The sequence below is a fragment of the Botryllus schlosseri genome, chromosome 1 (assembly GCF_051294905.1).
Source record: "Botryllus schlosseri isolate E-star chromosome 1, Bs_hap1, whole genome shotgun sequence".
Lineage (NCBI taxonomy): Eukaryota > Metazoa > Chordata > Ascidiacea > Stolidobranchia > Styelidae > Botryllus > Botryllus schlosseri.
The window spans coordinates 29,942,053-30,049,132 of record NC_137236.1 but is presented as its reverse complement, the minus strand read 5'-3'; the positions used below and the strand labels follow the sequence as shown (position 1 = coordinate 30,049,132).

Sequence of the window (107,080 nt, the reverse complement as noted above, 5' to 3'; positions counted from 1 at the left end):
TCGGCTGACAACTATCCAAAATTCGTTCTCTGCGTGACTGACTAATCGCGTCGAGCAAGTGCGACGGTGAAGATATCGTGCCATGTAACGGGTAAGCAGCCGCGGCAGCTGGTCTTGTAGACATTTCAATATATTGCAGCTCCATTACGGTGGCGTTCTGAAGGAAATGGCCGCAGCCAAAAAATTTTGTTCGTTTTTACCTTCAAATTGAGACCACATCATTTTTAGAGCGCAGTGCCCCTGGCACGCATCACCTCTCTGGACGCTGGGCGATTTGAAGCCCTAGTGGTTCAACCATTACTGTCCAATCACTCTTACTACCCAGGACGAGTATGGCCGCCAGGCCGTGATAGTCTGACGGGGATCTGAAGCCGCATTGACGGGCCAGTATCCCGGGGCACAAGTATGGTGGCGGACGGATCAGTGGCCACAGACGCCCCCGCTAAAGCCTGCTTGTGCCGACCGTTTGAACCTGTAGCAGTAGAGAAACAGGAAGAAAACGGAAGCAACCTTATGGGTGCTTTGTGTCCAATGGCACAAAGGGCCCTATTACGGGCGCTTGTGGCACATAGTGCTGCGGTGTAATGCCACAGTGCTCGTCACAAGCGTCACGGGGGAGGTTTACTGCGGTTCCTCCAGACCCCTAAAAATAAGTATAGGTACATTTTTATCAAAAAAAGTCATCAAGGCTGGTAAGCCCACATATACAGAGATAATTCGTACAGATTTTGGCTACTCTACTGAATCCTTAGCAACATCTCAGTATTATATGGCTGATAATCAACTTCCTGATTTCGAAATGATTGACATCACATATATGTCTGCATGTTGTTTGATTATTGAATAATATCAATGAACGGGCTTCCAACTTGCATGATATCTATGCATTAAACATATCAGCGCATGCGACTACTAATAAATATAGAGTGTCACAGCTGTAATTAAAATTCTTGCTACACAATCTCTTTTGAAGTCCATTGTAGAGCTGAATAGCCTATTGCTATATAGTTCGCGACATTCAATAATGGATTGCTCTAACAAACTTTGTACATGTTTGAAATGCCAATGTCTTCCATCTCACAATGGAATGAATTACCAACATTATGCTTGTGCTATGCATATCCATGTAATGAATTGATTTCGCGACAGCAACAATAATGCACAACTTGCTTTCGATTCATCAATTTGCAGGGCTTGAATGACTTGCAATAATTCTTTGTAGTATTGATATGGCGCTAGAATTAACATGGGCAATGAATTGATAGCCCATCAGAACTAACAATTTACTTGCGTTCCAATGGAGTCATCAATATTCATATGCTTGAATGGTTTGCATCGATTCTTTATTGTATCGATAATTTCCATAGATGACACATTTCCATGCGGCGCTAAGCGCCAGTTAAGACTATTATATGCAGTGCAATGTTGTATTTAGACAGTGGCCTGGTGATATCTTTTGGCATCAAAAAGATCTGCGACGTCATTAGGTTGATCTAATACTCCTTGATAAATATATAGTTTATACATACACAACGTCCAGGCCCATTTTCAGAAAGAATTACCAAACGAGCAATTTTTTATATCACTGGTTCCTAAACCTTTTACACGGCGACCCAAATTGATTTCTCTGGACATTTCGCGACTCATGTCTAAATGAATGCAATTATAATATTAGTATACCCCACCATTTTAACCAGAATGTAGGATCGAGAGAAGGTGCACGCAACGCAGTTCTATGAAACATGATTAATTGCACAAAAGCAATTAGTCGAGTGATGTTGATGTCATTTAAAATATATCTTTCATGGTAATATTTTTTCTCGTTTCTTCACGGGGAGATTATTATTATTGTTGTTGTTTGGATAGTGGATTAGGTCATTTGCACCACACACGTGATAACTACCGTACACGAGATTTTACAGTATTTCTAACACGAAAAAAAATCACCACCGGGATTACCGGGTGGAGAGACGAGAGAACATTTTCAAGTGAAAATACGATGCCGTAATATTTGCACGATTAAATTAGAAATCTACGGTGAAAATCAAATCGAGAACAATATTATATCAAATGCGATACTGTTCCTGGGGTGGTGCATGTTCAACAATTGGGAGTTTCCGAGCATTTGATACGGTATAAATGCGGCTTCACGAGACAATCACCAGTCCTCAGACGGAATATTATAAGGCCGTGGACTCGAATTGATGTTTGAGGCGGGAATACTAAAATTGATTCCACCAATTCTCTGTAGTGGCAACCTCTGGTATCAGATTGAAACTCAATGTTCCACTTTCTTTCGCAGTGATAGCGGACAAGTGCTTTTACGTCTTTGTGAGGAACAGGTATAGATGCATCTTCGTATGCTGGTCGCATTTCTATCACAGGCTACGGGTTCATGTCTGCAAGTGCCCCAGTGCGGAAATCGTCGAATCCCAAATACATGTGCCTAATAGTTTCGAACGTTGCTGGGATCAAGTTACTATACCTTCGAGTCCTGAGATATCTCGAGTCATTGCTTGCAAATTTTGACTCGATTCAAGTCAAGTCAATCGATTTTTGGAGGTGACTCGAGTTAAGTTGATTCCAGTCACAGGTCAAGTCACAATTCGAGTCAAGTCAATATTTCGAAGTACCAGCCATAGTTCCTTCATTACATTTCGATAGCTGTTTAGGAGTCTACATTTATCTTGAATCGATGGACGAATATAGAGTTGAATAAATATTTAAAAAGGCGTCGTATCGCTCACGCATACGTAGAAATGTCAAACTACGTATAAGTAGCTGTATACATTGGCGTAGTCAGGGGACGAAAGGGGTCATTTCCAAAAATGTGTAGTGGATTTAGTGAATCTAGTATTTTTGTCAAATGAATTCAACCTAAAAAATTTCTCCGCGCGATTTAGTGTAACTATGTTTCCTATTTTTATTTGTGGGAACCATAAGGTGAGCATCGACCAAGATGAGCATTTGAGCAGTCTATCGACCAAGGTTAGTTACTTTTACCATAAGATTATTTTACTTCTAGTTGGCGATAACGTTAGAGCTATCATACGTCCTCTTTTTTACTTTTTTGAAAGCGTCCTTGGAGGACGCCCATCTGCCTGCATTTTTAGAAAATTTAGGTAAATGTATGTGAAAATTGGGCTGAGATATAGGAAATCAGCACTCAAGTACCGGTCTGGTAGGTCTTTCGAAAGTCGAGCCGGAAAGAGGACCTTTTCTTTTAATATATTTTTAGTCAACCAAAGGAAACCGGATAGAAAGATATCTGGTAGAAAGGTATTTCAGGAGTTGAGCCGGAAAGTTGACCTTTTAATTTGTTATTTCTTAGTCAACCAACTGTAAACTCGGAGTAAATTCACCAATTATTCCGGATTTTGTCCGGTGTTGTAAGTCTGAAAATTTTGAAAGTGTTTCCCTATTTCAGATTTCCAGAATATGGTAACCCTAGACAACGTAATCTGTAGGCTCCGATCACTTCGTTTGCGGTTATTTTATTTGTGATAGAACAATGGAGGCTCAGTAAAACGCACAGTCGTTGTGTGATTGCTCATCCTCACAAGCCACAGCAGCGTATCGCTAACAATGCGACCGCATACGATATCAGCCATTTCTAACGACACCGTTACTTATGACCTGAAATTGAGTCGCAAATATTGCTTCGAGTCACGAGTAAATCCAAATTTCTGAAAAGTCATTTTTGCAAAGTGAATCGAATCAAGACAAGCCAGACGAAATAGTTAACTCAAGTCAAGACATGACTCGAGTCATCCCAACCCTGCGTTGCCCATTCATAGACTACCCAACTCTCTGCTACGTCGTTTAAGTAATGCTATAAGTATACTTTAGGTAATATGAATTCTTTCACAATTACAAATACAGTTATGTCTACGTCCGTAAATTCTGCTTCGAAAGTCAGGTTGGCCAGTTACGGACTCGCAATCCCCCCTCTCCACTGTCGTAGTTTTACCAGCACAAGTTAGTGCTTTCCAGAGAAACCAAGGTTGAACAAATTTTATCATGATATCAAACCATTCCCTGCAATACAACGGTAGGAATACTTTCGCGATCAAGTCATGTTTTGACCTCTTCTCAGTATGTGTCTCGCCCGTTACCCATAGTGCACTTCACGGTGCTCACGGGCCCTTACAAACTATCCACAGGTCATCGCGCGAAGGGAGAAGAAATTTCTTTGCTCCAAGAAATTCAGCAAACAATACGTCGCCTAAATATTAAATGCTCACTCAGATGCGGTCGCAACCCAAAATTATCGCCTTTGCGATTAATGTTCGGGTAACGATCCATACTTCAAGAACCCCTGTTTCATATAGTCGCTGAATTAATCGTTATCGTTTTACACATGCGTGTTGCGATCGTTGAATATGAGTATGATGATTGATGAAGAACATGTTATCAACATCAGATACTGTGGTTCTCAACCTTTTTGGCTTCGCTGACCACTTTTAGCCGTCACATACCCTCGCGGACCCCCTCAAGTTTTAGTTCAAATTTTGCTCAGTTATGGTAAAACCATCATCTTTCTTGTGCAAATACGAACTGTATGGGCTTTTTGTGAATACAGCAACAAAATGACTTTTCTTGAAAATACCATCATACTATTTATGTAAAAATTGAGTCGACTTTTATTATTACAAAGCTAATTTTACAGCTGTATTTTTGGAACTGGGTTACTTGGTCGTGTCTTGAAAATCCGCGTTTCGATTTGATATGAACGATGAGTGCCGAAAATCCATATCCACAAGGATAGATTGAGGCTAATGCAATATTAAAAGGTCACTGCACTTTAAAAATGATGTGGTCCCAAATTGAAGGGAAAAACGAAATAAAAATTTTGGCCGCAGCCGTTTTCTTCAGAACGCCACCGTAATGGAGCTGCGATGTATTGAAATTTCCACAGGGGCTTCACGCTTCAGCAGTCACGCAGAGTTCGAACTTTATATAGTTGTCAACCGATGTTATGAAGGAAATAGAGGACACGAGGCCCGGTTTTGACATGAATCTCTTGACTTAACTTCTTCTGTTGAACGCGGTATCTAAACCACCTTGGCGTGTACAACATATTTCCTTCATAACATCGGCTGACAACTATATAAAGTTCGATTTCTGCGTGACTGCTGGAGCGTTAATTTCCTGTGGAAATTTCAATGCATTGCAGCCAGAGATGGGCGGATTCCTAAATTTCGGGATCCGAATCTATCCGGATCCGGCTGGTAATTGGAAATTCAGAGTCCGAAAAAATCCGGCTGGTGAATGTCCAGTACTGAATCCGAAAAAATCCTGCCAGAACAATGCTAATTAATGATATTGCAGCAAAAAATCCAGCTAAAATCCGACCTTCAACCCATATTCAAAATCCGGATCCAGTACGGCCAGGTAAAAAATCATTGAAATCCTGCTCCGGCTCCGGCTCCTGAACCGGACTGTGGCTATCTCTGATTGCAGCTCCATTACAGCAGCGTTCTGAAGAAAACGGCTGCAGCCAAAATTTTTCGTTCGTTTTGCTCTTCAATTTGAGACCTTATCATTTTTAGAGCGCAGTTCCTCTTAAAACGCGCAACGCTTGCGACGATACTTTTGGTGTGATCGCAACAACAACGTCTGTAAACAGCAGCAATATGTTTGTATCAGTAGGTTATTGGCAATTTGGCAATTGAAATGAATTTGCTCAGTAGGATATTTTATGTCAGACGATTATTATGATGATGTGAGTCATGAGGTTTCAGCAGTTGCGGTGCGAAACTGCATCATGCTTTTTCATATCATAAAAAAATAGGCAGGCTATCAATAGTTTTGAAAACTTTGAGGTCTCGTGGATCCCCTAAAATTGCTTCGCGGACCCCCGGTTGAGAACCACTGATCTAATAACTCGACGTGAACGCTCGGCCGGAATAGGGAACATGGTGAAATGCAGCGCGTGAATGATACATGATATATGTATGATCAGCTCAACGATAGGGCTAGGCATAGTGATTCGAGTGCTCGAATCCGAATCCGAATCCGACTCTAAAGCTTCCAGTGTAGAAATAAGAAATCATTTCTCGAGTGACAAAAATACACGCTTCTTTCACTAACAGTTTCATTGCGTACCATAATTTTTGTCTCGACACGTTCTTTGCACTTTAGATCTGACATTATCGTTTCTGGTCGTTTAAAAGGTGCGTACTTGAACCAAGGGTTTGGATTTGGGGATCCAATTTGAATACCTGGAATCAGGATTTCCCAGTATTAGCTAACTAGGAATATAAACACGCACTATATACAAACCAGATTTGTTCATCGTATTACCAATGTTGGAATGACTCGAGTCATGACTCGACTCGGGTCACCTTTTTCGTATGACTTGACTTGACTCGAGTCACTTTGCTAAAATGACTTGATTTAACTTGACTCGGCGTATCAGAATTGTGGATTGACTCGTGACTCGGAGGAAACTTCACGAGTCAATTTCAAGTCATTCAGTAATCGGTGTCGATAAAAATCACTGTATCTAGCATATGGTCGGATTTTTCGCGTAACGCTGGTGTGACACATCGTGAAGGCGACCAATCATTCAATGATCGTGTGTTTTACTGAGCCTCCATTGTTCTCTCACAAATCAATTTTCCGCAAATTAAGTGATCGAAGCTTACGGCAGCTTACGTTGCCGTAAACTATAGTAAAATAATTTAATAGCAGAATGTCTATTTCTGTTCTCTGTTCTTACCTTAACCAAACCTCTTGTATTATTAAAATTGAATCGGAATATAGTTTATATCTTCCTAAACCATTAGCGCAGGCTCGAATTGTGTCATATCAATTTGTAAATGGGTAATGTATTGCAACTTATCAATTCGATTTCCTATTATCTAATCACAATTTTGGCTGGTAACTATAAACTGGTGCTATGCCACGTATATGTGAGCAATGCGGGGCCTTCTTGCGTGTATATTTAACTCTATATTCGTTCATCGGTTCATGATCAATGACCACTCAATCTATATTTCAGCCAGCTAGCAAAATGCAATGACGTAATCATGCCTCATACTTCGAAAAGGCAACTTGACTTGAATTATGACTTGACTCGTGACTCGACTTGACTTGACTTGACTTGACTTGACTTGACTCGAGTCACCTCCAAAAATCGAGTGACTTGACTTGACTCGAGCCACCATCGAAAATCGATTGACGTGACTTGACTCGAGTAAAAAAATGCAATGACTCGAAATGACTCGTGACGGTAGTGACTTGATCCCAACACTGCGTAATACTGACGCAAAACATGAGAGCATGAGAGTGTCATTGTCTAGGCGGTTTCTTATTTTGGAATATCTAGGTATCTAGATCTAGATATCACATATCACTGATGGAAATTTAGAAAAATGTTGCAGTAACATCTATGAATAAGACGCGAATTGAGCGCAAAGTTTAAAATTTATCAAAGAGCCATATTATATTACCAAAAGAGCCATATAAGACTCGCGAGCCATAGGTTCCCGAACCGTGCGTTACAGCCTCGCTCAAGTAACTTCGTCATAAATAACATCTTTCGAATAAAAACAACCATATACTTACTTTAAAAAACACAAATCTCACAAGAACTTGGACAGAAAAAGAAGCAGACACCGTCTATCCCAACCCCGCCGGAGCGCCGTTCCAGTAGCTCGCTGTGGGGTCCAGATTTCCTTCCCACTGACACGGCGAATATCATCGTCCAAAAAAAAATGGTCAACAAGATCTTCATAATCCCTCCTATGTGTTATGATCAGCAAAGCTGTCAATGAAACATCCAATGGTTTGTGTCTGCCACATACACACATCTTGCATAGTAAAATACGTTTATTCGGGTATCAATCGCGGTCATGGGATTTCAGCAGAGGTTGTCATACACATAAACGAATAAGTAGCGTACGTCGACTTTTAAGGGATCTCAAGTAGGTTTTGCCTACGAGCATTACTTATGTCCTTATCGTGTCGCTGTGTGACCATAGTGTCCTATATGGTGTGGACACAAGCAAATTTCACGGCTCAGTGAAATTGCTCTGCGTCACACTTTCACATTGGCTAAAGGCAATTTGACGGTAATTTTTGAACGGCTTGCCGAGCGCGAAATTTGATAAAACGGGTATCAATCGAAAGCTACTGCGGTACTGATCGCGTAAATATAAATTTTATTCTGGAGCAGGTGAGGAGCAGCGCAAACGGCAGGCGTATTGGCCATTGTTGCGCAACCGATTGAGCATTCACGCTCTCACTCTAGTGCGCACTTGCTCATAAGCTGCTCTGACGGCAGGGTTGCGTCACAATACCAAACTCCGTTACGATGTCACATGCGAGGCTGATTTTTTTTTGGGGGGGGGGGAGGGGGGGATTTTCCAGCGCCACGAGCAGAATAAAATTTATATTTTCGCAATCGGTACCGCGGTAGCTTTCTATTGATACCCATTTTATCAAATTTAATGCTCGGCAAACCGGTCAAAAGTTACCGTCCAATTGTCTTTAGCTAAATGGAAAGTGTGATGTAGACTAATTTCATTGAACCGTGAGATTTGCTTGTGTCCACACCATATAGGACACTATGGCGTGACAGTCACACTTAGAAAAAGGTATTGCAACCGCCAGACTACGGAGGCAGAATTACTCCGTGATCTTGGCAGATCAGTCTTGCGTACAATACAGTGTTGGGATGACTCGAGTCATGACTTCACTCGAGTCAGACTCGAGTCACCTTTTTCGCATGACTTGACTTGACTCGAGTCACTTTGCTAAAAAGACTTGACTTGACTTGACTCGGCGTATCAGAAATATGGATTGACTCGTGACTCGGAGCAAAATTCACGAGTCAATTTCAAGACATCAAGCAATCGGTGTCCATAACAATCACTGTATCTTGCATATGTTCGGATTGTTCGCGAAACGCTGGTGTAACCTGTGAGAGTGACCCATCGTTCAATGATCGTGCTTTTCACTGAGCCTCGATTCTTCTCTCACAAATAAATTAACCGCAAACGAAGTGATCAAAGCTTACAGCGGACGTTGTCGTAACTCTAGTAGTAAAGTAATAAAACTTGCCTTAACCAATAAACCTATTGTTTTATTGAAATTGAATTAGAATGTAATTGATATAGTCTTCAACCATTGGCGCAAGCCCGAATTGTATCATATCTATTTGTAAATGGGTAATGTATTGCATGTTATCAATTCGTTTCTCTATTCTCTATTTTGGCTGGTAACTATAAACTGTGGCTATGCAATTACGTGGTTTAGCAGTTCTACGTATATGTGAGTGATACAGCGCCTTCTTGCGTGTATATTTAACTGTGTATTCGCTCATTGGTTCGGAATCAATGACCACTCAAACTGTATTTCAGACAGATAGCAAATTGCAATGACGTAATCACGCCTCATACATACTTCGAAAAGGCAACTTGACTTGAAATGTGACTTGACTCGTAACTTGACTTGACTTGACTTGACTCGAGTCACCTCCAAAAATCGAGTGACTTGACTTGACTCAAGTCACCTTTGAAAATCGATTGACTTGACTTGACTCGAGTCAAAATGTGCAATGACTCGAAATGACTCGTGACTCGAAGGTAGTGACTTGATCCCAACACTGAGTGTGGGAGTGAATGTGGAGTTATTGTGCTGATCGGATTTGAACTTCTCTGTTCTGCATAACTGTGGTTGCTTCGTTGCTATATTACCGTTAAATATGCAAGTCTTTCGATACAGCTGAACCTGTGAAATAGGCTACAACAGCCATCCTCTCTGACAGTTAGATAGACCTACGACCCAACAACACGAGTAGGGATGGGCAATTATTTTCCTCCGCTGGCCAAATGAGAAGCAGAAAATACGTTGGCGGACCGAGTAAAAATTGTAGCTGTATTCTCAAGCGTATCAATTTTATTTCCTAATTGCTGGAAGCAGTGAATTACGCTGTTAGCTAATAAATGCTGCACAGTGGATGTTTTGATATTAGGAAATCAGAAAGTGATGGTTAATTACCCGACAATAATATTTATTTGCGGTCATATTTCGAAACAATGCTAAACATGATACATTTTGAACTTTCTTTAAACCCCTATCCAAGTTTTTCTATCAAGACATTAGAATGTCTTTGGGATACTATAAAGCTTATTGTCTTAGTCGCTGCCTTCCGAGCAGAGTGCAGCATGGCAAAATAGCCTTGTTGTTGAGCGAAGCTTGCAGTTCTTTTGAAATTCGCCTTCCCTTGACCGAGTGCATGTCTTCGTGTTTTTGTCATAAGACTAACTTAAATTTTAATCCTTTAAACACGGCGACCTGCTCGCCACTAACTACTAAAAAAAGGGTTTACCCATGACTTCAGCAATCAAATATTTAGTGCTCCAAACCCTCTTTGAATTTCAACTTTCGATTTTCTTTTTATGACATGCCGTTCATCCTTTATCGGCGATGATGACACATAGTAATCACCGGCACTGATTGGCTTGTTTTACGAATTAGGGATTTGGAAAAGTATCCCGCAGTGCGGAGCATGGACCGGAGCCGGATTGGATATCCGGTCGGATTTTTTCAATTTTAACCGGAGCTGGATCAGTACTCTTTCTGATACGGCTGGAGCCGAATCAGAGCCGGATTACTACTTTTCCTGATACGGCCGGAGCCGGACCAGAGAAGTGAAAAACAGGATCGGAGTCGGACCAGAGAATTTGTCGATCCGCTCCGCAGTAGTATTCCGTAACAATTTGAAGCACGGACAGGCCGTGTAATCTGTAAGGCGTAGCCTAATGTGACGATGCCAACAAAGAAGGTTTGGTGACTTTTTGTAACTTTAATTGTTACGGCATAATTTGCTATATTGGCTTTATTTTGAGTCTGGATTACGCATGCGTAATCGCGCCATATTAATGAACAGGCCTGAAAGTAAACGAATTTTCGGTACAGTTTATACAACCTATGGCTTTAGTCCACGCTGCAACATTAAAAAGCAGGTTTTATGTTTTGAATTCCAGGCAACTTTTCGCGGGCCGCACTTTGCCCAGGTCTGAACTAGAGTATGTGGGGAAAGGCAAAGCGATATTCATGTGTTCCCGTTTGTTTGATATTGCTCTTAGTATAGTAACATGGTAAAACATATGACTCTGCCGCTCTGACTGTTTGGTCACCCCTGATCTATAGCTTCAACAATAGCACAGAAGTTGCGTATACAGTAACGACTGCCGAGCATGACCCATTATTCAAGGTTTAGAAAGGTTTACGAAACCAGGCATCCTGCGATCGACTATTTAATCTCGAAATCAGTCGGGATCATTCGCTCTGTGATATTTTAAAGCGAGCAAGCGTTATATATAGGCGGTGGCGTTCACTACGCACAAAAAAAGGTATGTATTGTGTTTTGAGGAAATGGTTCCGCATCAGTTCGTCTATTACATTGAAATGAAGGTGCTTTTGGTTTTGCCGTGATACTGTCATGGTGACAATGAGTGCGTGTTTCGTGATTACTTTGGTTCTCGGTTATATTCATTTATAAGTGTAACGCCCTGGTGATCATATTGTGTTGTCATTGAGCTGTTTCTAGAATGTTCGGTAGGAGAGTTGCACGTGGAAGTCTGGTAGAAGTGGAAGAGTTCTTGGTCCGGCTGGGAGTGTGGCTGGAGGTGCTGGTTGTGAGCGAGTATGTTGGGTTTGAAGTTGAAGTAGTACCTCAAGTGGGGTAGTACAGTAGGAAGTGTCTAGGGTTGACAAGGCTACTGGGGCTTGTGCAGTGATTATGTGTGTAACGTAGTTGGTTGAGTATTATGCCAATGTGTATGTTTTGCGGTGTTATGTCGTTGTATGAATATATGCGTATGAAGCAATGTGGATTTGTGTTACCGGTGCGTGCGATCGCGGAAAGGCGAGGTCCCGAGCCCACGAACACGACGTAGTCCCTGTTAGGTTTTTGCATGCCGTATCAGGGACGATACATAAGCATATGATCATCACGTAGGATCTGCAATGATATTAGAACGGACAAATCGTCGCATGCTGGATTGCAGAGGTGGTAATTATAGTCGTCCTTGGTACTCAAGTAGAATATGCGTAGCGGCGTAAATGTTTACTCAATTACAAGCTTAGGGTAAGGGTAAGCCTTACCTTACGCGGTAAGGATTTCTAAAACTTCGGAATACTTCTTCGAGTGGAAATAGAACATGAAGACCGGAAAAGAACTCGTGTGTATCGTACCACTCTCGTGAATCCCTAATCTCCGACTGATTGTTTGCTCTCGCCGATCGAGATGACAGGATAAAAATTTGGGGGCTGTTGGATATTTGGTTTGATTCGAAATTCTTGTGCAAATGGAGTGTCGTCACGGATGTATTATGGCACTGTGAATGCACATGACGTCACAATGGTACAATCGAATCAGAAAAGCATAAGTACAACACACGCGCGTCCAGCCGTCCACGTCTTCCAACTACCATGTGGTCGACGTAAAAGATCATCGCTCTATCAGAAATGCCGTACCTGCAGTGTGGAACAGTATCTCGCCGGCTATCGGTCAGTCGTCGATCATGTTTGTCCACATTCAAATCAAAATGCAAGCAATTTCTACTGAATCAATACTTGTCAGCCCTCAAGTTTACCGGACCACGACCTGACATATCGATTTCGCCTTCCGACACATGCCACCTCTTTTTGTCGCCTATCCTTGTATAATGTCTTCTTTTACTTTTCATTCATTGTGCCTACCTCCTTTTCACATTACCTAGGCCAGGTGCGTGTCTGCTGATTTCGAAGACTACTCCATGTCGCTTGGACACCTTTCTATCTCTTCATTGTATCGCAGTCTTGCGGTGTATTGAAATGATGAAATTGTTAACAATGAATTGATTTGAATTGTTTGGGCACCTTTCCTTCCCAACTATCCGTCAATTGATCCACAATCAAGCGGTCGTTGATCTTGCGTCTAAGCAAGGTTGTTTACTTCAAGTTTGAGTTCAATCACAGTAGCCAGTACTTGTAGGCCTACCGTACGCTGTACAAGTGTACATGTCCTCTTGCGAGGTCCAACATCCATAAATATCAGAATCAACTGCGTTACGACCAAAGTTGTTCTACTATTCAGATTCATTCAATCCATACGATGTCAGTGCGCTGGACCGGACACAATGCGATATATTGAATAAAAGACAGTGTCGAAACATGTGAACCGGTTATGAACATCATCTTCGCTCTACTGATATTATTAGTAACATTGTCCAACACTACAATTACATTAGTAGTGTACATGAATCTATGCTATTGGTGATCTTTAACGCTATGCCGGTCTGTAAATTTATCCCTTGAACTCGTCTATCATTCGACTCCTTGTCTGAGTTTTCTTGTCGTAAAGTGTCTGCGACCCACGAATTGAACTTTAGACGCTTCGAAATGCGTTGCAGCCGGACATGCCTTTCGTGACATGCCACCCCATTTTTTGTCGCTTACTTTTTTTATATACTATTTTCTTTTACTTTTCATTCAGTGTGCATGCCTCCTCTTTACATCGCCTAGCTAGGCCAAGGTGGGGGTCTGATTCCAAAGACTACCCCAAGTCGTTTCGACACCTTCCTATCTTTTTATTGTATCGCAATTTTGTGGTGTAATGAACTGATAAAAATTGCTAATAAACCGTAGGTGCCGTGACGGTAGTGGAAATATACCAAGCTGCGAAAGATCGAAACATAGATTCTCGCGCTGTATTTTCATATGATACATGTGCCGATAGGGCGAGGATGGATGGATGAATTCATATAAATTGATCATTCATGTATCAGGTCTTGATTGGGAGCCAACGATCGTACAATAAACTGTCTCGTTACACGAGCTAGACGTGACGAGCTAGACGTGACGAGCTAGACGTGACGAGCTAGACGTGACGAGTGCGTGATGATTACGACTAAGTGTGAGTAACGTGAAGTTATGACATTTGTTGAACTTCGCTGAAATCCGTGTCGTGCGAGCAACGCGCTATGCACGGATATACCAACGCCTCAAACATCGTGCGAAATTATCGCTGTCCTCCATACAGAAAACGGATATAATATGCACGAATTACGTCCTGCCTTGTTGTCGCTGCACTCATGCTACTTTTCCGTGCGTCAAAGTCTCGAAAGGAAATGTCTGTCTGAGTATCGACGGTTTTCACTCTAGATTTGGCCATAGGTGCTCACTCCTCACTAAACACTGTTAGTGTCGAGGAGCGTAAAATTTCAGTACTCCAAAAAATTGATGTTCGTTAACCGGACACGAATTATCACAAGAATTACTCGATTCAGATCGAGTACACAAATGATAGGTTGGCTAAACCTTTCGATATTGACATGACCGATCGTCGAAATGGTCGGCACCGGACTATGGTTGCATTTAAAACCAAAATCAATTTAAAACAAACGTGTTTAAAACAAGGCCCTAATTTAAAACTTGTTTTTTTTATTGTTGTTTTTTTGTTTTGTTTTTTAGGCCTCGACGTCATGAATATTCAATTGTGACGTCATAGTGGATCGACATTGACCATTGAAAATATAGGGTAAATATAGCTCCTATGACGAAATATCTGTACTATTAATGTTGTATCGACTATTTTGAGGGTTCCAACAATCCCATATTGATATGCGTCGGCTATATCGGGTGGTAATTGTCCGTAGGCTTATACAGCATGTTTTTTGGAAAGCATTTACACAATCAAGGCATATTTTTACAACTTTTATACACAATTTTTTTTTGGAAAGGCCTTAAAACACTGTTTAAAACAGGGGTCGCCAACTCAAAACGAGTCGTGGGTAGGGTTGGGACTTCGGGATCAAATTTGAAATCCCGGGATCGGGATTTCCCGGGATTTTCGCTCCTCAATCCCGGGATTAGAAAAGTAGTAAAATACACATACAAGTTACACAAATAACATTTAGTCCTGGTGATATTGAATTGACGCAAAACATAAGAGCATCAAGAATATCATCGTTTAGATCAGGGGTCCCAAACTCCTATTTGCTCGCGGGCCAACTTCATAGTTTTTGATGACGCGGCGGGCAGCAGAATCAAATAGGGGTATAATATGTATTTCCCAGAACGTCTTTTTTGTCGGACCTTGCAGATTGGCATTCCATTCACATTGTGAAAATGTAATACGTACACTATTGTAATATTCACGGTTGCCACGAAAAAGTCATATTTTTCAATATTTTTTAAAAATATTGTTGTGCTTGGCATAATTTGGCGACATAAGGGGTTATGTAGACAGTTAGAAACCATGCGAGACGACAAATGCATCGTGTCATCGTAAAAGCTGTCGCGTTATAATTTACAAGCTAGTGGACGTTTGATGTGTGATAGCGATTCAGGTTCTGGAGTGGTTTCAGAATGAAATTTCAAGTTCTCAAATCCGATATCTGAAATTTTCGAGTTTAATATTGTCGAATGCTTGATGAGTCAAAACGCCGAAGTGGGCCGCAAAAACAGTTCTGGCGGGCTGCGCGTGTTTGAGGCCACTGTTCTAGACAATTAGCCGAGTTTGTGACACTGCTTTATTACCAAAATAAGCAATATGGCGCTACATAAGCCTTGGTAGATGCTGTTCACAAATCCCGGGATTTCATCGGGACCAATCCCGGGATCGGGATTGCTTCAAACCCGGGATCCTGGGATCGGGATTTCCCGGGGTCCCAACGCTAGTCGTGGGCCACTTTTCAAATTTCGTAGAGGCCGCGAGCCACAAGAATGCAATATCGAGACAAAATAAGCCAGATAGTTGAGCAACCACGTTTTAAAAACTTTGCGTCATTACAACGCTGTACTCTCCAACATAAGCGATGGGCATAGTTACCGCTAAAGAAGTCATATTTTATGAAAGAAGTAGCCTACAAATGGAACAATATATATCACGATTATCAAATGCATTTGATTTTGAACGAAGAGCTGCGAACGATACCTGACGCTCATCAGCGACAAAAGTATCAATATTGTGGTTAGCGATACACGTTACTAGGCGAAAGATTGTCTCCTCCTAAAGCTCAAATTTTTCTGCCAACCCCATGAAATTGTTGAGCTGTCTTCAAAGACGATGCAAAACAAATTTGACTCAATTCCGACCAGTTGAAGCGGAGTTATTTCAGTTTTTCGTTGATAATCCTCGGATTATCCTTGATCGGACTTTAACAACGTCTACAAGTGCATTCAATTTGCTGCAACCATCTGATAAGTGCAAAGCAGAACCGGCCGATTCAGTCGATCCCTAGAACCTTCAACTATATACTACAACTTGGGTCCAATAAGATCACACAAAGTATAGTGTCATAGTCAAGCTTTATATTTGTACCGGTATTCACTGACGATGAATTCCTTCTGAACCAGGGAATTCGTTCACCCCTTGCATAAGCGCCTTTGCTATTCCTCGACGAAAACACGGCATGTAGGCTACAGCCGTTTCCTTCACAATAAAGAAGTCATGCTGTTAAGGTTTTTGTGAAGCAGCTGTTGTTTGTTCATCATGTATTTCGTACCTCAACATGTCCTGAATTAATCTTAAATCATCATGTGCGAACCTACCAACAATATGGCAAGTCCGCCAGAATGAAGTGTTTGTCCTTTCGGAAGGTCCTGAACCCGAGTATATTGGGAGAGTACTTTTCCACAAGATGAGTCTCCGAAGTAGGATGACGTCAGGTGGCGAAGGGAGGTTGTTAATATAAATGTTTCAATTCAGTTAACTTCCGACAAATTCCCCGGCAGTTCCACCAGCGTGTACTCAAAGGTGGTGTGGACACTCGAAAAATCACGTGACCGTCACGCCCTGATACCTTTTATGACTTTGTTATTGTCGATCCGTCTGCAGCACTAATTAAAGGCAGAGTCGCTATTGGTCTTTGTTGATTTTGACTGTGTTCCATACCGAGTTGGGTGACAGGATTTAGTATGGTATATTTTGATGCTGTCATGTAGCACTAAATCAGGTGATAATTGTCCGTAGGCACATACAATATGTTTTTCGAAAGTATGTACACAATCATGGCATAATTATACAACTTTTAAAAAAATTGGTGTTTTTTAAAAGGCCTTTGATTAAAACATGTTTTGAACAAAGTGTTTTATAACACCGTTTGTTTTAAATACAACCCTACCCCTACTCCTTTGAATTGATTTTGTCAACGGATATCATCTTAAACAAAAACTCACGATTATTTAGGCACAGCAAGTCACACGGACTGGCAAAGGGTATTCAGATTCGGATTTACCAGGCCAGGGATCTTACTTGTATGCATGTTCCTGCGCTGTGGCTTCAACCGTACTCTTCTGAACCCAAACCACTCACGAATTTGACACACGCAACAACGGACCGGTACCGTCATCTCTATACACGAGAAATAACTTATTTTTTTTCGGAGTAATTGCAAAAAGCGTGAACGATAACTGGAAAAATGAAACTCAATACTAAACGATAATTTCAATCACTTGAAAAAAATCATCCAAAATTAATAAGAACTCGATATTTTTAAAAATACGTGCGGTCCTATTACAGACAACTTAATTCCCGGGTCAGTTCGAGAAACAGGGGATGTTGTTCGCCATAGTAATTTGTTGATTTCAGAGTTGTTATTTGAGTTGTGTTCGCCGAAAACAATTTCAACTGTAAAACATTTGTTGTTTCCTATACTCAGGCATTTTAGTTCGAACAGATGTTGGCCAGTAGCGTCAATGCGATACACACACATTCAGAACTTAAAAATGGAATCAAACGTGTGAGTATTTCATACTGGGCACAAACCTGGCACACACGACAGTGTGTCACTAATACACGAAAACGTACCAGCTACACAGAATCATTACCGTTGCGTTGGTATTGTTTTTGAGGCTGAGCATACGAACAAATTACAATTGTAAAATCATGGAATGGCTCACCGAGGAATGCCGATATAAAGGAATAACGCGTCATCTTTCGCTATATAGTACTTTGATAAACTACGCACAGTTGGCAGACTGGATACGCTCCGAAACACGGATATATCTGCGGCGGATTACTGCTAAAACATTTGTGTAATAAACTTGGCAATTATACGATAATAATATTAATTGATGAACAAAAGATATGTCGGTGTCGGTGATATCAAAACTCATCCTAAACCGGAATTTTTATCAAATTTGCATTTCACAAGTTTGGGATGATAGGGAAAATTATCGTTGCAATTGATAATGCCGACAATTAAAGTTTACAGATTCGATAATCGCTTGCGATAAGGCACTTTAAAGTGAGGAAATTCTGTGTTGTGCGTGATGGGATAGGCTCGCGAGTATGGTTGAGTAAAATCGAGTCTGAATCGAGTATTAAGCTTAGAGTCGAGGATGAGTATCTCTCATTATGTGGTTTTAACAAGACAAAGTTCGAATACATACCCTTCATGCGACAGCAAAGAAAATATTGCCAGTTGTACACAGGGTTGTAATGACTCGAGTCGTGATTATTTGGTGTCTCGACTTGACTCGAGTCATTCTCTCAAAATACGGATAATGACTCGACTAGAGTCAATCTGTGTATTGACTCCACCTGTACTCGAGTACTTGCGTGTGACTCGGACCAAGTCATATGACCCGAGACTAGGATGGCCAGGACCGACGTTTTAAAGCTAAGTGAAGTTACCATACTAATGGTATTTCGTCTTTTAGTACTGGTACTTGAAACTGCGACTAGAACCTGTTGAAGTGAGGAAAATTAGTATATTATGAACGCGAAGCATTCGATATCATCAAACCTTGAACCTTCAACTCGAAACTGAACAGTCAACACAATGACTTGAACTCGAGTCGCAACAGAATGACAAACTCGGTGGAGAATTGAAAATGACTCGACTTGACTCGAGTCAAAACTATAAAAGTGAGATTGACTTGTGACTCGGAACCTCGCGACTTGGTTACAACCCTGCTATTACATCATATTAAAATTATTTGGCATTTTTTTCGAACTAATAGATTTCATGGCACTTTGTGGCAACCTATGTGTTAATCACGACTTCACAATATGCCGATACATGTTTCGTAAGCTGCGACACAACCGAATCTAGGCTTAAGGGTTTTCACAGTGGAAAACAGCATCGAAACTATAATTCTCGTTGATAAATCAACTGTTAGTATCGAGGAGCGTGAAATTTCAGTACTCCAAAAAATGACAACCCTACTCGAATTATTACGAGAAATACGCGATTCAGATTCGAGCACTCAAATTTTCACGCTCAGCCATACTCGCAAGGACATTGTGGGCAGAACACGATTGTGCCCAACCCAGAAGAGAGATTTCACATTTTACACGGCTTTAGTTGCGTTGAGTAACGACCAGTCAAATCGTCTCGATCACAGCCATTTGCATAAAACAATCCGGGATTCAACGACACTGCATCAGCCTGATTTAGTTTTATGTGTACACCCACACGCAGGATTGACCAATGAGATGCGTTAAAAATTTGAATTTCAAACACGTTAAGGCCATTCCTAAGTCGGAATAGAATCGGGAACATTGCAAGACCTTCGATACATAAAGAGGTGTGTCTGTAAAGTAAAGAAAAAAATAGGATATACGCATCTATGCCGATACTCGTAAAGACGTAAATATCTGGATTTATTTTCGAGACCGTGGGGTCGCGGCTGCCTCGGCGCGAAATCCCGGCAAATTTCCGCTGGAAATGCCGAATACGGGTTTTTCGACAAAAAAAATCGGATTTTTTTTTTCGGAATCGCGACCCTCATCCGAACATGGATTTCAGTTTGCCGCCTTTCTTCGGCTTGGCCGCGGACTTTGCGGATTTTTCGATGATCTTCTTCTCCTTCTCGTGCCTGGCTTTGAGCTCCTTCAGCTTTTTCTTGACTAGTTTCACTTGGGTCTTGTCGGACACTCCCATTTCCTGCAAGCGGAAGTAAGTTACCAGTAAACTAACTACTGGTTTTTGACAAGTTCTGGCTCTTGCTCCAGAGGCAAATTTTGAAAAGTGAGTTGTTCTAGTTGTAGTCGCGTTATTTTTTCTGGTTCTTACATCCTGCCCTCGTTTTATCAAAAACGCAAGTGAAAATTGCAAAATTTCAATTGTACTGGGCATACGCTTAGTATTTTCTTTTCATGCGAAAATGTTCGATGGTGTTTTTCTCCAGCGTGAAATTTCACCATAAATCATAATCTCGTATGAAATATTTGTCGTGAAAGATTCACTCGGTTTCTTAGAAAGCTATCATCCAGGCCAGTGTTTGGTAATAGTTTTTTGACCCAGGCCTGCCATGACCTGAGTTATGGCACCGCACAACAAACTTTTGTAAACAATGAAATTTAAAAATTTAATTTCTCCAAGATGAGTTGCAAGTAACCTTTCAAAATTTAGCAATTGTCCTACTACTTTCTAAAACGGGCGTTAGATCAGAAAAGGGGCATCACAATTATGAGTTGCTATGTTTCGCGTCTCCCGTCAAATCCAAATGCTGCAGGCTAGAACTACAATTTTTGATATTTTGTTTATACTAGCATAGCGACACCTAGCAGCTGTGAAAATGTCATGGTGATGGGACTAGCCCTTCGCGAGATAGCAATGCTGAGGCGCTAGTCCCCTTAAAAAAGTGAGTAGTTCTAATTATAGTAGCGGATTTTGAAAGGTGAATGGTTCTAGTTGCGGATTTTAAAAACTGACAAGATAGTTTTACTTCTAGTTGCGAGTTGGGAAAAGTGGGTGGTTCTGGTTCTAATTGTGAGTTTTAAAAAGTCCTTGGTCCTAGTTCTAGTTGACAGTTTGGAAAAGTGAGTAGTTCTAGTTCTAGTTGTAGTTGCGAGTTTTGTAAAAAGAGTAGTCCTAGTTCTAGTCGAGAGTTTGGAAAAGCGAGTGGTTCTAGTTCTAGTTTTATTAGCGAGTTTTGAAAAGGGAGTAGTTCTAGTTTTAATTAAGAGTTTGGAAAAGTTCTAGTTCTAGTTTTAGTTGCGAGTGTTGAAAAGGGAGCAGTTCCAGTTCTAGTTTGGAAAAGTGGGTAGTTCTAGTTCTAGTTGCGAGTTTTGACAAGGGAGTAGTTCTAGTTCTAGTTGAGTTTGGAAAAGTTCTAGTTCTAGTTGCAAGTTTTGAAAAGGGAGCAGTTCTAGTTCTAGTTTGGAAAATTGGGTAGTTCTAGTTCTAGTTGGCTAGTTTGGACAAGGGAGTAGTTTTAGTTCTAGTTCTAGCTGTAAGTTTGGAAAAGCGAGTAGTTCTAGTTCTAGTTCTAGTTGAGAGTTTGGAAAAATTCTAGTTCTAGTTTTAGTTGCGAATTTTGAAAAGGGAGTAGTTTTAGTTCTAGTTGACAGTTTGGAAAAGTGCTAGTTTTAGTTGCGAGTTTTGAAAAGGGAGCGGTTCTAGTTCTGGTGTGGAAAAGTGGGTAGTTCTAGTTCTAGTGGTTTTGACAAGGGAGTAGTTCTAGTGCTAGTTCTAGCTGTAAGTTTGAAAAAGCGAGTAGTTCCTGTTCTAGTTGATAGTTTAGAAAAGTGAGTAGTTTATACTTCTAGTTGCGACTTCGGGAAAGTTGAGTAGTTGTAGTTCTAGTGGTGAATTTTGAAAATTGAGCAGTTCTAGTTCTAGTTGCATATTCTGAAAACCTAGTAGTATGTCCAAGTCTGATTTCAAAACGACCGTGTCTCAATTTCAAACGCAAAGCAAGCCCCTCACCCTAAGTTTATCGTTGTCTATATTCAATATCTTCTGCCCGTCAATCTGGTGCGTCGCGAACGCGATAGTCAGCAGGTTCAACCCGTTCTGCTCCATCCACTGCGTGACATTGTCGCATGACCACAGCGGCACGTTGGCGTACTGGATATTGTCGTCTTTCTTGAGTAGATCGAGCGATCCCTGCCGAAATACAGGAATTTTCTTACAAGACATCGCTGGAATCAGCGCACCAAATTCTTGCATAACAACTCTGAATTCGGCGAAAAATAATTCATTGTATCTATACATGCAGCACATGCAAACATACGCAGAACGCATGTTACATTAGCAAGCAACACATATGTACTGCTCGTGGACTTAAATTTACAGTTTTATACACTTGTTTGTTGTCGAGAGACCAGCGTTCATTATGCAGTGGCCATGTGTCGCTATACTTAACCATAGAAAAGTGATAGGACCGTCAAAACACACATTCTTAATTCATATAAAGTAAATATACTTTAAATCATTAGGCTTGGGATATAAAAGACCGAGTCAAATAGAATGTCGCGAGTCGCATGACTTGGTGACTCAAGCCAAGACCCAAGACTCATCTAAAAATCACGACTCGAGTCAATACAACCTTGAACTACAGCGCTAGTATGTAAACGCAACACCCTCGAGTCACTACTGCGAAAAACCCACCTCTGAAACAGCTTCGGACATCTGTGACACATTGGAGGCAGACGAAGCAGGCCGCGGCACCGCGTCAGAGTTGTTAAAAGCCTTGAGTCGGTAGTAAAAGAACACATGCAGTGACAACGTTACGTACATACACACACAATGCAATAAGTGAGGCGAAGCAATAAAAAAAACCATTGAGGTAAAATTAAGATACCATTGATATAGAACAGTGGTTCCCAACCTTTTTCGACTCATCGCCCCCTTTTCAAACTCCACACCGCTCATCGCCCCCCAAATTTTGGGAACCGAAAAATGGGCATACATACTGAAATCACCGGCGAGTTGACTAAGAAAAAAGGTCAAGTTTTCGGCCCGACCTCGAAATTACACTTTTCCAGCTAAATGTTGGTGAGTTCACTAACTAAAAAGGTGATTTCTCTGACTTGATTCCAAAAGGACCGTAACAGAACTTCGTCAGCCCCCCCCCAATACGTTGGTCTTGACCCCCCTCCATAGGGCGATAAAGCAAACCTCTGCACCCCTCAGACCCAACTCCCCCGATACCTCTTTGTCTTTACCACTACTTTTTAGCACAAATTGTTGGACTCTTTAGTTAGTCGGCTTATTTCGCGAAAAATTTCAATCATTCATGATTGGATCGGTCAATATGATCGGGAATTGCATAGATATTGCTTTCAATTTTTTATCTCTCTCTGCTCATGTATTCAGATATACCGGTATAGAGCTGAGTGAGGTGTCTTGGAAAATATAGGACCCGTAAACAATAATTGAACATATTCGGGCGGACCCGTGGGTATAATGACTTCGTTACGTAATGATATTTCGTGGCCTCTGTCTGCTATGTCTAAAGATATTATTCAAATCGCCCATACGTACTAAACTAAAAGATGCACACGATTTAAAATTGGTATTTCTGCACTGGCAATTAATTTTCCTCTGCGAGATGGCATTTTTTGTGGGATTCTGATTGCCAGGACAGGAACATTTGGCGCCAGCCATTTAGGCGCCTATGGGCAATTAAATATATATGTATATCGTATATATATCGAAGTCGGTCAGCCTAAAGGCAGTCCTTTTCCGCCAAGGTTTTCTCGTTCTGGCACTCTTCTCGGAGCCGCATGCTACATGGCCTGAAACTTCATATGTCTTGGTTCGTCATTGTGTGATAATGGCTGACGCCGAGATGCCCATCTCTATAACTCATGCGTATTATTTCTTGAAGGAAGGGTCTCCAATAAGCAAGAAACAAGCGACCAGGAAATGGCACGCAGCGCGAAATTTTTTTGAAAAATTTGCCAAAATTTCCAAAATATTACTCTATAATTAATGTTAATTCACGAAAAAATTATGAGCCCCCTTCGAGCTCGGCCCCCAATCCCAATTGGGGGTTTGGGTGTGGCAGTTACGGTCATGAACGCCAATATAGCCATTTCAACGCACCATCGCCCCCCTATCGCCCCCTTCGTCCGTTTTCGCCCCCCTATCGCCCCCTTGGCTATTTTCGCCCCCCTGGACTGACAAATCGCCCCCTGGGGGGCGATATCGCCCACGTTGGGAACCACTGATATAGAACGACAGAAAACGCCCTATTAAGCTGAAATTTGCAAACAAGGATATGGGTTATAAAGCGTAGAGATATGATTACTTTGGTTAGGAAAGAGTTATCAGGTGATCTGTTAACATTAACAGGGCCGCCTTTGAATTTTTGGATATAAGGATTAAAGAAGTGACCTTTGAGGAACATAAACCAGGTCTAATTCAGCATTGGTGCTACATTCAAGCGCCCTTATTCTCTTGCGAGAGATAGGCCTGAATTTCTGCCTGGATTTGACAACAACATAGGCCTACTCAATTATTTGGGTCGCATTTGGATTCAGTATCTGGCAAAACTGGTATTTGGTTTCGTATACGGTAAGGAATTTTAAATACTTTGGACTTAAACTATATCCGCAAAATCAATTTAGGATTCTGATCGAGCGATTTGACCCGCACTTCGAGACTTTGCCAAAACGGGGTTCATATTTGGATTTGCTTCTAGAATTTTAAATAATCTCCTACATTCAGGTGAATTACACTTGAACTACACACGCAAAATGAATTTAGGAATCACATTCAATGACATTTTTTGTAACCACATTTGGATGCCAGAGTTTGTATTTGTACAGGGAATTTCAAGTGCCTCACAATACTCCTGTGACTTGTAGCCTACTTGAATTATGTAAGCAGAATGAATTCGGGAATCATGTTCAATGATTTTGGCCACACTTAGATACGAGAGTTTGGCGAAACAGGGTCACACTAATCCTGTGGCTTGTAGCCTCCTTCAATTATATACGCGAAACGAATGCAGTTTCAATTTCCGAGCAGATGAGGCATAACCATAACAGAGATAAATTTTGATAGGGTCTTGAGAAGTCTTGATCAAAATCTAGGACAAAAACTAATGACGAAGGAATGTCATAATAATATTTAATTTCTGATAAAAACGGTGCTATCGTATGTGTACCAATGCAACAAGAGTGCATTATCATAAGGCTTAAGAATATATAACAAACCACAGCCCATCAGTTTTAAAGGTTAACCTGCCCATATGTAGCAATATTAGTGCTCACATGCAAACGTAATTAGAATCAGCCCGGCATTCACCCATGCTCCGTAAACAGCCATGACGGTCCCGAATACAACAAACAACACATCTCGGGGCTGAAGGAGATGTGTCAAAAAAGTTTGCGAGACACTAGCACAAAATATCGGGTCGAAAAGCCAAATCATCATGCCCAGCCCTAGTATGTTACGAAACGACGAATTTGTCCCATTAAATTTATATTTTCCCCACTGATAACAAAATATGACAAAATACGCTAAAAATGCTCACAGCTCGTATATCGTACAACATTTTCATGCGTAACAGGACAGACTGGACACTTACGTTTCTCATTTTGGGCTTAGACGACAACGTGCTCTCTTTGCCGTTTGGCGACATAAGAGGCAGCACCGCCACGCCACCGTGCACTTTGGAATTGTTGGACTGTCGCCTGGAACATGAAAATGAACACAATTTCAGAGAAAAAATAGAGTATGCAAGCAAACAAGCTTCGCATATGTCGCATTTCGCTAAATATCACGGATGGGCAAGGATATTATGAGGAAAAATACGAATTTGAAGGATTCACAACGTTTTTGACAAGAAATTTGAACTCATTTTTTTATTTCCTATCCGTTTTCAGGAAAAATTCAGTCCTTATGATATAAAATAGGGTTACCATATTTCGAAAATCGGAAAAGAGGACACTTTTTCAAAATTTTCAGACTTGCAAAACCGGGGGAGAATCCTGGAAAAAACCGGTAAATTTTTCCCATTTCATGGTCGGTTGACTGAAAAAAATCACTAAAAAGAGGACGAATCCCCTTAAAAGAGGACGTATGGTAACCCTGATATAAAATGAATTCTCGACTTTAAACATGGATTCAAATCTTGAACAAAAATCAAAATTTGAAAACTTTGACCAGATCGAGATGCAAATTATCTTTGACTGGGCATTACCTTCGACTTCAGACGCGACAAGAATTCGGGAGGAAGGAAGAATTCGCGTTCGGGCTAAAATTTCAAATTGGGGGACAAAATTTGGTTTTGAAAACGTTAAATGCGCCATTTTCCACTAAAATTTCGTAATAGAAATCCCCACCGTGCCCAAAAAATCATGCTACGACAAAGAGATGTGAATGATGCAAAAAACCCAATGACCAAAAAAGTATTTAAACAGGAACAGGTTAGATGAGCTTCTTGGAGGTACAGAACTTCGATATACGATCGAATAGTGCATTCATATTGAAATGAACCCGAGTATCTTATGCTGACACTCGTCAGGGGTGATCGTCAGCAACTAGTAGAGAATTGGAAAGAACATTGCATATCAACAATGATATCATCAAACATGACTTCTGCGGCATGAAATTCCGAATAATCGGGGTGAACAGATCGCTTGAGCGAACATAATTAATTAATGACCCTTATATTCCTCCGTTGCTGGTCAAAACGAAGCAATAATGGAGCACAGAGATTGTCGAAATTATCAGCACACCTGAAATTATCAGAGTTTTCCTTGTTGACAGAGTCCTGCGATTGAGACAACTCGGAATCTTCGGTCGGGTTTTCCTCTCGGGAATGCTACAACAGTCAATATACGGTTTGAATGAATAGTCGGCGTCTAAGATAGGTTTTCAATATGGCTGGGAAAAATAGAATATCAGGGTTGTAATGACTCGAGTCGCAGCTTTTCAGTGACTCGACTTGACTCGAGTCATTTTTTCAAAAGCGTCAAATGACTCGACTCGAGTCAATTGGTGTATTGACTCGAACCAAGTCATATGACTCGAGGCTAGGGCGGCCAAGACAGACATTTCATTATAACTTCGAAGAATGGTAAAGTCAGCGCATTATTGGTATTTCGTCTATCAGTCCTGATACTTGAAAAATACGGCCAGAAACTTTTAAGACTGAGGAAAATTACGATATTATGAATGCGAGCCATTATATCTCTCGAGCAGAGTTGTACCGAATTGAACTCAAAACTGAACAGTGCACACAATGACTTGGACTTGACTCTGTGGTGAATTGAAAATGACTCGACTTGACTCGAGTCAAAACTATAACAGTGAGCTTGACTTGTGACTCGGAACCTTATGACTTGGTTACAACCCTGTGTGTACAGCATGTTTTATAAACTGCGGTACGGGCAAAATTAACTCTTTAACGCCAAGGAACGTGTATTTCGCTACCGTAGGTCTACTTAAAACAATCACATCATACTAATCTACTCAAAACTTTGGCATAAATACTCGATTCAGATCCAAGTACTCAAATTATTGAGCACAGCTCTCGTTTTTGATAACTTTGGCCAGGAGAGAAAATTTTTACGGCCCATGATTAAGCACCAGTTTTGAACAGCGTGTGACCCACGGAATGGGTTTCTAATTAAGGCATAGACTGATGAGCCGGAGCCAGGCTCAAGTGGATTGATATCAGAATGGTCAGAAACCAATAAAATACACGTATGGCGTCTTTATATATGAATATTTTCGACGAAATGCACATAATCCAGCTAAAAGTCGACTCCAAGACGCATCTTATACATCGGAACAGGGAAATCATTGTCACTATTCGTTGGGCAATAACGTCTTGATTTAAATACAGCCTAGTCGAGGTGTGGCTTACACAACGGTATGTGTTACACGCAAATAAATACGTTAATCCTGTTTAATAACATACACCAGATTAGTATACCATCAAGGCGTCTTGATGATGGTCATATATCGAATAACACAAATTCAATTTATCGTCTGGAAAATACAGAGAAAAAGGTTTCAACACAAAAGCAATAAGAGATTTTGAATTAAAAGAGTTTGAACGCAAATTAACAAAATCAAGAACGAAAATATTCAAGAAACAAACAAAGATATCTGAGAAATCGTAATATTTGGAGCAAGAACCGCCATCATTATCTGTAACGTACTTTGGATGAACAAGTCTACTCCGGTAAAACGTGGCTTTTACGACTCGAAAAGGGCCACACGGTGACTTTTGCGGGTAGAAAAGAAATGTATTTGCAGTATGTCTGTATTGAATCAGAAATTTAACTTATTCACAACTGTGGTTCCCAACAAATGAGGAATTCAGGGGTTTCCGGTGGGGTCTCGGGGCCTAACATTTACCATTATCAAGTCCTGAACAAAGCCTGATCTCGGTTTATTGGAGGGAGCATTTTTAAGGTGTTGATTGGAGTGGGGAATGATACAAAGATGGTCGGGAACCCCTGATTTATAGAGTATTTCTTCCAATGAATGAAATATAATGCCAGTAGCAGGCCTACTTTGTGATACTAATATCCTGGATGAGCGTGTGCATTTTTAGACATGAACACATTAAATCTAAGATTAGGACCATGGTAATTTGGTGTATGACGTGACACATATTAAAAGTAAGAATTAGATTCAGATTGACATCACAAATCTGACACATAATTCCGATTTTGACATGATAATATAAAATTTAAGATTCTGATCACAAAAAGTTGGTGTATAACGTGACACGTCTTCAGATTCAGATCACATAATTTGGATATGAAGCCGCCAAATCTGTCGATATCTGCGCTAAAATAATCCAAATCCGGGGTGATACCGTACCTCTGACCGTGAGCCGCTGGACTTTTGCTTGCGCGGTCCCTGCAATCTGGCTCTGGATTTCAAAGCCGAATTGTCGAGCGTCTGTGAATTTTCGGTGACCGAGTCAAACACTTCGCTCGCGTCCTGACGGTTAGTGGGAGAGAGAGAGGAAAAGGGTTAAGTCAATCAAGACATGCAGTGTTGATTCTTTTATCATGCTTTGTCAGACTATCAGTCCGGTAGTGCATAGCAGGTTACCAGTAACAGGCACAAAGTTGAGAAATAAACACAGATTTGGGGGCCCGATTAGATAATTTTGGACTGATTAGTATTCGATGTAGAGCTACTGTAGCAAACAACAGTCCAAGAGAAGACTCCAAGCAATTACTTACAAGCAAAGTAAGGGGAGTTCTACGCACAGTAGGGCTGTTTTAAACCAACTTATTTCAAATTTTACAGGCTACTTGATAAAATGGTTAGGTTTTTATAGTTATTATAGTAGAAAATTTTGGATTTATTCAATATAAATAAATATAAAAAGTGTTCATATTGTACTGGCTACCCCATAAGATTGTTAGGTTGTCTGAAAAAAGGACGCACAGCAAATTCGGCGCAATTCCCAACAGTAGAAGCGAAGTTATTGATGTTCAAAATTTAAGATTTCAAATCATAGTATTTACGGTGGGTAGCTCTATCATAAATAATGAAAGAATTTGCCACCAATTTATATAAATTTTATTAAATAAATACAAAATTTTCTACTATAATAATTGATTCAAAATTAGTGTGCATCGGTTTTTTTGGTAACATAACAGTTCTATCAAGTAGCCTGTGAAATTTGACAAAAATAATAAATAATAAATAAATAATAAATCAGAAGGAAATCGACATCAATGATAGGTAAGCTTATTTACGAGAGAAGGCTAATTTCTCACATGAGCCTACACTACATTGATAACAATTCACGGTTTGGTCCCATCGCCGACTTATACTGTGCCACAGTTGTGTAAAAAAGGAGCTGTGCCCGAGTAGTACTCAAGATGAGACCCGAACAATTCACAAGCAAGACTAAGGAAAGAGTAACCATAGAATATTGAAAATTAAATCAGGAAAGGAACAAAAATTCACGGTTTACCTCGAACGCTGACTGACACAGTCATATAGGAATAAGTAGAGAACCACTCAAGATAAGAATCAAGCTAGTACTTCCAAGCAAGACTTAGCAGAGAGTAACTATACAAAATTGGAAGGTAAATCAGGAAATTCATGGTGTCGCCCTAAGGCTGACTTACAGTGTAAGCCTGGAATAAGCCGAGAACTGCTCAAGAAAGGTACCAGCAATTACTTCCAAGTTCCAAGCAAGAATTAGCAGAGAGTGGCTAGCTACAAGACAGCAAGGTAACTTATTGAGAAAAATGCAATTTCCTAACAGTGGTTACAGTTACTGTAGTAAACGCCTACATTTAATGCTTACCTGTCTTGGTTTTTCTGAGGTAGAAGCGCGTTTGGGCACTTCGAGCATGTCGTCCAGATTCGCGATCAGGTCATCGAATGAGACATGGGAATTGGCGCGGACTCCTTGTTGCGAATTCACAGTAGTACCGGTTTTGGAGGTATCGTTATCTGCGTTTAGGACACGAGCTTGAGTGAAATAATGATATTTTACAGCTTGTAGCCTATTTTACAGGCCTACCGTTGTAGAGGGCCCATTATCTGCCCATTGTGAATCATAAACATTGAAATGAAACAAATAGGTTGACATGGTGCTATGCTCAAAGTACCGTAATATCCTAACTGAAGCAAGATTGGTTCTTATATCAAGAAGCGTATGATGAAAAATTTTGATGTAGGCAACATTGCCAGAATGAAGCAACACGGTTAGTCACCAGCAGTGTACGCACAACTTGAGTGTTGCCAGCCAACAACTGCTGCTGTAGAACGTTCTTTCTCCGTTCTTGGCAAGCTACTTAGTAATGATAACAGACACTTTCTACCCCAGAATATAGGAGAGTATCTTTCGTTGCACTACAAAAAATTTTAATTATTTCTACCATAATGCGTGATGTAACCACTGGAATTCTTCATAGGTCCAGATTTCGCTCAGATAAAGTTTTTTTGTGTAAAAATTTGTGAGTTTTTAAGTCATAAAAGCTTTTTCAGGCAACCTACTTCGTAAGGACAGACAGTTCCAACCAGAAATGAAGACAAGTAGCACAATTCTAACATTATGTGGGGAAAACACCTAATTTACATACAAGAGATCAAAATTTGGTCAAAATTTAGGTTTTACATGTCTAAATTTTCAAGTCGAAATCTCCCCTTTTTTAGGTAAAAAAATCGACCTAGTAATAATGAATTGGAATGCGGACAATAGGTAAGGCCGTTTGAGTTGGCTGAACTTTGATTAATCAAAAAAGCATGTGATGCGAAATTGGATTGCTGAAATAGTAAGAAGTAGAATCAAAGGTAGTCCGTAGTGTAGTGTTTCTCAACCTATTGCTTGAGCGGGAGCTTACCTGCAGATGCAGCTAGTTGCATTCTCGGCCTGACGTTGGCCACGTTGCTGTTGTTCTGGTTCATATCGCCGCTCACCCTCATCCTGTCGATCTGATGCTCCAGGTCTGAGATCTAGACGTAACAGAACCGATTAGAGACACCCAGCCCCACGATATGAAATGAAAAATCAACTGAATCTACTCAGGTGGAATTGAAAGTAACGCCATACATTTCTAACCAACTACAAGTATATCTGAAGAGCTTCTTGAAGGCACAGAACATCAATATACAATTGAATAGTATGTTCATATTGAAATGAACCCGAATATTTTCGGCTGACACTCGTCAGGGGTAATCGTCAGCAACTAGTAGAGAATTAGGAAGTGCATTGTATATCAACAATCGTATCACAAAATATGACGTCACCAGCATGGAATTTGGAATAAGAGAGCGTTCAATGTACTATTTTTAGTTGGTACACAAACTGCTTCTATAGGCACAGACTTGGTTTTGTGATACGATAGTTAATATACAGTGTTCTTTCCAATTCTCTACTAGTTGCTTACGATTACCCCTGACGAGTGTCAGCCGGAAATATTTGGGTTAATTTCAATATGAATTTACTATTCAAATTATATAATTCAATTGTAATTTAGTATCTTGCTGGATATCTTCTACTTCTAATCACCGACTACGTCGACCTCCTCTGTGAAGTATAGCGACATATTCTTACTTGTGTGTGGAGGCATTGCTTCTCTTCTTCGTGCCTTTGCTCGATGACGGTGATTTGCTTCTGTAAATTTTGGTCCCGCTGAATGAAATCCGTTTCCCTGTAATGTTTCGAATTCGCATTCAGGTTTGAGATGAATTCGGATTTGAAAATTCTACAACAGCGGTTCTCAGGTTTGGCGGTTTTTAATTTAATTTAATGTACAATTCACTGTCTTTTGAAGTAGTTAAAACCACTGCCAAGAATACACGATGCAAAAATTGCCAGTGTATGTACCTTTTATGCGACCTCAAACAAAATAATTCCGGTTTCATATAACATTGGAGATACTTCGGTGTTTTTAGAGCACGCCTATTCCATTAGATTGGTTGATCACTACTAAACAGGGTTGCAACCAAGTCACAAGGTTCCGAGTCACAACTTCACAAGTCAATCTCACTTTTATAGTTTTGACTCGAGTCAAGTCCGAGTCCAAGTCAATGAGTGGAGGGTTGAGTCCGAGTCATTGTGCTCACTGTTCAGTTATGAGTTCAATCCGGTTCAACCAACTTTTTTCAAGTCTGCTCGAGTGATATAGAAAAGCTTGCATTCATAATATCGTAATTTTCCTCAGTCTTGACAGTTTCTGGCCCTATTTCCCAAGTATCAGGACTGATAGACGAAATACCAATAACGTGGTGAATTCGCTATTCTTCGAAGTTACAATGAAATGTCCGTCTTGGCCGTCCTAGTCTCGAGTCACATGACTTGGTTCGAGTCATGTACAATGAGCCGAGTACAAGTCGAGTCAATACACAAATTGACTCGAGTCAATTGGAGTCACCAATAACCACGACTCGAGTCATTATAACCCTGCTTTGTGCTGTGTTTCGTACGTTGCGGTAAGACCAAATGGAGGTCTCAAGGCTTCTGCGTGTCAAAAACCATATTTCACTCAACTTATCCAAGGAGACTAGCAAGTCAAAAACCTAACTTTCAGATGGCTGTCCCCCTCACCGTGAAATTTTCACAGTCGCTAGATGTCGCTATGCTATATACAAAAAATACAAAGTTTTGTTCTACCCTGCAGATTGTGGATTTGAAGAAGAAAAAATGCACCGACACGGGGAATGCAAAATCTCAAAATTTGAAGCCCTTTTTTCAATCCAACGCTTTCTTCAGGAAGTACTAGGACAGTGCTGTGTTATGCTAAAATTTGAAGGAATATGTCCAAACCTCTCTTGGAGAAATTTCATTTTGAAATTTCAAAATTTCAAATTCCAGGTAAACCTAGGCCAAACGACTCTTAGCATAACATAGGTCTGGATGTTAGCTAAACCCAGAGTGAATACTATACGACATATATGTCATACAAATTTTTGATTTACCATGAAGCTGTTCAACAAAATTTTACAATGGAGAAAAACGTTACCAAACATTTTACCAGTAATAAGACATACTAAACAGATGCTGATGAAAATCGGAATTATGAAGTTTCTAGTTATGTTTTGGGTAAGATAAGGCCGTGAGGTAAGAGCAGGCGCGTAGCCAGCCGAAAAATATGGGAGGGGTTTGAAATGAAGAGGGCGGGGTTTCGATTTTTATAGCATCAATTCATTAGCGTAATGCGTAAATGACGATGACACAATCGCCTCGCTTGCCAACGTGTCCGGAAGTGCTGTTTAATTAGCGAGTCCCTGATCTCTCGCGAACAATTGAATACGCGAGCTTTCTCAACGCGTATTACGCGCATATCAACGCATATTACGTAACCTCGGCGACGATTTGCACAAGTCAAAATGTCCGAGTTGTTATGGAATCTGTTCTATAATGGCAACGATTTCAGGTGGTTCAATTTTAAACCTTTCTCAACTTTTATAACTCAAGCATTGACACACATCTTCCGACGGTTATGGTTATGTTCAAGTATTAGCGAAAATCAATTAAGTATGTACGGCAGTTCGCACGTACATGTTTGAGGTCGATTGCGGACATTCGATGTCATTCAGTTTAGCGATGTCACTCTTTAATCACAATCGCAAATCCGCATACAATCCATCGAGAGATAGGAGCCAAAGCATGCTAGGCCTGAGACGCGATCGTTAGGCTAGCGATGATATCTTTCGTATCAGGCATATTGCGGATGCGATTGTTGTGTAAGCCAACGATGATATGGTGCGGGACAGGCAAAGCAGATGCGATCGTGCAGGCGATGGTATAGTTCGCACCGGACTTATTGCAGATGCGCTTCTTCAAGCCATTAGAACTAGGCTTGTTAGAGACGTGATATATCAGGCTAGCAACGATTGCCGAGCGCGCGCCAATCGATGACTTAATTTCGCAATCATCTCAGCGAGATCGATTCTCGTTAGTTTTTGCCGTGCTGGATGCAATCGTTGCTAGCCCGATTTATCACGTCTCTAACAAGCCTAGTTCTACTGGCTTGAAGAACCGCATCTGCAATAGGCCCGGCCGCGCGCAAGTCTGGCTTGGCTGTGTTGAAGGATTTTAGCAAAAAAATGTTAGCGTAGATTGAAGAATGCCGTTTGAATACGGTGTTCTTCAGATAACCTGTTGCTATTTCTTTGCTCTTTGTTGATATTAAGCCGTCAAATTGTAGATCAAAGTTGCGTTGCCGTGTATCGGTGAATGCGTGAGATTAAGCATCCAATTGTTGAAGCATAGACCTAATAGAGTTCTAGATTTGATGAGATCGCGGACCACGCGACAATTATGAATTACGCGTGACCAGTGAGGTGAACACTGCAATACATCCGATATTATTAATATTGATTACGCGCGTTCGGAAAAGCGACTCGACGAGTTGTAGCTACTTGTGACTGTGACTGTGACTGTGATTACATTATTATACGATATAACGACCTTGTCTCCCTTGCACGCACGACGCACGTGCAAAGAGCCCTCTCTCGTCTACTATGCACACGAGAGAAGACGCGAGAAAAAAGCCATTATATGTATCGGTCATATCATTGCGCAAGAGCGTGCTACTAATTAGCTAGTGCTACCGACCGACGAAATATTGAAATGCATCGAGAGCGGTTTCGCGTAAATGGAAGGGGTTTCGCGTTTCAAAAGTCGGGGGTTCCGACCCCCGAAACCCCCCCTCTGGCTACGCGCCTGGGTAAGAGTATAGGTACTATGTTGATATTTTAATCCAAGAAAAAAAAATTAAAATTTTAATATTTTTTCTAAATTTCGACTTTCTAGTACCCTTAAATCATACTGCAAAGGGGGCATAATTTCAACCGATTACCAATCCCCCTATGTGCGTTACCTATTCTGAAATTCTTTGATCAGCCTCTTGGCCTTTGCATATTTCTTTTCCAAGATGGCCGCCTGCTCCCTGGATTCGTGCAGCTGTTCCTTTATCAGTTCCTGTTCGTTTTTAAGCTCTTGCACGGCCCGCGTTTGCTCTTCCAGCTGAATTTATTGCGAGATTGTGAGAGAATCAAAGCGAAGATTATACCTAGGCCTATATGTCAGATGGTTCTATCGGGAAAGCAGTAACAAAGTATCCTCTGGATCAGCGGTTCATAACCGGTAATAACCTGAGGAAAGTCCTTACGCTAATCTACAAGCCTTCGCGAACCCTATATATTTTTCTATGTCACAAAAGAAACATGTACACATCTAATACTGGTTCATAAAATGAACTGTGCGTTAACAACAGCGTTAAGAGAACAAAACAGTTAAAATATGATTGTCACACAAAACGAAAACAGTGTAATGCGTATACATTGAGAAACCAGTTCAGAAATGCAAGCTTCACTTCGTAGAGTGTCATTGCATTGTTCGGCGGAAACCAGGGTTGTAATGACTCGAGTCGCGATTATTTGGTGACTTGATTTGACTCGAGTCAGTTTCTCAGAATATGGAAAATGACTTAACATGAGTCAATCTCCAAGACCGACATTGCATTGTATTTTTGAAGAATATTGAAGTCACCACGCTATTGGTATTTCGTCTATTAGTACTGGTACTTAAAAATGCGATCAGAAACGGTTAAGTGATGAAAATTAGTATATTATGAACGTGAAGCAGAGTGGTAAAAAGTGGGTTTAACAAGAATTCAACTCGAAACTGAACAGTCAACACAATGCTTTGGACTCGGACTCGAGTAATACCACTATGACTCGGACTTGACTCGGTGGTGAATTGAAAATGACTCGACTTGACTCGAGTCAAAATTATAAAAGTGAGATTGACTTGTGACTCAGAACCTTGTGACTTGGTTACAACTAGGGCTGGGCACAATGATTCGAGTACTCGAATCTGAATCGAGTATTAATTTTGATGATTCGAGTCGAGTAGTAAAAGACGATTTTTTCGAGTACTGAAATTATACGCTCCGCGCAACTGAAAGTTAATTTACTAACGGGAGTTATAGTTTTGATACTATTTTGCAATGAGGAAGCCTTAAAACCTTGATTGGCGGTATCGCAGCATACGAGACAGTACAAAGCTAGGGACATTACTGGCAATAACACACTTCCGAAGTCATGATCATCCCACCACATTGTCAAGAAGTGCAATGAAATCGGGATGGTCGAAAAAATACCAAAGTATCTTTAATGTGACGGATAAGAGGCATTATGTTCTTCGTGGGGGCATAAAAGGTACATATTTGAACTTTGACATAGTACATTCGGTTGTGACGTCATAATGAGTGATACTCGAATACTCGACTCGACTCGAAGCATTTTACGTGATTCAGAATCGAATCACCCAGGTACTCGATTTTGCCCAGCCCTAGTTACAACCCTGGTCGAAAGGCAACATCATGATACGGTACCAATTGCTTAACATATTGGAGATAGAACTACACATGACGTCGTACCACTACAGTCACTATTCAACTGTCAGGAAAAGAAAGAATGGCACGTCTCTATGATGGAAATCAAGCCACGGCCAGAAAAAGAACACGTTCATACGCGATTAAAATTTTGAAAAATAACGAACCTTTTCTTTGAGGTCTGCGACTTCGGCGTCGTTCACTTCTCTGATGAGCATCAGCTCTTGTATTTTTCCCCGGTATTCATCGGACGAGCCGCTCTGGACATCGGGACCTTCGTCTTTGAGGTCGTAAACCTGGCGGACAGAGAAATGTCGACACTTCCGCAAGGATTGAACAGTATACTCATATTGAAATAAACCCTAATATTACCGGCTGACACTCGTCAGCAACTAGCAGAGAAATGATAGGAGCATTCTATATCAACAATCGTTTCGCACAAGGATTGAACCCGAATATCATGTTCGCTTGCTATGCTACAGTTACGGCTGCGGATTCTGAATACAGCGCTCAATTTGTGTCTTGACTCGACTTATACTCGAGTCATTGTGCACGACTCGAGATTAGGACGGCCAAGACAAGCATTTCATTGTAACTACGAAAAATAGTAAAGTCACCACATTATTGGTATTTCGTCTATCAGTCCTGATACTCGGAAAATAGAGCACAAAAACTGTTAGGGCTGAGAAAAATTACGATATTATAAATGCGAGCCATTCTATATCACTCGAACAAGTGGGTTGAACCACATTGAACTCAAAATTGAACAGTGTACACAATGACTTGGACTCGGACTCATGTCAAAACACTATGACTCGGTGGTGAATCAAAAATGACTCAACTTGCCTCGAGTCAAAACTATTAAAGTGAGATTGACTAGTGACTCGGAACCTTTTGACTTGGTTACAACCCTGCAATAACGCGAGTAGCGAGTTTCGTATGCTGAGATAGGCCTACAACCAATTGTGGTTTCAAGGCTTACGTGGCAGTAAATGATATCAAAACTATAATTCATGATGCAGATTCAACTCTTAGTGAAGATAAGTGTATAATCGCAGTACTTGAAATATTAGTCTTGGACTATTCCACTGGAATCATTGCAATTATAGGCTACTCGATTTGAATACTCGAATCATTGTTCGTGACAACAACATTGCTAAAATCCCTTATTCTCCGTAGAAATTTTAATACGTGCAATCCTCACAAGGAACCAGAAAAACTAGTGTAAGAATACAGAGCACGATTGCTACTACTCCCATTCGAGTCACACTTTGACCAATCAAAACTGTTACTGCACTGCATTTAAATAACCCAAATAGCAGTTTACACATCAAGTTCATAATCAGGCAAATACTGTTACTTACTTGTATATGTGACGGTAGTTCAGAGGTGTCTTGAGTGTCCGTCGACAAATCATGGAGATTATCGTCAGCCTCCAACTGTAAGGATAAAATTCGATCAATACAAAAACCTAATCACAGTAGCACTTCTAAAAGAGCATTCCGTTAGCACGCAACTATTGTTAAACGCTACAAAATACGCATGACCCATGCTTACTACTTCCGTTAAAGCATTCAATTCATAACATCATATTACAAGCATCATTTTTATACAATAAGTCAGAACTGCAAGAAAATCTCACAAAATCGGATCTCAAACGGGTTATGATTAGTGTGTGTTCAAAGCGGCACAAAATACAAACGTCACGAAGAGAAAGTATAATTATGATTACCGCCAATTCAAATTTCACTCATGAACGAAGGCACTCCTGTAATGCATACAGAAAAATCATTTCAGAGAAAAGGGTTAGTAATAGTCACAATCACAAACATACTGCAATTACAGAATACAGCCTTTTCTCTTTAAAAACCACTAAAATTCCAAACCAACTGCAGTTAAAACACATTAATTTGTCACAAAATATCACATACATGTTTCCAGCGCATCTCAAAATCTCAGCTTTTCTGCCACAATGTAAGACACGCACAAGGACAAATGTCTCTTGTTCAAATCGGATACATATGTGATTGTGTTCCAATTCGAGATAATCTGCTGCGTAATTCAAAGGTAATAACAAGATCCTGTGCAGTGTAAACAGCCCGGGGGGGGGCACGGAGATCAGATCACTTGCCACCTGGTTCTTTTCTCAAATCACACCTCGCATCGGAATGTCAATCAAGCGTTTATTCTGCGTTGGTCTCAAATTGATATGTCGTATGTACTGTACTGTATATTCAATTGATATCGCCGTAAAACCAAGATCTCTGGTGTGCATGATCAAAATATCCCTATTCTCAGATAGTGTCAGCTCATATAGTCAAAGACATTACAGTCCATGATAAGAGAAGCCAATTTTACAATGGTTACAATATGCACTTGAAATCACTTAGATAATAACAAACCTTCATCATAAGCTGCTGAACTAATGAAACTACAATAAGCCCCACTTTCAAATATAGGCTAGCTTAACGCAACACGCCATAGATTCATTGACTACTAAATATTTTCAGACAACATTATAATTCTATTCTCACAAAAGCCATTTATTACAGGGAAAAATCGGGATTGCGAATTGGGCATCCGCGGTAAACAATGAAACACGCTTATCATGCTACAATTCAGCAAGACAGTTTCGGTCTACCATTCCGAATAGCCAATCTCTCAGCCTACGCATCTTATGCACGTTATTCTCCGAGCGAACGGCTAGCATTTGCCCATAATTTTCATCCAGATTTCAATCGGATTATTGAGAAGCTAATCCTAAGCAGGCAAACGAGATCTTTCCAAAGCTATTAAAGCAAAATCCTCAATCACAATCACGATTAATGAAACTGGGACTGCATAGCTCGGATTACAATATGTTTCAAGAATTGTTACAAGTTGGGCCTTGCCATTTGCTGCAGAGCACAACTGAAGTAACGCCCTTAATGATTCAGTACCAATGATATCAGTGACAAGTCTAAACATAATTGACTATGACTACTCCAAATACTTAGTGACCACTGCAAGGCTGTATGACTAATCCTACTTGACAGAACTGTCATTATGTGAATATCTTTTTGGATGCGTAGATACAACAAACCGAGGTTTAAAATATCACACTATATTTTACAGATTGACTTGATAATTATTGTGAATATTCAGAGTAACTACACACTTCCGATACAACAAGTCAAGTCGAGTCATTTTGTTAATTGTCATACCAACACCAGACTCTACCTCAAAGTTTTGGAGACTACAGAAACACAAATAAAACCAAGTCAAACGTCACTCTCCTACAGAACAAACCAAACCAGACAGCAAACTACCAAGCCAACGCCACGGCAGACCAGCTCCACCTACATGCCCGCCATCCCACACCTTTACACGTTCCTTAACTGATACTTTGGGCACTTGCGTGACATCGGACTTTAAAATCGCCTTCTCCACGAAGCTTAAAGACAGGTATTCTGTGTCGCGTGTAACTTTCAGACTGGACTTTACCTTTAACCCATCTCCATGCTGACTGTCTGAGGACTGGTCAGACAATATCATCGAGGAACTTGTCACCAACCTTTTCGAAGGTGACATTTCAGGGACTTGATCCTGTTTGTCTTTTAGTTCGCAAAATTTCAAAGGGCTTCTGAAAGATTCTGGTTTCTTACGCCTGTCACGCTTGTATTCCCGCCAGAAGCTACGACGCAGGGCCGGGTCTCTTCGATTGCCGGACCGTATAAAAAGCCGCGACGTTTTCAGCACGTTGAGCACCCTGGCTTCGGTAGCTGTCAAAAATTCATCCTCAACAGGTTCAAATGGGTTTGACTTGGAAAACCGCAAAGCAGAATCGGATTTTGCGCGTTTGTGTTCCGGGCTTTTATCCTCAGCCTGGGTCACGACCCATGGATTGGCCCTGACCTGACACCTTTCCCATATTTCACCCGTACCGGGGTCACTATTCATATCTTCATCGTCACCTGATAAATTAGAGTAAGACTCGGTAGTATAACTTTGGTCACTTGTTGATTTGAAATTTCTTGTTATGTTCTTTGAATCAGCCGTGTTATCATTGACGTGATTAACATTGTTATAATCGCCGTGGCGGCTTTGAGATTCGTGAGAGGTCACAAAAGAATCCGCTTCAGTGTCTGTATCGAAGAGTCTTTCGTCATATTCCAACTTAATTTCCGAGCTTTCTGTGTCTTCACGGTCGATTTCGCTTAAATTATCGAGATCCAGCATTTCGTAATCGCTGACCAAAGTTTCCTCAACGTATTCTCGGAGATAGTCTGTGTGGTCTTCCTCAATCACAGTGTCATTATCACTAGATTGAGCATCGTTAACGTCGGTGTGATATTCGCTAGTGACATCGCTGAACGGTTTCTCATACTCTACCTGAAGTAGGTTTACTGCGTTGTTTACAGTGACGTTAAAGTTTGGTTCTGTGTGTTTCAAGCTGTGTTCAGCGATATTGTTCGAAATTTCTAAGTCTGCTTGAGAATCAGAGTCCTGCTCGGTGGAGGTGTCTGACAATTCGTACTGGAATATGGATTCGCTGCAGTTTTCAAAGTAGGATAGGTCGTCTTCGTGAACGCTGCCTGTGGTTATAGAGTCGAGATATTTGGTGGCTGTAGGTTTTTCTCTCTTGGTTGCTGCATGTATGGACTTGGTGTGATTCGAATTGTCTGCAATGGGAAAATGGGGTTCAGCGCTGGAAGGTGAGGGACTCGATTTGTGGTCAGATTTTCGCGATTCTGAATCTTCGGACCTCAGACTTGATATGAAGTCGGATTTTGTGGACCTCGAAGATTGAAAGGCGTCAGAATCGACCTTTCGAGGCTTTGAATTTGATTTTTCGTAAGATTTTCTCGAACTCATAGATTGGACGGCATCAAAATCCAAGGAACGAGCCTCAGAATTGAATTCTTCATCTGATTTTCGCGATTTGGAATATCCTGGCCTGGAATATCGGATTGTGTCAGAATTTTGCGTTCCTGCACCTCCCTTTTGTGTATCCGATTTTTGTTTTAAAAGATCCGCACTAGGCACTGCTATGTTACTACCAGAACGTGCGCCATGATTCTCGCTAATCGGCGATTTGTTTTTTGCGATATGGGGTTCATCGTGTCGATCGCAGGGTACGATATTCCTTTCAAACTGCTGTATTTTCTCAAAGATTTTGCCTTTCGGAAGAGCCCGTTTCGTTGTAATACCGTTTGCAGGAGTTTCTTGCCTTGATCTTGGCGTGAGTGTGGCCGATTCGCTGTCTGAAGGCACGTAGCTTTCGGGGTAAGGAGGTGGGGACTTCCTGGGCGAGCTAAGCCCCATTCTCGGAGAGAAACCACCATTGACAACATCTTTACTTCTGTTATGTAATCGAGTTGGTGTAAGTTCGGGTGTAACTCGTGTGTGATTTCCGTTGGAATTACTAATTTCGACTGACGGGACTGATTTTTTGTCGTCACTATAGCTAAAAACAGTGTCTGCATCAGACTTTGTGAACGATTCCTTATCTGTATCAGTTTTCTGTGAGCCATCCTCGGATGGCACATAGTGTTCAGGATATGGGGGCGTTTCACGCTTGGGTCTTCTCTTCCTGATCGCGTCCAGGCCGAATCTGGGGGAAAATCCGTCCAGCTGGTCGAACCAGGACTCAAAATCTTCGCCCAGCGGCTGGCACGCGTCATCGGGACGGCGCGTCATGTGTCTACGCGGAGAAAATGGCGTGTCGCAGCCCTGGTCGGTCTCGGTACAATTCACCGTTAAATAATTCTGTGACATAAAGGCAACGTCCACGTCAGTTCGCAGCTCGTAATAAGAATCTTGGATTTGTTTCTTAAATACGCTTTCACACATTGAGGCGGCCGCCCAGGCATACTAAGATGAAACTGGCGAAAAATCAGCCATACAATACAGCTTAGCATCAACCTGTGTTCTGCTCGCGGCATTTAGAAATTTCCAAATTGAAGATAATCACAGTGCGCACTTTGGCGTGTACAAACCCAGTATACAATTGAATAGTATATTCATATTGAAATGAGCCCGCCAGTCAACCCCAGCCAAGGCTGTGTCAACAAAAGGAGTTTGCGTACCATATAAAAATAGTAGGCCTACATTGAACACTATCTTATTCGAAATTCATGCTGGTGACGTCATATTTTGTGATACGATTGTTGATATACAACGAGCTTTCCAATTCTCTGCTAGTTGCTCACGCTGACCCATGACAAATGTCAGCCGAAGATATTCGGGTTCATTTCAATATGTATAAAATATTCAATTGTGTATTGAAGTTTTGTACCTCCGAGAAACTATTCAAAACCAGTATAGAAACATGGCAATTAGCATAGACCGACTACAGAACTATTAATCGATTCACGGATCTCATAGTAGCTAGTTTAAAGTTTCCTAATTAGCATACATTGGAAAGGCCTACACAAAAAGGCATTTTTTTTTCATTTTCGCCATCATCTCGAATATTCCATCTTATCTCCTTCCTTATTGCAAATTTATTTATTCGCATAGCGGACGCACTTATAAAATGCCTTAAAACGCCTGCCTTTTCCTCAGGAATTTTAGAAAAAGCGAAATTTGTATCTAAATACATAATAGCCTACTATTTTATTAGCGTGATAAGTTTAATTCTACTGTAAGTATAGCCTAAGAGACATGCCGTCCATTAAAATCAAACCGACATCAATAGTGTGTCTCGTGTAGAGTAATTGCATAACAATTCCTATTGTTTCCTGGGTAGGGGTGGACATTGCTGACCATGGTGGCTCACCATTGGTAACAGACTCGAATCTCATACCTTATCAACACTATATGAATTATTATCTGAAATGATTCAAATCAACACAACGATACCATCAAAGTAAATGTTTCCTTTTTGCCAACACAAGACTGCATCGAAGCACTACTGTCCTGTCTACAAAAGTTAGACCGCCACTTCCCAAATTCCCAATATATATAATAATGAATGACGGGTTGCTTGAATACGAAGCATTAGTACCCATGATAATGTTACGTCACTAACTTCCCAATGCCTACTCACATCATAAATGCAACAACAACGCTTGGTTTTTAAAGTCAAACACAGGAAATTGTCGTCAATGCAAAACAATCAATCCACCCTCACACTATGGATTAAGATTGAGTCATACTCGCTATGACCAGTTGTGATTAGACTGGTGATGATCAACGTATTGGCGATAATTGGGATTTATAAGTGTGAAAACGACTATTTTGCGGGAAACACCACCAGAGACACTAGTATAGGCTTAAATGCACAGCAATGCATAAATAAAAGAATACAAATCACGGATACCAAGGTTCAGATTAAAATTCTTCAACTCAATCTACAGATACATTTCATTAATCTTATTGCAGCATAAAGTTCCCAATGTATAGAAATTCGAATTTTTATAGTTAACAAAAATAAGGGAAATCCACCCACACCTCTGCACTAAGTATCAGACACATTTCAGTCCGAAAATTAAAATCTATTTGTGAAACTGTGACTATTACAGGAGGATATGTGTTATATCCTGATTCTCGCTACAGCGAATTCACAAGTTTTGCCTCACAACATGTGTTGTGAAGACTGCTCATATATGCTGCCGCCTGCGCTCACAGTAGTGCAGTAATGTTGCTTTCTCGCATTGCTTCTTTCCTCAGATGTAGTTAGGATTATTAGCTTTAATCTAATAAATCTTCTGCTGGAATAGTCTGTCTGAAATCTCTCATCAGCATCAGAGGACGAGACTTATTATTGGCGACGAGTGAAAAACACGGATTATCATCGATCAGAAGCAGCCGCGTGTATCTACTCTAATCCTCGCTCCTATAATCCTGACTACGAAAAATGCAAGCCAATTACGTAATGAAAGGGTCCATTGGCGAATTCGACCCTGAATTACATCGTAATAACGCTCATGACGCCTTCTGCGACTTCGTGAGTAGGTTCCGTTATGAATACGATGCCATCGCCGCCGACCCACCTACCGACGCAGAGGACAAGGCTAAGTGGGTTGAAATCAACATGCGCAAGCTTTTCCTCGGCAAATTCTCATCTCGAAGCTTTCAAAAGGACTATGAATCCACGGTCCCTGCAAATGAACGGGCCAATCTTCAATTCAAGGACTTCGTAATAAAAATGCAGGAAAGGTATGAGACAACTCGCAACTATACCTTAGCAAACTATCAGTTTCATCGACTTCACCAGGAACAAGGTGAGAGCTTTGACAATTTCGTCCATCGTCTCCGCAAAGAGGCGATGTCATGCAAATTTAGCTGTGCTAATGCCAATTGCGATGTCATAGATGTCATGATTCGTGATCAAATAATCGTGGGTACCGTACACAATGATATCCGTAAAAGCGCCCTCAAAAGCCAATGGAAACTGCGGGAACTCGTAGAAAATGGGCGTAGAATGGAAGCAGCAGCCCACACAGCGCAGAAAATTCAGTCAGAGCACAGCGACGACAGCGAGAAAATCTCGCGGGTCAAGCCCAAGAAGTACAGCAAAAGCCGGAAGAAACCGGCACGCACATCCGGATCATGCAGAACATGCTCAGATCCATCATGCCACGGGGAACAAGATTGTCGAGCAACCGATCGTGAATGCTTCGCATGCGGGCGCAACGGCCATTTCAAGGGGTCCAAGGCCTGCAGATCTACGAAACGCGTACAGCATGACCCCGAAGAGAGCCATCGAAGCTCTATCGAGCCTAGACGCAAATCGATCTCATCGAGAGAAAGTTCCGCCTCTAGCAGTGACTCAGAGTCACAAGCACCACCCAGGCAAAGACGTGTCCGGAGATTGCACCGTCAGCCTCAACCGGAACACAAGAAAATGTTAAAGAAGCCTGATCAATATCTTCGCAGCAAACCACCCAAATCAAAACGGGTTCACAAAGTGCAGAATAAAAAGAGAATGCCTCCAAGAGACTCTCGTCACAAAGCGCGTAGAAAACAGTCAGCCCTCCAGCCAGCAAATCCGCACAACTGGGCTGTTATTCGGCGCATCTCAAAACCAAAATACACAGTCAAGGTCATTGTGGCTGAAAAACGACTGACTGGCTTTGCCGACACAGGCGCCGACCTGAATGTCATGTCAGAAAGGAAAGCCGAGAAGCTAGGACTGACGCTACGCAAAACCAAAACGAGGATTCGGCCATTTGGTTCTAAGCCAATAAAATGCGTTGGCTACTACAAAGGGTTCGTCACCTACAACGACCACAGTTGCTTGACACGCTTCTACATAGTACCACTGGAAGTCGAGACGTTACTAAGTGGGAAACTCTGCGAGGAACTCGGAATCATCAAGTTCCATCCTCCGAAACAATCCTCTAACGAGAAGGCAATTCGCGCCCTTTCTAAGAATCAGTTCACGTCGGATATTGTCGATCGGTATCCCAGCATCTTCAGAGGGATAGGCACTCTCAAGGGCCACAAGGTACACTTTTACACCGATAAGAAAGTTCCGCCTGTTGCACAAAGCTCACGCCCGATTCCGCATCACCTGCGCTCAAAATTCGACAATGCCATTAATCAAATGGAAAAAGACGGAATTATTGAGGAGCATCACGGCCCGGCGCCATGGGTCTCAAACGTAGTCCTCACTCCAAAGGATGACGGCAACATTCGGGTCACTGTTGACATGCGAGAAGTAAACAAGTGCATCAAGCCAACCAACATACCCATCCCACGTGTCGAAGACATCAAAGCCAAACTTTCAGGTTGCAAAACCTTCAGCAAGCTGGACTTCAAGTCTGCCTTCCACCAGCTCGAACTAGACGAAGAATCCCGCACACTCACAGTGTTCCACGCAGGGCACCGCCTGATGCGTTACCGAAGGCTTACAATGGGTGCGAAACCCGCCTCCGGCGAGCTTACCAAAGCTCTCATCCCTATCTTCAATAACATGTCAGGTATCCATGTCATCCATGACGACATCATAATTGCTGGGAAAAGCAAGGAAGAGCATGATGAATCCCTCTATGCAGCTCTCCGGAAAATCGAAGCCGCTGGTATGACTCTAAATCCTGACAAATGCATCTTCAGGCAGAAAGAAATCCCATTCTGGGGGATGATTGTAACAAAGCACGGGGTGAAACCCGATCCAGCCAAGATTGACGCTCTCAGACACGCATCGCCACCAAAATCAAAGGATGAAGTCATGTCTTTCTTGTGCTTTGTGCAATCATTTGGGGAATTCATACCCCTGTTATCTCGCAAGACATCAGCCCTACGCCAGCTCACAAAGAAGCACAAAGAGTTCAGATGGTCAGACAAATGCAAGAAGGAATTCAACGACCTCCGACAGTGCCTGCAGGAAGACGCTCTCCTGCGCTACTTTGACACACATCTGAGCACGTATATTTTTGTGGATGCTCATGTATCAGGAATATCAGCAATTCTTGCCCAAGGCGACAGCTCTTCTGACTGCAAACCGATCACGTTTGCTAGTCGAGCCACAAGACAAGAGGAACAACGTTACCCACAGCTAGACCTGGAGGCCACCGCCATCGATTTCGGCCTCAGACGCTTCCGCAATTTCATTGTGGGCGGTCCTCAAGTACATGTCATAACGGACCATAAGCCTCTTGTCAGCATCTTCAGTAACACGCGAAAAGGATCGATCCGGACGGATAGAATCAGACTCCGTCATCAAGATATCCCATTTGAGGTCATATGGGAGGCAGGAAAACATAACCCAGCCGACTACCTCTCCCGCCATGCGCAGCCACTGGATCAAGTTCCCTCGTCGTGGCAGGATGAAGCTAATGAACTCGAGCGCACAGTGTTCTGGCTCCGCCATAGCCCATACACAGAAGCTATATCTTTGGACAATATTCGGGAGGAAACCAGAAATGACCGAGTGCTCCGCAAGCTCACTAAATACATCAGAAAGGGTTACATACCCAAATCAGAGCCGACTCTCCAGCCCTATCGCAAATTCCAGGATCAGCTCACCCTGTCAAAAGGCTTTGTCCTGAAACAGGACAAAATCATACTGCCTGAATCACTGTGGAGCAAAGCCATAGATAAGGCCCACCAAGGCCATCACCCGGGTATAACGATACTGAAAGCCCGTATCCGAGAACATTTTTGGATGCCAAACCTCAACAAAATGGCTGAAAATAAGGTGAAACAATGTAAGATGTGCCAGCTCTTCACCAACCCAGGGTCGAAACAGCCGCAAAAGATCCTGACACCACCCGAGCGCCCCTGGGAACAAGTCAGTGTCGATCTTTTTGGCCCAATGCCAGATGGCAGACACATTGTGGTGGTTCAAGATATGATGACTCGATTTCCCGATGCCAAAATACTGAAAAGTACTGCAGCGAGATATGTCATTCCCGCAATGATTGACATCTACAGACAATATGGACGGCCAGAATCGCATAAAACTGACAACGGCCCACCGTTCAATGGACTCGAATTCAAGGAATTCTCAGAGTCGTACGGTATTAAACACAAGACTGCCTACCCCCGCCATCCGCAAGCCAATCCAGTTGAAACCTTCATGAAAATTCTCGGAAAATCGATGAAGATCTGTCATGAACAGGGGCAAAACAAACAGGAAGCCTTAAATCAACTACTCAGCAGCTACCGGTCATCACCACAAGCCGCAACCGGCCAATCCCCGGGTAACCTGATGTTTCACGGGGGCTACCGACAAGAATTCCCTGAGAAAATCTTGACAACGCAGGATGTTATGGCGGCCAGAGAACTAGACACAGAAACTAAGATCACCCGTCAAACATTCGTAAATAGCTCAGTCCGTCGGCAACCATCAAGCATTGAAAAAGGTGACTACGTCATAATCAGAAACTACAACAAGAGGAAATTTGAACCGATTTTTGGACCAGAAGAGTACGAGGTAGTTGCTGTGCTTGATGATGGTGTGAAACTGCGAAAATTAATTGATGGGAGACACACCACCCGTCACATGAACGACGTCAAAGTTGTAACGTACCCAAGTGACAGAAGTCATGAACAATTGGTCAAGCAAAGGAATTTATACAATGATGACTGGGACTTCGAAATGACACAAACCATTGACAATACGGACTATCCTGCAGCCGAACCTCTACAACACGAGGAGGACGACACGCCTCACGTACAGGAGAATGCCTCCAACACGCTACCGAGAATGTTGAGTCGCCTAGCGGACTATAACTCACCTGGCTACTCCGAACTCGGCCTGTGAACTTTTCGAAATCCCAAAAGGGGGGATTGTTGTTATATCCTGATTCTCGCTACAGCGAATTCACAAGTTTTGCCTCACAACATGTGTTGTGAAGACTGCTCATTAGGGTTGTTCAGATTTGAAAAATTGTCCGGAAACTTCGGCCATTGTGATCCAAATGATGGTTTAGTACACAAAAACAATTTTATGAGCAATTTTGGTCATCTTCATCGTGATCTTCCTTTTCCTCAAAGCCCTCAAAGATCAGGGGCCAATTCTCCTAATTATTGGGGATTCCCCTGACTTTTTACCTAGCTCTTATTGTAAAGCAGCGCTCTGAGGTGATGATTGCACCTTTAGTGAAGTCTGCAGTTGAAAACGACCGTCTATAGGTGATAAATATCATGGTAATATATCTTTTTGGCAATCGTATTGAACTACATATGCCAGTGCGACCTTCTGGTACATGTGTTGTTATCTCTATAGGCCCACTGCTACAGCTAGTCAGCCTATATGAATGAGACAATTGCTTGCATTTCCAGGTTGCTTTTATTTTGTGAACGTTGGTGAAAGATCTATCAAGTAGGAATATAATGTGCAATGCCAGTGCCTCCGGACAATTTCAGCTCATTTGTAAAATACTGAGTTGTCTAATTTGATTGAGGACCGGAATTTAGTTGAAGAATGTCTGAAACAAAGCGGAGAAGGGTTGTACCTGTCCTGCAAAGAACAAGAGACAAGTCCACTACTCAATATTCCCGTTCACTTATTGCCCGAAGACGACCAAAACGCAGGACTGTCCTGTTCAAAGAGTCTAAGAGGTTGCCATAGTGTGGAATATGACAAGGGTACCTACTGAGCAACATTGTGAAAATCCAACAAGTTCATGATACAAGGCTTGCTCTTGTAACAACAAGAGAGTCAAGTGAAGGCAATGTATGTTTTTGAAACTCAATGAATTTATGGTAAGAACATTTTGAATAATCAAACTTCATGAAGCAAATTATGGCAAAAAATAATCCAGCACGTTATAACATTTTCGTGGCTTGCGACAATTGGTATTATCATTGAAAAGATGTTGAGAATTCCAAGTAATTTTCCATCTGTATGCTGAGGATAAGAAGACAATATCACAGCCAATGCTTCATAGTTTGTTCCAAATCTGTCTTCTGTTAACTTTCCATCCCAGTGTATAGCAGCATGATTGGGTAGGTCTTGTTGGTATGACTCAAATATATCATGTGGAACCTTACGGCGATTAGCCTTTATATGTCTCTTTTATACTTAATATGGATAGCACAAAGGCATCAATATTCCCTCCGCATGCCTGCATGAAAGCACTAAGTAGCATAGTTGCTTGGTTATCAGTCAATTTTTTGGCGGTCCAGCTCATCAGTAATATGTTTCTTTCTTAACAAGTTTCTAGGAGCTTGAAGTTCAATATATGAAGGATATTTCATTGCAGCATCATAATCAGAGGGTGGTGTACTGGGTTCCTTCCCAGGCGATGAGGACATTAATGTAGCAAATGCATCACTAGAACTTATGCTCGCAGATGCTGAAACAGGTTCGTCACTGATCTCAGCCTGGTTTCTTTCAAAGGTCTCATGTTTTCCTGCGAGTCGTGCACTGCGAGAATACTATTGGTTCTCATAAAATGCGATGTCTTCATTTTTCTGAGATGGCGGCAACTGCGTCGCAATGTCCAAGGTCCCCCAACTTATCGAGTTCATCACAATTGACATGTTCATTTGAAGAGAATAAAGTTCAAGCGGCATGAAGTTTGGCAACCTCTTACAACAGTTTGAAGAAGAAATTCCTGCGTTTTAGTGGTCTTGGGGCAGTTTTCTTTCAGATATAGCAGATATTTTAAAACTGGGAGTGACTGATACAATCAGATGACTGTCCGCTCGAATAGTAACCAGACTTCGATCTTGTTCTTGGTGAATCCGGCACTACCTTTCTACGCTTTGTGTCAGGCATTCTTCTTCTACTAAATTGCAATCTACCATCAAATGGAATTACTCGTTATGTTACAGATAAACTAAAATTGAGGTAAATATTACTGACATTACATATCATACACCTTTCAATACATTTACTGCTTAAAAAGTAGCTGCAAATCTCTGCATTTGTTCACGACTTTGCAACCCAACGGCGCTCCTTCGAAGTACGATCCATAACAAACCAGTGTCACCCGTGCAACTAATAAATGCTTCCCATGACCACGATAGACAGGTTTTGAACAGGAAAACGGAGATACATCTGATATTTATAAGACAACATTTAGGTACAATTTTGAAAACACATATACTACCTTGCAATTCCTTATTTCTGCACAACCGTTTTCAACTGATAACATCACAAAAGCTACAAACTGGTTACACGGTCAACACTACAGAGCACCACGTCAACGTAAACACTCTGGTGTATCAGCTGTAGTAAGGAGAAATGACCTCGGGATCTTTGGGGGCTTTGAGGAAAAGGAAGATCACGATGAAGATGACCAAAATTGCTCATAAAAGTGTTTTTATGTACTAAACCATCATTTGGATCACAATGGTCGAAGTTTCCTGACAATTTTTCAAATCTGAACAACCCTACAGTGCTCATATATGCTGCCGCCTGCGCTCACAGTAGTGCAGTAATGTTGCTTTCTCGCATTGCTTCTTTCCTCAGATGTAGTTAGGATTATTAGCTTTAATCTAATAAATCTTCTGCTGGAATAGTCTGTCTGAAATCTCTCATCAGCATCAGAGGACGAGACTTATTAATATGTAGGTACAAGAACTAAGCCACCATAATCAACCCGCTACAAGAAACGCTTTGTACATGGTCGGTCAACGTAAGTCTAAAATATCACATCTGTGAAATGCATAATCTTAATCCCCTGAGTGCTAACATTTCGTAGAAATTCACAAGATACCAGTTAGTAATACACTGGTACACTTCACATCAAAGTACGTGTATTCTTGAAAGAATTGTGTCAGAAAATGCAGGGTCTCTGCTATCACAATTCAGTTCCTTTTACTACACTCCGTTAAAATTCTAATCATTACGTATTATGGTAATTACATCATAACATGCAGGATATTCCTTCAAAATTATTACCATCAACAACAAACTTTCCCAATCTATGAGCTGTACACAAGTCGGCATAAAAATGGCAAGACTATTCCCAATAGAAACGCTATCACGTGAACCGCAATATAGCTAACATTCCACCCCAAATATACAACATAACTTTACCAAAACTTTAACCCAACGAAATAACCACCCTAGCAAATAAATGACATATCGGCTACATTTTTGCATGCAATCTCCATCTACCTGGTAGCCGCAAAGTCCTAGGATTTCTTACATGCAACGTGACGAATGAGTAAACTTGATTGCAAATAGCCCGTACAGCAAAGCACTACTTGAGGATGTCAGTGTAAGTATATTGATAAGATGCATATGCCCTGCATAGTTTGTTATACAACCAGCTTGTCAACATTGTTAGTAGCTAGTTGATGAAGTATGAATTCAATCCATTGTAGGAAACAATGTCAAGAATATTCACAAGATTGTAGGGCTCAGTTCTCAAGATCGATTCCGCGAATGCCAAGAATTTGTTGACGCCGAGATATCGTCGGCATTAGTGACAATGTTCCCGTACACAATTGCCAAAGTTACCATTCTATAAGACACACCACTGTTTCACAAAAATAACAGCAATCCAAACAGAGATGATCAATGAAAGATAGGAAAAGATAGCGAGAGACAGATAACAAGAGATAGAAGGATAGGTGCTATAGCCATTTGCAGTGAAAATCAGGAGACAAGATGGCATCCTGCTCTGTCTGCTTGTGGAAGGGTGGCGTTGTAGGTGCCAGTCCATTTGAAGACATGTACCTAACCAGCACAGAAATAAACTAACAAGGCCATCTATTTCGGTGACAGGACAGTAAATATACTTAAATGCATGATAGATGTCAGTCCTCGTTCACGTGGTTCAACAAAGAACAGTTCACAGTTCGTCACATGGTACAATTTGGATCGCTTTAATGCCTCTTACCAGTGTCAAAATTTAGAATAATACAGTGATTACTTGGATATAAAACTAAAAATGAGTGTAGGACGGGTGAATTTCAACCAATATTTCCCCCAAGGTGAATCAAACCCATTTGCTGTGACGCTATGCTGTAGTGTCTCCGAAGCAAATGCCTATTCTCATGCCAAAATATACCTGAGTCATATACAAAAGTAATAGGTGCGCCCTGCACGCAAGGAACCTCGCCACAACGAAGTTTCAACGTGAGTCGAACTAAGGTAGAAGAAAACAAATAGTAGACACTCTACTTAAGCTTCAAGTGCAAACGAAAGATGAAAATGAACAAGATAGCTGCATGGTAAGATTTGATATAAAAGCAAATTCAAGGAGACTTAGTAAGGATTCAGTTGCGAATTTCAAGTACGAATGATGGAGAGATGGCTGTATTGGGATAGGATTTCCTACGAAGGTAACTTGAAACCAGTGACAGTTTCAAGCATGACATTCAACAAGACAGTCATAGGATAAGGTTTGAAACAAGGGTGACTTGGAAGGAGACGCAAGTAAAGATTCAGTCACAGATTGCAAATATGGCTCACAAAGAAATGGCTTTATTGTGATACAAAAGCAACCTAGGTAAAGAAACGGATGTGAATTTGAATAGGACTTGCAAAAGACAGCCGTATGATAAGCGGCTTGACCAAGTAAAGATTCATTCGCAAATTCAAGTATGAATTACCAAGAAATGGTTGTATTGAAATAGGATTTGATACAAAAGCGACTTGAAAGAGACCCAGGTAAAGAATCAGATGGTATAAGCATGAATTGCAATAAGACAGATGCGCTGTGATAAGATATATTATGGAAGAGTCTTGAAGAAAACTGAAGCAAAGGCTTGATTCCAAATCAAGAACGAGTTACAAAATAACTCTGTATAGCAATAACAGCTGAGGCAAAGTGATTTCAGCAGAGATTCAGGGGCTACATGGAAAGATCCGATACAAAATCAACTTGAACTCAAGTAAAGATTCAGTTTCAAATCAACTATAACTTAGAGCAGTGGTTCCCAACAGGGGGGGGAATTTTGAAATTTTTAGGGGGGGAATCTGGCTTAAATTTTCTAGGGGGAATCTGGCTTTGGCATTGTATCGGAAGATACAGCGGCAGACCAAGTAAAGATTCATTCGCAAATTCAAGTATGAATTACCAAGAAATGGTCGTATGGAAATAGGTTTTGATACAAAAGCAACTTGAAAGAGACCCAGGTAAAGAATCAGATGGTATAAGCATGAATTGCAACAAGACAGATGTGCTGTGATAAGATATATTATGGAAGAGTCTTGAAGAAAACTGAAGCAAAGGTTTGATTCCAAATCAAGAACGAGTTACAAAATAACTCTGTATAGCAATAAGAGCTGGGGCAAAGTGATTTCAGCAGAGATTCAGGGGCTACATGGAAAGATCCGATACAAAATCAACTTGAACTCAAGTAAAGATTCAGTTTCAAATCAACTATAACTTAGAGCAGTGGTTCCCAACAGGGGGGGGGGGGAATTTTGAAATTTTTAGGGGGGGAATCTGGCTTCAATTTTTTAGGGGGAATCTGGCTTTGGCATTGTATCGGAAGATACACTGGGTTCACAAGGTTTTTAGATTTTTATGGTATAGAACTGTCCAGTAGAAATTAGTTCTTTACAATTATACGTTTCTTTGGCGGATTTCAAGCTAGGTGTATGTTTCAATGCGTTCCGTAGATATTACACCCCCTGATAAAGTGAGACTCACGAGACGATTTCGTTGGGCCCGAGACAGCCTCTCGACCAAATTGCTACTAAGCAGGAAAACGTCAAGCCGAATTCACCACAAGGCCGCTAGTGTAATTGTTTAACTTTTTAAGCCAACATATGAGTGAAAACGTGAAAAACATACCAAATTCATAGATTCAACTCAAGTCCGTAGCAAGCGGACTTGACGATTTGTTTTTCGTCAGCGGCCAAAGTTTAGTGCGGTCCGCATTCGACATATGTTTGGCCATAGAATTTCTCAGTCAACAAATGGTTGCGCGTTAAAAAGCACATTTTTTTAGTCACAGGCGACTATTTCATAGGGGGGGGGGGGGAATTTTGGCTCAAATATCGGTCAAGGGGGGGGGGGAAGAGACGTAAAAGGGTTGGGAGCCACTGAATTGGAGAAAGCAACTTTTGACATACTTGAGCTGAGAGTCAGCTGAGAATTCAAGAATGATGACTGATGTAAAATAAGACTTGGTAAAAAGGGGGAATCAAAGGAGCTTCATGTCGTCAGAATAAAGCCAATGTCAAGAGACCGTCAATGTTTCTTCCGTGTAGCTGAAAACGTAATTCGGCAAGACGCGTTCTAGAAGCGAAATTTCAGAGTATGACGAATCGCATAGATAATCCCATCTATGAGATTCGGGGTGCGGTTAAATTAATTTTCATGTTAGACTTTGCCAGTGCAGAGACGTGCTTGCATTCCGAAGGACCACAAACCTTGGTCGCGACATTGATGTAGATAGGATCGCGCCCTTGCTTTTGAGGGCCGACCGGCGGCAGGGCCACGTTCTCATATGTGTGTATTTTCCTCTTTGACGAATCGCCTTTCTCGGTCGGGGTGGAAAGGTCGTCGTCGGATTTCATCTTCATGTACTCGACGCTGTCCAATCGCGACATCGGGTTCGACGTCTGTCCCGTGGTAACCACCACGCCGCTGATAGCCTTGTTAATGGCGTCCTCAAACATACTCTTGGGCGAAAATTCGACAATGAAAGTCACTGGCTCGGGTACAGTACGGTATGAACTCACACAAACGTCCAGATCACCGTAAATACTATTATAAATGAATGTGATAATATTGTTACTCTCATGCTAATAGTATGGTAAGTAAGTTGACTGGCAATAGTTTGTACTGTTCTTACTTCTCTATTATAGTATATTATATTATAGTATTTAGGGTGAGTGGGAACGTCTTGTTTATATCCACATCTATATAATTGAAGTATACATTTACATCTTTCCATTGTATCTCCAGTGAGTCAACAGGTACCTCTTGTACACGGAGAAATGCATTGTCTCGAATTCCTAAAACGTTACTAAACTGTACGTACATCTATCCGCTTGGGGAAATGAAAAACAGGGCCAATCAGCTCGTTAATACAGCTGTGGAAGCGGTTCAACAGTATTACGACAAAAAAGAGTTGATGTAATTTCTGAACGAATGCTGCTGCTGCAAAATATAATCCATCAAACAACATACATCATAAAACGAAGGTCTAGAATTGATAACAAACTATTTAAAGAGCGGAAATTACCATTCTAGATCATATGTGCTCATACCTGATTGATACGGTCTAATAATAGAATTGAAATAGTACCTTAGTTTGATCGCAAGGTAAAAAATGCCGACCAGCAAATCAGACTCAATTTTATTTTGCTGACAAGTCAACCATGATAAACTTAAAACAGTTACTCATCAAAAAATTGGGTTTGAAAGAATTGAAAATTAGAATTTAGAGGTACCTGCGTCTGGTCCTCGTCCTGGTAATACGCCAACGGATCCTCATTGGACGCTAATTCATCGTCGCTCATAGTACCCTGTGCAAATGGAATATATTAATGGATGCATTGTCTACTACAGTGGTTCCCAACCACCGGTCCGTGGCCAGTTTCCTGCCGATCCGCCATATATATTACAATTTTATATATCAATTCCAAATAGAAATAAAAAATCAAATATTTAATTGTTTTAGAAGTTTAACTGCATCGTGTCGTAATAGAGCGTTCATCATCCTCTTTGGACGTACGTCACAATGGTAAAAGTGTTGTGCGAAACTACAGTAGCACACAACTCAGTCGGACAAGTTACATGTTAAAGATACAGAGACTTTGAAACAAACTTCGTTTATAAATTGCAATTATGCGTCACTTGACAGTAGGCTATATTAGAGGCTATAGCAAACAGCAAAGCCGTACATTTTTCAGAGGATTGCGATTGCTACAGAAGTGCGACCGTCGCCTTGCAGAAACTTCAATAGATTTACTTATAGATAACCAGCACTCCAAGATTGCATTCGAGTTGCATACATTTTCCGTAGTCAAATTTAGGGTCAATGATGATTTTTGAGGGTTCACCGGTCCGCGACATTAGTTTTACAGTTTGACCGGCCCGGGTGGTCGAAAAGGTTGAGACCCACTGGCCTACTACACATAGGGTTACCATATTTTGGGAATCTGAAATTAAGGACACTATTTAAAAAAATTTCCAGACTTACAGTACCGAAGAAAAAAAAAAGGTCGATTTTCGCCTCATCTCTCGAAAGACCCGCCAGACCGCTATTCGAGTACTGATTTCTTATATACCAGTTGAATTTTCATAAATTTAACCAAAATTCTCAAAAAAGAGGACAAATTCACAAAAAAGAGGACATTTGGGCGTTAAAAATGTCAAAAAGAGGACAAGAGGTAGTAGTTGATGTGGTAATCCTAACTATACAGGTACCGGTATTGCAGGTTCTTTGATAATATTTTCCAATGAGAAAACCTCGAAATTTTGATTGGCCGTGTCGCAGCGTACGAATCATAGTACAAAGCTACAAACGTTACTGGAAATAAAGCATTTCCGAAGTCATCATCATGCCACAACAATGTCAAGAAGTAAAATGAATTCGGTATGGTCGAAAAATACCAAAGTACTTTAATGTGACGGACAACAGGCATTATATTCTTTGTGGCGGCATAAAAGGTACATATTTGAACTTTGACTTAGTATATTCTGGTATGACGTCATAATGAGTTAAACTCAACTACTCGACTCGAAGCATAGTACGTGATTCAGAATCAAATCACTCAGGTACTCGATTTTGCCCAGCCCTTATTGTAACAAGATATATTTGTGAAGTGGTGATTGACCCACAGCACTGTCACAAAGTGCAATGAATTAGCTATAGTCAGGAAACCCCAAATTATCTTTAACGCGACATAAAACTGTGGCATTATATCCTTACGCGTCTGTCCATCTCTTCCTGCTCCAGGGACTGCCGTATCAGCCGGGCCACCTCGCTGTCCTCGACGTCGCCCCTTTCCCGGCCCATTTGGAAGCACACCGTCCCGGCCGTGTTGCGTAGCACGTCGCCAGCGTACGCCTGGGTCACCCCGACCAGGGACTTGCCGTCCACTTCGATGATTTGGTCGTTCACTTTGATCCTGAAGGAGAAATGTTAAAGGTTAAAGTCAGGGGCCGTCAACTCGTCAAGGGTTGCGAGACACTTTTTTTAGAGGCCGCAGGCCGCATGAATTCAATATCGCGACAGAATAGGCCACACAGTTGTCAGTACAGCGCAGCGCTCTCTAACATGGGTGATAGACATGGTTACCACAAAAAAAATACTATTTTAGTAAAGAAATACAAATACAACAAAAAGATATCATCATGATGATTACTTTCAATCTATTTTGAATTATTAGCTGAGCACGATAGCCGACAACACTTTTCAGCAAGTGAGTCACTGGTTCCCAACTTGTGGTACGCGAAGGTCTTCCAGGTGGTACGCGAGTAGATTCCATTTTTTTATCGGCCGAAATGAGTTATTTGTCAAGGTCGAGTTTTTTTGTCAACCTCGCGAATGAATTTCGTCGATAATATTAGTAGTTTCAGCACACGTGATCAGATTAATAGGCGTAGCTAATGGAGGGGTGCCTTCCAAAAACTTATGCACGAAATACGTGATGATGCACTTTGTTGCATGATGTTATATTTCTCGACCTCGCATTAGGATTGTCGGAATAGTAAAATATTATTGGAATCGCCCTAACGTAACAGAAATACCTTCATATGTGAGACGCACACAATTCTAACTTGATATTTCTTTACGGCGTAACTTACGTAGGTGATACGGTAGCACTGCATAAAACCTGGAAATGGTACGTGGGTGGAGAAAGGTTGGGAACCACTGAAGTAAGTAATCGATATCGGGGTTAGCTATACATGCTACTGGCTGGAAAACTATCTCCCCATAAAGTAGAGCGACAAGCGTAAGTAACACTACAAAATCTTCATTCAATCACAATTGGAATATTTGCGACATTCCAGAACTACATGAGATTTTATAGTGGTAGTATCCGAGCGTCAGTGTACATACGCTCGCATGTTCCAAAAATTACAATTTTCAAGCAAAAATCCAAATCGTCAGCCTGGATTCAAAAATTTTTAGACCACCGAAGTGTTTTTGAGCGTATTGAATGATATTTTGATGACACGTTATACTCGAGTATATCTTCGTCTCACACGGGCCAGGTCTAGAGTAGTCGTTATAAAGCTGTCGCTAAAGCTGCAGATACCATACCTGCCATCGAGATCAGCGACCCCGCCCTTTGTGATGGTCTTGATGAAGATTCCTAGTTTTTCCACACCTGCGTCCGCCCCAACCCCCATTCCTATAATGCTGAGACCGAGGCCCCCATTACCTGCGTGAAAACACTGATTTAGGAACAGGTAGAATTTGAGAGGAACACATAACTCTACGAATTAAAAAAATACAAGTCTCGAAAGCAATATTCTCGTTCAGTGCCACCAGACAGCATAGTACCTCTGCTAGAATAGCATGAACGACTGCTTTAACCACAGCCAATCTAACATGCAGTTTCAGAAGTCACTATTCGAAGCACGAGCCCTACTAATACTTGAAGGGCACTTCATTTTTTGAGTAAGTTTTTAGAAGCAATTTCAACTGATTGGGTACGGTTCACAGTCATATTAAGATTAAACCTTACGGTACACGCTTTTAGCATCGCACCCACCGCTTCAGTGCTCAATTTTACACTAAAAATGAGTATTTTGCTTGTAACTTAACTTATATATTTTGCTTGTAACTTATATTTTCGGCTGACACTCGTCAGGAGTAATCGTCAGCAACTTGTAGAGAATTGGAAAGTACATTGTACATCAACAATCGTATCACACACATCTTCTTTCCAATTCTCTACTAGTTCCTGACGATTACCCCTGACGAGTGTAAGCAGAAAACATTCAGGTTCATGTTCAATTGCATATTGAAGTTCTCTACGTCCAAGAAGCTCTACAAAGTTCTATGGAAACGAGATTAATACAAACATGTTACTTCTGTATCTTTTAAGCTCAAAACTAGCTTTCTAGTGCGAGCCGTTATCAAGATATTCCAAAATTAGCTATTTTCCGGCTCGTTCGGTGAAATTGCACGGCCACTAGAGGCTGCACGAACCCAAAATTATGATAGAAGTCATTTATTTCGTGTCTGGCACCACACATCAAGACCCCTTTTTTGAAATTCAAAATGATTTATTTTTTGCTCCATCCTACAACACACACACACTAGAACACTGCAGCATACCTTTCGTTAAATCGACGGGGAACACGTCCATTTGCTCCACCCTTTTCTCAAGCTCATATTCAGCGGACGCAGATACCGGGTCGATATCGTCGTTTCGTCGGTTGTAATCGTCGGTCGAGTGGGTCAAGAAAACCTGAAGAAATCAGAAAACCCTTCAAACCGCCGTAGTTAGACAAATTTGGGTGCATTGCTGAACAGTTACTTTGGTGGATTTCAGATTTTCCGAACTAGATCAGAATTAGAATTATAGCTACACAGCATATTCCGAATTAGACTAGAAAAATAATTATAACAGCATTTTCCAAATTACATTAGAACTAGAACTATCGCTACACAGTTGTTTCCAAATTAGATTAGAATCAGAATTACTGAATTCGCTCAATCTCGGAAATTTAATCGAGTTCAGTTCAAACAAATGTCTATACAGAAAGCTTGGCTCATTTGCACTACACAGTTCCCCTGTAGCATTTTCCGCAAAACCAGAAATTAGATTAGAATTAAAATTAAAGCATAGAAACGTTTCACAACAAAAATTAGAATTATAGTACCGACATTTCCCGATTATTAAGTCTTATTAGAAGCCCGACTGTATCAGGCTTCCAATCGGATATTCAAGTCTTCGATCATCACTCGATGTGACGTCACACGAGTAGGGGAGAGGAGGCCAAGATGAGACACGGCGCAAGATGAGACATGCAATTTTTTCATAGAACAATTTTCTGATGGACAGATTCCTTCAACTACCGTAATTTTCCATGTATAATGCGCAAAATTTTCCCGATTTTTTGGCCTAAAATCAGGGATGCGTGTTATGCATGGGTACAACAAGCCTTGAAAAATATCTCCCACGAAATTTACTTTAAATCGCTCTTTCTTCATGTTTGTTTTAATCGTGCATCACCAATTAGCGTCTGCGCTGTACAACAGCAAGCGATCTCCTGCTGGGTTGGTTTGTCGTTGGTACGCGAGCGAAATTAGGACATTGGATTGCTGCACGCGCACGTGGCAATGCTCGCTAATTTATCGCGTCAACGACAGGCCTTAACAATCGCATTAACAACACGCCATATGCGCAAGATGTAATCGCTTGCCTAAACACTATAGTCGCATCTCCAATAGACCTGGTGAGCACGACATAATCGTTTGCCTGAGCAATCGCATCTATAATAGGCCTCGTGCGCAAGATATGTCGCTGGTCTGAACTATCGCGTCACGGGCCTCGCAGGCTTCGGCTGCTATCGAGTATCGTTTTGAGACAATGCCGTTAGGTGTATAATGATTAGTGATCGTTATGTCATGATTGTTCAACAGTGACATCGCAAAACAGAATGACATCGAATACTAAAACATAACTATTGATGTACTGCGAATGCAGAGTGCGTACAATACATGGGTACAGGCTTTTTCCCAGAATTTACACGCCATTTTAAGGGTGCGTATTATACATGGGGGCACACTATATTCGGAAAATTAAGGTATGTTGTTCCCATAATGTCATTCTATAGTCCTACCATATTAACAAGGCAAACAGATTTGAGGTTGGGCAGAAAAATGCCAAAAACTATATTTTCATAGTCTGTGTCAGTTATGTGAATTCATGTTTGTAAGGGCATACCTATTATAGTACTTCATATTATAAAATAACATTACTGGAGCTGGTAGAGTGCAATATTAACACTGTAATCATGCACTTACCTCTGAAAAGTAGTAGACAGAAAATTTTTTATTGACGTTCATACAATAATTTAGGTTTGGGGGTAAGATGAGACAAATCCATGGGGGTAAGTTGAGACATGGTAATCAGTGGGCTTCTCCATTGAAAGCCTCGTAATATTCAAAATTTACTGTTCAAGGCACACATAATAGATTATTCATCTAGTAGTGGACCAGATGTGACATTACAAGACAAAATAATAACAAAACTCTTATTGTGGCTGGAACCCATGGATAATTGGTTTTCGATGTCTTTTAAATTCGTATATGATGTACAAATTCTTTTTAAAAATGAATTATTTCATGATTATTGTATTTTATTCATCATGTAGCTAGTTGATTTAGGATGAATTGGTGTGTAATGAGCAAAAATTGCTTGGTGTCTCATCTTGAACACGGTGTGTCTCATCTTACCATCACATGGCGGTATATAAGGATTTTCGAGGGCCAAGGAATCCATAAGTATGTTGTTCAATATAACTCGAGACATAGTCATGAATAGTTCAGATCATAGGCTTTCCATTGGTACCAAAATTAATCCTCAGAAGGCAATACTCTTCGAGTGGCGTTGAAATCTCAGAAAAGTGTGTCATCTTGGCCTCCTCTCCCCTACGGTTTGGATGATGTGAAAAGTTTAAAATGTGCCTTTTATGCGACCACAAATAAAATAATGGTAGAACTACAGTGTATTAAAAATAATTTGATAGTTTTTGGACCATACCATTTCATTACACTTTGTGACAATGTGGCGAGAGTTGATCTTCACAGACTACACAGAAATGGCACCTCCGCTAACATTTGAGCTTTGTACCAGGTGTTTTGGACGCTGTGATACGACCAGCCGCAAGTTTCAAAGCTTGCGGAGTTGGAAAAAGCATTGAAACTGTAATTCCCGTCGATAATATAACTCGCAGTGGAGAGGGGTATAAATCTATTCCTCAATATTTACAAAGTTTATATAAAGTTTTTATGGGTTATTCGAGTGAACAAACGCGCATAATCGTTGGGTCTTATGAACACTGTGGGACTTCACTTCTTGGTGGAAATCATGAAAAGCTGTGTTTCCCAAACAACAGTCAGTAATTTTCCGAATATAGTGCCCCCCCCCCCCCCATGTATAATACGCACCCTTAAAATGACGTGTATATTCTGGGAAAAAGGCATGTATAGTACGAACCCCTCATTCGCAGTGCATGAGTACATGAATAGTTGCGGTTTAGTATTCGATGTTGTTCTGTTTTGTGATGTCACTGTCGAACAATCATGACATAATGATCGCTAATCATAATACAATTAACGGCATTGTCTCCAAACGTGAGTAGATAGTAGTCAAAGCCTGTGAGGTCGGCGACGCGATAGTTCAGGCTAGCGACACACGACATCTTGCGCACGAGGCCTATTACAGTTACTGATGCGATTGCTCAGGCCAACGGTTATGTCGGGCGCACTAGTCCTGTTGGAGATGCGGCTGATTACGCAAGCGATTATATCTTGCGCACATGACCTCTTGTGTATGCGATTGTTAAGGCCTGTCGTTGACGCGATAAAGCAACAAGGATTGCCGCGCACGCTTGTAGCAATCAGCGACCTGATTTCGCTCGTGTACAAACTGCAAACCAACTCAGCAAGAGATCGTGTGCTTTGCAGAGGACTCTTGTTAATTAGAAACACGCTTTCGTTAATTGGCAACAAGCTTCTCTATTTGGCAGCGTGTTACACTCTATAATACGAATTACAGGACCCAATAACTAGAGGTGATGCGCGATTTAAACAAACATGAAGAAAGGTGTGATTTCAAGTTTTTGATCGAGGGATATTTTTTTCAAGGCTTGCTGTATAATACGCACCCCTATATTTTTCGGCAAAAAATCGGTAAAACTTTGCGCATTATACATGGAAAATTACGGTAAGTGTTGGAGTGAAGTAGTCACTAGTCTCTTACAAAGTAATAGGTATATTTTAAATAAATGATGTTTATATTCATAATATGCCACTGATTGAAAGTTCCAGTGGAAACTGAGATAGAAAACCCTTCACAGACTTTACAACTTTGACATGAATGGATCCGTATACCAGAACATGGTATGTGACAAGCAAACAAATCCTACGCAAACAAATCACGAAAATCACATCATAAAAATACCAACACGTCGATTTAGTACGCCCGGAAACAGGGTACTCAAACATTTACTATGTTGACACTATCATCAAATAGGGAACGAAATTGATTCGACATGCTGAACAGCCATTTACAAGTAGGTAGAGTACCAGTTGGAATGTCATAGAATCATTAACCTTACATGAAATCAGGCTCAAACCGCAAGCAGATAGTAACGAGTGCCTTGACTCGTTCTACCCAGGTAATTGATTGGAATATACAATAGTACGGAATGAATGTTAGATTGTTGGTCCACGACAGGCCAGACCAAAGAATCTTAGGGTCGAAGCCATAACTTTTGTTTCTAAATCTTACTGGCTACTCGATCAAATTGTTAGGTCACCGTAAAAACGCAGCACACCGATTTTGGCTCAATTCCAACCGGCGGAAGCGAAGTTATTACAGTAAAAAATTTTGGATTTATTTATTAAAAATAAATATAAAAATCATTCAAATCTTACTGGCTTATCCATGAAACGGTGTACAGCTGCCACCAATTTGGCTGAATTCCTACCAGTAAAGCGAAGATATTGGAGTACAAAATTTTGGACTTGAAAAAAACAGTAGCCTATTTACGGTGTCAAATTTTTTCAATTATCTATTATAGACCTACTCGCCGTAAATACTGTGATTTGAAATCCTAAATTTTGAACATCAATAACTTCGTTTCTACTGTTTGGAATTGTGCCAGATTTGTCGCGCATTTATTTTTCAGACAACCTAACAATTACATGGGGTAGTCAATAAAATTCGAATAAATATTATATTTATATTTATTGAATAAATCTATAACTTTTTTCTTGTATAGCAATGCGTCTATAGTTTGCAATTGAGCAAAAATTGGTGTGCAGCATATTCTATGCAATCTTACAATTTTATCAAGTAGCCATTAAAATTTGAAATAAAAAGTTATTTTTACACAGGCCTAGCGTATAGCCCAACCAAAAACGGTTTAGGATATATCTTGAAAGATTCGTAAAGGCTGCCGTACCGAAATCGGTGCGGAACTGAACGATATCCTTGCGTTTCGCTTTTTCAACATCGGAGTGATCTCCTCGTCGTCCGAATCCACGTCCGGAATGCCCGTTATCTCGTAATAGTATAAACCCTTATCGTCGGTAAGTATGGGGCCGGTTTCTTCTTCTGTAACGCAAACACGAGCGGTGTTAAAATAACATGGTAAACGCGGAGAGTTGCTGCATGGCAGGCGTAAAACTAATCGAATAGTATATTCATTTTGAAAAGAACCAGAATATTTTCGGCTGACATTCGTCAGGGGTAATCGTCAGCAACTAGTAGCGAATTGGAAACAACATCGTATATCAACAATAGTTGATGCGTAAAATGACTCGACTCATTGTGCATGACTAGAACCAAGTCATATGACTCGAGACTAGGACGGCCAAGACATTTCATTGTGACTTCGAAGAATAGTAAAGTCACCATATTATAGTATTTCGTCTGTCAGTCCTGATACTTGGAAAATAGGGCCAGAAACTGTTAGGACTGGGGAAAATTACGATACTATGAATGCGAGCCATTCTATATCACTCGAGCAGAGTTGAAAAAAGTGGGTTGAACCGAATTGAGCTCAAAACGGATCAGTCAACACAATGACCTGGACTCCGACCCGAGTCACGACACTATGACTGGAACTCAACCCTCAACACACTGGCTTGGACTTGGACTTGAGTCAGTATTGAATTAAAAATGACTCGACTCAACTCGAGTCAAATCTATAAAAGTGAGATTGACTTGTGACTTGGTTACACCCTGCTAGAAAACATAGTCCGTCACTACTATACCCAAATCATTACGATAATTACTCGTTTCAGAATAGAGTGCTCAAATCATAGCGCCCATCTCTAATGTGCAGCTGTGTATTAGGGCTCTTCAAAAATGACTTTTTTTTCTCAAATCGTACTGGCTACTTGATAAAATTGTTAGGTGACCTAATTTAAGCCTACGCACCAAATTTGGCTTAATTCCAACCAGTAGCCGCATTGCTACAGGAGAAGAAAGTTTCTATTTATTATATAAAAGTAAATACCAAAAAATTTGAAAATCTTCTATTCACCCCATGAAAGTGTTAAGTTGAGTATAGAAACTATGTTCACCAAATTTGGTTCAATTCCAACCAGAGGAAGTGGAGTTATGACCGTCGAAAAATTTGGATTATGAATAAAATGCGGTAGTATTTACGGTGACCAATTCTTCAATTATTTATTACCGTAAATGCTACTTTTTTCAAATCCAAATTTTTCGACTGCAATAATTCCGCTTCCACTGATTGGAATTGAACCAAATTTGGTGAACAACGTTTCTATACACAACCTAACACTTTCATGGGGTAAACAGAAGATTTTCAAATCTTTTGGTATTTACTTTTATATAATAAAAAGAAACTTTCCTCTCCTGTAGCAATTAGTGATGAGCATCGGAGCGGAGTCGGAGTGGATTCGGAGCGGAGTTTTGCCGATTTTGTGACAGTCGGAGCGGAGTCGGAGTTTACTACAGATCTTTTTCTGAGAATCTCGGAGTATTGTAACTTTTGTCTCCGATATCTTTGGATATCTCTGACCAGAATACACTACTGATTATCATTACAAACCAAAACAGAGACAGTTGACGCCTTGTTAGGTTGTAATATGACGGGTAACATGCAAAAATGATTGCCAAGTGCATAAAAATCAGCCATCTACACTTCAATTTGGAACTGGAGAGTAAACAATACTATGAGCCCAACCATATTATCACATGTACCATGTTGTACCATGTGTACCAAGTACCATGCTTGCCACTGTTTCGGATACTTGACGAGATTCACCGGAGCATCTCGGAGTCTGGGATTGAGCTCTTCGGAGTCGGAGGGAGTTTTCCTCCGATACTAAAGTTGTCGGAGGGATTCGGAGTCTCGAAAAGCACTATCCGCTCATCACTGGTAGCAATGCGGCTACTGGTTGGAATTGAACCAAATTTAGTGTGTAGGCTTAAATTAGGTAACCTAACAATTTTATCATGTAGCCAGTACGATTTGAGAAAAAAAGTCATTTTTGAAGAGCCCTACTGTGTATACACCATAATTTGGGAATCGGTGGCGCAGGTCGTATCATCCCCATAGACGAACCTTCCTCTTGTTCTTGTTCTTCCTCTTCGCTTTCACTTTGATCCGACGACTCTGGTTCTGCCGGCATCGCGTCGTCAAACGAATACGTGGCGGCGTTCATCTGAAATTCAACAAAAACCAGTAACGCTCAAACGAATTTCGCGTTCAAAGCTGGCTCAAGAAGCCAACCATAGATATTTTACTTAAATAGGATCATAGTAAGAGACTCCCGACTAATGCAAAATGAACTAATGATGTTAAACAGGTCCTGTATTTGGAAATATATTCAATCACCGTGATAGAGGCTATTTCGCTTTGTCATAACAACAATTTAACCGAAAAAAAGTGACGCAAACCTATCCCGAAACTAGTGCCGTCAAAAAATAGTACAATAAACGCTCTCTTATTCGAAATTTCATGCCGGTGACGTCATATTTAGTAATAAGATTGTTGATATACGATGTTCTTTCCAATTCTCTACTAGTTGTTGACGATTACCCCTGACGAGGGTCAGCCGAAAATATTCGGGTTCATTTCAATATGAATATACTATTCCATGTTTCATATGCTAGGACAGTGGTTCCCAACGTGGGCGATATCACCCATCAGTGGGCGATTTTGAGAATCAAGGGGGCGGGGGCAAAACACCAAAGGGGTCGACTTCGTTAGAATGTCCAATGAGATATAATTAAATACCGCTGCCAAAATATCCACGTGAAGACATCTTATCCTGCGCAGGACGATAAAAAAGGTCAACTCAACGGAAAGTAGACGAGAAAACCTGTTTTCCGAGCCCGTACTCGGAAAAATGCCCCTTTCTTTCAGCCAATTCACCAGCGATCAGAGTTAGGGGAATAACTTCCCCGTTTATACGGGGGACGAAAACTTGTGTTGAGTTTGATAAGGGGGCCGTGAGTCAAAAAAGGTTGGGAGCCATTGTGCTAGGATATGACTGCTGGAGGTGTGAAGGCTCCCACAGCGGATAATAGCATCGAAACTATAATTCTCGTTGATGAATTTAATCTTAGCAGCTAACAGAATATAATTCTAATACTCTATATAAAACGCAAAACACTCAATCTCACATCGTAACTAGTAGGCCCATCGTCATCAGACTCGTGATCGCTGTATTCAATATCATCATCTTGCGGTTGGTCGTAGATGAGCGGGCTCGCGGAGTTCGAAATCAGCCGTACGCTGTCTATCAGTTCTGACGTCGCCGAAGTGTCCAGCGTGTTCACAGAGTTTTTCTCGTTTTCGAGCGTTTCCTCGGGCTCGGCTTCCTGCGCGGTCTTGGGTTCGTCCGGTAGACCCAGGGCTTTGAAAACGCTAGATCCCAAAGGCGACTGCTGGGACATCTCCGATCTAAACGGAAAGTGTTGCCTCGGTAAACACAAAATGAGCACGTCTGTATCGTGCCAGAGTAATAGGCTTCGAGTCAAGTATGAGTAACACTCATCATGATGTCACAATAGTATGAATGTCGTGGAAAGACCATATTTTATATGTGACTTTTGCACGACCACAAAGAATATGGTGACACCTCTACATGACATCAAAATTGTTGTTAATATGATGCATTCAACTAGAGACGTATCCAGTTCCAAATCTCATTATTTCCGGTGTCAGGATTTAAAAGACTTTTAGAAACTAATACAAACGCTGGGCTGTAACCAAGTCGCAAGGCTCCGAGTCACAAGTCAATCTCACTTTTACAGTTTTGACTCGAGTCAAGTTGTCATTGTCATTGTCAATTCACCACCGAGTCCGAGTCAGTGAGTAGAGTGTCGAGTCCTAGTCATAGTGTTGTGACTCGAGTCCGGGTCCAAGTCATTGTGTTCACTGATCAGTTTTGAGTTCAATCGGGTTCAACCCACTTTTTTAGCTATGCTCGAGTGATATTGAATGGATCACATTCATAATATCATAATTTCCCCAGTCTGAACAGTTTCTGGCCCCTATTTTCCAAATATCAGGACTGATAGACGAAATACCAATAATCTGGCGACTTTACTATTCTTTGAAGTTACATTGAAATGTCTTGTTTTCGCCGTCCTAGTCTCGAATCCTATGACATGGTTCGCGACATGCACAATGACTCGAGTACAAGTCGAGTCTATACACAAATTTGACTAGAGTCTAGTCATTTTGCGCATTTGAAAAAGACTCTGGTCAAGTCGTAAAGTCACCAAAAATCGCGACTCGAGTCATTGCAACCCTGTACAAATGTCAAGATTATTTTGCGTTTCTTCTACCATACCCATTTCAATGAACTTTGTGACAATAGCCTACTGTGGGTCGATCACGATTTCACAGGCATGCCATTCCCAACAACGTGCGTTACTGCGTAGCACTGCACTACATGATAACTGTATAGAGCGAAATTAACCAAGTTTGGTGTACAGACATATTGCTATTCTCAGTATTATGACAATGCATAATGATATGAACTGGGCTTTGGAATTTAATCCAAGTTTTAGCGAATACAGAAATTCTTATTCAAATCTAATTCCGAAAAAACTATGTAGCTACAATTCTAACAAGGCTAAAATCCAATTTAGAAACAGCTGAAAATTTGGTGGTTGTCCAGTTATGAGCCAAATGCCGAATTCACTAGTAACAACAAAACTGTACACTGTACAGTAGGCCTACACTCTAATGCCCAGCACACAATATAGGCCTACAATGCAAATGCTACACACACCCACACACAGACGAGGTTGCAAGTAACGGTACAAAAAAGAAACTGCAAACATACTTTTCAAACAACGAATCCGAGCCCGCAGAAGGCTTTGAACTTTCCGACGACTCTTTCCTCTCGACGTGCTGCGCTGGCGTTCGCGGGACCTACGAGTGCAAATGACGGCAAACTGATAAATGTTCGGTTGCGTCGAAAGATTACGGCCCGTTAAAGCCGGATTATCCCGGTGTAAAGTCGCATCATCGCAAAGACAAAGCAATACAGAGCAAAGAATGGCCACAGAAAGATTTCGAACCCCGTATCAATGAGATACAGGTATTGTGTTTACTGCGTATATCTACATATCCGCACATAGATTACACATATTGTTATACAAGATACGATCAAATTAAAACAGGTCGCATGCCGCAAGAATGCAATATCAAGACAAAATAGGCCACACAGTTGAGCAACCACATTTTTAAAACTCTATGTTAGTACAACGCTGTGCTCTCTAACATGGGCGACAGGCATAGTTACCACAAATGAAGTTATATTTTATTAAATACAACAAGAAATACATGATCATCAAAATCATTTTATTTTGAAATATGTGCCGGGCACGATATCTGACAACGCTTTATAGCGACTGAGGATTCAATATTGGGGTTAGTGAGACACTTTACTAGCTGAAAGACTATCTCACCGTAAAGCATGATTTTGTGGGGAAGCCCTAAGGCGTTTTCTAAGCGTATCGGCCTAGGCAGTGCCTGGGTCATTGCACGTTAAAGCAATATGCCCATTGCCCATTCATATAACCTGATTCATCCTCGATAGAATGCTGTTGCCACCGCCGAAGCCGCTTCAGCTAGTGAGGAATAGTGATGTTGGGCACAGGCAAATAGCTTATTTTAAACTAAACTGCTTTATTTAGCGTTCTTCCAAAATCTCTACCATCAGTCAGCTATTAATCTAATTCAGAAAAAAAAAATTCTATTTGTAATCAAACTTGGAAATATGATTGTTAATAAACAATGTTCTCTTCAATTATCTACTGGTTGCTGACGATTACCCCTGACGAGTGTCAGCCGTTAATATTCGGGTTTATTTCAATACGAATATAATATTGATTTCGATATTGAAGTTTGAAGTGTCTCTTCAAATAATTTGGAAAGCTGACCCGTAAAGTGAAGCCCATACGATCAAAAAAGTTTAACAAACTCCTGATTTAGCGAAGACCGCCACATGCTCACCATATAGTGTGGCTCGTCACTGTTTATCTGCTCACTGGCCTCATCCTCAACAACCGTCGAATGACTGTACAGTTCCACAGTTGCATAGGGCGATGCCTTTTTCGGCCCCTCCTCCCCAATCGTGGGCTCGTCCTTTTTAGGACTCTTCACCTCCTCCGCCCCATCCCCGCGCTCGAAAACAGAGTCCGTGCTCTCCGACAAAGCCCCAGTCTCTTGCTTTTTCTCCTTGACTTCCGATTTCGAAACGGGGGGTTCTCTCGTCTTTTTGGGTTCAAGAGAAGTGGCGGCCGATTGGTCGGCCAGGAAGAAGGTGTTTGACGGGCGTGTCATGGGCGTGGCCGGGCGTTTGACGGGCGGGTCTGTGGATTTGGTGCGGGCCGGGCGGTCCGAAGGTTTGGACTTGCTCTCGAACGTGGAGATGATGTCGCTGATGTGGCGTCGCGCTGCATAAAAATGGAGTCTCGGTGAATGTGACGTACTGCCAGAGGCAGACTTGGAAAACTGGAGAATTCCATGTCTGATTAAATTGATTAAAGAGAGTAGAGTGCGATCGAATTTGTGAAATGTTTCTAAGCTACAATTTCATTTCTAATTTTGGTTTCCCTGAAAATGCTACAGGAGGACTGTATTGCGCGAAACGATCCAAGGTGTGCAGTGTACTGAACAGTGTACAGTAGGGCTCTTCAAAACTGACTTTTTTCTCAAATCGTACTGGCTACTTGATAAAATTGTTAGGTTACCTAATTTTAGCCTACACACAAAATTTGGTTCAATTCTAGCCAGTAGCCGCTTTGCTACAGGAGAAGAAAGTTTTTATTTATTATATAAAATAAATAACAAAAATTTGAAAATTTTCTGTTCACCCCATGAAAGTGTTAGGCTGTCTATAGAAACAATGTTCACCAAATTTGGTTCAATTCCAATCAGTGGAAGCGGAGTTATTGCCGTCGAAAAATTTGGATTAGAATCAAATAGTGTTTACGGTGAGCACAACTATAATAAATAAACAAAGAATCGGTCATCGTAAATACTATTTGATTCAAATCCAAATTTTTCGACGGCAATAACTCCGCTTCCACTGGTTGGAATTGAACCAAATTTTGTGTGTAGGCTTAAATTAGGTAACCTAACAATTTAATCAAGTAGCCAGTACGATTTGAGAAAAAAAGTCATTTTTGAAGAGCCCTAGTGTACACTGCACAGTAGGGCTGTTCAAAATAAAACTTCACTGGCTACCTGATAGAATTGTTAGGTTGGTTAAAAAAAAACAATGCACACCAACTTTGGCTCCATTCCAACCAGTAGAAGCGAGATTCGTGCAGCAGAAAGTTTGGAATTTATCATTAAAAAACGATAAAATAAAATTTCAAAATTTTTCTGCCGGACCATAAAATTGTTAGGCTGTCAGCAGAGATGATGCACACCAAATTTGGCTCAACTACAACCACTAGAAGCGAGGTTACTGCGGTAGAAAAATTTATAATTCCATGATTTTATAATAAATAATCAAAGACTTAGTCACCGTAAATACCATTTTATTCAAATCCAAATCTGAATAAAACAACTTCGAATAACTTCGCTTCTAGTGGTTGGAATGGAGCCAAAGTTGGTGTGCGGCGTTTTTGAAACCAACCTAACAATTTTATCAAGTAGCCAGTGAAATCGGAAGGAAATGTTATTTTTAACACCTCCGATTTGATACAAACTTGGCCTGATTTTTGTTTGAAAATTAATTCAATTTCAGAAATTCTACTTATAATCTAATTCTTGTATTAATCCTTCTAATATTAGCCTGCTTAATAAATTTCCTGCCCTTTTCCAAACTAGATTATAATAAGGATGATAGCTAGACAGCTTTTTTTCGAATTAAATTAAAATTAGAATTATAGCTACACAATTCTGAATTGGCAAAAGAAACACAACGAAAATCAAGTTCAGTTCAATTCAAACCGGAGGTTATTCTCGTAACCAAGATAAACGAATAGCAACGAGATTTAACCATCATCTCAGAAATCAAAAACCACATATTACATGATATGCACTACTTAACTACAGGAGTAAGTTTTAAATTTATAGAAACAGAGGGGAAGTCGCTTTATGAACAGAAACATAGCCAGCTGAGAGCTCAGAATATGAAGTCATACCGTAGATGAAATATAAGACTCTAAAGTAGAGATACATTTGGTGGTATTTTTAGTCTCTTTTACACTTTATTTCTCCTGCACCAATTTCTATCGAGAAATATTTCTTTGAAAAACGTAAAAAATATTAGAATAACGATACACACAGACGTATTAGGTCAAAAAAAGGTTCAGCTGTTTTAAAAATAGATACCTATAAATCAATTTGATTAGAACCCCACCATATATTGGTATTGGTTCATAATATATGTTAGTTTCAATGGAGAAAGGTTACATTATGTCCTTCATGACAGCTTCGTGTGATTGATAACACTTTAACAATGCGCTGAAATATCTGCTATCACGGCGTATTCTTACGGTGCATTATACCTCAATGTTTGTATGGGATATTCTTACTAGACTCGCACACCAGGCCTTCCTGCATTCGACATACAATGGACGGAAGATGTGTGTTTAGTAACTTCTTGACATTTCTATGACCACATATCGCATTATACTTTAGCTGTGGCAGCACGATCATGGAAAATGACTAAAAATTATACATTTTCGCGGAACTAGTCAACGTGACTTCACAAATTGAATGTTTTTCAAACTGTGCGTTTTAAATCTATAGCCTAAGTCTTATTTTGGCTACAACCCTACAACAGTATCGGCATCAGGAAATAATTGCTAGTCAAGCGTATGCAGCAGTAAAATCGCAATGGTTCAATTAATGTATTGAAATTATAATTACAATATTAAAAAAATTAAAAATACAAAGAACTACAGGAGCGATGCATTATCATTCTTATTTTTGGTTCCGGCGTTATATTCAAAGTATCGAAATTAAAATTAAGTTGTAGCAAAGATTGAAATAGTATGGAAATGATGAAAGAAATCCATGATACAGTATTGAAATAAAAATTTACAAACTAAAATATAATGGAAATCAACAGGAACGATGCATTACCATTCTTACTTTTGGGCCCGGCGTGATCGCCGGCCTCCGGGTTTACGGCAAGGCTACCCTGCGACGGGGTCCGTTCCACAATGATGACTTCCTTCTCTTGAATGTGCGCTGTAGGAATAGAATCCACGGACACGCCTGAAACGCAAAAATTGGTGAGGCACAAAAAAATGCAAAAAGAAACGTTTTGCAAATTGTGTGACTCGCCAGCGAAATCTGTCAGCAAACAACCGCGTTAGACAAATACCTGAGAAAAAAACTATTGCAAGAAAGACACAAAATGGCATGCCACCACCAGGCACAGCATTCGATCTAAAATCAGCCCGTCTAATAAATAGCAGGGGGACACGGATAGGGTTGATATGGCAGGTCCGGATTCGTACCGGAACCCACCGACAGTTTGATTTGCCCACTACTCCAGACTTACGCAACTAGATAATTCTAGTTGTCTAGAATTAGATTTATTAGAGCGAAATGCCAGTAATTGAATTTACAAGTTTTTGCAAATTCAGTAATTATACTCTAATTGAAAAAGGCCTGCATAGGTATAATTCTAATTCAAATCAAATTTAGAAAAGCTAGTTTAAGTGCGATGGATCGTATAATGTCAGTAACGTAACACTGAAGGTGACTCTGTACCAGTTTTCTGACTCAAAGCTAAATTATTTTATGACACGTTACGATTTTCTGCCTTCTGTTTTGCTATGGGCGAACGGTTACAGCCGTGGATTGAGCAGGAAACAAACCAAAAATTCCAAGTTTTCGATCATTTTGGAAAAAAAATCTGTGGTAACCAAGGTTTGTGAAAATTTCTTATCTCGCCGGTCATTATAAAAAGAGGTGTAAATATGTTTAAATGCTGTTTTAAACTTCAAATTTGCAATAATAATACTCTATTGGAGCAGATCGTTACTAAATGACAGTCCAAAATACTTGTACATCGATATTTTACTCATTGCCTATAATAGAAACGAAGAATATTGGTGTTTGGCCGAAGATGCCCGGCAGTCTCAAAGTCATCCCGTGTTAAGGGTTACAGTACTCGAACATCAGAGTCAATACTCTATTCAGATACAAGTACTCAAATCATTGTGCCCAGAGCACTAGATATCATCGGCGAACAAAACATTACAATCGGTCGGGCACTGGTACGTAGCAGAAATAAGAGACAAAGCAAACCTCTCGGCAAAAAATGATTGTTCGGCTTCCTAGGCCTGCGTCCACGCTCGTAAATGGGCGACAGTTCACCTGCAGGACGCAAAGCAGTAAAAAATAAATCTTCCACCGAAAACGTGCACAGAGCTCGAAATGGCGTTCGATTTCAAAGCGCCTTCAGCATGCACACACGAAACCAAACCCACTGCATCATAGAGGACCAAACACAAACCGAGTACTTTTGCATAGATCCACTGCAGGTTGACTCTTCACAAGAGTGCCAGGTAGGTTTGTTCAAAAATAACTTGTTTTCAGGGGATTCACTGATCAAATTGTTAAGTGGCAGAAAAAAACAGTGCACACCAAATTTAGCTCTTTTCCAACTGGTAGATGTGAAGGTACAGTAGAGATATTTAAAAACTTAAATTTTACTGTCAGCCTCATGAGATTGTTGATTTGTCTACAAAAACGATACAAAACAAATTTGACGCAATTCCAACTCGTAGAAGCAAAGTTATTTTAATTTTTAATTCTGGGATTACCCACCGTCCAGGAATTTTCAACTGCAACAACTTCATTTCTACCGGTTGGAAGTGAGCAAAAATTGATACATAGATGTACATTATTACTGCCCACCTCTGAGTATAACGCAATGTCCAAAAGAGTTCTACGACGAAGCATAAATCAAATTTTACCATTCATTTTGGTCATTATCGCACAATAATTGTGTCATCACAATAATTGAGTTCCTAGTGTGGTTTCGTATTAAATAATTCAGATTCAGCCCATCGTCCCAACGAGTAGGCCTACATATTTTTGGCAAAAATGGTATTTCTCATTTTTACAATCACAGGCACTTAATAAAAGAAATAAAAAAGGTACTGATACTTGGATATCAATACTCTCAAATCAATTTTGATATCGAATACAAAAGGAGTAACATCAGAAATATATATGTCCCTACTTGTGAGAATGATTATCCTTATAGGAAAGTGAATTAATCATCATGTATTCATAATGATTGGGGAGGGGGGAATTTGAGAATATTTTCAAGTTCGAGCAGCTTTCACTTTCATAAACTGTCAAATTAACAGGTTTTTGGTTGATATTTGTTACATAGTATGATTGATAAATTCCAAGACCACATCGAAAGTACTCAAAGGCGTGCAACGATACCAGAAACGCATCCATCACATGCAAATAAAACACACAAATGAAGTAATACGGTGTGTTACTTGGAATTGAAATAATCTTTTTAAATGAAATAGTTATGTAGATTCATACTGGTTTCTGCTGCGCTAGACCCAGATGACTCTGAAATCCTCCGGTCACGTTTATTTAACGCCGCTGTCCATGAGGCAGTCGGTGATGTACTGCTGGGACTGGTTGGCGGGGCAGACTGTTGCCTTGCCCTGGCCGAACGGCTTTGCTGCGACACTTGCACGCTGTCGCCAGCTTCGAAAATCTGGAAATATTTTCAAAATAAAATATCAAGCTACAAAATTTGGAATCAGAAGTATATCACATACGGTAGGTTAGTATAATTCAGAACAACATCAAATCAGAATTTACAATGCTAAGAAAATAATGAATCACATTACCATACTGACTTTGTAGCCCACCATGCACTGGAATAACACTTGACAGGTTCAACTAAAGCTGGATATAGGAGATTCAACCATAAAGCGTACAGAGGCAAAGAAAATGAATCCCATCAATTTCACGGTATCGCACCAGGCCTTCTTATCATCCAGTCACAGATAATTTTTAATCCTACAACCCACTGTTACCACAGCATGGTTCATTTGTTACAATTGGATGCACAGTCTTGCCAATCATGCTAATCCCTTGGATAAAAATATTACAAACCTTGAAGAAGGAGACTGTTCACAACATTCTCTCTGAGATAATTCCAGGGAAGTCTTCACAACAAGCTTTGTAAAATTTTACATAAACAAGCGACACTCAGCAAATAAGATAACTGTTAGGCTACTACAGGCTAACTCCAGTACACAGGAAAAATGCATACCCGTACAGCGGCGGTACAGAGTAAGAGCATCTTGGAGGTGCAGAACTTCAATATACAATTGAATAGTATATACATATTGAAATGAACCCGAACATTTTCGGCTGACACTCGTCAGGGGTAATCGTCAGCAACTAGTGGAGAATTGGAAAGAACATTGTATATCAACAATCATGTCACAAAATATGACGTCACCAGCCTGACGAGTGTGTCAGCCGAAAATATTCGGGTTCATTTCAATATGAATATACTATTCAATGGTACAGAGTTTAAGTAACACAGAATAAGTATGGCCCTCTTTCCATTTAGTAATGTTTACCCCTGGAAGTATAAAAGTGCTATGTCTTATACCGAATGACACAGACATTTTGGGACCAGAATAAACATTGCAAACAAGACATACTGTGCTTGACTGAATTGTCAAACTCACAGAATTTAATTTGGAAATAATCCATAAAACATCATTTACGCTAAGTGCTACAGGGTATAGTAAAGAGAGATCTAGGATAGAAAACTTGTTATGGACGCGATTAATCCGCTGAGGCAACTGTTTTGAAGATGCCAAAAGACAAACCAGACAGGACAGAATACAAAGTGTTATTTCCGTGCTTAAGACCATGAAATATTTGTCTTGTAGTTGAGTAATTACAGTTGTTCGAATGTATACAGGTAAGCCTATGAAGTTACTGTCACATATTTTGCTACCCATGGAAGACATCTTACCTTTTTAGCAGAGGAAAACTTTTCCCTGCGCTTCTGAACGTCGGCTAGCCCATTGCTGCCCCTACCGGGATGCACGTTCGGAGCATCCTTGTCGGCCATATGAAGGAATTTGGACTTAATCCGTGATACATGCGAGCCAAATGATTCACTGTAAACAATTTCACATTTTAGAAATGGTAACGCAAAACACATTCAGCGAGTACAACGGCAAAATATTGCACACATATTTTACGAAACGTCACGTTAATCTTACTGTTCACTGTATTTTTCTAATTCGATCATGAAACTTTAGGAGTCTAATAATACATATCCATAATAACACACACATACACAAATAGCTAAACCCCTCTTCAAGGACAGTCACATCTTATGTGTCCAGGTACGACCATGCGATAGGACTGTTCAAAAATAACTTTTTTTTCGAACTATACTGGCTACCGTACTTGATAAAATTGTTAAGTTGCCTAAAAAACGCTCCATGCCAATATTGGCTCAATTCCAAACTATAGGAGCATTGCTATTTCGAAAAAGGTTGTGGGTTTATTTAATAAAAATGAATATAAAAATATTTTAAATGTTACTGGCTAACCCATGAAATTGTTAGGTTGTCTGAAAAAACGATGCACAACAAATTTGGCTCAATTCTAACCCGTAGAAGTGAAGTTATTGATGTTCAGAACTCAAATCATACTATCATAGTACGGTGGGTAGATCTATAATAAATAAAGAATTTCGCACCGTAATAATACTATTTTTACAAATCCAAAACTTTGTCCTTAAACACCTAACTTTTCTTCTACTGGTTGGAATGCGACCAAATTTGTTTGGTTTTATAATAATTTATTTTTACAAAAATTAAATAACTTTTTTCTTATGTAGAAATGCTTCTATAAGTTCGAATGGAGCCAAAATTTATGTGCAATTTTATCAAGTAGTCAGTAAAGTTGAAAAAAAAATGACTGACCGTGCATAGGCCTATCGTTCAATCAGGGTTGGGTGGTAATCCGACATTGATTTCTCAATATTACTGTTGCGATCACAGCCAACAAATATCAATGCTGTCTACACATAACGGTTCAACAAATTAATCTCTTACTAGGTTTGAATGCATCATGATAACGGGTATACCACACAGATTCGAAGCACAAAAATAGTCATACATCAGATCGATGCATTAGTTATGTAGAAGGTGGGCTACATCCAAAGGCATATTTTACTAAATACAGCAATAAGCAATCCACCCCCAAACAGTAAGAACAATAACCATCATGAGTAAATTTTTTCTTTCGATTAGCAAGCACAAGCAGTAATCTTAGGTGATGAAGTGTTTCTACTATATCTTCTTCTATCCAAACATATTATATTCTGCATTTGCGCAACTTATATCCAATGCTTTTAGTCTTGATCTGCCTTTAATGTCAATGAGCCTCTTGGTAAAATTGTACACAGTATGCTGTTTCAACCTCAAGTGAGTAAGCTGATATCTGATAAAATAGTGTCAATCTGTAGTTGGAAACATAAAAGACATTACATTCCGATCGGAAGAAAACAAACACAGAATAATCTCCTTCATCTAACTCACTGAGCTGCCCAAGGCCAAATTCTGTTCCGCTCATTAATAGTAACACAACAAAATGACAGCTCGGGAAGTGCCTTTAAAATGTCAATGCCTACTCGTAAATTGAAGATGACTTATCTGCCTTCAGAAACGGATGTCGCAAACTCGATAGAAACATTATCTCTAGTCTTTAAAAGATTACCGGTGCCATTACCGAACCACAGCAAGCGTGGGCTAATAGGTCCTTCTACAAAGCTCGCATAAGCAATCGCGCATGCATTTTCTTGGTGTCAGTGAATTGCAAGAATATATAGAATTTGACAAAACTGATTTTAGTCACAATCTAAAAATACATATCGAAACTCTTGTAGATTATACCCAAATAGTGAATGACCAATAACCAACGCTTCGCTTGTTCAGTCAAAATAATATTATCAACCTCTTCTTATACTAGGTTACTGCATTATGGTAGTTTAGAGCAGTGGTTCTCAACCTTTTTTAAGTCACGCCCCCCTTTATGATAGTGAAAAGTTTCGCGCCCCCCTTATCGTCGTATCAAAAAATCCAACGGGGATGCTAGCAACCCCAACAGATTGTTTGATGGCATGGAAGGTTATGACTGTTGATGAGAGAATTCAAAAATATGAAATTCGGTCTATATATAGAGAAACACGCGTGAATTGGAGGTAAATCGCGCAGTGCGCGAAAATTTTTTGTAGTTGACCGCTTCTTCGCGCCCCCCTTCAGAAGCTTTCACGCCCCCCAGGTTGAGAACCACTGGTTTAGAGGGTTTCTAGTAACTATACAAAGCTTTTTGACGTTGCTAAAAAGCAAAGGCCATTAGATGTCACCCAGAACTTTCACCGATAGCTGACAAATGCACTCCACTTCAAGAAAATCTTTACGGAAACACGCACTCATATCCGACTAGCCGGCATAACCAATTCAAGAGCTTCTTGGAGGTACAGAACTTCAATATACAATTGAGTAGTATATTCATATTGGAATGAACACGAATATTTATGGATGACACTCGTCAGAGGTCATCGTCTGCTAGTTGCTGAAAGTGTCAACCGAAAATAATCGGGCTCATTTCAATATGAATATAGCCTACTATTTAAATTGTATAACCAATTCAAAGAGTGTCTATTCATATTGGTGTTGGTTTAATTTGATTTTACAGCCTAATCCAGGCTGTGGAGCAGTGATTCCCAACCTGGGGGGCGTGGAAGCATCTGAAGGGGGGCGCGAAGAAGCGGTCAACTGAAAAAATATCACTTCGTGCGATTTACCTCCAATTCACGTGTTTCTCTATATATAGACCTAATTTCATATTTTTTAATTCTCTCATCATCAGTCATAACCTTCGATGTCATCAAACAATCTGTTGAGGTTGGATTTTGCGATATGACGATATGGGGGGCGCAAAATTTTTCACTATCATGAAGGGGGGCGTGTCTAAAAAAAGGTTGGGAACCACTGCTGTAGAGATATGAAGGGCAACGGGCATGATTCCTCATACAGGCCTAAAATGAAAAACAATTCTGCTTCTCCATTTCACTAACGGGTATCTGTCTTATGCCTAAGAATTGAGTTTGGATCCGCTAACTCAACCACAAATAACAGAATTTTATAACATATCAGCATTCATACAATGTCTCCTACCACATGCCTCAGGTTGGCGAGTGGGTCCTAATTAGGTCTGGGCAAAATCTAGTATTCGAGTATGTCGCTAATTATGAAGTGTCTAAATACATAACGTAGGACGCTTCAAAACAAATGATGCCAGTTACAACAACTTGTATTTTGTATATTATTTCGAATGAACGTGTGCGGCCTTCTTCTGCATGACTTAAATCATATTCTGGCTACTATATTATCAGGGTTTAAGAGTCCTGCAGTGGCAATAATGTATCGCAATTATAATTTTCGTTGATGAAGTGACAAGAAGTGTTTAATTTTGACACTCGTAAACATCAATTGACTTTCACTACGGGACTGAATCATCATAGTAGTTAGTACTTGGTTTGGATTCAGCGCTAGTAAAAATGGTTGATTATGGCCTCAATGAGATATCAGGATGAGGAATATCCATAACTTCATAGATGAAGGTAATGCCACTTTCGATTGTACCACGGCCTTTGCTGACAAACAATACAAACTTAGACTAGTAGGGCCGGCACAAGTCTTTGTGCGATTTGAGTGGATTCAAGTTTGCAAGTCGAGTATGGATAAGAGGACTGAAGTACTTTCGCGTAGTCAACCATCAAGCGATATCAATGGTTGAGAGTTCCTCCAGCAAAATGTAACGTTCATCCTATTCTATGTTAGTTTCATGTAATACAACATAGAAAATCTGCGCTGCAAGGCCAGACATACTGTAGACCAGCAAATAAGTAGGATTCAATTCCCGTGTAATAGTAAAGTATGTTGCACTGCACCAGGAGTCACCAACGAGTTTTGAAAAGACGAATTGATTTCAGTTTTGAAATATTGTTGTTGCTGTTCCAAAATAATCTATTCTCCTATGCCCAAAATCACAATTCCTCACTAGCTGAACCGATTTCGGAAATGGCAACAGCATTCCATCGAAAGAGAATCAGCTGATATAAACGGGATTTGACATGCAATGGCCAAGACCGAGACATTTAGAAAACAGCTTAGGGTATCCCCATAAGATCTCGCTTTACTTGGAGATAGTGCAGTCTCTCGCTAGCCCCAATATAGATTCTTTAGTTGCTGAAACGAAAGTAGGCCTATTGATGGTGATATTTTTTGTCGTATTTGTATTTCTTTAATAAAATATTACTTTTTTTGTGGTAACTATGACCGTCGCCCTTTTTACAGAGCACACCGTAGTACTGAAGTAAAGTTTTAAAGCGTGTTTGCTGAGCTGTGTGACCTATTTTGTCTCGACATTGAATTCTTGCGGCATGCGGTCTCAACGTAGTTTGAAAAACAACCCGTTTTGAGTTGCCGACCCCTGAACTACACCAAGCTGTTGTCACAACAGTTCAGATACTGCTGCTTTTAAATCACAGTCAAAGAAATTTGAACAAATTCAACTGATAGTAAGTTATCGCGCTCTCTTCGCCTTGATTGTTCGAAATTTCATGCCCGCGACGTCATATTTTGTGATATGATTGTTGATATACAATGTTCTTTCCAATTCTTTACTAGGTGCTGACGATCACCCCTGACGAATGTCAGCCGAAAATATGCGGGTTCATTTCAATATGAATATACTATGCAATTGTACATTCGGTTATCTTCACTACCTGCATGTGAAAAAGGTTATCAATTACGTGCTAATGTCTAATGACAGGTCGAACTTAGTTGACCATAACTTGGTTTATGATCATACAGATCAATATTTGACATCATATTAGTACATTGTTAATAAAGTTATTTCACAATTTAATTCACAAATAAACATGATACCAGCTCTCACTCAAGTCAAATCATAAAATTCCTTTGAACTACGAATATATTACACAAAAATAACACAGACACAATGCTATCTGTCCCCAGTATGCATATCTATTAAAACATCTTACTCAGCTGACAACCTCCTCAGCCACTGATTGTTCAAAATCATCTCCAGTCATGTTATTATCCAAGGTGTTTGTAATTAGACTTGGACACAGGTATTGCAAGCACAGTAGTAAGTCAATGGAATTTAATGAAGTATGCAACTCGGCATTCAGTCAAGTAAAAATACTGTCTCACTGACCAACTATTTACAACAATCCCATTTCATCCATCAAATTAATGCTCATCAAACGTTTAGGTTACTTATCGAATCAAGCAAGCTAGCCAAAACAATGTTGTAAAAATATCATGGTGATAATTGGCAACTTGTGCAGCGTGTGAAATAGACATAGTATGTTGCAAACAACTGCAAGGCTTGGTAATTTGAGCAATTAAGTGACACTTTTGAAAATAACATGCAATTGTTCCACACCTTGAGGCCATAAAACCTGATTTGATATGCCGTTAACCTAGTAGGAAAATATTTGCATAAGATCAAGCGCAAGTTTGTTGCCGAGCCTACTAACGATGTCTACAAATGGATATGAGTAGTAAGTTGTACCAATAACATACCGTAATAATAATGCAAGTTATGACCAGGACATGGACTTGACAATAATAATCATAGAGCCAGGCTCAATTTCATAGCGTTTTGATAAAGCGACATGTCTTACACATTGTAAATTACATTCATGTTTAGTAAATAACCAAGTCTTCAGATTAAAATCATTCAAATTTGCAGACCATTTGTTATCATGATCTGCTTCATATTGCCTATCTAGGCCATATCCTGCGTTGCTGAATGCTAATGTTCAGCAGAGTCTGGCCTTGTTTGATGCCTTCCTTCAGTTGCATTACGCATAAGGAAACATATTTCAAAATGATATACTGATCATGTAAGCCTATTCCTAAATCTGAAGGCAATATACCTATTCTAACCTACAACCTGCCAAGTGATGTAGTAGCTTACTCAAACTCAAGTATTTTGGGGGCATTTAAATATAATTCTAACTCGTGATAAATACATTCAAATGCACTGATGAAGAACTGTGCTCAACAACTAACCATTCAGCAAAGATTTTAAACAATTTCCTCAGTTGAATATAGACCTACGCCACAAAAACCCATCAAGGCATTAAAACTTAAAATGTCTGCAGCTACAGTCCCGTCTACTAACCTTTAGCTACCTCTGAGATCATGCATTACAAAACTATGACTCATAGCTTCATATGTTCAATATAATTCCACATCAAATCCGAATATTACATTGTAACAATATAATCACAAATCAAGAACGGTACACAAGCAGCAACGCCTAAAATGATACACACAACACAACGTAATTACTAGCCGGCAGCTCTCTTCTATTAGCTACACAACAAATGACTCACAAAAGCCTCACTTTCCTGTGCATTGGATATTCTAGTAAGCCACCAGCTAAACCCCACAGGAGTTACCATTGTCTGTAAGGTTTTGTGTTACATTAAGGCATAGAATAGGTAATCAGATGAGGGGAGAGTAGATTTACACTATCAACGCTAGTGTGCTACTGTAATATAAAAGGGCAATCCAGATACACCTTAATGGAAATATAATTCAGGAATTCTTTGGGGATGGCTAGCTTTAGGTAAGCACGGCAAATGTATACTGACACCAAATATTAAAACACCTGTCGGAGTTTAAATGAGCTAACGTGGTGGGCACAAATTAGGCTTATTAATCAAACAATGATACAAATGGCAGACATAACAGTAAAGGCTGCAATGTGAAGTGATATTGATGCTGTACGGAACTACATAGGGCTAAATAAATTACATAAATCTTGAAATAGGTGAACAGCACTAGGTATTTAGGCAGGCTAGCTATGAGACAAGAACCTTACTATGAACTATAAGCTAGGTTACCATCAATCAGACTGGCATTCAACACCAAACACCTTACTAAAGGAGCAAAGCAATCCTGTGAACAGTCATAAATCACTACTTGAAGGCTATAAATAATGACACACCGTTTCCTGTAATAAGTCAATAACTCAACTACAAATGGCATCACAACAGTTACTGAAATGTGGCTAACTACAGCAAAGGCTGTCACACTGGGATGAGTATTATTCTCCCGAAAAGTCAAAGAGACTAATATTCAGTCAAACCGTTATTTTTAAACCAAACCAAACAATCCAATCCATTAACAGTGTGACACACTGACGTACGACAAACAATAAATCGAAACATAACTCCACGCAAATCTCATGCACAGACAGATCAATTTCAATTAGAAAATTCTCGGTAAAAACTTTCAAACGCGGAATAAAAACCCTACCTCAGAGCGCGGCTCACACCAACAAATGTATCCTACAAACTTACATCAGATTAGCAAATCCGACTCGGCATCAGATATGCCTTCCAGGCCTAATTTCAGCACCAATGGCAGAAAGCTAACTATTAATTACAAGCCGAATATCCAAGGTTTTGAGACTGGCAACAAAAATTAACCACTTTGCTGCAAAAACACAGTTCCCATTACTAACAGTACGGGAGGAAGCGGAGAGGGTTAATAAGATAAACATGACAAATATAGCAGGAATTTTCAAATGGAACACCAAAGAATGTAAATACTGTGTTCAAATCTTTCGCAGATAGTAATTTTTTGAAATTGCCCCAAGCTACTGTCGCTATCAATGCAGTCTCCATGTGTCAACGTAAGGTTCAGCAATGTATCCAACTATGAAGCGAGTTCATTCGAGTATTACAAGCTGACACTAGTATAGTATAGTTCAGTACAGAGACAGATACAGCATGGAGATGGTTATTTTGTAGAAGTAGTCGATGATATTGCGAATTAGAAGGCAAATTAGTGCTGAGAATAGAGCCTAACCGACATATGCTGCCGTAGAAAAAATTGGTATCGTCCAACAATGGTCAATATTCATCAACCTGTTTAATGACATCATCACTTGTACAATTGTTCCGAGAGTGAGAGAGTTTTCATTTCACATTAACTTAAATGCCATTTCTGTGTGTCTCAAGTATGCTGAAAAGTAGTGTTTCCAATTAGTTAGCATTTTTGAGTAGGAGTGATAGTTTTTTATTCAGCTGTAGTTTTATTATGAGTGAATGAAACTTATAGGATAGATATATATTCATATATTATTACTTTAGATTACGGCAATCCTTTTTAGCAAAGCATTAAAGGTACCAGGGAATCATCAGGCGATTGAATATCTAGGAATGTTTGACGAGTTGAATCTGTGTCGAGAAATCATTCTTTCCTACTTCGGTAAACAATCACAAATCTCTAATTATCCTATCACATATCCTGTATCTTTATTGAGCAGGCTATTAGATATCAAAGGATGACTATATAGAATACTCAATCTGGAAGCCTATATTGTATAACTTTATAAGCTATCAGTATTGTATCACTCAGGGTTGTAATGACTTGAATCACAACTTGACTCGAGTCACAATTGTTCGTTGACTCCACCGGGAAAATGACTCGACTCGAGTTGAGTCAAGATATGTACTAGTGTGGACTCGATCTCGTGTATCAGTACCGACACTTGAAAAATAGGCGCAAAAACCCAATAAACGTATTATAATAATTCAATAAACATGTCAAGGGAGACAACAATGAGTATATTATAAATGCAAGGCCTTCGATATCACCCAAGATTGTCACAGAAGTGAGTTGAACCCATCTTGAACTCAATAATGAACAGTGAAGTCTATGATATGGACTCGGACCCGAGTCTCAACACTATGTAACTCTAACCATTGCTCTCTGACTTATTGGTGAGAACACTGAATAGTTGTGTTTCCCTAACTACAAGATATGCCTGTTGTACTGGAAGTAGCCTGCCATACTTATTTGTTACTTAGTTTTATTGTGAAGAAATGAAGGTTATACTGGTCCTGGATATGGTTTTCAAACTACTGTCACAAGTTAGAATTCATGTTTTGATATCGGCAGAAAATATTGGCTTCGTCAACAAAACTACGTCACTATCACCTCTGAATTTGGCACCAAGGATGCCAGGTAAGCTCCATCATGCCCTTTCACACACTCCCAATGATCAAGTATTGAAATTTTGAAGCAAAACTGCATTGTACTCAAGTACAAGTGCCTGAAAACTATATCTAAATACACATACACAAATTATTTTATGGCATTTTCCCTGGATTATTGTCGAGGATAACTTGAACCATCTCTCCGATTAGCCTACATGACATTAATTGCAGGAACCTTTCTTCTCTGATCTAATCATGATCGCCATATCTGTACAGCGTGGCAACACGATCAATAGGGCTACCTTAGTTTTGCCATGTCTTGTGACGTCACTTGGAAGCCATACAACTAAGACGCCGTGTACTGAGTCGTCAGTAATCTATCAATGCTTCGATGCCGTGCCTATTCACATTCCAATGTATCTGTATAGTGCAGAGGTCTCAAACTCAAATGTGCTCGCAGGCCATTTCCCAGTTTTTGATGACGCCGCGGGCCGCAGCACCAATCTTAGGGATATTCAATGTATAATTTTCAAAGTAGACCTTATTTGACGGGACCTTGCAGACAGGCATTCCACAAACATCGTGGCAATGTAATTTACTATGGCATTATTCACTCTTGAGACGAAAAAAAAAACATTTTCAAATATTTCAATAAAATTGATTTTGTGTCGGGCATAATTTTTTTCATTAATGAGTAATAGACATCATACGAGAGCATGCCTCATGTCGGGCTATAATATTGCAGCTAGTGGACATTTAATGTGCTACAATTCTATGTAAAATATTTTAAAATCTACTGAAGATTGATCTGATATCAGAGCATTTTAGCGGTGTAGCCTAATCCTGGTTTTGATACAGTCGTGATAAGTATCGGCTGTTGTTACTGTCATTGCCAAAGTCAAACTAAATCCGCGTTAGATTTTGCCTTCGATTAATATTGGTATATATCAATAACCATTAACAACTTAAATATAATCATTATTGAGCCATAGTAATAGCATTGCTTCTTAACCTTTTGAGCGATCGTACTTCTTGTGCTTCCGATAAGATTTCTCGTAGCCCCTGTCCATTTACACCACAGTTTCTGGTGGTACCTATATTAAAATCAGAATCCTATTCACATGAAATCGCGCGCAGCGCGGGGACTATTTTCCAGTTGAATCAATTGGCCAAGAAAATATTCCACAGCATGTAGGCGTAATTCCACGATGCATCTCGTACATCCTGATGTGGTGCTTCGTACCCCGATGGAGTCTACGGACTCTGGTTAAGAACCCATGGAATTGAAATGTCCAATCGGCGAAGAATTCATTGATGTTACAGCTGTAGAGTGTACTAATATCTTACTCGCCAACGATAATAACATGGATAAAGAGAACAAACAACACCTAGCATATATTCAACTATACGTCACGGGGAACACAGAATACCAATGGCTGCCATACTGACCTGATTAGATAGCTATATACCCCACGCTACTTAAGCTACAACCTTTTTATATATATTACTATTCCCCATGACAGTATCATAGATTGTTGCGTCCGTAGGATTACCAACCAAGTCACCGACCCGAGTCGCAAGTCCTTCTCTGATTTTGACGTTTGACCCGACTCAACTCGAGTCATTTTAATTTATTCACCCAGTCAATCCGAAATCGAGTAACGAAAAGGTTGCAGCAAACCAAATCACAATTTTCAGTCACGAATCATCAACGGGTCATGTCGTATCATTATAAACTAGAAATGAGACGTAATAGTCGATCTTCCGCAGCAAGGTAGCTTTTAACAGTGATGTGATAGTGAAGTTTGTTGAGATTTCGGTTATTTTATAGTAGTCTGAGCGTTAACTTTAGGTTTATATATCTAAAAAAGATATACGGCACTTGAATATATTGGTGAATACTTGAAATTCCAAAATGCCGTCGCGGGCCGCACAAAATGGTCTCGCGGGCCGCATGCGGCCCGCGGGCCGCGTGTTTGAGACCTCTGGTATAGTGTGAATGCGACTAATCCCAATTCCCAACACACCTTGCCAGAACCTTTACATGAAATTGATTCAATAAAAATCTAAATGAACTCGCATTAAACGCACATATCCTGGCATTAAATTTCGCTAACTTAACAAGGCATATTTGAAGTCACTCTGCTCATCAATAACTTTCATAATTTCAGAAAAGTTAGTACCAGCGAAACAAATGTGAAGTCTAGGCCTACATCTCACACTAGGCGCGGATTATAGATAATCCGACCGCAAAAATTCACAATCAACACATACCACACTCTGTAATCAGATTAAGATGCAACAACAATCATCATCAAACGCCGATGATGTCAAGATACATCACTGTCAATAGGCCACCCGTAAATACAACATGCATCACATATATCAGCATTAGTAATTTTTCAACAAATAATAGCCGCATACTCGGACACCGCACAGCTCAAAATGCATTTGCTACCGCACTCACCCATCTTCAGTGTCCATAGTTCCGAATTCAGTTCCTCCAACAGAAAACAAGTTGCCTAAACATGGCTAAGATAATATAGACCTGCCTCACAAAATAAAAGCTATTTTGAAGAGGTATAACCGGTAAATAGCCCTATGGGGCAATGCCTGCCACAGAAGCTTTATGATGGGGCTTTTTCATGTTTGAGATTATCTCCATAATATTATTTTACTAAGTAAGCCTACACTTATTCCATATTCACTTATAAAATGCGCCTCTTTGTGTTTTGTGTCATTGTGTTTTCACACTTCCACTAAGTTCCAATTCCTATTCAATCGCAAATTATGATTATATATATGTGAAGGCGGAGCTCATGAATCATTAAAGATACACACAGTGGAAAATATGCGCTTCAACTCTCATGGATCTTCCGATCCGTATTGAGGGACAGAATCAGCATCGTATTTGTACTCTGTTTTAACAAATCGTGCTCAATCCATATTCATGAAGACAGGATACAATATGTACCCATCTCTACTTACAGACTACTAACATGTATAATTAGATACCTAGTGAAGATTTGGGCACCCTTTACAGATGTATTTTTGAGATCCAATCACAACTAGATAGTATCTTTGAATAGTTACCCAGCACAAAAATATGATTTCAATCGAACCAAAAGAAATTCATGATTTATTTTTTAAATCCACTATCATCTTATCATCAGATAAGTATCAAAGTTAGTGTAACTTACTAAGGCATTTCATAAGACAGAAATCAAACTCTTATTCTTAGAAGATACAAAATCAAGGAAGTGCCGGCCGCCTGTTGAATCACCAGCAAGACACTGTCATGGATACTGCATAGTCGGAACGCCTTGATACTACAGGATATGACATAATGCAGATCAAAACAAATACATTTTGGACTGTGGTTCTTGGTTCTTGCAAGGCAAGGAAATTGTACTAGCTTCCAATGCTGTATCAATGAAACATGACGTTGATAAACACAGCCCTATGAATCACGGAGTTTATATGAACAAAATGTTTCCATTGTGTATTGAAAGCAGTGGTGGTACTAGTAGCCTACTACACTCCTTAAGTTACATGGTGATCAATACCTTGATAAATACATATCAAAATATGGTAACAGTAGCATAATTTATGATAACCCCACTACCGGTACTGAGTTTTAGTAGCACTGTATCAAAGCTGAACAAAATTTAAGCTATCATCAACCAAATATTGTTTTACCGGTTTGTCATGACCATGTAATTCAATGGGACCAAAGCAAAGAATTTACACACACCCCTGGTTTGACTCTTGACAAACAAAGTCAATCAAATTACCTCTGAATTCTTATTGACCGTAAAGTCTCAAGAATATACAGTTATACACTCACACTGTGGACACACAACTATGGCGTGGAATGACTTCACCCAAAACTACCAGGCTATCTTCCGTCATATCAATACAAGTATCAAAGTATGACATGGCAACACAGTTAACCTTCTGTATATTCCTTGATTAGAAGAGATAGCCGACATACAGCAACAACTGACTCAAGGAATGTTTACAAGTATCTGGCAGAAAAATTAACAAATTTAAAGCTTGACTCAGCAGTAGTTAATCAATAATGTAAGCCTACCTTTCCAAAATGAACTAACAACACATTCAAACATCTATGTACTGTAGGTGTTGTACAGATGGCAGTCTATAATTGTAGCTACCGACTCTTGACATTAATTCGTGTCTGTAATGGATGGTTCAAGCCCTCTTGAAAATCATTGTGACAAGCCTACTAGTACTGATTGGCTGAATATGATATAGAAGTTTTCTGCAATAAGACAGGCAGATGTCGTAGTAACTGAAGAATTCAACTTATGCATGATTTTCAGCCACAAAATTGAACATTTATAGATTTCCAAAAACCTAGAATAAAAAACAGTGTGTAATAACCGATAGATCATCTTGGAAACTAAATCCCGTCGAATAGAAACCACTCAGCCCTTATTCTAACTGCTAAGTTAAATATTCCCCTTATTTACAATAGATGCCCTTAGGTCTGCAATCAAAATAATATAGTTCGGCAATCCGCATAATATATTCTAATTCCACTGTTTCTGTTGACCTACCAGTGCAGATAACTCACACAGCCACTATTAGCTTGTACACACCAACATTATTCTGAGGAATTCAGATAGATGGACAATACATGAAATGTCCCCTTTTATCTACCTAATATAATAGCAGACAAACAGCCCATCCTAGAAATATCCTCAATGGTATTTATAAAACAAACTAAACAAGTAAGGCAAGGCCATCAAATGTGCCGCATGGGGCATTTGAGTTTTTTTCAGCCACAGGAGTCGAACTATTCTTCATTCTATGATGATGGTGGCAATATCGAAGTAATGCAGGACCATTGCTTATTGCACTTTGAGATAGGGGAGAGGAGGCTAAGATGAGACACCGGGCAAGATGAGACATACAACTTTTTCATAGAACAATTTTCTAATGGACAGAATAATGACGTTGAGATTTTGATTTCACTACAAAGGCCTATACTTCATATTAAATAATATTGTTTACTTTTTCCCAGCATATTCCGGAAATGCAAATTCATAACATGCATACATCGCTGTAGGAAATAATCAAACTTGAGCAAAGTGTCTATTATCACATTCTATATAGATACTGAAACTATTATGAATGCAACTTGCAAATTATGGGATTGCATTTCACTTTTAGTGGCCTATCGCATTGTCACATTCACATCATTCGTGATTAGCAAAATTAAACCCAGACAGTAGCGAGTACAGTAATAGACATTAACCCGTAACTTGCGTGTTGTCAAATTTGTATCGTGTAAATACCACACAGAATGTCTTGGAAGGCAAACCGCACACAGATTAAAGGGTTAATGCAAAATGCACGAGGAACTGCATTCACAATGAAAGTAAATATGGATTTATTCATAACATGTACGCATTGCCATAAATGACCACAATAACGTTATGGGACTGACAAGCAATTTGTCCAGAAACACCGATCTGATACTACGGCTCCAAAAAAATCTATTAAATAACTATTCAACTGAACAGTATATTCATATTGAAATGAACCCGAATATTTTCGGCTGACACTCGTCAGGGGTAATCGTCAGCAACTAGTAGAGAATTGGAAAGAACATTGTATATCAACAATCGTATCACAAAATATGACGTCACCAGCATGAAATTTCGTGAATGAGAGAGCATTCAATGTACTATTTCTAGGTGGTACACGAACTCCTTTTGTTGACTGAGTTTTGTACCTCCAAGAAGCTCTTTAAATAACTATTGCAGTTTGCATTAGTTTATAGTCACAGCTCACAGCTCTATCTTTATAACTTGAAAAGTCATCATAATGTTGAAAGGTACAGTGCCTAGTACCATGTACTGGCATTGCAAGTGGGAGTAATTCAAATAAATTGGATCACAGTTAACTAGTTATCTTATCACAATACTAAACTTATCAGTTTTGAGTTTTGACTTTATTTCCATTGAAATCGTAATAGCTGGAAGCCTGGAACCTTGAAGTAATCCTAATTGGTTTACAGTCACTTAAGAACACCTCTGCAGACCTGCTATTAATCTAATCAAGTGAACAGTGTTAGGTTTATAAAAACAACTATCACATCTCGCTCCACTCATAGTACTTCTAAGTAAAATTTGATCAATCATAATCCTCGTTTCAGAAAGCCTAATGGGGCTACTTAATTAACAGGAATGGAAATCATATATCTACAAAACAATTGCTCCAGTAGTATTATTTACGGACATGAGATTTTAAATACTAAAATATTGATGACATTTTTCTAGTGATGGGCATGACAATCACACAGCACACGGTAGTGATATTCCATTCACGCTTCACCAATACTTTCTACTAACTACGGGAGTTTCAACAGGAAATTACAACAGAACCGTACGTCTTTGTACCTATTTCCTGGTTACAGACTGAACTATCGAACTGAACACATTGTTACAGGGCCCATAGTAACAATTAAATGTATATATACTACGCCATTCCCACCTTTCTTCGACCGAACCAATTTCTTTAACTAAGCTGTCTTGCAATGCGCTGAAACGTTTCGAATACTTCCTGTGCGGAGGTGAATGCAGCGCGGCTGACGTAGTCATCTCTTAGTATTATCGATCCTGTAAATAATAACGATGTTTCAAGCATCAGCCGGTAGAATACGAGAGTAATTGTATCATATCTTCAATTGTCAGCATGTAGTTTTTGACTTTCGATCAGGCCTAGTCAAGTCAGTGACTATTTAGGTAAGGGCTGAGTGAAATATAACTTGGAGTTTGACTTTCCTACATTGTGCAATGAAGTCAAGCAGTTGGCTGGGACTTTACCGCATTTTGCTATATGCTTGAACTTTGCCAGCATTTTAGGGGCCAGAATGAATCAGGTTGGAAATTATTTGCAAAATTAGCCCACAGATTGGATCGAATCCTGGTGGGGACAGTACGCACATAAATATTTTTTCGTTTGAGCCAACATCACAACTTCCCATTGTCATGAAGTAGACATGAGATAATTTAATACTTTCAAAAATAATCCTCTCCAATATTTCGGCTTTAGGTTTAAGTTCGAATCCGTATCTGAATTTGTCTTCGAGAAGATAGTAACAGGGTTGTAATGACTCGAATCATTCGATATCACCAAACAGAGTTGAAGCTGAGCAGTCAACGGTGACTTGGACTCGGACTTGACTCGGTGGTGAATCAAAAATGACTCGAAATGACTCGAGTCAAAACTATTGAAGTGAGATTGACTGGTGACTTGGAGCCTTGTGACTTGGTTACAACCCTGGATAGTAAATCCAAAACTGATCCAAATTTAGGTGAAAATGTTCAAATCAGCGGCATTTCTTAAAGTGTACTCCAGATTCATCCGCAATGGGTATTACTGCTATGATCAGGCATAGTACAAATTGAGGGACCAAAATACTGAGTAAAATATCCTACTGTATGCAACTTACTTTCATGAAACTGTATTATCCAGATAATCCAATTCGACCCTTGGTGTTACCAGTGCAAAAGTGCTCAGCAATCTATCTTATCAAGCAGCATTGTAGTAAGCAGCAAGCAACCACCAACCAAGCATTTATAATTTGATCAAATTGCTAGAATTATACGCCTATGGTAGAGCAATATCGGCCATTATTTTGATGTTTATTTAATCTGGCCGGATTGTAAAAATACTCGGGAAATTGCTTCAGACCTGACATAAAAATATAAAATCCTTGCCTCGGGACTCGGGTTACTTATGATTCACTAAGATGCAAGATAACATAACGTAGACGTAAGCGTAACATCTTCAAGGCGTAGTTAAGGTGTGCGGTGTGACTTGTCACAGTTAGGACTTATAACATTCATTGCATTGTTTAACAGATAATTGAATATTTATCAACAGTGTCTGAACGCAGTAGATTACACCATATGCTATTTGTTATCATGCAGTATTTGTATTACTTACATTTTTTCTTAATTACAGAAGCCACTATTCATAATATATATAATATCCCAAAATATGAAAACTAAATAGCTTCGTACTGACACCTGGTGATGTTAATAACTACAATTGATTACAACACTATAATCAACATCATAGTCACACAATTCTTTTCAATCAAAATAAACTATCCAATTCGAAGTGGATAGCCTACTGCTACTTAAAAAGCATACAGTAGGTAAGCCTGCATAGCTATCATAAATTGTCAATAGTATGGTACAACCATTATGTTACCATTAGTAACTCCTTTATTAACGCAAAATGTATCATCAATCCACAATAGGAATGGTATGACACCACACGCCACAGAAGTATTGCTTACCTTCATTCTTAGGCTTATCATCAGTAAGCTACTGAACATTCAAGTCGAACTCAAAGGGAACTAATTCCTTTCTATCTCTATGAACATCAGTTGAAAGTGTTCCATGATACCATACACCGACACAGTTCCAACTCCTCAATCTCGACAGGTAAAATATGCTGCCCATGCAAAAGGATGTGTGTTTGCCTCCCTTGTAAAACACTTATCTTCAAACTTGCCCAACAGGCGTCATACAACAAATACTCCCCTGAGTAGTGCAAACACGCTAGGGTGCCTTTATTTTGTACATGCAAGCTAATGAAAAGCTAATGCAGCTAATTAAGCTAAGGAAAAGCTAATTAAGCTAATGAAAGGCTAATTAAGCTAATGAAAAGCTAAGTAAGCTAATGAAAGGCTAATGAAAAGCTAATTAAGCTAATGAAAAGCTAATGAAGCTAATTAAGCTAATGAAAAGCTAAGTAAGCTAATGAAAAGCTAATGAAAAGCTAATGAAAAGCTAAGTAAGCTAATGAAAAGCTAATTAAGCTAATGAAAAAGTAAGCTAATGAAAAGTAAGCTAATGAAAAGCTAATGAAGCTAATTAAGCTAATGAAAAGCTAATGAAAAGCTAAGTAAGCTAATGAAAAGCTAATGAAAAGCTAATTAGGCTAATGAAAAAGTAAGCTAATGAAAAGTAAGCTAAGTATCCGTTTTATAGCTGTACAATGTTCCGGATTTGCTCTAATATGTTGCAATGCCCACTCATAATTGAATTCACCTTCGAAGAATATGCAACAACGACATATGAAAATCTGGATTTTCCGCTCATTGAAGCTACTGATCTTCGCACAAGAACAGTGAGAGTATCTGTTGCGTTCGTAGCATTCGACGTACTCGTCGGACTTTAAACAATCAAGTCCGCAAACAGTACAAGGATGAGACATAATCCAAGACGAAAACGCAACCCTGTTGCGGAAAAAACAATGAGAATTGCTATCCTTTCCACTGTTCTTCGCTACCTCAAATGATGACCCCAATGGGATTGCTACGAGCGCTGCCGCGCGGGGAAAGTTGCAAATTTTGCACAATTTCTGAAGCGAGGGGACGTCACAATCAGGTTCTTTGATAAACACATGTTAACTCTGTGGTGACGTTGCAACTCTACCTCAAGTACACGTACAAATGTATCGATATGTGAATTACAAAATTGATGTTAGAGACAGTTAGTCACACTTATCAGTGGTCACACTAACGTAGTAGGTTGGTATTAATGGTGTTTCTACTACTATAGGATGGTCATTGGTCATTTTACACCAGGCTGGTATTCGTTATTACGGTTCCTGATCCACCGACTATTATGGGTCGGGGCCTTTGCAAGACACCGTCTACGCGGATCGTACGAGCAGTACAAGCCCACACCCTAAACCAGAAACACTTGGGTAGGAATACTGGAACCGACTTGGGCCTGATTCGAACCCCCAACCAATTCGTTTTGCAGCTGCGGAGCTGTGAATATATTCAAGCGAACTAAAGCGGAACTAGTCAAGTATATTCCGCGCTAGCTAAGCATGATTCTTGTCGGATATTATAATAAAAGATCACGAGCGTGAATGCGTTACGACTCGCTAGTCGATAGGCTATACCTTGCCCCTCCCTGTGAAATATTATAAAGCAGAAATGATACGTGAATATCCCAATTCAGCGCAGCAAATATATGCAATAACAAAGTAGTACATATCCGGACGTTTTCAACGTTAGTTTACTCATTGCTCATTATCAGGATGACAATGGTGCCGATGTCTCACTAGTACGTCATTTAGGTTTCGCAAAGGTAACGAAAAAGAAGTCTTCCCAATTTTGAAATTATGCGCAGAATGATTCAGTTCTAAAGAAAACGATCAATAATCTAAATTATAATCTGTCGATCATGATGTGAAGTTTATTTGTAAAATAAAAATTACTATCAAGCCCGCAACCAATATCCACGCGAATTCGGTTTACCAGACATATCGCGTGCCGAAACGGGTTAATCCAGTTTTGTGTGATGCGTTGATTGATAGCAGGCATGCTGGAGCTTGTGAGACAATGCTGTTTTCAAATCCTCCTTGCCTTCCTAACTAATTACCATCAAGAAATGAACTCCCTTTGAAACGTCGTTGATGTTCAATGTTCATGTTCGTTCACGCTATCAAATTCAGTTTGCAAACATAACCGGCCACATTATCATGCTAGGCGTGCTGGCACTTTAGCACCGAGTAGGCAGAAAAACTTCGTCTTAGATCACCGCTGTATGTCGTGGCGAGATAACGTAGTGGTATAATCCACAGCTGCAACACCAATGGGTTGTGGGTTCGAGTCCGACCGAGGTCGACTCGAGAATTCCTACCTACGACCTAGGTGCCATCTCATCCGTGTAAGCGGTGTCTTATAAAAGCCAAGAATGTGGGCCGTTGCACAAGTCGGCCGCTACGGAATAAAAATGTAGAAAATTGCCTGGTGTAAATGACCATGACCATGACCATAGTAGTCGAGACACACCATGAACACCCCAAAACAAACCTGTCGGTGCCGTCAAATCTTCCGGTTTGCAGGGTGCAGTTAGGTCTGAATTAGCACTATTGCAATCATAATTCAAAAATCCCTATTGAGAATCGAATATCCAGATTCTAAACTTGGATTTAAAATTTCGGATTTGATACATCCAGAATCATATGAGCAAAATACTAATCTGGACTTACTTCCTTGCTTCATTGGCTTCATTTTTACATTAGCTGGTTTCATTAGCTTTTCGTTAGCTTACTTTTCATTAGCTTACTTTTTCATTAGCTTAATTAGCTTTTCATTAGCTTTTCATTAGCTTACTTAGCTTTTCATTAGCTTTTCATTAGCTTAATTAGCTTCATTAGCTTTTCATTAGCTTACTTTTCATTAGCTTACTTTTTCATTAGCTTAATTAGCTTTTCATTAGCTTTTCATTAGCTTACTTAGCTTTTCATTAGCTTAATTAGCTTCATTAGCTTTTCATTAGCTTACTTTTCATTAGCTTACTTTTTCATTAGCTTAATTAGCTTTTCATTAGCTTTTCATTAGCTTACTTAGCTTTTCATTAGCTTAATTAGCCTTTCATTAGCTTAATTAGCTTTTCCTTAGCTTAATTAGCTGCATTAGCTTTTCATTAGCTTGCATGTACAAAATAAAGGCACCCAACACGCTATAGTAAAAATGCTGCCTATTGTTGCTAGCCATAATATATCGCTCTTTGTGTTATCACAAGGCTCCTCAGGCCGAGTATAGGAATTTTGCTTCAGTTAGGTAACGTGTCAAAAGAGTTTCAAGCTATGAAAGCTTATATTTCTGTTGGTAGGATACAATGAAATTATAGAGAAATGTCTACTCAGGTCAAACACTACTGCATGAAATCCAAGTCTTAAACATTCTTCAAAATCAACCACAATCAGTCTTCAAAAGTCATTCGACTATTCTTATAGTAAAATACATACCTAGAGGCTACACTGTGAAATCTATGAATACAACCAAGATCTAAATCTGTAGGATGATTGCAATGCCATGCTGCATTTATATTATCCTTTATGTTATTTTATCTATCTTTTTATTGAAAATTCAAAATTTTGTATTTTGTAATCTTATCAAGCCCACTGCATATCAGTCACACCGGCTTTGATAACATTTTGTTATAGCGGGCTAAACTTATTATCACGGTTAACTGCTTTATTTCTCGTATTTTGATGATAAAAATAAAAATACCTTTTTTTTTTACGCCATTATCAACCTCATAGAATAATGGATTTGTGCATGCTAAGTGCCTGAAGTTGACATGGAAATAAATGCTAATATGCACCAAACGGAAAATCAATAATCGAACGATTGGAAAATCATTCAGGAAATGAGAATGGCGTCACGTTTTACTATAACGTATCGGGCTTATTATGATACAACAAAACTATACTCTACTATGGCTTATTGCAGTGCTGGTGACTGCTGACTATCGCAACGAAATCTGCAGGTTTTATAATTTTGCAGGAGATCTTCCTTACAGAATTTACAGAGTTGCATTCAGAATAATCAGGTCAATATCCTATGATTAGCAAAGATACAAGCATTGAATTAATCGCTCTCTGTGCCGTAGGCCTACTGGAAATAGCTAGACATTACATAATACCTGCATCACTGCTATAATATTAATTCACTTTCAATACACACTCATACAACTGATGAAGTGAACAACTCAACACTCGTAGGACATATAGCCTGTATATTGCAGCCTGTCAACTCCGAAAACGCCGGTCGCCGCAAATCCCTTAACTATAATCTTGCATAGGGAAATGGTAATCGCTTTCACGCAACAGCCGACAAAATCGCCAGATGCCGCGACATTTACGGCAACAGATTACGTGTGACGACAACAAACACCGCGAGATATCATCGCTAAGATCAAACAGAATGTCACGGTTCAAGTCTAAATTACTTTGCGACTGAATAGAGAGCGATAAGAGAGTACGGCATTCCCATAATACAAGATAATCTCAATAGTTACCGATCTCGTCAATACAATGCAAGCATCCCCTCGAGGCTAATAGACGCTTGGAAATGCTTAGCGGAACATAGAAAACAAATGCCGAACAAGATAACTGACTCCCCGTCGGGTACTAAAGCCTTACCAATATCATTGATTCAATACGGATGGCCAGGATTTCGCATGGCAACCTCTACCAATGGGTTTTGGGCGAAGTGTTTGTATTGTGATATCAAAACTTGCGCGACGACATGGGCAATGGGCATAGCCATAGGCCTGCCGTAAACCGATACATCTGGGTTGTTTTGGGTAAAGAATAAAGTAGGAGATGTTATTATGTTATATAAAGATATATTCTTTGGTTATTGGTATCGTAAAATCCGTGATATCGCATGTGGTACGAATCGAAATCGTCCAGCTCAATAAGATAGAACGTAATGAATCTTACGGGCCATGACTTATTTATCATGTTCCGCATGTTCATGTTCAATTGTTCATCCTTTCAAGACGCACGAGTCACAACACGATACACTGAACACTGTTGAAGCGAAACGACTTGCGGCATTCTATCTACCTTCGCCTACTCAGCCTACTGGTATATCAGCCTCCGACACTGGCATCGAAAATGTTCGTAATCTCCGTCGACTTCAATGTCGCCATCCGTCGATCTTCAAGAGCTGATGGTAACAATTAAAATCTTCGGTATTCCGGAACTCATCAAACATCTTTTACGATCGGTGTTACGTGCTATCTCCGCGCGAAACGATAGCAAAATCCACTGGAATTCAGATAAGTTTTCTTGATAAACTGCGAACGGCCAAATGCCATTTATGTTCTTTGTTCATGCGATGGGGCAGACTAATTATTTTGTGTGGATCAGTATCGGTTATTAACAAACTTCATCATTTCAAAACACCACGAGAATGCGGAGTAGTCTTTGCAATCAAACACCCAGGTCCGAGGCAATATAAAGAAGAGACAAACGCACTGGGTGGAAATAAAGGATAACATAGGTATAAAATAATCAGTGATCAAAATGAATTGACGCATTTGTCAATAGTTGAGGATGAGTTTCGGCATCTTGACTTCGCATTACTGACTTGATTTTAAACAGTAGAATATATAGGCCTACTAAATGTTAATGACACTTTCGTGGAGATCAACAACCGGATGACTTTGGTGTGCACGAAGAGACGAAGATGCGAATGGACTTCGAATGATCAACTTTGAAGCAGTGTGATCGTTACCCGCAGGCCGCAGAGCGTGAAGCCATCACGCCGTCGTTGTAGGCAGTAGACTTATACGCTGGATTTTCAAAATGCGCAACTAGAACCATGTATAATTAGAACTACTCGCAACTAGAACTATAGAACTATAATGACCTTTAAAATCCGCAACTAAATATAACTAGATTGAACTAGTAGATGATTGGAAAGAACATGGTATGTCAACAATCGTATCACAAGTAAGTTGGAAATAGGAAGGGTTTCCTGGCCTCCAAAACCCTCGATACGCCGCACTACTGTAGTTCAGAGAGTATCACAGGTCGCAGCACAGACTTTTCGTAAGCATGCAGCCAACCAACTGTGCTTACAAAGCACATTTTGCGATTCCACTCTTTCGATAGTTCTAAAGTTTAATTAGTAGATGATAAGTTGAAACGCGTATATAAGTCGTTGCCCCAAACCGGTGTTTTGTTGAAGAAAAAAAAACATTTATCGAGCGTGTAATCGTAAAATACAGCGGAATTTTAACAATTTTGCCGTGACAATAGCCAAATGGCAAACCTATCTACAAAGACTGCTGGTGAGCCCCGGCAGAATGAACATTACGTTTCCCAGGTATATGACGCCACTGATGCGTTTAACACAATAGTCGCGAACAGAAGTCTCTATAGTACAGTGGGTCTCAAACTTTTATAGCCCCCTTTATGATACTGAAAAATTTCGCTCGGCCCTTATCGTCATATCACAAAATGCAATCAGAATGCTAGCAATCCCAACAGATAATTTGATGGCATATGGAAGGTTATGACTAGGGCGGGTTTTTATGACCTGAAAAAGGAAAATTGTGACCTAAACAAACTGAATTTTGACCAAATTTTGACCTAATGTATGCAAATTAGGTGCTTCCCACATAATGTTAAAATTTTACCACTTATCTTTATTTCTGGTTGGAACTGGCTGTCCTAACGAAGTAGTTTGGCCTGAAAAAACTTTCGTTGACTCGAAAACTAACAAATTTTTACATGAAAAAAACTTCATTTTAAAGAAATCTGAACCTATGAAAAATTATTGTAGTTACATCACGCACAATAGTGGATTGGCAGAAATAATTAAAATTTGCTTAGAAACAGGCAACTTTTTACATGAAAAAAAATACATCTATTTTAATGAAATCTGGCTCTATGCAGAATTCCAGTGTTTACAATACGTATCATGGTAGAAATGATTTAAAAAAATTGTAGTACAACGAGAGATACTTTCCTACATTCTTGGGTAGAAAGTGCATGTCCTTACTACGAAACTTCCCAAGGACGTTCAACAGCAGCAGTTGTTGGCTGACAACACTCAAGTTGTGCGTACACTGCTGGTGACACACCTGTTGCTTCATTCTGAAAATGTTGTCTACATTACAATTTTTCATCATGCGCTTCTCAATATAAGAATGATGCAATGCCCAAGAAGTCTTTCTTCAGTTAGGATATTGCGGTACGTTGACCATAATACCATGTATACCTATTTGTTTTATTTGACCATTTATGATTCACAATGAGCAGACAATAAGCCGTTTACAACGGTAGGCCTATAAAGCAGGCTGAAAGCTGTGAAATATCAAATATAGCCGACAGTAGCAGACAGATAGCCGTTCACCGACAGTGCAAAATCTAATATACGAACGAAATGCAGACGTCAAAAAAATTTTGACTCAATGAACAATTTTGACCTAACGCTACAACTTTGACAAATTTTGACATGTCAAAATAACCGCCCTAGTTATGACTGTTGGTGAGAGAATTCTCAACTATGAAATTCGGACTATACACAGAGCAATAACTATGAATTGGAGGTAAATCGCGAAAAATTTGTTTAGTTGACCGAAGTTTCGCGCCCCCTTCAGATGCTTTCACGCAAGATTGCGATTATTATTATTATTATTACACGGGTATTACAGTGACGCTTATCGCCGTTTAGGCCTTGTGCGTCACGACACAGATATAGGTACAGTTCAGTTTCATAGTACAGTTCAGACTCATCGTACAGTCAGTATCTTCAACATCATGCATTGCTTCGTTGGACGACTTTCACTCAGCGCATTCACTCTTTCACTCTTTCTCTTGCATGCGTCCGTCTTCGGGTCTCAGCTGCCGACTTTATGAAAGCGTGGCTTGCTCTGTGTCTGGGCTTTTTAACACACTGTTACAGTGGGATCGGCGATGAGGAGCCCAGATAACCTCCGACACATAGAAACAAAACATGGTAGAGCCGAGACTCGAACCAAGAACCATTGGTGTCGTGACCGCGTCGCTGAGCACATTGCGCCACTCGCTTCCCCGCAAGATTGCGATAAATGCACGCGAGACGATATTTCATGGCACACGAAATCATTTGAAGCAAACCAAATGCACCCTTAGCCAACTGACGTCCGCTACTGAGTCGAAAAGCTTTTAGCGAATAAATTAACAATATGATGCTTCACGTTATTCTGAAGATTTGTCCCAAATGGTTCGTTGGAACCATACTGGTTGCAAAAAGTGAAACAGAGTCTTAAAAATGGAAAATCATAACGCCTCCGGGACACGAATTATTTTTTGAGCAAGTCGACACACTACACCACGGCTGAATTCGGTCTATGGCTACTTGTAAACCATGCAGTGCTTCTTAACCTTCATAACCCGCGGAACTCTTGCGCTAATATGTAACCCAAATTCATAAAACGAAAATCTACCACGATAAACATCTCACTATAGGCATATATAATACATTATACTGGTGCACAAAATAATGTGTGAATCAACAGAGTGTTCAAATAACGAAACCACTAACCCAAGGGTCGGCAACCTACGGCCCGCGGGCCGGATCCGGCCCGCCAAGCGAAATCGTACGGCCCGCGACATAATAATTGGTTATCACAAGAATGCGGCCCGCCGCTTCATAATGAGTTTCAATCTGCAGTGCAGCGCTGCATGAAAAAATGCGGCATTGTACGATATAATAGTAGCCTACATCGTATTAGTCTATTGTTACGCCATAAAACAAAGGTGGTTGAAGTAGGAGATGGAGATAGACTAGACTGGATCAGTACTTATCAATCGGGTGTATCTCGCAACCGAAGGTGTTTCGTGCTTTTTTAAAGGGCTAATCACTCTAACGGGGTGTGAGTCGTGTGACAATAAAGGTGTTCTTCCTTTGCTTCAAAAACGCTTGGAGCATCTGAGACGCAATGACGGAATCTCAAACTATTCAATTATAGATAACTAGCCTCCGTATGTTAGTTAGCCTGTCTATGGTTTGATTTTCCAGAAGGCATCGTGTGCCAAGACAAAAAACCTGAATAGTGTTTTGGCCACAATGGGGAAAACTGTTGATATGATTTTTGTCTCATCAACTGAATCAGTTACGCCAGATATTACTAGAAGCAGAGAATCAATATGGCGATGTCATGTAGGCCTATATCTGTCATGCTCGCTCATTGAGTCGAGCAGCTATGCTTACACGAGTGTATGAACTGGGAAATGAAATAGCAACTTTCCTCGAAAATACAAATATCGCCGACTCGTAATCTTGTAATCGAAAATGGGTGTCTCATCTTGCTTTCCTGGTACATTTAACGTCACATCTGAACAAATTCAACTTGCAACTTCAGGGGGAAAACAACTACATACATGAGATGTTGAGGGGCATTCAAAACAAATCTGTGACTCTTGAAATGTCAACAGTACAAAAAAAATTATGCTCACTTTCCTATACTGGAGGAGAGAAAACCTAGTACCAACATTACATTTGTAACTGTGATACAAAATTTAACTACTGAATATTCACCCGCTTTTCCGACATTCCTTCTCTACAAAATGAATTCTGACTATTCAGTACTCTGTTTAATGTGGACGGCAAAACCATTGCCTGAAAATTTCAAATGGGCCTTTCTGAAATGCGATGCAGTTGAATTGAACGACAAATTTTATACCAAGAGCATGACTGCATGACTTTGACAAAGAGTGCGTTCGTGAAATTGGTCTTTATCCCAGCTTGACCAGCAATGCAAAAAAAATTGCATCGATTTTTGGAAGCACGTACGCATGTGAACAATAGTTTTGAACAATGAAATTCACGAAGAGCAAGCTAAGATCACGTATTTCGGACGTCCATTTTGAATAGGGTCTGATTCTTGTTTCATCTGACTTGTTACCAGAAGTTAAAAACCTTTCACAAAGCAAAGCTGCGTCAATTGTCACAATTAGGCCTATTCTGCGTCGTTGAAGTGTAAATACATGTGTCTTCGGATTGGTATGATTGAGACTGCAGCAATGTACGATAATATACCGAAGTGAACGTAAAATATAGTACTAGGAAAGAATCCGGCCCGCCAAAAGGTTGTACACCCGAAGTTTGGCCCGCGACTAGCAAAAGGTTGCCGACCCCTGCACTAACCTATAATTTTCACACAAAACAAAAACATTATAACGAATAGCCCTATTTATTGAAGATCAGTGTGGCTTCTGTTGTTTCCATTCAGGTACTAGTTCAGAAAGACGAGGCTTCACCTTGGAAAGTGTCATCGTATTATTCGAAACGCATCAACGTAATACCAATGGTTTAATTACGAATGAGCCTATAGATAGAATCGGCATTTCAGAATGTCGGTTGTCGGGGTTTCGATTATGAACGGCAACCTCCATTGCGTACGCCACTACACATGACGGGTGCCAAAACTGCCAGAATTCGACAACCGATCGGGCCTAATTGCCTGCGACCAATGCTGACCAATGGGCTTATCACTGCAAATCATATACGTATGAGTTGAGCGCGCGTCTTTCTTGACTTCCACGCAACCCCTGAAACAGGCTCGTGGAACATCGGTTATAAGAACAACTGTTATAAACCAATATGTGCAATTTTATTCGAATCGATTTTCTCTAGTTTCTTGAAACGTAGTCAAAACCCTCGCATATCGAAATAAATGCATTTTTATGTTAGTATCCTATACGTTTTACGTGCATGTATGAAATTGAGAAGGTTGTTGTTGTTGTCTGTGGTATTCATGGTGTTTGTCGACTACTATGGTCATTTACACCAGGCCAAGTTTTTTTCATTTTTAAGATAAGATAAGATAGGCTTAGCATATTTTGGAAATCTAAAAAGAGGACACTTTTTCAGAAATTTGCAACTTCCAAAACCGGGGTAGAATTCTCAAAAACCGGTGAAATTTTCCCACTTTGTGATCGGGCGTATGGTAAGCCTAAGATAAGATAATCGTAAGATTATATTTTATCTGACCAAGACACACACAATGTACAATGCGATACGACACAACGCGATGTAATGAACAGATAGGAGGATGCCGAAGGACCATAGTTGCGGTTGCAGTTGCGGTGTCTTAAACTGGCAGCCACGTCGTCATATAGTGACAGATGTCGCAGTTCTTCTCTTAGATCAGGGGCGGGCAACTTCTCCACTCGGCGGGCCGGATATAGGAAAATTAAGTACTTGGCGGGCCGGATTGCTGAATCGATACATTATTCGCCCATTTATCCACATATACAAAGAATAAATCGTATTTAATGAATATATTTTAACGACAGCAATGCCACTTCAAAGCCATTTCTCGCCGATAATGGCGAAGACAATGTGGATTTGAGAATAACATTGTCATACAGGCGCCGCCATGTCTGCTTCTCACTGATCAATCAACACACAGTGCAATCCCTAATTATTTCAAGGCGTTCGATAAGTCAGGTACCCCAAATTTACCAAGATCTCAGCTTATTATTAGGGTTGAGTAGGTGACGAGCGTCGTTGCTCAACTGTGTGGCCTAATTAATCACGATATTGAATTCATGCGACCCGCATCCTCCACGAAATTTGAAAAGTGGCCCGCGACCCGTTTTGAGTCGGCGACCCCT

The 107,080-nt window shown here is 40.1% G+C and overlaps 1 protein-coding gene and 1 long non-coding RNA gene across 15 annotated transcripts; one reads left to right on the top strand and one right to left on the bottom strand.

The window, feature by feature from the left end:
* Nucleotides 1-17,342: 17,342 nt before the first annotated feature.
* LOC145434715 (uncharacterized) lies at nt 17,343-95,701 on the bottom strand. 14 transcript variants are annotated; one of them, XM_080312039.1, is made up of 28 exons: nt 95,445-95,701; nt 93,629-93,753; nt 78,011-78,158; nt 76,546-76,726; nt 75,286-75,354; nt 74,110-74,244; nt 71,020-71,462; nt 69,845-69,933; nt 68,172-68,451; nt 67,108-67,207; nt 64,972-65,123; nt 60,110-60,242; nt 59,087-59,207; nt 57,749-57,947; nt 56,265-56,339; nt 39,866-42,271; nt 37,888-37,962; nt 36,691-36,819; nt 35,006-35,151; nt 31,735-31,831; nt 31,022-31,133; nt 29,980-30,128; nt 28,527-28,649; nt 26,426-26,511; nt 25,273-25,378; nt 22,344-22,424; nt 21,660-21,839; nt 17,343-19,892 (listed from the first exon to the last, which is right to left on the bottom strand). In XM_080312039.1, the coding sequence occupies exons 2-28, from the start codon at nt 93,733-93,735 to the stop codon at nt 19,734-19,736; spliced, it is 6,081 nt and encodes a 2,026-aa protein (XP_080168165.1). In that variant the 5' UTR covers nt 93,736-93,753; nt 95,445-95,701; the 3' UTR covers nt 17,343-19,733. The 14 variants fall into 14 exon arrangements, with proteins under 14 accessions (XP_080168165.1, XP_080168166.1, XP_080168164.1 ...); XM_080312040.1 differs by lacking the exon at nt 95,445-95,701 and adding an exon at nt 94,590-95,394 and having other exon boundaries at nt 74,119-74,244; XM_080312038.1 differs by lacking the exon at nt 95,445-95,701 and adding an exon at nt 94,590-95,393.
* Nucleotides 86,624-94,281, top strand: LOC145435313 (uncharacterized). Its single transcript, XR_013913804.1, has 2 exons — nt 86,624-87,134; nt 90,348-94,281. It is a non-coding gene; the product is annotated as an uncharacterized LOC145435313 (long non-coding RNA).
* Nucleotides 95,702-107,080: the final 11,379 nt, after the last annotated feature.

Excerpts from the sequence above, each read along its gene's own strand:
- LOC145434715 (XM_080312039.1), bottom strand. The coding sequence starts at position 93,735 with ATGACTACGTCAGCCGCGCTGCATTCACCTCCGCACAGGAAGTATTCG. Across the intron at positions 78,159-93,628 it reads ATTGGTTCGGTCGAAGAAAG|TGAATCATTTGGCTCGCATG; the intron begins GTGGGAATGGCG and ends AATTGTTTACAG. Across the intron at positions 36,820-37,887 it reads AACTACCGTCACATATACAA|GTTTACGACCTCAAAGACGA; the intron begins GTAAGTAACAGT and ends TCTGTCCGCCAG.